The sequence below is a fragment of the Macaca mulatta genome, chromosome 3 (genome assembly GCF_049350105.2).
Source record: "Macaca mulatta isolate MMU2019108-1 chromosome 3, T2T-MMU8v2.0, whole genome shotgun sequence".
In the NCBI taxonomy this organism is placed as follows: Eukaryota; Metazoa; Chordata; class Mammalia; order Primates; family Cercopithecidae; genus Macaca; species Macaca mulatta.
This window is the reverse complement of record NC_133408.1, coordinates 183,957,272-184,101,450: the sequence shown is the minus strand read 5'-3', so window position 1 is coordinate 184,101,450 and position 144,179 is coordinate 183,957,272. Positions and strand designations below refer to the sequence as shown.

The following is a 144,179-nucleotide window of genomic DNA, read 5'->3' as shown; positions in this document are numbered from 1 at the left end:
TGAAAGCATTATTAATAGCTGGGCCAAGCAGGAGAAAGAATTTCAGAGCTTGAATTTAAGTCTTTTGAACTAACCCAGTCAGAGAAAAATAAATCTAAAATAATTTTTAAAAATGAACAAAGTTTTTGAGAAATATGACATTATGTAAAGTGACCAAAACTATGAATTATTGACATTCCTTAGAGAGAGGGAGAAAGGTAAACAACCTGAAACACTTATTTGTTAGAATAATTCAAGAAAATTTTCCTAATCTTGCCAGAAACTTAGACAGCAAGATAGAAAAAATCCAGAAAACACCTGCGAGATACTATACAAAGTGAACATCACCAAAACATATAGTCATCAGAGTGTCCAAGGTCAAAGCTAAAGAAAAAAAATCTTAAAGGCAACTACAGAAAAAGGTCAGATTACACACAAAGGCAACCGCATCAGGCTGACAGAGAACTTCTCAGCACAAACTCTACAAGCCAGAAAGATTAGATAACTATTTTCAGCATTCTTAAAGCAATTCCAACCAAGAATTTCATATCCTGTCAAACTAAGCTTCATAAATGAAGGAAAGATAAAATCTTTCCCAGACAAGCAAGTGCTAAGGGAATGTGTTACCACTAGACCAGGGTTACAAGAGACCCTTGAGGGAGCTCTAAACATGGAAACAAAAGAATGATGTATTCTACTACAAAAACACACTTAAGTACATAGCCCACAGATTTTATAAAGCAACCACACAATAGAAACCACAAAGCAACCAGTTAACATCTTCATGATAGGATCAAATCCTCACATACCAATATTAACTGTGGATGTAAATAGTCTAAATGCCTGCTTAAATGGCACAGAGTGGTAAGTTGGATTTAAAAAATAGGACCTGTCTGTCTACCATCTTCAGGAGACTCATCTCACACATAACAACACCCATAGGCTCAAAGTAAAGGGTTGGAGAAGGATCTAGCAGATTGCCACTTATCTATTACAGGACATCATTGCCTAAATTAGGCACTTACTCTGTGTGAGCAAAAGCCAAGTATGAAAATATCTGCTTTATCCATAGAACAAAGTTTTGTTTTGTTTTGTTTTGTTTTTCTGGTTCATTTGGTTCACCTGCCTCTTTGGAACATCGTTGGAAGCATAATACATGTGATTGATGGCCAGGTGTGAGAGGAAAATGTATATGGGAGTGTAGAGTCTGTCATCTCTGTCATCTAGATAGGTGAGCCCCATGTTCATGCCATTCCTCAGTAGATGGAAGGCATAAAATCGCGAGAAGATGCAAGAGAGAAACATCTCCATCTCTGCACAGAGCTGGAATCCCATCAGGATGAATTCTGTGACCCAGGGCTGGGTGCATCCCATTCCTTAATAACAGTTCATCAAGGACTGAAGTATGAATGAAAAGATCACAACTGGAGAATCAATAAAAATGGAAGTTATTTAATTCAAAATAATTTAGAGGAAACATACGGTAGTCTATGGTAGTCTCTACTATGTTTAAGTTATTTTCAGTCCTAATCTGGCAATTATTTAAAAACCACATTTAGAGAGGATGGTCATCCTATTTAGCATAGAATTAAAATAGTGTCATGGGATAATAGATTCCTAAAATCAATTTTATTCTAGAGTACCTATATTGATTTCTGACTCTTCTAAAGACTCTAATAGATTTCACTAATTTAACAGTATTTACATTATCTGGTGGTTTATTTTTAGGGTAAACAACTTATAATTCCTAGACCTTTATGTTAGTTATTAATTTAATACGTTTATTTACTTTTCTTTGCATATGAGGAATTTTCTGACACCTGACAATTTTAGATCACAGGTCAAAGTTTCAAAAAGCTGATTCATAGTGGGACTAAAAAGGTTCATGTCTTACTTGAGAATATGACATTCATTTTCCTACTTCTTTTTGAAAATTAAAAAAATGAAACATCATGTAAATGACTAAGAAATTAAAAGCTAAAGGTAAGCATTTTAATTATGTTAATATGTGAATATCTAGCCATTTTCATGTTCATATGTTGACCTACAATATATTAGAAATAAAAAGTGATAAGAAGTAAACATTATACCTACCCATGGTTTTCATCTGGCAATAATAGTCATGAATATTTCCCATGTCAAAAATCTTCTTCTAAGACATTTATTTGACCGTTGAGTGTTTTTTTCACTGTATAGTTGTATTTAAACCTAGTAAATCTCATTTTCTGACAATTAGATTATAGATCATATCCATTTTATTTACTATGGTGTATTGTGGGGCTGTATATCTACTTTCATGTGTGTAATATGTATGTAATTATATATCTATATAAGTACATATACATTATGTATATAAAATACACACAGACACACACATAAAATCAGATATTTTAAATTAAAAGCTTAGGATACATTCCTAGGAGTGGAATTTCTAAGTGAAAGAGCACTCTTCATTTGCTTGTTAAATAAGAAATAAAGTCACATAAAAGCAGTTGATCTTTTTTCTTTTTATTTTTCCCCAGAGAGAGGCTTACTCTGTCACCCAGGCTGGAGTGCAATGGTGTGACCTCAGCCCACTGCAACCTCTGCCTCCCAGGTTCAAGTGATTCTCGTGCCTCAGCCTTCTGAGTAGCTGGGATTACAGATGCATGCCGCCACGCTTGGCTAATTTTTGTATTTTTAGTAGAGATAGGGTTTCACCATGTTGGCCAGGCTGATCTCAAACTGCTGCAATTATAGGTGTGAGCCACCGTACCCAGCCCAGTTGATTTTTGTTGTTGTTGTTGTTGTTGTTTTGAGACGGAGTCCCACTTTTATTGTCCAGGCTGGAGTGCAGTGGCGCGATTTTGGCTCACTAAAACCTCTGCCTCTCAGGTTCAAGTGATTCTCATGCCTCAGCCTCCCAAGTAGCTGGGATTACAGGCGCCTTCCACCACGCCTGGCTAATTTTTATACTTTTAGTAGAGGCAGGGTTTCGCCATGTTGGCCAGGTTGGTCTCGAACTCCTGACCTCAGGTGATCCGCCAGCCCCAGCCTCCCAAAGTGCTGAGATTACAGGTGTGAGCCACCGCGCCGGGCCCAGTTGATCTTTTAAACCTCACCTTGGGGAAGAAACCTTCAGTGGGAAAGGGTGGCTGACTCAGCAGTTTTGCCCTTGTGAACCTAGATTCCTTTGTATTTGTCCTACCTTGATGGGTACTTCTATTATTCTGGTTCTTGAGAGGCTTCCTCTTTAAATCTCTGACTCAAATTGGAAATAATCTGCTACCTTTTGCTTCTTCTTACCATTACTTGATAAGTGGTAAATGAGAAAACAACAACAAAAAAGAAAAATACAGGCTACTCAGACTTGAATTCAACCTGTGACTTCAGGAAGCTGTGACTTCAGGGAGGTCTGCTTTGCCCCAGCTGCTCGCAGCCAGCCTCCAGCTATCAGCTCCCTCAGGGTTTGCCTCAGGCCCAGAGAAGCCTCATCCTAGTGCATGTGCTTCTGGTGTGGCCCACCTCCAAAGACTGATTGGGGTGGGGATATAAAGGCCCAGGCATTCTGGCTCAACGTGGGAAAACTGATGGGCCATAGGTGTTTCAGAGCTGCCTGTGGGGTTGAATGAGTCTTTGTTGCAGTTACGTTGTAGGTTTTCTGTCTCCTCCTCCCTTCCACAAGCGTTTATCCCTTATAAACATCCTGCCTGTCAGACTCCACCTTGGTGGCCACTTCTGGAGGATTCAGCCTGGGACAGACTGAGAGACCTTCATCTTTCCCTAATTACCAGCCTGAAGAATTTGCCTCATTCTACCCTCTGGAGATCACATACCTCACTCTTTAGAATCTCCTCCCTGATACTCATCTGCCACAAGAGACACACCCAGGGCCTTAGTGCATTTATACCGCAATGATTTATTTAAATTCACACAAAGTCAGATGTGGGACAAGCACCCCTTTCTCATCTTGTAGTTATGTCTTATGAACACAGATTCTTAGTGGATCACAACAGTGAGACTGACACTTATTTCTCACAGTGCTGGAGGCTGGAAGTCCAAGATCAAGGTGCTGGCAGATTCAGTGTGTGATGAGGGCCAACTTCTGGTTCATAGATGGTACTTTCTAATTGTGTCCTCATGTGGTGTCTTAGTCCGTTTTTGCACTGCTATAAAGAAATAACTAAGACTGCGTAATTTATAAAGGAAAGAGATTTAATTAACTCACAGTTCCCTATGACTGGGGAGGCCTCAGGAAACACAATCATGGCAGGAGGGGAAGCAGGCACCTTCTTCACAAGGCAGCAGTAGCAAGAGAAGCAAGCAAAGGAGGAGCTTGCCAAACACATAAAATAATCAGATCTCGCGAGAACTCCCTCACTATCATGAGAACAGCATGGGGGAAACCGCCGCATGATCCAATCATCTCCCACTAGGTTCCTCCCTCAACACCTGGGGATTACAATTCAAAATGAGATTATGCAAAGCCAAATTATATCATGTAGCATAGAAGTAAGGAACCTCTCTGGTATCTGTTTGTAAGGGTGCTAATCCCATTCATGAGGGCTCTATGTTTTGGCCTAGTCACATCCTAAAAGCCCTACTTCCTCCTACTATCACATTGGCGATTAGGTTTCAGTGAATTTTGAGGGGGACACAAACATTCACACCGTAGTAATAATATTAAATTTAGCTCCAAAAAATTGACAAGAGTTCAGAACTGGGAAGAAACATCAATAACGCATACATCTTTTCAGACCTTATTAGAAACAGTCAACAATAATGAAAACACATTTCATATCTAAACAGAAAGGTTAACAATGTATGTCATGATAACCTATTTCCATAAAGTAGGAATATTTACATCTTAGACATCATCTTGCTTCCCGGATTATCTCACTTTTAATTGTGGTTATTTCTGATTTTAAATTAAGAAATACTTTGATTCTCATCTCAGTTGCCATCGTATACATTTTTTATCTAAAAACTGAGCAAATAACTGGGCGTGGTGGCGCACGTCTGTTATCCAAGCTATTCGGGAGGCTGAGGCAGGTGAATCTCTTGAACCCAGGAGGTGGAGGTTGCAGTGAACCAAGATCACACCATTGCACTCCAGCCTGGGCGACAGAGGGAGAATCTGTCTTTAAAAAAAAAAAAGAAAAGAAAAGAAAAAGAAAAAAAGAAAACTGAGCAAAATCTAAAAATAGAAGTTAAGATGTCACAGAATAGTGATAAGCTATTACAGCACTGAAAGAGAGAAGAAAACGTGAAGGTAATTGATGGTTGAATGACAACCTCAACTTGTCGAAAGAAATGATGAAAATGAGCATCAGTTAATTGAAATAAATGGTGTAGCCAGTATGAACATTTCTTTGGGCAGTGGTTTCCATTGAACATACACTATAAAAATCTTTGAAAAGTATTTCTTCAGCTATTTTTATTTATTTATTTTTTGAGACAGGGTCTCACTCTGACACCCAGGCTGGAGTGCAGTGGCACAGTCATGGCTCACTGCAGCCCCAGCTTCCTGGTGTCAAGGGATCCTTCCACCTCAGCTGCCTGAGTAGCTGGAACCATACGCAGGCAGCATCAAGCTCAGCTAATTTTGAATATTTTTGTGGAAATGGGATCTTGCTATGTTGCCCAGGATGGTTTCAAATTCTTGGGCTCAGGTGATCCTCCTGCCTCAGCTTCCCAAAGTGCTGGAATTCTAGGCATGGGCCAGTGCACCTGGCCTGTTTCTTCAGCTAAAGAAGATACTATATTTCTTCATCTCAATGGTATTTTCAGAAAACAGCCAGCAGCATTGTCATTCATCCTACCAACTCTAGGACCAGAATTATTTTTCCTAAAAGACAAATCTAGCAAAGTATACTATCTGTCAACACTGATAGACAAAATGGGAGACTATCAAACAGAACTATAAGTCAACATCAACCTGACTGTTTCAGAAAAGTCAATACAAGGTTACTGACAGACACTGTCACTAGGACTTTTTGCTTGTTTTGAGGGCTATTGACACTTGCTCAGTATTATCAAGATTCATAGCAAATATTATGGTAAAAATTTTACTGGAGAAGTTATCCAGAAACATATATTCCTATCCTTATCTTGCCATTACGTGATTTTCAGTAAGTCAGCTAATATCTCGGACATCAATACTTTCATCCAGGGGTGTGAAGTCCTTTCATCTCTGTGAGAGCCTCTTGCAGAGGCCGTGAGGCACAGGGAGTCTCTCATTTATTCCTCTCCTACTCATTTTTACATTTGTGCCAATTTTTTCTTTTTGCCTTTGTCTCTGATCACTTTCACTGGGAGTGACATGGAGAATGATACCAAGGGGAGTCAGGAGACCCATGCTCGTGCTCCATCTAGGATAAGCTTCTTGTGGGAACACCTTTTTCTGCCAGCCCAGCTGCTTTGAGCACAAACTGACTCAGTAAGACTATGTTATTTAATCCTGTAAATTGGTTAATACCATTAACCCACACTGCACGCATGGATTACGAAGTTAGGGAAATGAAAAAAAAATTTCGACAGTCTAACGACCACCAGCACAATGAATGATTTATATACACAGACGCTACATTTTCTGTTTCTAACTACTGAACTCATTTTCAAATGATCTTAAAGTGCTCTCTCAGAAAGCCTTCCCATGCTTACCCACTCTCACCCATCCTCTGTAGCCCTCTAGAATTTCTGCTCATGTTCCCCTGGATACAACTCATCACCTCAGAAGAGAAGAACTTCTCTTTCTGTCTCTTGCTCTAAGATTTTTTAGATTACATTGTATGACTCTAATCTCAATAATTTCTTCAAAATGTCTTTACTGTCTAGTAGTTTTAAAATTGATGCTCACGTGCTGCTCCATTGGACAGATGACATAAGAAGGCACTGACATTATTTTTCATTTGTCCTAGCACATTTAAATCCATATAAAGCTTACACATTAATATTTAAGACATGCAAATTAGTTCTTTCAAATATACTTTACCAGTGGAAAGCAGAAGCAGTAAATTAAGTGACTTGATAGCTGATGTGAAATAGATGAACCAGATGTATAGAATTACTGTGAAACTCTAGCACATTACCTTCTGGAAATTATTTTGTAATGATAACCAAATGAGACAACATATTGTATAATTTATCCTTTTCTTCATACATTCCCTAATTTAGTCCCTAGCAGTATTCAGTCCTTATTAGTTTCTTATTCAATTCAATATGCATATATTAGTTTTCTATTCTTAATATTCTGTTAGAATAATAAATATATTCATGCTTATGTTCTCCTTTAATGACCTTATGATCCCAGTGGTCATATAAAATTTACATGCATTACCTAGTTCAGAAGAAATATAAAGCAATGATTAAATGCTAAAATAATGAGTAAAAATTAGAAATGGGATGTGATTTCATGGAGAGGGAAATCAGTGTAAGCAGGTTGGAAGAGCATGCTAGAATTTCATAAGGAAAGATGAGTGAAATTTGCATGGAAAGTTTACATCCCTCTTTCCCCAACATAGACCCAAGTGATAATGTCTTATGAATGTTTTCCCTCTTTTGACAATCAGGAGGTATCTGTGTTCCTCTCATTTTTTACTCCTTACTTTCAATTACAGATTTTTATTTCTTCACGTATGGATTGTCAAACCTGCTAAGTTCTCCTGAATCATGTATCTTACTTGCTGTAGCATGACCCTTGTGTACTGCCAATAGTATAATTTTCCTTACATGCCATATTAGTTCACTTTCACACTGCTGATGAAGACATACCTGAGACTGGACAATTTACAAAAGAAAGAGGTTTATTGGACTTACAGTTCCACATGATTGGGGTGGCCTGACAATCATGGCAGAAGGTGAAAGGCATGACTCACATGGTGGCAGACAGGAGAAGTAAGTTTGTTCAGGGAAACTCCCCTTTATAGAACCATGCGATCTCATGAGACTTATTCACTATCACAAGAACAGCACACGAAAGGTCTGCCTCCATGATTCAATTACCTCCCACTGGGTCCCTCCAACAACATGTGGGAATTCAAGATGAGATTTGGGTGGGGACACAGACAACCCATATTATTCTGCCCCTGACCCCTCCCAAATCTCATCCTCACATTTCAAAACCAATCATGCCCTCCCAACAGTCCACCAAAGTCTTATCTCAGCATTAACTCAAAAGTCCACGTCCAAAGTCTCATCTGAGACAAGGCAAGTGCCTTCTGCCTATGAGCCTGTATAATCAAAAGCAAGTTGGTTACTTCCTAGATACAATGAGGTACAGGCATTGAGTAAATATAGCTGTTACAAATGGGAGAAACTGGTCAAAACAAAGGGGCTCCAAGCCCTGTGCAAGTCCGAAATCCAGCAGGGCAGTCAAATCTTAAAGCTTGAAAATGATCTCCAGGTCACGCTGATGCAAGAGATGCGTTCTAATGGTATTGGGCAGCTCCGCTCCTGTGGTTTTGCAAGGCACAGCCTCCCTCCAGCTGCATTCACGGGTTGGCGTTGAGTGTCTGTGGCTTTTCCAGGTGCACAGTGCAGGCTGACAGTGGATCTACCATTCTGTGTTCAGGAGGGTGGTGGCCCTCTTCTCACAGCTCCACTAGGTGGTGCCCCAGTAGAGACTCTGTGGGGGCTCCAACCCCACATTTCCCTTCTGCACCACCCTAGCAGAGGTTCTCCATGAGAGCCCCACCCCTGCAGCAAGCTTCTGCCTGGACATTCGGGCATTTTCATACATCCTTTGAAATCTAGGCAGAGACTTCCAAACCCCAATTTTTGACTTTTGTGCACTGGCAAGCTTAACACCACGTGGAAGTTGCCAAAGCTTGAGGGTTGCACACTCTGAAGCCATGGCCTGAGCTATACATTGGCCCCTTTCAGCTACAGCTGGAGTGACTGGGACGCAGGGCACCAAGGCCCCAGACTGCACACAGCATGGGAACCCTGGGCCCAGCCCACAAAACCACTTTTTCCTCCTAGGCCTCCAGACTTGTGACGGGAGGGGCTGCCATGAAGACCTCTGACATGCCCTGGAGACATTTTCCTCATTGTCTTGGCAATTAACATTCAGCTGCTCATTACTTATGCAAATTTCTGCAGCTGGCTTGGATTTCTCAGAAAATGGAATTTTCTTTTCTATTGCATTGTCAGGCTGCACATTTTCCAAACTTTTATGCTTTGCTTCCCTTATAAACTGAATGCCTTTAACAGCACCCAAGTCACCTCTTGAATGCTTTGCTGCTTAGAAATTTCTTCCACCATATACCCTAAATCATCTCTCTCAAGTTCAAAGTTCCACAAATCTCTACAGCAGGGGCAAAATGCTGCCAGTCTGTTTGCTAAAACATAACAAGTGTCATCTTTGCTCCAGTTTCCAATAAGTTCCTCATCTCCATCTGAGACCCCCTCAGCCTGGATTTCACTGTCCATATCATTATCAGCATTTTGATCAAAGCCATTCAACAAGTTTCTATGAAGTTTCAAACTTTCCTGCATTTTCCTGTCTTCTTCTGAGCCCTACCAAACTGTTCCACCCTCTGCTTGTTACCCAGTTCCAAAGTCGCTTCCACATTTTTGGTTATCTTTTCAGCAGTGCCGCACTCCTGCTACCAATTTACTGTGTTAGTTTGTTTTCATGCTGCTGATAAAGACATACCTGAGACTGGGCAATTTACAAAAGAAAGGTTTATTGGACTTACAGTGCCATGTTGCTGGGGAGGCCTCATAATCATGGCAGAAGGTGAAAAGGACATCTCACATGGTGGCAGACAAGATAAGAGAAATCTTTTGCAGGGAAACTCCCTCTCGTAGAACCCTCAGATCTTGTGACACTTATTCACTATTACAAGAACAGCACAGGAAAGACCTGCCCACATGATTCAATTGCCTCCCACTGGATCCCTCCCACAACATATGGGAATTCAAATGAGATTTGGGTGGGGACACAGCCAAACCATATCTTATGCTATTATTTATTTATATTTACTTATCTTTTTTTTTTTTTTTTTTTTTTTTTTTTGAGACGGAGTCTCGCTCTGCCGCCCAGGCTGGAGTGCAGTGGCCGGATCTCAGCTCACTGCAAGCTCCGCCTCCCGGGTTCACGCCATTCTCCTGCCTCAGCCTCCCGAGTAGCTGGGACTACAGGCGCCGCCACCTCGCCCGGCTAGTTTTTTGTATTTTTAAAGTAGAGACGGGGTTTCACCGTGTCAGCCAGGATGGTCTCGATCTCCTGACCTCGTGATCCGCCCGTCTCGGCCTCCCAAAGTGCTGGGATTACAGGCTTGAGCCACCGCGCCCGGCCTACTTATCTTTTTTATTCCAACTTTTATTTTAGATGCAGGTTTGCTACCTGGGTGTATTACATAATGCTGAGGCTTGATATATGAATGATCTTGTCACCCACCTATGAGCATAGTATACAATAGTTAAATTCTCCCCTCTCTAGTAGTCCCCAGCTTCTATTGTTGCCATCTTTATGTCCATGTGTATCCATTGTTTAGCTCCCACTTATAAGTGAGAATATGTGGTATTTGGTTTTCTGTTCCTTCATTAATTAGCCTAGGATTAGGGCTCCAGCTGCATCTGTATTGCTGCAAAGGACACAAATTCATCCTTTTTATGAATACGTAATATTCCATGGTGAATTTCTACCGCATTTGCTTTATCCCATCCATTGTCGATGGGCACTTAGGTTGATTCCATGTCTTTGCTATTGTGAATAGTGCTCATGCAACCTTTTGCAATTTATCTTGTAAGAGACCTTTCAGCAGTACCTATTTTCTCAAAAATGTCCAGACCCTCGTAAATGAAGTTATGCAAGATAAAGCTCATGTAAACCTCAAACAACCTTCAACATATGTATTACATTTGTGTTTCACAAATAAAGACAGTGAATAGATGATTAGCAGGGAGTTTAGTATGATGGAAGACACAAGATGAAGACAGCTGATGCATTCTTTATATCATATTACATCATATAAAGAGGTCATATCAGTTCACATAAAATATTCCAAAGAATGATGCAACTAATAAAAACTTAATATAAGGAATGAACAATATTAGGAATCAATATAAGGAATCAACAGGGATATTGGCTGTCAGTGCAAATGAGAAAAATAGTATGTTCACAACTTTGGCTCTAAGGAAATGATTCTGATTATGGGCTGAGAGAGAAGAATGAGCAAGCAAATTTGAACACTCAGGACACAATTATTAACCTAAGACTTTTTACCATGTTGCTATACTACCAAGGACTAATTTCCCCAGGATTAACACACAGTTATCATAAAGGGGGAAAAAAAGCAGATTAAGGAAGAATGGCGAGAAACTTCTAGAAAGGGAAAAATGTTTTTATCAGGTATGTAAGATGGGTGGTGCTCTTCCCTTGCATAATATCCAAGCTGGCAGGATGTGCATAGGCAAGATGAGAAAGTATCTTTGGGAGTTCTAAGCTTGCTTCTCCTGTGCTTTTAGGATCATCTAGATCTGCCCCTCAGAAAATGCAGGGAATCATGATATTACTTTAGTGGTTCTTAAAAATAAAATCAAAGCATCTTAAAAACTCTACAGGAATGATTATCTGAGGGAAACAGAAAACAACCAACAATGGCTTCTGCAAAATCCTAGGGCACATGTTATGGTCTAGGCAGATCGCTACATAACATTGCTTCAGTAAAATCTGTGAATCAAGAAATTTGTTGGCAATATGAGAGTTGATGGATTACAGCTTTCAGTTCATGTGCTCTACACTGAGAACTCATCTTCCTTTTCCTTTGTAAGTGTGTGTTACGTCTTCAGGTGTGATGTAACACTAAAGTCTGGGCTTCAGCTGATCCCCTAATGTACTGTACAGTCAGGTAACCAGTAACCACAGTACATTATAAATTCATAGACCAAGATGATCAGAGCTCTGTAAAAAAAAATTAAAAACAGTAATTGTTTTATAAAAGGTCTATCTAAACAAATATTTTAATAGACTATCATGAAATAAAAATAAAATAAATATACTAAATATCTATTGTATTACTTCCATTTGATAATGGAGTGCTTCTTTGCATGCCCCAATTTATGTTTTAACGGATCTGATAATTCTAGTTCCTTCTGGGAATCACAGGCTGCATGGTCACTTAAAGCTGTGGTCCCCAATCTTTGTGACACTAGGGTGTGGTTTTGTGAAACACAATTTTTCCATGAATGGGGGTCAAGGGAAATGGTTTGGGGATGATTCAGGTGCATTGCATTTATTGTGCATTTTATTTCTATTATTATTACATTGTGATATATAATAAAATAATTATACAACTCACCATAATGGAGAATCAGTGGGAGCCCTGAGCTTGTTTTCCCACAACCAGATGGTTCCATCTCAGGGTGATGGGAGACAGTGACAGATCATCAGGCATTAGATTCTCATAAGGAGCATGCAGTGTAGCTCCCTTGCATGTGCAGTTTGAGAGGGTTTACACTTCTTTGAGAATCTAATGCTGCCACTGATCTGACAGGAAGCGGAGCTCAGGAGGTAATGCAAGCAGTGGAGAGTGACCGGAAATACAGATGAAGCTTCGCTCACTCACCTGCTGCTCACCTCTTGCTCTGCAGCCCAGTTCCCAACAGGTCATAGGCCAGCACCAGTCCATGGCCCAGGACATGGGGAGCCCCGACTCACAGTACCATGTTGGGGCACATGGTACCTACCAGGGTTCAGTGTGGAGCCAGAAGAGCTGTGTCTCAAAAGAGGAGTTATGTTTGCTAGAGAAAATGATTTTACTCCAAGCAAGATGTTTGTTTTTTTTTTTTTCATTTAGAAATTTTTAAACATAACCATACTGCATCTTCATTTTCCACACTCATACTGAATTTCACTGGACCCATTTTGGCTAGGTGCAGAATCTTCTGTTATTCTGGGCCCCATTCTAAATTGGAAGTCTATGGAGTGTTCAGTAATTTTATTAGAAATGAACATTAAAATGTGGCATATATTACCTTAAGAGTGTTAAAGGGTCCCACAAACGTGTCTCTCTCTTAGTGTTAACAGTGGCAGAAATATTTCCTTTACTTTAAAGGTAATATTGCAACGTGTCTCAAATATTGGACATTAGAAATTTCACTGGGGTGGCAGATCTTTCCATTCTTGTGAAGGCTATTTCTAATCGCCTTTTTAATTCCAATTTTACTGAAGTATAGTTGACAAAAAGCATATATTTAAGATGTACAACTTGATATTTTAATATCTATGCATAGTGAAATAATTACCATAATTAAGCTAATTAAGACACTCATCATCTTACATAGTTACCTTTTGTGTGAGTGTGGTGAGAACACCTAAGATCTTAACAAATTTCAAGTATATATTACAGTGTTATTGACTATAGTCAAATTGTTGTACATTAGAGCTCCAGCATTTATTCTTTTTTTTTTTTTTTTTTGGAAACAGAGTCAGCTCTGTTGTCCAGGCTGGAGTGTGGCATGATCTCTGCTCACTGCAACCTCTGCCTCCCAGGTTCAAGTGATTCTTGTGCCTCAGTCACCCAAGTGGCTGGGATTACAGGCGTGCACCACCACACCCAGGTAAATTTTGTATTTTTTAGTAGACACGGGTTTTCACTATGTTGGCCAGGCTGATCTCGAACTCCTGGCCTCAAGTGTTCCACCCACCTCGGCCTCCCAAAGTGCTGGGATTACAGGTGTGAGCCACTGCACCTGGCCTTATTCATCTTCTATAACAGAAATTTTTAACCCTTTGACCAATATGCTCCCATTTCTCTCTCCCCCCAGCACGCAACCATTCTCCTCCCTGTTTCTATGAGTTTGACTCTTTTGCATTTTACATATAAGTGAGATCATGCATTATTTGTCTTTCTATATCTGGCTTATTTCACTTAACATAATGTCCTTTGGTTCATTCACGTTATCACAAATGGCAAGATTTCCCCTTTTTAAGACGGAGTAATATCTATTGTGTGTGTGTATACAAATGAATGAATAATATTTTATTGTGTGTGTATACAAATGAATAAATAAGGAAAATGGTGTGTGTGTGTTTGTGTATGAATGGAACCACAAAAATTCTAAATAGCCAAAACAATCTTGAGTAATAACAAAGCTAGAGGCACCACAATTATTGATTTCAGAATATATTACAAAGCTTTAATAATCTAAACAGTGTGGAACTGGCATAAAAACAATGGAACAGAATAGAGAGCGAGAAATAAATCCACACATCTATGGTCAACTGATGTTTGACAACGGTGCTGAGAACACACAATGGAGAAAGGATAGTCTTCAGTAAGTGGTCTGGGAAAACTGCATATCTACATGCATAAATTGCACCGTTATCTTTTGTGTATAAACCCACATCACATACAAAAATAAACTCAAAATGGATTAAAGGCTTAAATGTATTAATTTCAACCAGAGCAGACTTCAGTGCAAGGAAAATTATCAAGGATAAAGTTAATAGATAGTACTAAAATCATCAATTCCCCAAGAAGACATAATACTTAATGTGTATGTACCTAGTAAAATGTCAAAATACATGAGACAGAAACTGAAAGAACTGAAAGAAATACATGAGAAAGAAACTGACAGAAACTGAAAGAGGGAGGTATATAAATGCACCCCTCTGTTAGTAGTGGATGGGGGCGAATCACGAGCCTTAATTTCAAACTCCGTAATCCTGACTATTGAAATCCCAGAAGACCAAAATCCTTAAATGAAGTCTAGAAAATTATAATCCTGAAATATCAAAATCCCAAAAATATAATTCTGGAAAAAATACCTTAAAATTTTTTTTAAAAGATATTTATTTACATTTTTAAAGAGGATTTATTTAAGAAACATAAAAACATGACAGAACGTGTTATAGGCCAGTTTATGCAATAAAATAGGCAATAATATACATATTTTTGCAAGCATAAGCACTCAAGTATGCTAATGACAGTTGCATGGGTATAACAATTTTGAACTGACAAGTTGTCTTCAGAAAGAAATAGGTCAAAAAGCAAAATGTATAAACGCATGTCACTGTGGTTGATAATTGTGTGTACACCAAAATTTATAACTTCAGTCATATGAAATATTGTAATGGACAACCTAAGTCTTTTGGCAAGATCAAGCAAAAACCCTGGGGATGACACATTGCATCATTATACCAGTCACCCAAGGAGCTATGACCTCAAGAAATATTATCTTTCACAAATGCAAATGTGCAAAAAGACCTCTTGTAATTTACTGAGGAAGTTTCAATGTTTTTATGCATACTCACAATGCTTAAACATAAAGTCAATGTTGTCATAATGCACGTTCACAAACTCAAATTTGCAAAAAATGCATAAAATAAATTAGAACTATTTAAAAGTCTTTACACAATTTATTCCTCCAGTACTGGGAATGAATATTAAGTACACAGTATAGTGATTGTAAAAAATAATGCTGACAATATAAAATAGTGGAAAAAACGAAAACAAGAAAAACAAAGGAGAAAAAAATGCAAAAAAAAAAAAAAAAAAAACCTAAAAAGAATATTTGACATATGAAAAAGTGTATTACAGGACTAAGTTGTGGGCAGTTGCATAGAGGTAGTCCATAAAATCTGGCCAACTTTCATTATCATTAACTATTTTTGAAGTCTTGCATCACGATAAATAGCTGCTTTTGTTCTTTTAAAGCATGGCTCTCCTTGGAGACTATGTTCACATTCATCATCTACATGGCATTGGTCTTTTTGAAATTCTTCTGTGATTCTATATACTTTGAGATGAGAACTCCCAATTAAATGTTTCTATTTTCTGTGGCATGCTTCTTTGTTGTTCCAGTTATGCTAAAATTCATTCGGCATGTACTCACATGCTGACCATGAATTTCTCAGCAACAATACTGGTGAATGAACAGCAATTCCATTGCATAAGTGTCTTCTAATCTACTGTGCTTATAATTATTTTCAAACTAGTTGTTAACTTTGCTGGCTTCTTCAGACAAATGTGTCTTTAATTCATTAAAAGCTTCTGGGATTTCATCAGTTGGGAGAAATGCCAATGCAGACAAATGACATATTTTTAAACAAAAGCTTTTATTGGGTCTGTATCACGTGGCCAGTCCACTCATCTGAGTTTTCCACCAAATGCAAATGAAGACAATACCAAGGTAATAATTTTGTCTAACATGATGCAACTTTCAGGATGCAACTATCCTGCATACATCTGAACATGCACTGATCTCTTCCCCAGAATTCAGGTTTTCATCACTCAGAATTTTAATATATTAAGATTGTGATTTTTGCCGGGCGCGGTGGCTCACGCCTGTAATCCCAGCACTTTGGGAGGCCGAGGCGGGCGGATCACAAGGTCAGGAGATCGAGACCACGGTGAAACCCCGTCTCTACTAAAAATACAAAAAATTAGCCGGGTGCGGTTGTGGGCGCCTGTAGTCCCAGCTACTCGGGAGGCTGAGGCAGGAGAATGGCGTGAACCCAGGAGGCGGAGCTTGCAGTGAGCCGAGATTGCGCCACTGCACTCCAGCCTGGGCGAGAGAGCAAGACTCCGTCTCAAAAAAAAAAAAAAAAAAAAAAAAAAAAAAAAAAAAAAAGATTGTGATTTTTGGGATTTTAGACATCAGCTATTTTAGGCATTGGAGATTTTGATCTTTTGGCGTTTCAACATTTGAAATTATGGTGTTTGGGATTTTTGTCTTTTGAGATTATAATCCAAATCTATAACAGACAGTTCCAGCAGGCAGAAAATTAGTAGGAATACAGTTGAACTGAATAGCACCGTGAATCAACTGGACCTAACTGAAATGTACAGATTACTTCATCTAGCAATAGGAGAACACACATTTTTAAGTTCACATAAAACATGCAACAAGGTAGACCATATTCAGAGCCACAAAACACACCTTACCAAATATAAAAGAATAGAAATTATACAAAGTATGTTCTCATGCCACAGTGGAATTAAGCTAGTTATCAATAACAGAAAGACATCAGGAAAACCCCAATAATTGGAAATTTTAACAAAATCTTTCATAAAAAAATGCCTGGGTCAAAGAAATCTCAAGAGATATTTACAATATTGTTAAAATAAAAATACAATTTATATAAAAACTTGTGTGATGAAATAAAGCAGTGCTTAAAGAGAAACTTGTAGCATTGAATGCATACATTAGAAAAGAAGAAAGAAAATCAAGAATCTAGGCTTCCACATAAGTTTCCATTTCGAGAAACTAAAAAGGAAAAGCAAATTAGTGCTAAGAACAAAAAAGGCAATAATAAACATTAGAGCAAAAATCAATGAAATTGGAAACAGAAAAATCAATAGAGAAGATCAGTACAATTGATAGCCCTCTAGCCAGGTTAACTAAGAAACAAAGAAAGAAGACATAAATTACTAATACAGAGTTGAAGGAGTGGCCATTATTATTGATCCTATTGACATTAACAGGATAATAAAGGAACATTTTGGACAACTGTATGCTTACAAATATGATGAACTAGATAATGTAGAACTATTCTTTGAAAGGCACAATCCATCAAAATTCACAAAAGGTAAAACAGATAATCTGAATAAGCTGATATCTATTAAATAAATTGAATCAAGAATTAATAACTTTCCCGAAGAAAAAGTAAAAGGCCCAGATGGGTTCACTGGTGAATTCTAAACATTCAGGGAAGAAATTATACCAATTCCATACAATCTGTTCCAGGAAATGAAAGCAGAGTAATATTCCCCAACTAATTCTAGGAGTCCAGTACTACCTTACTACCAAAACTAGACAAACACATTACAGGTAGGGAAAACTACAGAGCGATACCACTCAAGAACATATGTGCAAATGTCCTCAACAAAATATTACCAAATAGAGTTTTATAATGTATACTGATCATAATACTGATACTACAATGATCATAATACTGATACTACAATGATCATAATACATTATGACCAAGTGGGATTTATTCTGGTATGCAAGGTTGAGTCAACATTCAAAAATCAATTAATGTAATCCATCAAATAAACAGGCTAAAGAAGAAGAATCTATAATTATATCAATTGATGCAAAGAGAGGAGTTGACAAATTTTAACACACATTCATTATAAAGAAAATCTCTAAGCAAAGTAACGATAGGGTAGAACTTTCTCAACTTTATAAAAAAGATCTACAAATAACCTACAGGTAACATACATCATACTAAGAAACTAAATGCTTTACACTAAAATCAGGAACATGGCAAGTGTGTCTCTTTTACCACTTCTGTTCAATGTTGTATGGTAAGCCCTTGCTAACGCATTAAGAAAAGAAAAGGAAATAAAAAGTATACAGATTGGGGAAGAAGAAATAAAATTATTTTTCTTCACAGATGACATGATTATTCATGTAGAAAATCCCCCCAAATTAGGAAAAATACTGCTGAAATTAATAAATTATATAGCAAGGTTGTGTTGTAGGATATAAGGTTAACATACATATTGCTTTCTTACACTAGAAATGAGCAATTGGAATTTGAAATTAAAAAATATTATTCCATTTACATTAGCACTGCAAAATAAGTACTTAGGTATACATCTAACAAAATAGGTACAAGATTTATGTAAGGGGAACTGAAAATATTTGATGAAAGAAATCAAAGATCTAAATAATGGAGAGATATTCCATGTACATAGGAAGACTCACTTATTGTCAAGATTTCAGGTACTTCCAAATTTACTGATAAGTTCAATACAACCTCAATCAAATTTTAGCAAGTTATTTGTGGATATGGCAAACTGATTTTACAGTTTATATGGAAAGACAAAAGACACAGAGTAGCCGCACAACGCTGAAAAAGAGGAATAAAGATGAATGAATGACACTATCTGATATGGTTTGGTTGTGTCCCCACCCAAAATCTTACCTTGAATTGTAATCGCCATAATCCCCACCTGTCAAGGGAGAGACCAGGTGGCAGTAATTGAATCATGGGGGTGGTTTCCTCCGTGCTGTTCTCGTGATAATGAGTGGATTCTCACGAGATCTGATGGTTTTATAGTTTTTGGTAGTTCCTCCTCCTTTCATTCTCCTTCCTGCTGCTTGTGAAGAAGGTGCCTTTCTTCCCTTTTGCCTTCTGCCATGTTTGTAAGTTTCCTGAGGCCTCCTTAGCCATGCTGAGCTGCGAATCAATTAAACTTCTTTCTCTTATAAATTACCCAATCTTGGGCAGTTCTTTATAGCCGTGTGAAAACGGACTAATACACTATCCAACTTCAAGCCTTTTTATAAAGCTGCAGTAATTACAGCTGTGTCGTATTGGCCAAAGAATAGATAAATAGATCAAAAGAATAGAACAGAGAGCCCCTAAAAAATTCCAAACAATTATAGTCAACTGATCTTAGACAAAGGAGCAGTGGAAATTTAATGGAAAAAAAGGCTAATATTTTCAGTAAATGATGCTGGGATAACTGAACATGCAAAAATACAAAAAAAAAAAAAAAAAAAGAAAAAAGAAAAAGAAAGAAAAGAAAAGAAAAAACACAAAAAACCCCAAACCTGAACAGAGATATTACATTTTATGCAGTTAACTCAGATGGATCATAGACTTACATGTTAAGTGCAAAATTATAAAAACCCTAGTGGAAAACAGAACACTTTATAGGTGACCTTGTGATTGGCAATGCCTTTTTGGATTACAAGAATAATCCATTGGAAAACAAATTGATAAGTTGAACATCATTAAAACTGAAGTTTAAAAAAATGAAAAGATAAGCCATAGACTAGAATAAATATATTACAAAACAAATATGAAAAATAACTTGTGGAAAATATACAAGTAACTCTTAATACTCAACAATGAGCAAAAACAAAAACATTTAAAAAGTGGACAAAATATGTGAAGAGACACCTCACCAAAGAAGATAACAGATGGCAAGAAAGCACATGGAAATATTCTTAACATCATCTGTCATCAGAAAATTTCATATTTAAATAAGAATGAAATACTCTTGTACACCTATTAAAATGGTGAAAATTTAAAACGCCAACAAAACTAAATACTGGTAAGGATGTGGAGCAACAGGAACTCTCCTTTATTGCAGGTAGGAATACAAATGGTACAGCCACTTTGGTAGACAGTTTGGAAATTTCCTATAAAACTAAGTGCATACTTCCCACATAATCCAGCATATTGCTTTCCTTGGTATTTACCCAAATGAGTTAAAAACTTATGCTAACCCAAAACCTATATACAAATGTTTATAGTATCTGTATTCATAATCGTTAAACCTCAGAAGTATCTAAGATGTATTTCAATAGGTGAGTGGAAAAACAAACTATGGTACTGATAGAGTTTGGATATTGTTCCTTCTAAGTCTCATTTTAAAATGGAATTCCCAGTGTTGGAGGTGGGGAGTGGTAGGAGGTAATTGAATAATGAGGCAGATTTCTCATGAATGGCTTAGTGCCATCTCCTTGGTGCTGTCCTCATGATAATGAGAGAGTTCTCATAAGACCTGGTTTTTAAAAGTGTGTGACACCTCCACGCTGTTGCTGCCACTCTCATCATTGAGACGTCTGCTCACCCTTCACCTTCTGCCATGATTGTAAGCCTCCTGAGGCTCTCATCAGAAGCAGACACCAGCACTTCTCTTCTTGTGCTGTCTGCAGAACTATGCGCCAATCAAACCTCTTTTCTTTATAAATTAACCAGTCTCAGGAATTTCTTTATAGCAATGCAAGAACAGCGTAATACAGGCACATCCAGAAAACGGAATATTCAGTGATAAAAAGTAATGAGTTACCAAGCCACAAAAAGACATGGAAGAACCTTAGTTAGTATAGCATATTTCTTACAAAGGAGCCATTCTTAAAGGGCTATATACTGTATGATCTCAACTAAATAATCTGGAAAAGGCAGAACTATCAAGCTACTAAAAAGATTATCGGTTCCAGGAGTTTTGGAGGAGGGAGAATGAGATAAATAGGTAGAGCACAGGGGATTTTTAGGGCAGTGAAACTATTCTATATACTGTAATATTGGATACATGACATTATACATTTGTTAAAACCTTTAGAATTTACAACACAGTGGACCCTAATGTAAGCTATGAGCTATATTTAATGTTAATGTACAAATATTGACCAACCAGTTGTAATAACTACCACACATAAGGCATGATATTAATTATAGGGGACACGATTTGTGTGGAGAGGGTTTAGAGGGTGTATGTAACTCTTAGCTTAGCACTTAATTTTTCTGTAAACTTAAAATTACACTAAAAATGACATCCGTTAATTTATTAATAGATAAAAGGAAACTTGTAGATAAAAGGAAATTAATAGATAAAAGGAACTCAATAGATAAAGGGAAATTGAGACAATATAACACTAAATTAAATCTGTTATTACTATTGGAGTTTATAATGAAGAGAATACTTTAAAAAATAAATGCTTTAGCTGATGACTATAGAAAAGCCACCTTTACTGATTGTACCATGATTAGCATAATAAGTGTTGCTCAGTCTTGTTTCACAAATCCAAAGAACTTTTTACCAACATGAAAGGTAGGCAATGTTGGTTCATATCTCTTGTTGTTTCATATCTCTTGTTTCATATCTCTTGTTGTTTCATATCTCTTGTTGTCATCACAACCCATCTTAAGATAAATTGAATATTACCTAAGATCCTCTACAGGTGGTTCAATCTTGTCATATTGGTAATTACCATAACCCGTGAATAAATGTAAAGTTAGAGCCAGGCTTAGAACTCTTGCCTTCCAGACCATTTAAACATTTTCAAGTGGATTTCATTCACTTGGTCATACCATACAGCTTGAAATACACTTTGTAATTGTCTATTTCCTTCCTTCCTTCCTTCCTTCCTTCCTTCCTTCCTTCCTTCCTTCCTTCCTTCCTTCCTTCCTTCCTTCTTTTTCTTTCTCACTGAAGTTTTCCAGAATGTTTTCTTATTTACTTTTCTGAATTATTCCCAAAAGGAATTTATAATTTCTCAGTCATTTATTTCATTGTCGTCATAATCAGTGAAGTAGAAACACATTGCTCTACATTACTAAATTTCTGGTTTCTCTTGGAAGATTTTTCTTATAATATTGATTTTAATCTACCATTTTCAGATGCTACCAGGTAATGATAGAATTTACATATGTCCTGATTGATCAGCGAATAGTAATGTGTTGATGTAACTGTCTGTTGGATACTATACTCACTTACTGGGTGATGGGTTCAATTTCACACCAAATTTCAGCATAACGTCATATAACCATGTAACAAACCTGCACATGTACCCCCTGAATCTAAAACAACAGTTGAAATTATAAAATAATAAGTATTTTATCTCCACGTAATCCCATTTCTGACTTTTTAAAAGATGTCATTATTTTAAACAAAAAATTAGATATTCTAATGTAGCTATCCTGTATCCGAACAAGACTACTTAATATAGGAAGATGGGTATACCCAGGAAATTTGTTCCCATTTTCAGGGCCAAAATTTAGGTAATTTTCATTCTTAAATGAAGCCTCTTCTTGTGGACTTTTTCTGAGTTGTATTGTGCAAGCAAACCACATCTCATAAAGGTAGATCAACTGAACCAAAATTCTCTCCTCATTCACATGGTCCTCTTTTTCTGCAGTGCTCTGTATAAGGCACCCTTCACCTGAGCGTTCCGCAGGCTGTAGATGAGGGGGTTCAGCAATGGGTTGAAAAGGCTGTAAAACAAGGTGAGGATTTTCTCCTGCTCCTGTCGTTGACTGTTATCTGGGACCAGGTAAACCACCATGTCTGTGCCAAAGTAGAGCCCAACCACACAGAGGTGGGAGGAGCAGGTGGAAAAGGCTTTTCTGCGGTCCTCTGACTGTATCTTCAGGATGGCCAAGAGGATGCGCATGTAGGAGATCAGCATCAAGGAAAGGGGCCTGACTAAGACAAACACACGACCAGCAAAGACAAAAATTTCATTAATCCAGGTATCTGCACAGGCCAGTTTGAGGACAGATAGAATTTCACAGAAGAAGCGGTTCACCTCCTGGGGTCCACAGAAGGGCAGCCTTAGAAGGAGTATTAGATTTATGAGGGCCAGGGAAAATCCCCATGCCCAGGAAGTAACAGCCAGGACTGTGCACACTCTCCAGTTCATGATAGTGTAATGCAGGGAATGGCAGATCGTCACAAACCTATCATAGGACATCACCACCAAAATCAGGCACTCTGCAGCAGCAAAAGTCAAATACAAAGCCATCTGCCTAATGGCAAGAGATGAAGGAGATAGTTTTTTTTTGTGTGTTGCACTAGGTTTTTCAGCATGTTGAGCAAATTGCTGGAAGCATAGGATATGTCAATGACGGCCAAGTGTGAGAGGAAGAAGTACATGGGGGTGCGTAGTCTGGGATCCACACAGATGAGCCCAAAGATCATGCCATTTGCCAGCAGGCTGAAGACATATAACAGGGAGAAGATCCAGAAGAGGAGTACTTCCATCTCCATACTGAGCTGGAATCCAACCAGGATGAATTCTGTGACCCATGACTGGTTGTCCTCCATTCCTTAATGACACTTTGTAAAGGACCAGAGTGTGATGAAAGATCAGGGTTGGAGAATCAAAGAGAATGAGTTATTTATTTCAAAATGAGCTCAGAGGAAGCATATATATATTTGTGCCTACTTAACTCACCTTTCCTCCCCAGTGTTTCTTTCTGTTTTTGTTTTTACCTTTTTACTGTAAAGTAATTCAAACCTTCAGATAAGTATCAAGAATTAGAAACAGTTCTCTCATACACATTTCATCTAGATTCAACAATTGTTAATAATTTTTTTCATATTTACTTCTTGTTCCCTTTTTGTCTATATTTATATATATATATATTTTTCTGGGACACTTAAGACTAGTGTGTATCTATGATACCAGTTTATCCCTCAGTTCTCTATTTTATCCAAGAACAAAGAGATTCACTTACCTAACCACAGTACCATTATCAAAATCAGGAAATGTGATCTTGACATAATATTGTTTTCTAAACAGAGCATCTTCTGTCCTTCCTGTCCAAGATGTGGTGCAACATCCCATAGTATAGTTAATCTATTCTGATCTGAATAGCTACCCAGACACTCTCTTTCTGTCTAGACATTAAAAGTTTTGAAAAGTACAAACAAGTTGTTTCACAGAATGTTCTCAGAATGGGTTTTCTATTGACCCTCCATATTTTTATCCAGACTTTAAATTTTTAACAGGAGATGAATCTATGTGTCCATCTCAGTGTCTTCTATTAGTAGGCAGATAATGTTAATTTGCTTCAATATTCAAAATGCTAATGTGGATCATTTGGTTGAGGTGATGCGTCCTGTCTATCTCCATTATAAAATTATCCTTTTTTCTAGTATAATTTCTGGGAAATATATTAAAACTAATATATACATATCTTGTTTTTATTAAATTCTCAGCCACTCATTAAAGCATCTATTGATTATCTTACCTGACTCCATTATAAGTAATGATGGTTGCAAAATGTGTCATTCTAACTCCCTCATTCCTTTTGTATTCATTAGTTGGCTTTACTGTGAGAATGAGCTTGATCTGTCTGCCTATCTATTTGCCTGTCTTCTTTCTTCTTTCTTTCTTTCTTTTACTTTCTTTTTCTTCCTTCCTTTCTCTCTCTTTGTTTCTTTTTCTCTCTTTTCTTTTTTCTCCTTCGTTTTCTCTCTCTCTCTCTTTTTTTCTTTCTTTCTTTCTTTTTTTTCTGTCATTCTTTTTCTTTCTTTCTAGTTATCTGTCAATCAATTAATGTGGACACATGGAATTTTTAATTCAATGGGTTATAACCATTACTGTCTAGCAAACTCACAAAAAATCAGATATATCGCCCTGGAAGAAACTACTTAATGGTAAAAAGCCTCTGCCTTAGCAATCAGGGCATCATACTCTCATTCACCTTTCCTATGATTTTGTCCTACGTTTAGCTTTTCAGCTTTGTCATGCTGACTCTGAGAAATTACTTGGTCATTGGTTAATTGGTCATTGGTCCTGTTTTAATATACTTCGGTCAAACCTGGGATAAAATCCACTGATTACAGCTTTATGGGACATTTTACTATTTCTTACTGCCCAGGATCTGGATGTTTTCTGTGAAAGTCGTTATCTCAAAACCTGCTATTCAGGATTTCCTTCCTAGACATCCTTTTACCTATATAATTAAGAGCAAATTATATGTCTTTTATTTTGTGTCTATTATTTTATTCTTAATTTCAGTTCGTGGCCCAAGAAGAGCTCCGGTTTCCTAGATAAGTGACATCTGGAATGACTTGATTTTTCAGACCCACATCATCCATTATACAGAGATATCTTTACCTATACAGTCATTACAGTTTAAACAACATTTTAATATAATCAATGCCATAGCTTTAAAATACATAATATTGCATAACTGTGATGTTATTTTTATTGCTCATAGTCAAAGTATATTTTCTACAGAACTAATATATGCCCAGATAAATATGAATTATTTATTTTACAATGATGGATGTGATTTAATTCATGCTTATTATTGACATTATTTTTTGTGTTCATGAAAGTGGGATGGATTTAATAATATAAATAGTTTGGAAAATATTGTATATCACTTTGGAGAATAGCAGGCATAAGTGAATGTAAATTATGAGGCAGGCATATTTGAAGCTAGAAATCGCATCTGGATTATTCAAAAATACTAGTGTTGTTACTGTGCTTATCAACTACCTCACTGTATAATCCACAGGAGTGGCTCAGAGAGCAGCAAAGACATAGGGCTTCTCAACTTGGGGGATTCTTCTGTTTGTCTACAACCAGCTACCATAGAAAGGAAGGTGATAGCCTGTTTCCTTACATTTCATTGAAAGTCTAGGTAATCAGCCTATAAAGAGAGTTTTCTAGGGAATTAGAGTAGATTCTTATAAGGAAGCTCTTCAGACACCTGTTAAGTGTATACAGGTTTGTCAGTAAAAACTGTGAAATGAGTTATATTCCTATTTTGAAGATATGTTGCATGCTCAAGATAAAATTAAAAAGGAAGAGGGATTTGATACCAAATTTCATTCATTTGAGCTGATATGCCTTCTATAACCAGTTGTAAAAGTCTTATGGATGGGTTATAAGTGTTAAACATCTTTATGGCCCTGATAATAACTAAAATAGTATTAGATGAAACAGGAAAATAGAAAATGCAAAACAGATTGTTATATTTTGTTGAAAAATACATTCACTAGTGTCTTCTATTTGTCAGTTTCTATCAATTACCAAGACATGATTTTAACTTTACTAGGAAACGTTCACACTTAGAAGTTAATTATTTGAAAATGGGTTTATTAAAATGCGATGAATAATCCACGTAATTTGATAGACATTATTTCTATAGGATATACTTGAATAAGCTTAGACAAATGAAATGTATTATATCTGCAGAGAAAACTGACAATACATAAAGGTTAATGTCTTATACCTGCTTTCAATGTTGCATATAAGAAGACAGTTTCAGGATAATTGCTTTATTGGAAAATGATTTTATAAGAAAGTAAAATAAAGTAAAAAGAGACCTTGAAGACCTTGAAGGCAATGTTGTGAACTCTTGCAAAACATCAGCCTAAGAGAGGCCTACATTTTATGGCAGTGGCAGCTTAACAGCAATGGCTCAAACACAAATGAGAGACAGTGTTAGATCTATAAATATGAATACATTTTGGGAGGTTTATATAAATGTGCATGAAGTTCATAACATGAATTTTTGCTACAACTAAAGAAAATTCCTGTAATATAAAAATGATATAGTAACATCTTAACTTTTTAGTTTAATTATTTCTGTCTCTGAATTATTAAATCCTTTCTCTCCATTGCCATCATTTTTATTTCACTGTTAAAAAATAAACATGAAAATAATAGTGAAGAAAGAGCAAAACGTTTTAGAAGGTACAGCACTGAAATCTAGGAGAAAAGTTAAGGTACCTAAATAAATTTTTTCCTTCCAAATAGAGCCAATAAAATAGTAGAAACGAAGAAAACAAGAGTATGCAGGGTCAGTATGTACAATACTCCCCCTGGACAGTCCTGTAACTGAGCTAGGGTGCTTTATCCTGTTTCTTCAACTCTGATCAGAAGAATTGGCACTCATTCTGCTCTATTTTGTGGTAGGATGAATCCCATATCACACACAGTAATTTCTGAGTTGAATAATTTTTGACATTGAGAGTAATGGTTTAGAAAATTTCAAAAAGAAACAATTATATTGCAAACTTACCTCTTACACTGTTTCTGCAAGGGAAAGAATTAACTGCAATTGCTACCAGAATTTTGCTCTCCAGTAACAGAAGTTTCTCTGAATATCTTCATTTGTGCTAGATTACATATGTATATGATCTATATAATAAATATATATTATCTATATATAATTTTCTATCTCTGTCTGCCTAATTCTCTCTCTCTGTCTCTCTCTGTCTCTGTCTCTGTCTCTGTCTCTCTCTCTCTCTCTCTCTCACTCTCTCTAGTATCTAAGATCCTTTTATCCTGTTGGCTTATCCAAAATGTCCCTGTCCAGAGGCATTGCCTGCATTTGAAGCCTCTCTTACTTTTAGTTGCCTTCTCAATCAATAGAGTTGGGCCAGTTTAGATGACCACCATCCATCCACACTGGGAGGTGATGGTGAGACAGTTGCTAAGCAATCAGAAGGCTCCTGGCCATAGCACAGCAGGCAGACCTCCCGGAGCTGGGTGGGAGTGGGGTGCATCTATATTTCTATTTCATCTACCTGGTATACAAACTTTGAGTTAGAAAGAACTTAGGATATGCCACCCAGGAGTGTCATTCCTCTCTGCATAGCTATGGATTTTTGCTGCCACTCTGTCCTACTTTAGCTATACTGAAAACCACCTCACAGTGCAAATAAATCTCTTCTGCATAAGAAGGTGTAAGCACTAGATATTCCTCAGGGGTAAACTTTGAACTAGAATAAACACTACATAAATGAGTGATGTGCTATAAGAAATTCTAGCTGACTCCAGAGGAACAAATCCCAGATTCAGCAGCATATACTCCACTTGATGATGCTATCAAAATAGAGTATGAAGCTCTAAATTAAACCTCAAGGAGCAAGGGTTTTATTTAGAATTAGCTAAGAAGTAAATTCCCAGAAGGATTATGAGACCTCATATCTTTCTACCTTCTCCCTAAGGGGAAACAAAATTGTTCCCTGACTCTTCTCTCTGGAGGAGAGCAAAGATTGTGTCTGATTGTCCTTGGAGGAAAATTGTAGGAAAAAGGGAGGACACATCTTGGCATCACACTGTTTGCATACAGATTTTCAAATATCTCAAGAGTAAATAACTTGAGAGAAATATCACAAATTACAGTATCCAAACACGTAAAATTGCTACAATTTTATGAATTCAAACACCTCTTTAGTTCTCATGAAGGTGTAAGAGAGGTTGTGACTTGGTTCCCATAGAACCTGTTATGGCAACCCGAAAAAGGAATTGATCTCCCAACGCCAAGGTGTATCTCTGTCTGAAGTGGAATATATATGTGCTCACAGTGAGGAAGGGAAATAATAGCCATAAACAACAGTTACTGAACCCTTACTAGGTTTCAGAAAACAAAGTTTTTCTAATAAGGATTTAAGATATCATTAGTTTTTCCCACTCTTGTTCTCTTGTAAAGGTGTAACGGAGTATTCCAAATGTTATGTGATGTTTGAAATTATAAAAGATCAGATGCAACAGAAAACTTACAAATGCAGTCATTCGGTAAGACAGACAAATAATTTTACAAAAATGTAAAACAATACTATCTTTTCAGTTTATTTGGCTTTATAAAAGCTGTTTTAATAAATGTTATATATATTATATGGGATTATTTTTTAATGAATAAAAAACAAATAGTTTGCAATGATGTTTTAATTTGTAATAATAATAATTATCAACAAATACCCACATAAAATCTCATCAAGTCCTTGGGGATTTTTAAAAGCATAAAGCCATCTTATAACCAAACAATTAAAAAGAATCACTGCAGGCTGGGTGCAGTGGCATGTCTTCAATTTGTTTCATCAGTGTTTTATAGTTTTCAATGTATAGGCCTATCATCTCCTTTGCTGAATTTCTTTCTAAATATGTTATTTTGTAAGCTATTGTTAATAGGATTATTTTCTTGATTTCTTTTTCAGATAGTTTTCTGCTAGTGTATAGGTATACTACTGATTTTTGTATGTTGATTTTGTACCTTACAACTTTACTAATTCATTTATTAGTTTCAACAGTTGTTTAGTGGAAACTTCAGGGATTTTTATGTATATAAAATATATGTGTATATATATCATGCCATCTGCAAACAGGGACAATTTAACTCCTTCCTTTTCAACTTGAATGTTTTTTATTTCTTTATATTGACTAATTTATGTGGCTAGTACTTTCAGTACTGTTTTGACTAGAAGTGGAAAGTGTAGGAATCCGTGTCATGTTCTAAATCTTAGAGGAAAAGCTTCCAATTTTTTTCCATTGAGTACAGTGTGATCTGTGGGTTTGTCATATGTGGCCTTTGTTGGGTTGAGATATACTCCTTCTATTCCTAATTTGTTGAGAGGTCTTTTTTAAAAATTATGAATGGATACTGAATTTTGTCAAATGCTTTTTCTGCATGTATTGAAATGATCATTCAGTTTTTGTCCTTCATTCTGTTAATGTGATGTATCACATTTTTGATTTGCATATGTTGAACCATCCTTGCTTTCCTGGACTGAATCCCACTTGATTATGGTGAAAAATCCTTTTAATGTGTTGTTAAATTTGGTTTGCTAATATTTTGTTCAGAATGTTTACATCTATGCTCATCAGGTTTATTAACCTGTAGTTTTCTTTTCTTGCCACATCCTTGTCTAGTTTTGTTATCAGGGTAATGCTGGCCTTAAAGAATGAGTTTGGAAATATTTCCTCGTTTTTAATTTTTTGGAAGAGTTTTTACTAGTTCTTCTTTAAATATTTGGTAAAACTCAGCAGTGAAGCTATCAAGTCCTGGGCTATTCTTTGATGAGAGACTTTTTATTGTGGAATCAATCTCTTTATCTGATCATGATCTTTTCAGATTTTTTATTTCTTCATAATTCAATCTTGGTAAATAAAATGTATCAAGAAATTTGTCAATTTCTTCTAGCTTATCCAATTTGTTGGTGCATAATTGTTTATAATTGTTTCTTAAGATCATTGTAAGGTCTCCTTTTTCAATTCTGATTTTGTTTATCTCAGTCTTCTCTCCTTTTTTAAGACTAGCTAACAGTTTGTTGATTTTGTTTAACATTTCAGAAAGAAGACTTTTTTGATGTTTTTATTGTTTAGTCTTTACTTCATTTATTTCTACTCTGATCGTTATTATTTTATTTATTCTACTAATTTGGGGCTTAGTTTATTCTTGTTTTTCTAGTTCCTTAAGGCACAACAGAGATTGTTGGTATGCAGTCTTTATTCTTTTTTGATGTAAGCATTTATTGCTTTAAACTTCCCTCTTAGAATGATTTTTTGTGTTTTGGTATGCTGTGTTTCCATTTTCATTTGGCTAAAAAGATTTTAAACATCTTTCTTAATTTCTTCATTGACCCATTGGTTGTCAGGGAGCATATTATTTAATTTCCATGTATTTGTAATTTTTCTGAAGTTCCCCCTGTTATTAATTTCTATTTTGATACCATCGTGGTCAGAAGAGCTCATTGATATTTCAACTTCTTAAATTTATTATGAATTATTTTGTGCCTTAATATATGATTTATTCTAGACATTGTGCAGTTGAGAAGAATGTGTATTCTGTAGCTGTTTATGGAATGGTCTGTATATGTCTGTTAGGTCCATTTGGTCTGGAGTATAGTTTAACATTTTCTTCCTGGATAATCTGTCCATTGCTAAAAGTGGGGTATTGAAGTCCTCTACTATTATTGTATTGAAGTCTTCTCTCTTCTTGGATCTATTAATATTTGCTTTCTATGTTTAGGTGATCCTGGGTTTGAGATATATATATATAGATAGATAGATATAGATATACAGGAGAGAAACCATAAAAAAATAAAGAGAAATTCTGACACCAAAAACCACAATGACAAAAATGAGCAACTCTATAGAGATCTTCAACAGCACGCTCCATCAGAGTGTTATTATACCCGCTTGCTGAATTAACCCCTTTATTATTTATGTAATGACTTTCTTTGTTTCTTTCTACAGTTTTTGACTTAAAGTCTATTTTATCTGGTATGAGTATAGCTACTCTTACTCTCCTTTGGTTTTCATTTTCATGGAAAATCTTTTCTGATACCTTCACTTTCAGTCTATGTGTGTCCTTACAGGTGAAGTGACTCTCTTGTAGGCAGCATCAAGCTGGGCCTTGCTTTTGATCCATTCAGCCACTCTGCCTTTTGATTGGAGAATTTAATTCGTTTACATTCAAGGTGATTATTTATAAAGTAAGGACTTACTTCTGCCATTTTGTTAATTGTTTTCTAGTTGTTTTATTTATACTTTGTTTCTCTATTCCTCTCTTATTGTCTTCCTTTGTGGTTAAGTGATTTTTCCTAATAGTATGTTTTGATTCCTTGTTTTTCACCTTTTTAAAGTATCTATTAACGATTTTTGATTTGTGGTTACGATACACTTACAAAAAGTTTCTTGTGGTTATAACAGTTTATTCGAAGCTGATAACGTATCTTTGGCCACAAAAAGCACTACATTTTAAATTTATTTATTTATTTTTTTTTTGTTCTACAGATTTCTGAGAAAGCACTACATTTTTATTCTACTCTCTGCCACCACACATTTTGAATATTTGATGTCACCGTTTACATCTTTTTATGTTACATATCCCTTAAAAGTTACTGTAGTAATTTTTAATAGTTTATAATTTAACCGTTAGACTAAACATATAAGTAATTAACACACCACCATTATAGTATTAGAGTATTCTGAATTAGATTGTGTACTTCTTTTACCTTTAAGTTTTCTCCTTTCATGATTCATGTTGCCAATTAGGGTCCTTTTCTTTTAGGTTGAAGAACTCCCTTCAGCTGTTATTGTAAGGCAGGTGCAGTGGTGGCAAATTGCCTTAGCTTTTGTTTGTCTGGGAAAGTCTTTATCTCTCCTTCATTTCTGAAGGACAGTTTTGCCATTCAAGTATTCTTGGTTGGCAGTCTTTGTTTTCCTATTTGGCACTTTAAGTAAATCAACCCACTCTCTCAGCCTGTAAGATTTCTGCTGAGAAATATTTTGAGAGCCATATTGGTGTTCCCTGGTATGTGATATGCTGCTTTTGTCTTTCTGGATCATGTCTTTGTCTTTCATTTTTGTCAATTTGATTATAGCATGTCTTGGTGTAGTCTCATTTAGATTAAACCTGACTGGAAACCTTGGAGCTTTCTGTACCTGGATATTTATATCTTTTCCCATATTTGGGATGTTTTCTATCATTTTTAATAGCTTCATTTTTTCCTTCTATTTCTCTGCTCTCTCTGGGACATTCATTATGCCTAAATTGGTTCTTGATGGTATCCTATAGCTTTTGCAGGCTTTCTTCACTCTTTTTCATTCTTTCCCCCACCTTTGACTAATATGAAATGACCTGTTTTTGAGTTCACCAAGTATTTCACATTTGATTGAGTCTGCTGCTGAAACTTTATATGGTGTTGTTCATTTCTGTTATTGTGTTGTTTAGTGCCAGAATTTCTCTTTGGTTCTTTTTATGGTTTCCTTCTCTTATTGAATTTGTAATTTTGTTCAGGTATTGTTTTCCTAATTTTATCTATTTGTTTATTTATATTCTCTTGTAGCTCATTGAGCTTCTTTAAGACGATTATTTTGAATTGTCAGGCAGTTTGTAAATCTCCATTTTTGTAAGGTCAGTTGTTGGTGCTTCATTTGTTCCTTTAGTGTTGCCATGTTTCATGATTATTCATGATCCTTATGGCCATACATTGGTATCTTCTCACTTTAAGAAGCAGAGACTTATTCCAGTCTTTGCAAACCAGAATTGTCTAGATAAGCCCTTCCCAAGTCAACTTGTCCAGTCATTTTAGGCAGGCCATCTGGCATGGTCCGTAGGTGGGCCTGTTGAAGCCCTTGGTCAGGCTGGTCTAGTGCCTAGGTCAGTAAGTGAGTCAGCCAGGTACCTGGTTCTATGAGGTTGGGCCCAGTTCCTGGAACCTGGGTCTAGCCTGGAACCTGGGTCCACAGAGGCTAGCTTGGTGCTGGGGTCTGCTGGAACTGGCCTAGACTCTGAGTCAGCTGGTGTAGGCCTAAAGCCTGGGTCTGCTGGAGTCTGAGGCTTCAGGGCCTGGCCTGGCACTGAGGCATGCCTGAAGCCTGGGGTTATTAGGGGAACCCTTACTCTAGACCAGTAGAGAGTTTGGGACAGGACTGAAACCTGGGACTGTGGAGGCCAGACCAGTCCTGTAGGTGGTCAGGAGACCAAAGCTGCTGGGGTAGCCTGGCATTGGGGTGGGCTGTCCTAGTGCTGGAATGAGATTGGAGACTGAGTCTGCATGTGAGGCCTGAATCCTGGAGCCATGGAGCCAGCCAGGAGCCTGAATCTGTGGGGACCTATTCGGCAGTGGCAGGTAGGCTGCCAAATCTGTGGGTACCAGCTCAGAGACTATGGTTGTGAATGCCTGGCTGGTGTGGACCCACTGTTGGAGTCTAGGCTGGCCCAGTGTTGGAGTCTGAGGCAAAATCTGTTATTTTCTCCCCTCTCCTTCCCCTATGCAGAGGGTATCTCTCTCTGCACTGTTTTGCCTGAAGTAGGGGAGGGTTGATGCAGGTATTGTGAAACTACCCTACCTACTCTTTGCAATGCATATTTTCTTATTTCTGTGCTACACACAGTTGCTGTAATCACTCACCTGGTTTCTTTAGCTCCTGTGAAAATATGTTTGTGCATGGATACTTGTTAAAATTGATGGTTCTGAGAGGGGACAAGCGTGGAAAAGTCTTATTCCACCAGCCCTCAGTTAGGGCCATTATGGCATAAAGTGCTGTTTAATTGCTGTTTAATCATCCATATATTTATGTCTTTATAAAGATATTGAAAGAGATGGAAGATGCTTTCAAGGTCCGTTATAAAGGTCAAATTTTCCTCTTCTTCCTTCACAGCTCAGGACAATCCCTTTTCCAATGACCCTTCTGCCTGCAATGAGAACAGGGTTGGGTGGGCTGCCCTGACTCGGGTAGTTCTTGCTCCAATGTCCTGACTTCCCACACTTAAAGTAGCAGCTATTACCTGCAGGTTTGCTATTAGGCTTTTTTGATCTGTGGGTGAAGCATCCCCCTGGGTGACCCTGAGATTGCAGGGCGCTGCTTATAGTCACTGCTATCATTTGGGCTTGTTGTCTATGCCATCATTTGCCATGCTGGGTTCTTTCAGCCTCTTCAGTTCTATCCCTGTTATTGAATACCCTGAAAGCCACATCAAACATTTGATTAATAGGTCTTTGGAAATGTAGTTTTCATTTCCTGTGATGTCTTTGATATTTCTGGTATCAAGTGATACTGGCTTCATAGAATAAATTGAGAAATGTTTCATTTTCTTCTGTTTTGAGAGATTTTTTATGAAGAAATAGTATTATTCTTTTAAAATTAAGTTTAATTTGCCACTACAGCAATGTGATTGATGGCCTTATTTGGTGTAAGTTTTAAAATTACTAATTCAACTTCTTCACTTATTACAAGTCTATTCAGATTATCTATTTAGTTTTGAGTGAGTTAGGTTGGACGAGCTTGGCCTACATCTTATGGGGAGAGGGGGAAACCCTGAAGACACCTTTTCTCCACGCTGACTCAGTATTTAGTATGTTTCTACTCCCCTTCTCTCTCCCTCTTCTCTCCTCTCCTGTATTCTCAGATCCATAAAATATTAGGACCTTTTGCTCTGGGCTCCTTCAGCGGTGGGATGATCCCTACTTCTGTATCGATCCACCTGACCTTTGCCCAGTGCAGTTCCAAAGGGATAAATGAAACAGTGTGGGAGTTGAAACTTACTCTAGTTCAACCTCTTGCTTATGCTATCACAGTAAATGATTAAACACTTGACTGTTGCTGTCATTTTGACTGGTTGCTTAGCTTGGTTACTCAGACACTTGGAAACTCAGCTGTCTCAAGCTCAGCTTCTTGACAGAAATACAATTGATATTTGAGTATAAAACTTTTATTCTGCAATGTTGTTGAATTTATTTGTTTGAGCTGATTTTTTAAAAATTCCTTAGAATTTTCTATTTACAAGATCATTTCACCTTATGACTTTCCAATCTGGATGCCTTTTATTTCTTTTTCTTGTTTAATTGCTCTGGCTAGAACTTCCAGTCTAATGCTGAATAGAAGCAGCAACAAAAAAACTTCCTTGATCATATTTCTTATGGGGAAAGCATCCCAGTCTTTAACAATTAATTGTAATTTTAGCTGTGGTTTTCTTATCTACCCTTTATCAGTTTGAAGAAGTTCCCTTGTATTTCTAGTCTGGGGTGTGTGTGTGTGTGTGTGCACGCGCTTGTCTGTGTGTCAGGAAAGGATTTTGGAATTGTCAAATGCTTTTAATATGTATAATCAGATGTGTTTTATTTTCTTTATTTTATTAACATGGTCTATTACATTGACTTTTGGATGCTTAAACAAACTTGCATTCTTTGAATAAACCTCACTTGGTAATTATGTTTGCTGCATTTGGTTTGCTGGTATTTGTTGAATCATTTTGCATCTATATTCATAAAGAAATTGGTCTATAGTTTTCATTTCCTGTGATGTCTTTGATTTTTTTGGTATCAACTGATACTGACCTCATATAATAAGTTGGGAAATGTTCCATTTTCTTCTATTTTTGAGAGATTTTTATGAAGAAATAGTAGTAATTATTCTTTTAAAAATTAAATAGTATTTGCCACTACAGCAATGTGATTGGCAACTTTATTTGGTGTAAGTTTGAAAATTACGAATTCAACTTCCTTACTTATTAGAAGTGTATTCAGATTATCTATTGATTTTCAAGTGAGTTGGTAGATTGCGACTTTCTTGGAATGTTTCCTTTTATGTAAGTTTCCAACTGGTCACATAGAGTTGTTCATAATGTTCTTTGATAATCCTTTCTGTATCTGTAAGATTGCTGATGATGTTTTCTATGTCCCTAATTTTAGTAATTGAGTCTTTAACTTTTTTTGTTGGTAAATGTAGCTAAAGTTTGTCAATTTTGCTAATCTTTTCAAAGAAACACTTTTGATTTCCCTGATTTTACTTATTCTTTTTCAATTTTCTATTTTATTTATATACGTTTTAATCTATATTTGTTTATGCTTGCTTTGGGTTTTGTTTGCTTTTCTTTCAAAATGGGAGATTTGCAATAAAATGCTGAGAAAATGATGCAAATTCCAAAGGAAAATAGCTTTTCCATCTCTTCCACTCTCCATATAGAAGTGACTCTCAACATTAAAATTTAATCCAGCAACTGGGTTCCTACTCCATAGAGTTTTCAGTGGAAAAGGTAGTGTAAAATATAATATGCTATTTTTTCACCGTAATCTTGTCCTATTTTCAGAGCTAGAATTAGAAAAAGTAGCATATTTATATCAAACTTCTAACTAAAAAAGTTCTCAGTTTTTGCTTCAGTAAACCACTTGTTTAAAAGCAAAGACCTATCCAACTAACACTATCCACTCCTTACATAGACTGCGTCCTCTGCAGTGCTCTGTGGAGGGCGCCCTTCACCTGAGCGTTCCTCAGGCTGTAGATCAGGGGGTTCAGCATTGGGTTAAAGAGACTGTGAAACAGGGACAGCATTTTCTCCTGCTCCTCTCGTTGATTAGAGTCTGGGACTATGTAAACCACCATGGCTATGCCAAAGAAGAGTCCAACCACACACAGGTGGGAGGAGCAGGTGGAGAGGGCCTTTATGCGGCCCTCCTTTGTCTGGATCTTCAGGATGGCCCCGACGATGTGCATGTAGGAGACAAGCATCAAACAAAGAGGCCCGACTAAGACAAACACACAGGTAGTAAATATGACCACTTGGTTAACCCAGGTGTCAGCACAGGCCAGCTTGAGGACAGACAGAATTTCACAGAAGAGGTGGTTCACATCCCAGGGCCCACAGAAGGGCAACCTTAGAAGGAGAATTACATGTACCAAGGACAGAGCAAACCCACATGACCAGGACATGAGAGCCAGGATCGTGCACACTCTCCAGCTCATGATGACAGTGTACTGGAGAGGGTGACAGATGGCCACATACCTATCATAGGACATCACCACCAAAATCAGACACTCTGTAGCAGCAAAAGCGAAATACAAAAAAGTCTGCATTATGCATGGAACAAAGGAGATGGTTCTTTTCTTGTTCATCAGATTTGCCAACATCTTGGGAACATTGTTGGAAGCATAGGACATGTCAATGACGGCCAGGTGTGAGAGGAAGAAGTACATGGGGGTGTGCAGACTGTGGTCCAGACAGATGAGTCCCAAGATCATGCCATTCGCCAGCAGGCTGAAGATGTATAACAGGGAGAAGATCCAAAAGAGGAGCATTTCCATCTCGGCGCTGAGCTGGAATCCCACCAGGATGAATTCTGGGATCCATGATTGGTTGACTCCCATTCCTTAATGGAAGTCTGTCAAGGACTGAAGTGTGATACAAAGGTCAGAAATTTTGAATTTTTATCAGAAAATGAGCTAAGATAAAGGCTATAAAAGGCTATATGCTTGTTCCTATTAGATAAGCCCCTTCAAATTCCCAAGATTTGTTACCTCTCTATTTTTAGCATTTAATTATGAAATAAATTTAAACTTACAAATAGTGTCACAAATTTTGCAAAGAACTCCCACTTAATTTCATGCAGATTCAGCAAATGTTAATATTTATTATTTATCTTATTATCTTTCTCTATGTAATTTTTATTTTTTGAACCCGTTAAGATTAAAGTGTAGACATAATACCCATTTAATTCTAAATTTCTGATTTTTCAGTAAGAAAACACTAATTCCCACTAGCTTGACCACAATGGAAGTATTAAAATCAGAAAATTTAATATTGACATTCACATGTTTAATATTGATATTGACATGTTTCTTTTCTCTAATATACAATATTCTCCCTCCAACCACACCAGATTATGTGTGTATCTAAAGTCATCTGTCTTTAGTCTCCTGTACCTATAATATTTACTCAGCCTTTTTGTGCCTTTCTGAACACTGATGTTTTGAAGAATTCTTTAGCATAATGTCCAACAAATTGAGAGTGTACTATATTCCTCAGTGTTTTTGTTCAAATTATTCACTTTCTGCAGGAAAAATAGTATTCTCCTGTGTGCATTCTGAGCAAGCATATGATATTAATTTGTCCTATTATTAGGGTGAAGCTAACTTGGATCACTGGGTGAAGATAGTCCTTCCCAGATATCTCCATTATGTGATTTTTCCCCCCTAATTAGTTTCTGGAGTACCCATTAAAATTATTACATATGTAGCTTGTTCCTCATAACATCACTTCACTAGTTCCATTCAGTCACTAGTTTTAGCATCCATTGATTATCTTGCCTAACTCAATTATTAGTAATGATTCAAAATGTGTTGTTCTGACTCTATAATTGCTTTTACATTTATTAGTTGACAACTTTAGAATAAAAAATGCTTCATTCACTTATCTATCTGCTATCTATCTGTTATCTATCATCTGTTATCTATCTGTTCTCTATCATCTGTTATCTATCTGTTATCTATCATCTATCTATCCATCAGTATGGACTCATGGATTTTTTTTATTCAGTGGGTTGTACTTCATTGTTGTCGTTTTTTTAGTGCTTAATTTTCCTATATCTGGGCCTCCTAAGCTTGCTCCTCTGTCTTTTTAACATGTTCCCATAGTATTTGAGCAGTTATTTCCTTCTATAGGACCAGATGTTTCAAGCTCCCTTTGTATACTCCCCACTTCAATCACAAAACAGCCATTTCCTCCAAAAGTTATAATCACTTTTAATAACGAATTATATTTATAAGCCGATATTTATATTTATCTGGGTTTTATTGGATTTTTAATAATTTATATTTTTATCACGATAATTTGCTCTTATCATGATTTCATTAATTTTTGGTATTCTACACTGAAAACAAGAACATATAATTTGAGAAAGCATACAAATTATTACAGGGGATAATACATTCTCAAGATTCTTCTGAAAATAGTGTCACTTAACTGACTTCCTTTAGGTGTTAGCATTGAAGAAAATAGTTTTGAAATTTATTATTTTATTTTTGGTGAAAAGTACATGTTTGTAATTCTACTGCCTTATTAACCATCAGGTTTTATGTTATTTTCTTGCTTTTATTCTTATTTAGCAATTATAGAATCTTGAATATTTTAGCTTTTGTGTAGTCCCTTGTGTAAACAATGTGATACCTACTTTGTATGAGATTTTGACTTCAAGTTTTACAAATCTAGAAACACACGAAACTCTAGTTAAAGGACTAAAGAGATGACATCTTGGAACATACAAACAAAAGTGATCATTTTAAATAATTGTGCAGTTATAGTTTTCTACTGTTTATTTCATATATAACATTATTATAAAAATTATGTGAAAAATGCTGTTTGTTTAACTAGCTCTATCATATATCATGAACCATTTTCCATGTCAAAATATTTCTCTAACACATAGTTTGAATAGCTATTATTCAATATAAACATTCTAATTGACTTAATGTATTATCTCATCATTAGATTGTGTGCTATATAATGCTTCAGTAATTAAATTATATATGTATATGTTTGTATTTATTGCCTTTTTATATGAAATTTTTAATAGTAAATTCTGAGACTTAGAAATGCTCAGTCAAGTCAATCAATTTATGTATGTATATATCTCTCTCTACTCATCTAAATATCGAACAAGCAAAAATCCCAAATATATTAAGGTGTATCACTATAAGATGCCTCCTAATGGAAGGGGATGTCTAACTTATCAGTCATGATGCTATACTCTCAAATTAACCTTCTGTTACTCCCCAGGTTCCATATGGTGTCATGTGAAAGAACCATCTTAACACTGTGCTTCAGATTTCCCACGTAGACATCTTTCTGCATATATTATTAAGGACAAAAAATACAGATATCTCATGTTTTATGTAATCTAGTGTTTCCTCCTCAATTTCAGTTTCTACCTTGAGGGGAGGTCCTGCTTCATAGGTGAATGACATTGAGAATGAGTTAACCCTTCATACATGTTAAATAGAAGATAATATCTTTACTCATACGGAAATCACAAGTTAAAAAATAATTTAAAATAATAACATAGCACTTAAAATGTTATATAAATATAATTTCATTTTATCACACATGGCTAATGGCAAGGTTTCTATAAAGCAGACACATTTCCAGATAGTTATAAGTTAAATCTCTTTCTATGATGGATGTATTTTCAGTTTATACTTATTACTGACTTTATTTTTTTAGTGCATAATAATGTAAGATGGATTCAGTAATAAAATTTTGAGAATTCTCGCTATCCATTTGGAGGATTTGAGGCATAGGTAAATGTAAATTTTCAGGCAGGCCTGTATTTAAGTTGGAGAAGTCATATGAATCTTTCAAAAATACTAATGTCATTACTGTGCTTATCCACTAGCCTCATTGTATAAGCATGAAGGGGAATTGTAGTGGAATCATAACCTCTTCTTGGAAGGATTTTCTTGCACGTTTACAACCGGTTACTATAAAAAGAAAGGAAGCAGCCTGCTTGAACTTATCTAGGCACCATTGAAAGCCTACTTGATAGACGGCCTATAAAGATAGTCTTTTCTATTCTAGCAAATTAGAGTAGAGGCACAAGGGTAGGCTCTTTAGGCACCTATTAAAGATATAGGCTTGGTCAATCATAACAGTTAAAAGAGTTATGTCCTTACTATGACAATATAGACAATTCTCAAGGTAAAATCAAAGATGAAGGGGCAAGGATACCAAATGTCATTTGTTTGAATGGAGATATGCCTTCATCAGATAATGAATGGTAATATATCTTACACTTCTTTATCTCCTATAATAACTAGTATACTTGTAGGTAACAGTAGACACTCAGAAAATGTTTATTACTTAGATGAATGACATTTTTAGTTAGTCATAGGTTTATTCATGTATATGTATATTAAATATATTCCATAAACTATACACATATAATATATAGGCTATATATAGTAAATGTATATAATATATATTTTTGTCTATTGGCCAGGACATGATTTATACTTTTTTAAAAAACATTACAATTACAATTTGATTATTTGAAAGGTCAAAATAATTAAAAACAGTGTTTTCAAAGGATACATTCAAATTAGCATAATGATGGGAACTATATTGTGTCTGTAGATAAAATTGCCCCACTTAAATGTTCTGTATGTGTAGTGGATTGAATGGTGACCCCAAAAAGATCTATCCCTATCCTAATCCTCAGCACCCGTGAATATTGCCTTATTTTGAAAGAGAGTCTTTGCAGATATGATTAAGAATCTTAAGATAATCCTGAATTTTATGGATGAGCCCTAATTCCAATGACAACATTTCTTATGCAATAAAGGCAGAAGGAGATTTGAAACAAACTGCTGAAGGCACACAGAGGCAAGGTGATGAGAAGACGGAGCAGACAGAGATGTGGCCAGACACTGGAGAATACTGATAATCCCCAGAAGCTGGAAGAGGGATGAAACATGTTCTCCTTTAGGATTCCCAAAGGGAGAAAAATTTTACTAGATTCCAGATCTGCGAGAGAATACATTTCTAATGTTTTATTCAACCACAGTTGTGGTAATTTGTTACACAAACTGTAAAAAACAAATATAGTATCATATACCTGCTTTGAATCAATGCTTGAGGACAATTTTAAAGTAATGAATTTTTGAAGCAAGTACTTCATATGGAGGTAAATAACCTGAGAGGTAGGCTTGAAGATACACATGTCAGCATTGCAAACTTTTGCGAACAAAGCCTGAGAGGGATCAGTCACATGGGCAGTGTTTCTTTGAGATCAATAACTCAATAAAACAGAGAGGCAAAATCACAAATTCTTAAATTTCTATAAATACATTGTATTTGAAGAGGGTTCTATATAAATATGCATTAAATTATTTTGTTACAGTGAGATATATTCCTATAGTATGCCAAGTGGGGATAGTAACGTCATATTGCAAAATCTTTCTTAAACAGAGTTGGACGTAATACTCAGCGTCTGAAACATATTTAATTTCTGAATATACAGGATAACAATATTATTGAAGATAATTCAATCTATTGTTACCCAGTAGGAACATTTGTTTCTTGATATTTTAGTCTGGTTATTTTTTCTGGATTATAATCTTTTTTTGTCATTACCCTTTCCATTTGTTGTTAAAGAAAACAGAGAAAATTAAAAAAAATAAAATCGCAGGCAGATTAACATCTTTAAGTGGCTAATACACTGGAATGGAGAACAAAATATCACAGTGATGATGCCTAAAATGTCACCTTCCCAATAGAGTAAATAAAACAATAGCAGATCAGAAAACAAAAGGTTTTCATGATCAGTATGAGCTATTTTCCACCCAGGCAGTCCTGCAACCCGTAATGTTTCTTCAGCTAGACTGCTTTATTCTATTTCTCTAACTCTTAGGAGTAGTGATAGCCTGGGATAGTTCCCCCAAAGATATAATTCTATGACAGACTTACCTTTTAAACTCTTTCAGATAGAAAAAGATGTAATGTAACTGTTGATAAATTTTTCTTTTCCATTGAGGGAGGTTTTCCTGGCCATGTATATCTTTATTTAGGCTGGGTAATGTATAAAGTCCTTGCATTAATTTGGCTATTTCAGAGCCTTATTCAGAGACCTGGATACAAAGTCCCTGTTTCTCTGACCCCCTTCTCATTGAGACAATGGGGCTAGCTCTGACCTTCGTCATCAAGGGACATTGGGAGGTGATGGTGAGAGAGATGCTGGGGGAACCTTGGGACCCCTGTTCACAGCAGAGCAGGAAGACATTCCCTGGGAGGAGGAGAGGGACATTGGTGTGTATTCCAACTACCTGCAATCTACACTTTGATTCAGGAGGGAAAGTCACCCAGGGATGTTGTTCTTCCAGCATAGCCATGGTGATTTCTGCAGTCATCCTGCCCTAGTTCAACTACCTGTACTGGAAACCACCTCCCAGCAGAAATGAATATCTTCTATATAAGGAGACGTTAGCACTACACTTTCCCTGAGGAAAATACTTTGACCTAGAATCAACCCTACAGAGATGAGACACATACCGCTAAAATGAATATAGACTCCTACTGCCTCTGGGAGCCTTCATAGGATTAAATCCCAGCTATGGACAGATTCATTGGACTCACTGAAGTTTCTTTAGCTAACTCCAGGAGCATAGCTTTTATTTTAGAATCAGATGAATAAAAACGTTCTTGAGTTTCTATTGAGAATTAAATTCCCAGAAGGATAATAATATATACTTATTTGTCTTCTCTCTAAGGGGTAGGGGGAAGATCTCTGGATTTTCTCTCTGGAGGAGACTGAAGATTTTTTGATTGTCCTTGCAGGAAAATTATCAGGACCAGGCAGGGCAGATGATGGCATCACACTATTTCTGCACAAGCTTTCACAGATCTCAAGGGTCATAGACACGAGGCTGACATCACAGATTACAATATCCAAACTCTCAAAATTATTATGGTTTTGTTACTTTATACTTCCCTACAATCTCCATGAAGGTATAAGAGAGGCCATGACTTTCAGATAGTTGAGAGATGGTTTTCATGGAACCTGGCATGGGGACTCTGAGAAGGAACAGATCTCTCAATGCCAAGGTATATTTCTATTTCCAGTAGAAGGTGATGGATACAAATGGAAAAGCATTAAAATAGCCACAGGTATCAATTATTGAGCCCTTTTTACATTTCAGAAAATGTGACAAATGCTTTATATGGACTATGTATTTTAATCTGATCATTATCCTCATTTTACAGATATGAACGCTGACATTTTGATATACTGTCTGCTATTCTTTAAGTGTGATCGAGGGACTCTAGAATTTTTGACAAGTTTTCAAAGAGTCTGTGGGATAAAAACTATTTCACAATACTATTTAGACAGTTTTAGTATTTTTTTACCCTTGTTCTCTCATGAGTGCACACTGAATGTTTTCAGAGGCTAGCTGATACGTGATATGACAATAGATAGAAGGAAGAAAATATAAAATGCAGCTTTCTATTAAGCTGAATATTTTAAGAATTGGAAAATTGTAAAATAAAGTTATTTTTAATAAAACATATTATTTGTAAGAATATCTTATAAAGAATATCATATTAACCTATATGGGAAGCCATTTAAATTAATCAAAAGTAAATATCTAATAAATTTGTCAGTTTTGATTTCTATTATAATAACATCAACAAATATACTTATATACATGAAATATCTTCAGATCCTCAGTAATTTTTATGAATTTAAAGGTGTTCTGAGACCAAAGAGGTAGAGAATTATTGCATTAAATTATAGATTACCAATCTAGCAAGAACCAGAACTTGAAACAAATGATTTTTATTTAATACCAAAAGTGTATTCATCATTTGTGTTCTATTGCAGCTGCAACAAATTAACAAACACGGCTTAAAACAACACATATCTATTATCTCACAGTTTCCATTGGTCAGAAGTCCTGGTGGTCAGCTGGATTCTCTCTAAAACCAAATCAAGGTTTTAGCTTGGTCTGCAGTTCTCATCTGAGACTTGGGATCCTCTTTCAAGTTTAATGGTTGTTGGAAAAATTAGATTCCTTGTGATTGTAGGACTGAAGTCTCTGTCCATTTGTCGTTGCTGTTTTCTGTCCTATGGGATGGCCTCAGCTGCCTGCTGCCACTCTGGTGTCTACACGCGACCATGTCCGTGTTTAAATCAGCAATCATTTGTTGAGTGCTTCACACACTTCAAATCTCTCTGACTTCCTCCTCTTTTGCTAGGTGAAAAAAATTCCCAGCCTTTAGAAAATGCACCTGGTTGTTACACAGTAACCTTCACATTTTAAGACCCATTGATCTGCAAAGCCCCTTCACGGCAGAACCTAGATTAGTGTTTGATTAAGTAACAAAAGTCTAAGGGGGGCTCTTTAGAGAATTCTGCTTATCCCATAAAGCCATTTCATCTTAACCACTGAGCAGTGTTTTCACTCTTTAGATCCTATATTTTTTCCTTGAACAGATGCTGTTCTATCAATGCTATCTTTATTATAGGTCTCAAGCTATTGCTTCAGATTTCCCACCTGAAATAACATGGCCCTGAATCCAAATTCCAAAGCGAAAAATTTTCATTTCTGTGTCTTACTCTAAGTGATAGGATTAGAATATTTTAAAGTTTTATATGAGTTTATATAAATTTAACTGAGTTAACCCTTTCTTGTACAGTTCACTTACCTGGCACTTGGCTTAGGCTCTTTTACCAGAATGATCATACTTTTCAGAGTATCTATATTTAGAAAAGCGTTTACATAACAGGTACAGCAATAGTGTCAGCATAACTATGCCTAATATCTGTGATTCAGTGTGGGGTAGGGATAGACCTAAGAAAACAGCTAATCCATCCTATAAAGTCATGACATACACATACATTTTCATGTTTTTGCACTAATCTGATTACCTGCTTCCCCCCTTTATTTGCACCCTGTGATAACCTTATGCAGAACAATTTAGCGTAGATATTAGCTGATGGTTAGTTAAATTAAGTTCTTCCACAAGGCCATCCTTTTCCATTGGTATCACATTCTGAGGAAGTTTGAACCCTATTTTACAATATATTTCATCATGTTTCAATATTGACATATGAGTTATTTACATAAAATAGTTGAATGTTACCAACAATGCCAATGTTATACTGCAGTGTGATCATGGTATAAGCAGTTTCATTCCAGAATAAATCAGTAAGAATTAAGAGTAGTATATGCTATCCCTTTCTAACAGATGTGGCCCATGCTCATACACCAGATTATTATTATTGTTGTGGGAAGTCAGGGACCCCGAACGGAGGGACTGGTTGAAGCCACAGCAGAAGAACATAAATTGTGAAGATTTCATGGACATTTATTAGTTCCCCAAATTAATACTTTTATAATTTCTTACACCTGTCTTTACTGCAGTCTTTGAACATAAATTGTAAATATTTCATGGACATTTATCACTTCCCCAATCAATACTCTTACAATTTCCTATGCCCGTCTTTACTTTAATCTCTTAATCCCATCATCTTCTTAAGCTGAGGTTGTATGTCACCTCAGGATCCTGTAATGATTGCATTATCTGCACAAATTGTAGAGCATGTGTGTTTGAACAACATGAAATCTGGGCACCTAGAAAAGGAACAGAATAACAGCGATTTTCAGGGAACAAGGGAGATAACCATAAAGTCTAATTGCCTGCAGGGCCGGGCAGAACAGAGTCATATTTCTCTTCTTGCAAAAGCGAATAAGAGAAATATCGCTGAATTCTTTTTCTCAGGAAGGAACAGCCCTGGGAAAAGAATGCATTCCCAGGTGAGGCCTCTAAAATGGCCACTCTGGGAGTGCTTGTCTTATGCAGTTGTAGATAAGGGATGAAATATGCCCTGGTCTCCTGCAGTGCCCTTAGGCTTGTTAGGATTGGGAAATTCCAGCCTGGCGAAATTCTAGTCAGACTGGTTCTTTGCTCTTGAACCCTGTTTCCTGTTAAGATGTTTATCAATGACAATGCGTGCACAGTGGGACAGGGAACCTCATCAGTAATTCTAATTTTGCCCTGGCCTTGTGACCTTGCCCTGCCCATTTGCCTTGTGATATTTTATTGCCCTTGAAGCATGTGATCTCTGTGACCCACACCCTATTCGTATACCCCTCCCCTTTTGAAATCCATAATAAAAATTTGTTGGTTTTGCAGCTCAAGGGGCATCATGGAACCTGCTGACATGTGATGTCACCCCCAGAGACCAAGCTGTAAAATTTCTTTCTTTTGTACTCTTTCTCTTTATTTCTCAGACTGGCCGACACTTAGGGAAAATAGAAAAGAACCTACGTTGAAATATTGGGGGCTGGTTCCTTCAATATATTGTGGACAAGTATCATTACGATTAGTCATGATTTGGTTATTTCTGGGTCTAAATCTGTTAGGGACAAATTAAGTCACCCTATCTGGGATTAAAGGCTTTCCACTGAAACTAGTTTCTACTGTGTGCTGTTATATAGCAGAGCCCACCTCTGTCCTCAGGTGAGGGCATGGTGTTTTCAGAATGGTTCTCAGAGCTCCTAATTGTACTACAGCTCACATCTTATTCAGATCTATTCTTGGGGTGAAGGCAGTCATAGTCCATCAGTGGAAATTATCAGTGCCCCAGACAATTTCAGTAAGTTATAAGGTCTACAAGGTTCCCTTCAGTGATCCTCTTGCGCTTATGCAGGTAGAATGGAAGGCCATTGGCCCAGGGTTGCTTTTGCTTCTGTCTGCATCACTACAGCCAACAGGGGCTGTGCGCAGTGGCTCACACCTGTAATCCCTGCACTTTGGGAGGCTGGGGCGGGTGGATCAATTTATTTCAGGAGTTTGAGACTAGCCTGGGCAACGTGGCAAAACCCCATCTCTACTAAAAATATAAAAATTAGCTCGCTGTGGTGGTGCATGCCTGTAGTCCCATCTGCTCAGGAGGCTGAGGCAGGAGAATCACTTGAACCTGGGAGGCAGATGTTGCAGTGAGCCAACTTCATGCCATTGCAGTCCAGCCTTGACAGGTGACAGAGCAAGACCTTGTCTCAACAAACAAACAAACACACAAGCAAACAAACCAAAACAAACAAACAAAAAAAACCAGCCAGTAAGTCCTGTTGGGTCAGGGCATAAACCCCTCCTGTAACAGTGAGTCCTAGCAGTATCCTGCGTTATTTGCTGAGTCTGTATAACCCATTCCACCTAAGCTTCATTACATTTCTAGGTTGAGTTCACTCCTTTGCCTTCCTCATGGAAGAGAATTCTCTCTTTTTTGCTTATTCTAGTTAACATTTCTCCCCCTCTTAAAGTGAATTCAGCTTATCCCAGGATGCCTAGGTAGGCATCTATTTCCCCTAAAAGCTTTTCTCATCTTGTGGGACAGTCACCATTGTTTTTGTTGTCGAATCAAATGTCACAGAGAATTCTATCAGTGAAATATTTTGATATAAGGGATGGTAGACACTGAGAGGAAATTCATATGCTGTTGTGTGAGGGCTAGAAATGGGCAAGTTGATTTTAAAATTGGCTGAGGAGCACCAAGAAAAAAAATGGAAACAATAATACATTAGTATATAACACTTTAAATTTCAGGAATTAAAAGGAAGCAAGATAGGGTAATACTTTCTGAGATTAGTGAAAGTAAGATAACTTGTGCTCTGAATATCAGAGTAATGTTCAGCTTTAGAAATCCCTGCCCTATCAGTCTACGTGATTCCCTTCTTTACATGGTAAATATTTCTATAGTATAAGGGCTCCAGCCTGGGCTCAGTGGCTCATGCCTGTAATTCCTAGCACTTTGGGAGGCTGAGGCAGGTGGGTCACGAGGTCAGGAGATGGGAGTCCATCCCAGCTAACATGGTGAAACCCCATCTCTAGTGAAAATACAAAAATTAGCTGGGTGTGGTGACAGGCGCCTATAATCCCAGCTACTCGGGAGGCTGAAGCAGGAGAATCACTTGAACCCAGGAGGCAGAGTTTGCAGTGAGCCAAGATCATGCCGCTGCATTCCAGCCTGGTGACAGAGCAAGAATCCATCTCAAAAATAACTCTAACATATCCTGAGGTTTTGATATCAGTAATTTTTCCTTCTATGTTCTCTTCCAGGCAAAATTATCATCAGCTATCAGCTTGCGGTTAAGAATTACATTTCTGGGTATTCCAGGATAAGATGAGAATGGCTCTCTGAATATATAATTAAAACTAGGGCTTTTTCAATATCAAGATATAAGATGCTTTTAATTATATGGCTGCTAAATATAAAAGAAAACAATTAAAAATCTAAGATCTTGTTAAATGCACTCTTAAAAATTAATCTGTACAAGATATCTCTGTGCTTGTTTTCATTGAACTGCTGTGCTCCAATTAGAATATTGAGTTGCAAACTTTTATCCTAAAATCTCAGGCTCACATTAGTGATGGAGTATGAGGAGCCTGCTCTTAATTCCTGTGTGATGGAGAAAGCATGAATATTTACAGTCCACTGGCTATTGAGTCATGGCATATTTTAGAAAGGGTCAAAGGAGGAAAAGCCTCACAAGTAAGTACAAAGTGATCACAGAGATTTGACCACAAGACATGTCTAATCAGATGCCCCTTGAGACCCCACCCAGTGAGGGTCTCTAAAGTGGGATCAGCTGGAACTTCACTAGTTTTAAGATCTAGAACAAGGGTTCACAAACTACTGTCCCTGGGCACCATTCCAGCAGCCACCTGTTTTTGTAAATTAAGTTTTATTGGAACACAGGCACACCCATTTGTTTACATGTTGTCTATGGCTGCTTTTGCCAGAGTTGAGTTGTTTTGACACACAAGATGGTCCTCAAAGCCTTAAGCATTAACCTGTGTATCTTCACAGGAAGAGTCACTAACTATTGATCTTGAGGATGTGTACTATGCTCTTATTAACTCAGTCTGACTTAGCTACTATTGGTACAAACTCTGCTAGTATCAACCATTTCCAATATTAGAAATAGATTTCCAGTAACATCAATGATAAATAAGCCATTAAAAATTTTAGACATTTTAGTGGGTATATAATAGTATCTCATGATGGTTTTAATTTACAATTCCTTGCTTACTATTGGTGGAAAGCAGCATTTGTATGTTTATCAGCCACTTGTATTTTCTGTAAGATTATCTGTTCATATGTTTTGCTAATTGTATAAAATGTGGTTGTTTATATTTTTGATTGTTGATTTAAAGGAGTTCTTTCTCTGTTCTGTATAAACAGTTCCATTTCTGGGTACATGTAGTTTCCAGAGGATCACTTGGTTTGTGGCTTGCATTTCTTCTTTCTCAATGGCGACTCTGATGAGCACAATGATTAATGTGAAGAGGTCCTATATTTATCAAACTTAAACATTTTACATCTAGAGATTTTTATGTCTTCTCCGTGAATTTATGCCTATCCAGGATTATAAATGCATTTACCTATCTTTTCTAAAAGATTTATGTCTTCAGTTTATATGTATAGATCTATAGTATTCCATTTTAAGGTAGCATTTATTCTAGCAGAAGACAAAAAAAAAGCCAACTTACATATTTTGCAGGGAGCAAGGCTCCCTCCCCATGGTTCCCTTTGAGATGTTTCACATCAGTCTCTCCTTCCTCAGTGCCCTCCTCAGGGCTCCCTTGACCTCTGCATTCCTCAGGCTGTATATCAGGGGGTTCAGCATTGGGTTGAAAAGGCTGTAAAACAGGGAAAGAACTTTCTGCTGCTCCTCAGGATGGTGGGAATTTGGGGCCATGTACATGACAATGGCACTGCCAAAGAAGAGTCCCACCACACAGAGGTGGGAGGAGCAGGTAGAGAAGGCCTTTCTGCGGCCCACCCCAGACTGGATCCTCAGGATGGCCACCAGGATGCATGAGTAGGAGACCAGCACCAGGCAGAGTGGCCCCACCAGGATGAACACACAGGCTGCAAAGATGACCACCTGGTTGAGCTAGGTGTCAGTACAGGCCAAATTGAGGACAGACAGGATTTCACAGAAGAAGTGGTTGATTTCATGAGGCCCACAGAAGGGCAGCCTCAGGATGAGAACTAAATGGACCAGAGCCAGGAGGAAGCTGAACACCCAGGAAGCCACAGCCAGGACAGTGCACACTCTCCAGTTCATGAGGACGTTGTAACGTAGGGGGTGGCAGATGGCCACATAGCGATCATAGGACATCACCACCAAAATCAGGCATTCTATGTGAGCAAAAGCCAAATACAAGAATGTCTGCATTATGCATGGCAAAAAGGAGATGGTGCTTTTCTGGTTCATAAGATTTGTCAGCATCTTGGGGACATTGTTGGAAGCATAGGACATGTCAACAATGGCCAGGTGTGAGAGGAAGAAGTACATGGGGGTGTGAAGCTTACAGTCCAGGCAGATAATCCCAAAGATGACCCCATTTCCCAGCAGGGTGAGTGTATAGAAGACAGAGAAAAGTCCACAGAGGAGAATCTCCAGTGCTGAACCAACCTGGAATCCCAGCAGGGTGATGTCTGTGATCCATGTCTGGTTGCCTTCCATGTTCTTATGGCAGAGAAGGATAAATCCTCAACTAGGAGAGGAAGGTCAGGGCTGTGGGCCAAAGATGCACAGAGGTGGCACTTAAAAACTAAAACTTTGAATGGATTTTCTAGAATATATTCTCAGATAATGTTGCCAAAACTAACCAGGTATGCTCATAAAAATGAGAAAAAAGTCACATTGTATCAATGGAATAGTAAGAATACATACATGTATATGTGTATATATATTTGTGTGTGTATGCATACATGTATGTAACATTTAATAAAGTATAACATAACAGGATCTATTATAATATACCCTACATAAGAGGATACACATGCACGCATGTGTTATTTTGAAGAACTCAAGTATCCTTGCTTCCCTTTCAGTGGGAAATCTTGATTTTTACATAGTTTGAGAAGAGAGGACCATAAGAAATGTTGCAATATGAGGTGGTTTTGCTTGCTCGTCCTGCTTGCCTTCTCAGTCTGAGATGTGCAGGAACCGGTACCCTCTGTTTGCCATGGGTTTGCTCACTGTCCCTCACCTCCTTACAAGCTTTTCTACCCACTTATTTCAGATTTGAAATCCCTTCTAAATAACTTTCAATTTTGTAGTTTCTGTAAAACTTTCTAAGATGCTCCTTTTCAGAAGCTGGCCAGTACTCCCTGCCAGTTGCTTCAGGTGCCTCCTTTCCATATCTGGTGTTTGTAGTTTTATTTTCAGAGTTTTCCTTACTTCTTCATCAGCATCTGTTACTGTAAATTAGGCATGAGTGAAAGAATTCTTGGCTACATACAATGAATACATGTATATATCTTTAAAATAACTCAGTATAGTGTCATTTCTGAGGTCTTTTAAATAATAAACTCAAAAGAAAAACCAAATTACATTAAGTGGTTACATTTAAAGATTACTGCTGTATTGTAATTGTATTTTCTTGGGCTCTTTTCTCGATTATAACTTAATAGGTTGACATCTCTCAGAGCTTATCCTACTTTCTAGTGTGACAGAGCCTTTTGTCATCAATATATTCCCAGCTATGGCAACTTGGGTTGCTGTCGGTTCCCCTAACTGCATTCTTCTCCATCACCTGTGACCATGCCAGCAGCCCTGTTGCTGTTTAGATGGATCCTGAGAAGGTGACAGGGATAGGATCAGGTGAAGTCCCAGCTGGTGAGCTTTTTCTAAGGAGCTCTTCCTGGAGGGCTCTGGGTCTGTCCAGCCAGCAGGAGGAGACCAAGGGCCATGAGAAGGATGGATGGCCTCATCAGGTGGAGAAACCATGTGACCTGTTGCACTTCACATTTATTCCAGAAACAGCCTGAGGACTATCTTTATTTTCAAATCAGGCTAAAGGTTCAAATCTAACAGGATAATTTTAAAAAACAATTCTGATTTTTTTTATTTTAGTAAATACATAGATCCTCAAATTTATGTATTAAAATAGGACATTATACTGAGTATTTTAAAATTACCAGTTTTCACTTAATATAATACTTTTCATGTATTGAAATTAGATTTAATGGACATTATTTTAAAGCCACACAGTATTCTGTCACAATTTATTGAATTTCTTACTGTTGGACATTTTTGTTCTTATTTCTTCTTTTTATTGGCAGTGAGATACATGTTCTCTTAAACTTAAAATTTGCCTATATTCATAATTATTTATGAGAACATATTCTAAAAGTGAAATTGCAGATGCTAAAGATATGGAGATCTCAAAGGTTTTTATCCCTATTTTAGCTTCCATCTAGAAAATTTGATCAATTTCAATTCCCTCCCACAGTGTGTAAGAATCATGTCTCTTTGCCACATAGTCAGTACTAGGCATTACCAATTACAGTCTCTGTTAATTTAATAAGCAAACAATATTATGTAATTTATATTTGTATTTCATACATCCCTTAAGGAATGATCCTTGAGTGCATGATCTGTTTCAGCCACTGTTCTAAGCTTTAGAGGCACAGCTGTGAATGATGTAAACACGTTCTGAAAGGGAGGCAGATTATAAAGAAGTAATATTAAGGTGATGTACTTTTCTTCCACACCTCACATTTCTATTTAGGGAAGGAAACCTCTATGCCCCTGGATAAAATTGTTTTAGAGTATACCTGCCTCTCTCTGTCCCCTAATTTATATGATTTGTGAAACACGAAAGAGAAACTGAAGATGACTTTTCTCTGTTCTCTATTTCGCCCGCATGCATTTCTATCTGCTTGGGATTAAGGTATTGGGAGCATGTTCAATCCCATTTGGAGGTGGGGGAGGGGCGTCAGCTAACGGTTGTGATTTTAATTTGGAGAGAAACTTTGTTGAAAATATAAACCATGTTTTTCAACAGACCTTATTAATAAAATATCTTTTTGAATTATATCTGATTCTTTTTTGTATTATTCAACTTATTTTTTTCCAGACTTGGAACAGAGAGAGGGCATGATTCATTATCACCCTAAAAGACCAGGAGTAAACAAGTAAAGATAATCGCTGGCCGTGAAAAGAACAATGAAGGAAATAATCTAGATAAAATAACAGAAAGTTAATTGATTTGAGGGGGGTCTCCTTTAGATAGGATGGTTGGAAAAGGTCTCTCTTAAGAGGAGACAGGTGAGTGGAACCTAAACCATGAAGGCCACAACCCCGCCCAGAGCCAGAGGAGGACCGTTCTCTACACAGGGAACAGTAATGGAACAGTAAATGCAAAGACTCTGAACAAGAAGCCCTTGGTGAGTTCTGGGAAGAAAAAGAAAGAAACACAATGTACCTGAACCACAGTGAGCAAGAGATTGTACTTATTCTTTGTAACCTTGTTTATATTTTTAACAATCTGAAATTGATGTAAAAATTCATAAGTTTAGCTGATAAATATACTTGTGACTTTATAATAATTGATTTACTTTTAGATTCATGAAAGCAGAATGCAGTTAAAAAGATATGTACAGAACTTCCAATGAGCAGGTATTTGAAATAGGAAACTGTTTAATTTTTTGCACAACATAATTTTCATGCCAGAATGGTAGTTGCCAATTTTTGGACACAGCAAATGTTATGTTAATGTCCCAATGAATCAAGCTGAAAAGGAGAAGCCTTTTGTCCTTGAGACCTCCAGGGACATGGATATTTTGCATATTTTTAGTCCCTTCTGGCTCCCATCTGTGGTGTACACATCTGTGCTCCTACTATTCCAAGGCCAGTGACCTAGGTAGCCGGCATTTGGATGCTTCAGCAGTAAAAACGTAATCCAGTCATTACCAAATAAATACAACTGTTTGGTTAATCTAAATTCATAATTAAGAAAATCTGGGTTTATAGTTTTATTTGTAATTTTTGTAAAGTGTAAGGAATTTTGAGGAAAAAAATCCCAGCAGCCTAGATTAAACTATTTCTAAAGAGCAGGAATAAAGAAAGAAACAAATAGAATTCTTAGTGAAAGTGAAATTTAATCAGAAGTGAACTACATCCAAACTGTATAAAACTCCAGCTATCAATTGTGCTTTTAACAGTTGTGTACCAGAGGCCACAAGGAGAAAAGTCTATAATGGTGGCTACCTATACACAGAAATTGTCAATCAGTTCAATTGTGAAGTTAAGATCAGTCAACAAATACACAGTATAAGAGGAAAATAGTTTTTTTCCTTTTATTTATTGGCATCCCTTTGTATTTTGGATTTCACAGTTCAAGGAGTCAGACTTTTCTTTTAGAAAAAGCCTGCGGCGGGTTCAATAAAGAACCAGATACCTGAAAGGAAGATTTATTTAAGCGTCCACTCCAGTTACACATTACAGAACAATCTTCAGTGGATGGAATAAGGGAAAAAACTGCATGGATACATTTTTCTGTTCTTAAAGAGCAAAGCAAATTTAGCAGTGACAGAAAAAAATACGATCTCTGAATAAGAATGAAAGCAACAGGAGTAACAGTGTTGTCCAGAACACTATTCCAGTCTTGACTCTGAGCAATGAACATGATGCATTTGAGTCATGTATTCTAAGGCTCATTATTGTCAAATGTAAAATGTTGACCACAGATACCAAAAGGACTGATGTGAAGAAGAAGTACCATCACACTGGTACATTATAGGAATTTAATAAATGTCAGCTGTTACTAATAATATTAAAGATATTGTAAAATTGAGGGAAGTATTAAAGCATAGGGATTGGAAATCCAGTGCAATCATCATGGTGTTGCAAACACTTTCATGTTTATCTTGCTTTTCTTTTTGGCTGTTTTTGAGTTTAAACATAAGACGCACATTTCGCTTTGATTTCCTAATAGAAATGTTCCTATATTTTGACTTTTAATATTAAAAAGCAATTTAAAGAAATAGAAGACTCCTTTAAAGTAACCACACTCCCTGACTGAAGAAAAAAAAAATACAGGCTGTAAAAGTAAAAGGTCAATCCCACCATGCTAAATATCCCAATGATAGAGAGAGGATTAATTTTTTGGAAAGAAAAGGGGGGCATATTTAGGGTATTTAGCACTGACACAAAAGAAAAGTTTCTATTTAAAACTGTCTTAGAATGGGAGCCCTGGGGCCACCAGCAGTGGGGCTGTGGGGCCGCACTGATTTCTCAAATCTTTGCAATTACTCAGAAATAACTTGCCATCTCCAATAATATACTTTGACACTGAGCTTAGTCCTAGGGAGCAGCCTAGTTTTGTTTTGTTTTGTTTTTTTGAGACAGAGTTTCGCTCTTGTTGCCCAGGCTGGAGTGCAATGGCGTGATCTCTGCTCACTGCAACCTCCGCCTCCCAGGTTCAAGCAATTCTCCTGCCTCAGCTTCCCGAGTAGCTGGGATTGCAAGCATGCGCCACCACACCTGGCTAATTTTGTATTTTTAGTAGAGATGGGGTTTCTCCGTGTTAGTCAGGCTGATCTCGAACTCCCGACCTCAGGTGATCCGCCCGCCTCAGCCACCCGAAGTGTTGGGATTACAGGCGTGAGCCACTGCGCCCGGCCGCAGCCTAGTTTTAAAAACAAACGAACAAGCATGGATTCCCGAGCCCTGCAGCCTGGGTTCAGATCCTGGCTTTGCTACATACTAGCTTTATGACTTTTCTGTGCCTCTTCACGCCTCAGTTTCCCCATCTAGAAAATGGGGTGAGTAATAAATTCTGTCTCATAACATAGTTGTGAGGATTAAATGCATTAACTCCCATAAGAACTTAAGTTTTTTAGATATGTAATTAGGGATATGAGAACCATCATTGATGAGAATATCTGAATCCAATTATCATAGGGAGACATGTTATGTTCTCAGTGGTTCCTGTGCTAAAATCAGAAAAAAAGGAAAAGAGAACCTGTACCCTGACAGGCGCTGGCTTTTCCCTGTGAGTGAATGGTGCCTGTGTCCAGAACAACTGAGAAGGGGGTCTTGTCTGGCGACACAATGCTTCTGAGAATGTGCAGGACTAGGCAGTTAGCAGAGGGGCAAGGAGGATACATCCCTGGGTAAGCAAACCGCTTAAAAACTCTGCTTCAGTTTTTAAAATTAGCATTATTTGTAAAAAGAGGCACCTGAGCCACGTAACCCCTGACAATCACTGGAGCCCTTTAGCCAGGTCACTTCCTACAGGAATGGCTTTCTGATCCTCTTCTCTGGCACACTGATGACAAAGCCAGGAGCCGCCACAGGGTAATGAGGGGATATGGATGGAGGGGCCGAGAGGGTCAGAGGTACATGTCCACATTCTGGGTAGACGATGGTCCCTAGAGGGCCCCTCAGGACCCGAGCTATAAATACAGGCTTAGAGGCAGAAGGAGACCACGCCGCAAGAGCATTTCATTATCAGTATCTGGGGCCAGTGATTTCATTCACTGCCCCTTTCCCATTCCCATCTGTAAACCCCTTCTCCAGGCAAATGCCCCACATTTACTTACAGTGGAATAATCCGTGGTCTTTTCTTCTAACGTACCCTTGGGCTTGCTAGGAACCTCAAAGACAGGAAAGGCAGAATAGATAGACTGGGATTGATTCTCCTCTCTAATGGGGACTCCTTGGGAGGTGAAGCCCAGACACAAAGCTCTCCTGAACTTTATGATACAATTAGTTGTGTAAGTCAGGCTTTTTCTATCATTATTTGACTAGACACTCACTCCCTGCAGAGAAAAATAATGATTCAGAGAACAGAACTCGGTGGTAATACTTCTAATCATATCTCTCTAGAGAGAATAAAGAATTTGCTACTTTCCTATTAACAGGCGAATCAATGAAGGCATTGCCCATGTTTATTCATTTTGTTCTTTCAGCATTCCCATGGGATGTGTTATGTGTGTTTACTTGGGATCGGACAGGGACAGGATTTCTGTTAAAAGACAAGACTTTTGCACAGAAGATTTAAAAACCAAGATCATGCCGTAAATTAATTTCTTTCAATGGTTATTCTATCAATTTTAAAACTGTTCCACTCTCTAATTCCTAGTTTCACTAGAGGAGAGGCAATGATCTCTTGGTCTCTGCTGGTTAGAGATCCCTGAATTCTGTTAAGGCATCACCTCAGAGAAATTGCGTTCTCTCAATAGAGAAAACGTCATTGTAAAAGAATCACTCCAAATTTCTCACAAATGTTATTGACCTGGTAGTTCAGGTATACTTCATCTTCTTCCTTGAATTTCTTCAGTGTGCCTTCCTTGTCAAGCATTTCTTAGCCACATATTTATTTCCTCACTGTGGGTTAGTGCCTCCAGATAAAATGGGCATACTTTTTCTTTCTCTATCCCCCCCCCCCTTTTTTTTTTGCACTAAGTGACAAAGTTTGATGATTGTAAAATCCTTCCAGTTCTTACCCTCTGAATGTCTTTTCTTAACCTAGATCTCAATAGAGGTTTAGTTCTTAAATTATAGTGGAGGGAGCACTTCAAAATAATAGTAAATATTATTACTTCAAATAATAGTAATATATTTAACCTATCATGGAGAACAGTAAAAGATATATCCAAGGGGAGTATAATTGGAGTTATTTCCCTTTTAACATAATCTGTGTGACCAATAGAGGCTTCCTCTACTTACCTCATTATTCTCCAAAGAACATACTCTACTTCATTCAAGTACTACCCCTAGCAGCTCTTATTCCTTATTTCAAGACAATTTTAACTGTTCTACCCACTTAACTTCATACTTAATACCGATTCTGTAAAGCACTCTTGGAGCCCTCTTCACCAATCCAACCCAAATTGGGCTCCCTCGTGAAATAGAACATAACATTTACATTTAGCATGCTTTCAGGTTGTACATAAATAGCTTTTGACTCTCAGTGTTTTTATCATTAATGTTTTCTAAAAGGTTACCACAGAAAAATTAATTTGATCACCAACATTTGGATAAAACTAAGGAAAATATTTTGGTGAATAGTAATTCAAATATACATAATTAGTACAATTTTTTTCTGACATGGACAATATCATGACATTGAACAGAGTCTACTGTGGATATAAAGAGGTGTCAGGTTATGGCTCTCTTTTTATCTTTCAAATTTTAAAGTGTATAGAACAAAAATATTCTTGTCTTAGACATTTCGTGAACATTATTAATATTTATATTGATTAATACTTTATATTTTAGCAAGAATAAATATGAGGAAGCATACTTGGCTCCATCAGTGGTGACGAGCCTGAGGAGAGCAAAGATCACCTGGTGGCCATCCAGCAGACCATCTGGAGGCAAAGACCCTTATCAAAGGAACTCACAAGTAATTAAACTGCCTGTAATCCCAGCACTTTGGGAGGCCAAGGCGGGTGGACCACGAGGTCAAGAGGTCCAGACCATCCTGGCCAACATGGTGAAACCCCATCTCTACTAAAAAAATACAAAAATTAGCTGAGCATGGTGACACACGCCTATACTCCCAGCTACTCGGGAGGCTGAGGCAGGAGAATCACTTGAACCTGGGAGCTGGAGGTTGCAGTGAGCCGAGATCGCACCACTGCACTCCAGCCTGGGTGACAGAGCGAGACTTTGTCAAAAAAAAAAAAAAAAAAAGAAGAAGAAGAAGTAATTAAACTTCCCTATTATCTAAAGCCACATCTGGTATCAGGCTTCTTTACAAGAATTTATAAGTAACTAGAATTTCTATACATCTCTGGAATGCATGCATGTCAAAACTCATTGTGCAATCTTTGCTGATATCACGGCCCATAATATCTACAAATGTCATCATTTACCATGGCCTATGTGACTAACATGGTCCAAACTCCCGCTTTAAGGTTCATAAATAACACTAAGGAAAATCCGCCATGGTGTGCTCAGTCCTCCTGCTGAAGTCCCCGGCTGCTGCACTCTGATACAGCGTTCTATCTAATAAAACTTTCCATTTCAAACCTATACTATTGTTGGTAATTTATTTTACCACCCATGAGCCAGCCACTGTCTGCTGCCAAAACTCTGACACCTCACCCAGCAGAACCTTTGTCAATGAAGGTCAATTTTGAAATAGAAGTGCTTGCTAACTACTATTAAAGATAATACCTGCAGCTTGGCCTAAATTTTCTTTAAATATTTTGCTATTTCTGAGACATACAGAAATACTTTCTCCACATGGCTTGAGTCTTTTATTTCTTTTATTTACTTTTTTTAAGTCCACTTGTCACATAGAATTTCAAGGGATAGTTGAGGAAGATAAAATAAGCAATGATAATGATTTTGAAATACTGAGGGCTGTTCTCACTATAACTTCTGTCATTGCACACCCTTTTAACCTTATAAAACGTTTGTAGGATATGCTCCATCAAAACAAAGGAGTAAACCAAGAGAGAGGATGGCATGAGGTTAATGAACTAGGGAGTCAAACTCAGAATAAAGGCAGATGGATTGCTAGGATGCAACCAGTTTATATAAAAGAAGCCTAGACGTCCACTGAGCAATATCTGCAAGTGAAAGTCCTAATGGATATATTATTTGAGGTGGCAGAGGGAGATTGAGTGGATATATTATTTGAGGCAGCAGAGGGGTGTACATTCAGGTTTTATCCTGAGATTGCAGCCATTCAATCAAATACTTAGGCTCCACTTCTAATTCTAGTTCTCTTGCTATTTCCACCGCATCTGTAGTTCCTCCACTGAGTCTAGAACCCCTTAAAGTCATCTGACAGAAAGACTTAACAATGAGCATGAAGAAACCAAGCATGGGGGGAAAAGGCAAGCAATTAGCATTATCATCATTATTTGCAGCTATAAGCATTCAGATTAATACACATTTCCTGCCATAAAGTCAAGAGTGAGAAAATATTGGCCAAATAAAGGGTTTGTTGTTGTTGGTGGTTTTTTTTTGCTTTTTAACCTCATTACCGTTGCTGATGTGTTGTGTATTAATGTGCTTCAAAGGGAAGGAGGCGAGTTGCTTTTCTTTCTCACAGTATCAGACTTCTCCTGCACTGCCTCCCCTTTATTGGCCTTATTAGTGAGACCACAGGAGTTGGAGAGTTGGTGCTGGCAACCAGTATATCTCTCTCTTTCTCTCTCTCTCTCTTTTTTTCCCACTAAGGGAGTAAGTGGCAGAAAGCCTCTTTATTTATTTATTTTAAAATCTGTATTTTAAATGTTCAAGAGTCTGTGTTCTTCTAAATAAAGAATAAAGGTAAGAAAATAATATGAACTTTATAGTTAATAAGGGGCTAGCATGATAAATCTACATTTTGCCTAAAAATAAACAATTGAGTTATATCAAGACCATTTTCTTCAATGCTAGTGTTAATTTAGTGAAATAGAGTTAACTCCATAAAGGAAATCAGTTAAGCCATATTAGATTTTTGGAAGTAATTTTAAAAATCTTTTATTCCTTGTGACAATTTCTATACTTTCCCAAACGATATGCTTGTACTTTTCAAGAAGAATTCCAAAAATGTGGCATCAATTATGATAAAATATAAATTATTAGGAGTCCAATAAAATCCAGATATTATTTTATAAATATGGTTCTTCACTAGAGGTAGTCAGACTCCTTGGAGAAATGGCTGTTTCTATGGCCAAAGCAGGAAATGTACACAATGATCCTGAATCACCTGATTATATGAGAAGAAAGTAAGTCTCAAAAAGATGGGGCGTATTAAAACTATGTGGGTGCAAGCTTCAAAGGTCCCTATCTAGGAAAATTTAAAACCCCAAAACAATCATATTAATGAATTATAATCTATTAAATTAAAAAAATCCATGAGTCCATATTGACAGCTAGCTAGACAGCATAGTGGGTAGACATAGTTACATGATATATAGGTGAAGGCTTCACTTATATTAAATTGCTAAATAATAAATGTAAAGGCAATGATAGAGTTACAAAATCAAATCTGCAATAATCATTACTAATAATTGAATCAGGCAAGATGATCAATGGGTGCTCAAACTAGTGGTTCAAAGCTTGAAAAGGAACAGGGTATTTATTCAAGCACACTATGGAGATAGTGCAAATTTGGTTACAGATCATAATAATGCAAATATCACAAGAAATTGAGTTGCAAAATGTTTTTGTTTCTCAGTGCATATAAAAGTTATGTTTATAATTTATTGTCATCTGTTAAGTATGAAATACCATTATGTTTAAAAAATGTATGTATCTTAATTTAAAAATACCTTATTGTTAAATAATGCTAATGACCATCTGAGCTCTCAGTGAGTCACAATCTTTTTGCTGGTGGAGAATGGTGCCTTAATGATGATGGGTGCTGAATGATCAGGATGGTGATTGCTGAAGGTGAGGTGGCAATAGCAGTTTCTTTTTCTTTCCCACCCTCTCTCCCTCCCTCCTTTCCTTCCTTCCTTCCTTCTCCCCATCCCCTCCCCCTCCCCTCCCCTCTCCCTCCCCTCCTTCTCCTCCTCCTTCTTCTCCTCCTCCTCCTTCTTCTTCTTCTCCCCTTCCTTCCTTCCTTCCTTCCTTCCTTCTCCCCATCCCCTCCCCCTCCCCTCCCCTCTCCCTCCCCTCCTTCTCCTCCTCCTTCTTCTCCTCCTCCTCCTTCTTCTTCTTCTCCCCTTCCTTCCTTCCTTCCTTCCTTCCTTCCTTCCTTCCTTCCTTCCTTTAAGCCAGGATCTCCCTTTGTCACTGAGGTTTGAATACAGTGGTGCAGTCACAGCTCACTGCAGCCTTCACCTTCTGAGCTCAGGTGATTCTCCCACCTTAGCCTCCCAAGTAGCTGGGACTACAGGTGCCCACCACCATAACTGGCTAATTTTTTGCATTTTTCAGAGACAGGGTTTTGCCATGTTGTCCAGGCTAGTTTTGAACTCCTGGGGTCAAGCAATCTGCCTACCTTGGCCTCCCAAAGTGCTGAGATTACAGGTGTGAGCCACAGCACCCAACCAGCAATTTCTTAAAATAAGACAATAATAAAGTTTACTGCAGTGATTGACTGCTCCTTTTACAAATGATTTATCTGTAGCATGTGATGCTGTTTGATAGCATTTTACCCACAGTAGAACTTCTTTCAAATTTGGAGTCAATCCTCTCAAACACTGCTACTGCTTTATTGACTGAGTTTATGTAATATTCTAAATCATTTCTTGTCATTTAACAATGTTCACAGCATCTTCACCAGCAGCATAGTCATCTCAATAAACCATTTTCTTTCTCATCCATAAGAATTCTACGTACATTCAAGTTTTATCATGCGATTGCAGCAATTCAGTCACATACTTAGGCTCCACTTCTAATTCTAGTTGTCTTGCCATTTCCACCACATCTGTAGTTACTCCACTGAGTCTACAACCCCTCAAGGTCATCTATAAAGGTTCGAATAAACTTCTTCCAAACTATTGTTAATGCTGATATTTTGACCTTCTCCCATTAATCATAAATGTTCTTTACATTATTTAGAATGGAGAATCTTTTCTGGGAAGTTTTCAGTTGACTTTGCCCTGATTCATCGGAGGGATCCCTGTGTAGGACAGCTATAGCCCAGTGAAATGTATTGCTTAAATATTAAAACTTAAAAGCAGAAATCAGTCCTTGATCCATGGGCTGCAGAGTAGAAATTGTGTTAGCAGGGATGAAATCACTGTACATCTCCATCAGAGTTTTGGGGCGACAAGGTGCATTGTCAATGAGCAGTAATACATTGAAAGGAATCTTCTTCTTTTCTGAGTAGTCGGTCTCAACAGTGGGCTTAAAATATTCAGAAACCCTACTAGCATGAAGAATGTGGCAAAGTGTTTTACAAGTCCTCAATTCTTAGCAGACATAAGATAGTTTATATTGGAGAGAAACTTTACAAACCCGAAAGATGTGACAATGCTTTTAATAATACCTCAAACTTTTGAAAATATAAAAAAAATCATAATGGTCCCAGACCCCAGAAATGTGAAGAATCTGTCAAAGCCTTTAAATGGTTGTCACCCATGATTTTAGGTAAGATAATTCATATTGTAGAAAACTACATGTGTGAAGAATGTGACAAAACTTTAATGCTCACATTTTATTGCACAAGAAAGCGTTTTTACTTGAGAAAAAATTGTACAAATATAAAGAACATGATACTTGTTCATATCTTACTCAACATCCAAGAGTTCATACTTAATAAAAGCATTGTAATTGCTATTACTGTCAAAATGTCTTTCAGGAAATATAAACCATTAAAGTGAAGAGGAGCATTCATTCTGAAGACTAACATTACAAATATAAAGAGGATTGTAGTACCATTACTTGTGTCATAGATGTTATTGTGCAGATTTTCTATTAGAGGAAAACTCTGAAGCAGTTTCTCAAAACTTGTTCAACATCAGGGAATTTACATTGGAGAAAACCCTAATAAATGTAATGAGTTTGAATAAAGATTTGCTCAAAAATGACAGTTAAGAAAACACCAGAGAGTTCATAGTAAAATATATTTTTACAGATGCAGTAAGTATGAAAAAATACATTTACTTCAAAATTAAGTCAAAATTATGTCTATGTCAACATCAGATAATTCACAGTAGAAATAACTAAGACATTGATCCTTTAGACATTACACTAAATCAGAGTATTGTGTGTAGAAAATTTTCCCAAACTAAAGTTGTTAGATAAATTATTTGTATATAACTTTAAAAGAAGATTGGAGAGTTGTAATTGCATTCAAAGTATACTATTTTCCTGGAAAAAACTGACAGATTTTTTTGGAAAGTGAATAATGATATAATTCAACTCACAAATTACTTCCTGCTGTGTCTTTAATTTTTATGGTCATAATAAAAACTATATAGAAGTATAAATAAAAAATTCAGTATACCATGCTGCAAGCAGATGTACTGTCATCCAGGCTTTGCTGCTCAATTTACAGAACATGGCAGAGTAGATTTAGCATAATGCTTAAGGGCCCTAGGATTTTTGGACTGGTTACTGAGCATTGGCTTCAACTTAAAGTCACCAGCTGCATTAGCGCCTAACAAGAGTGTCAGCCTGTCCTTTGAAGTTTGAAGCCAGACATTGACTTCTCCTCTCTAGCTATGAGAGTCCTAGATGGCATCTTTTTCCAATAGTACCTTGATCAGCAACCTTAGCTAGATCTGGATAACGTGTGGCAGCTTCTACAGCAGCACTTGCTGCTTCATCTCACACTTCTATGTTATGAAGACAGCTTCTTTCCTTAAACCTCATGAACCAACATGCGGCTAGCTTAAAAACTTTTCTTCGGTAGCTTCCTCACTTCTCTCAGCCTTTGTAGAAGGGAAGAGAATTAGGGCCTTGCTCTGAATGAGGCTTTGGCTTAAGGGAATGTTGTGCCTGGTTTGATCTTCTATCCAGACCACTCAAACTTTTTCCATATCAGCAATAAGGCTGTTTCACTTTCTTATCATTCATATGTTCACTGGAGTATCACTTTTAATTTTTCTCAAGAATTTTTCTTTTGTATCCAGAACTTGGCTGTTTGGTGCAGGAGGCCTGGCTTTGAACCTATCCTGGCTTTTGACATGCCTTCCTCATTAACCTTAGTTATTTCTGGCTTTTGATTTAAAGTGAGAGATATGTGACTTTCCTTTCATTTGAAAGGAAATAGGGGCCACTGTAAGATTGTTAATAGACTTAATTTCAATATTGCTGCGTCTCAGGGAATAGGGAGGCCCGAGGAGAGGGAGAGAAACAGAGGAACAGTTAATTAGCAGAACAGTTAGAACAAACATTGATTGCTTTCTGTTTTATATGAATGTGATTCTTAGTGCCCTAAAATGACTATAATAGTAACATGAAAGATTAGTGATTACAAGTCACCATAACAGATACAATAATAATGAGAAAGTTGGAAATATTGGAAAAATTACTGAGTTGTTAGGTAGAGGCATAAATTAAGCACATGCTGTTGGAAAAACGGTGCAGATAGACTTGCACAACTCAGGGGTGCCACAAACATTCAGTTTATAAAAAAGCATAATATTTGTGAAAGGCAGTAAAGGGAAGTGCAATAAAATGAAACAGAATAAAATGAAGTGCACTCGTATAATGATTTTAATATATGCACCAGAAATTACATTAGGAAAATATTAAGAACTGTATTGTATGAAGATATTTGGGAGTCACCATCTTTACCAAGGGATGCATGTTTGCATCACCAATAATTGGACAAATTAACATCACGCCTGTACTCCTGAAATGCAGCTAGGAGGGTACCATTCTTTTTAAATGTGAAAAGTTAGTAATCCAAATGAAAACATGAGGAACATTGTACACTCCCAGTCTGAAGAGCATTCTACTAAATAACTGCTGTATCAAATTCAAAACATCAATGTCTGGAAAGACAAAAAAAAAAAAAAAAAGCTTGAGTAAGTATTATAGATGCAAGGAACCTAAAGATAGGTGACATTAAATATAATGTGTAATCTTGGATTAGGTTCTGGGTGAGTGGAGGTGGAAGGAGGATATTGTATATTAGAAAAAAAATTCAATATTAAATTTCCTGATTTTAGTAATTGTACTATAGCCAGGTTAGTAAATGTGTTTGTTCATGGTGAAAACACAAAGAACTTAGGGATAAATAGGCATCATGTCTATAATTTAATATCAAGAATTTCAGAAAAATTATAAGTTTACATAGAGAAAAAAGCATAATAAGGCAAAAAAGAAAGACATGTTAACTTTTACTAAGTCTGGGTGAAGGTATATGAAAGTTTTTTGCAAGATCTGTGATACTTTTCTGTGATTTTAAATTTATTTCATAATCAAACATTTAAAACAAAAAGGTAACAAATCTGGGAAAGCAGGAGAAACTGCCAAGTGAAGACAAGCATACAACCTTCCTCTGAACTTATTTGGAGATGAATAACTGCAGTTTTCATTGATCCTCCAGTTCTAACCTCTCCATCATTCTTCAGTCCTTGACAGACTGCCATTAAGGAATAGAATGCCACTAATCATGGGTCACAGAATTCATCCTCGTGGGATTCCAGCTCAGTGCAGACATGGAAATGCTCCTCTTTTGGATCTTCTCCCTGTTATGCATCTTCAGCCTGCCGGGGAATGGCATGATCTTGGGACTCATCTGTCTGGACCACAGTCTGCACACCCCCATGTACTTCTTCCTCTAACACCTGGCCATCACAGACATGTCCTATGCTTCCAACAGTGTTCCCAAGATGTTAGTGGATCTTGCGAACCAGAAAAGCACCATCTCCTTTGTGCCATACATAATGCAGACATTCTTGTATTTGACTTTTGCAAACACAGAATGTCTGATTTTGGTGGTGATGTCCTATGATCGCTATGTAGCCATCTCCTGCTCCCTACGTTACAATGTCCTCATGAGCTGGAGATTGTGCACTGTCCTGGCTGTGGCATCCTGGGAACTCAGCTTCCTCCTGGCTCTGGTCCATTCATTTAGTTCTCATTCTGAGGCTGCCCTTCTGTGGGCTCATGAAATCAACCATTTCTTCTGTGAAATCCTGTCTGTCCTCAAGTTGGCCTGTGCTGACACCTGGCTCAACCAGGTGGTCATATTTTCTGCTTCCGTGTTCATCCTGGTGGGGCCGCTCTGCCTGGTGCTGATCTCTTACCTGAGCATCCTGGCAGCCATGCTGAGGATCCAGTCTGGGGAGGGCCGCAGAAGGGTCTTCTCCATCTGCTCCTCTCACCTCTGCGTGTGGGGCTCTTCTTTGGCAGTGCCATTGTCATGTACATGGCCCCCAAGTCCCGCCATACTGAGGAGCAGCAGAAGGTCCTTTCCCTGTTTCATAGCCTTTTCAATCAGATGCCGAACCCTCTAATCCACAGCTTGAAGAATGCAGAGGTCAAGAGCATCCTGAGGAGGACACTGAGGAAGGAGAGACTGATGTAAGACATCTCAAAGGGCACCAAGAGGAGAGGGTCCTGCTCCCTACAAAATGTGGAAGTTGGCTTTTTTGTCTTCTGCTAGGATAAATGCTACCTTAAAATTAAATATTTATTAACTTAAACATATAAACTGAAATCTTAAACTCTTGAGAGGAAAATAGAAGAATACCTTCATTAACTAGGTAGAAATATATTTGTAGAAAAGACACAATAATCAATAGAAGTAAAATTTGAATAATTAACATTGAAAATTTTTGAAATTAATCACTGTGCTTATCGAAGTCTCCATTAAGAAACAAGAAATGCATCCACAAAGTGATAAAATTCACTGTCCTGTATCCAGCAAAGAACTACAGACAATATATAAAAAGAACTCCTTCAAATTAATATTAAAAGACAAACAAATTTTATAAAATGGGCAAAGTGCTTGAACAGACACTTCTCAAAAGAAATGCAAGTGGTCAACATATAAAATGCTGCTCTACACCATTAGTCAGCAAGAAAATGTAAATTAGTTACCATCAGGTAGCATTTTATATCCCCTCGACTGTCTAAAATTTTTAATGGATTATTCATTACTGAAATGATTGGAAATCTAACTCCAATAATTGGGAAACAGTTAATACTAGTAAAGTTTGTACCCATTGAATTAACATGTTAGAGCACATTATATATTCTCTGGGTCAACAGTTAGTGACTTTTTCCTGTTAGAGGCCACAGAAAAATATATAAGACTTTGAGGACCATCTTCTTCATCATAAAAATTCAACTCTGGAAAAGCAGTCATAGACAATGTGTAAATGAATGGGCGTGGTTGTGTTTTAGTAAAATTTTCTTTACAAAAACAATAACTGATCAAAGGGGCCCAGGGACACTAGCCTGCCAATACTTGTTCTAGATCTATGAACTAGTCTAGGTCCAGCTGATTCAAAGTCAGAGACCTTCACTGGGTAGGGTCTCAGGGACCGTACATTATGATTAGATGTGTTTTAAGAACAAGACCCAGTGGTCATTTTGGAGTCATTCTAGAGTGAGGCTTTTCTCCTGATAACTTACAAAATATATGACTTAATGGCTTATGGATTATAAATACTCATGTTTGCTCCAATATAGTTAGATAATAATGTTAACAACCCAAAAAAAACAAGCACAGAGACATCTCGTACAGATTAGCTTTTTCACTACTGGACATATCAGGGACTTGGATTTGTAGTTATTTACTTTAAAATTTCACAGGCAATTTACTAGAAGCTGTTTATACCTTTATGTTAAAATCATTCTAGTTTTAATTATACATTCAGAAAGTCACTCTTATCTCATCCTGGATTAAAAGGAAATGTAATTCTTGACCCTCATCTGGTAGCTGATGATAACTTTGCATGGGGAATCACAAGGAAAGATGATAAATAACGAAACCTCAGGACAAGTTGGAGTTCTTACAGTGGATCCACTTTTAGCATGTAAAGAAGGGAATCACATAGACTGATAGGGCAGGAAAATTCTAAAGCTGAGAATCACTCCAATATTCAGAGACCGAGTTATCTTAATTTGTCATCTCAGAACATTTTATATCTATCGAGCTTCTTTTCTTACCCTGAAAGAAATTGTTGTGTAACAGTATGTGTTATACTTTTTTTTCCTACCTTTCTTGGTTCTCTTCAGCCAATTTTAAACCAACACACCCATTTCTAGCCTTCATATACCTGAACATAAGTATTCTCTCAGTGACTCCCAGCTCCCTGGTGCATAATATTCCATGGATAAAATGCTCTGCGCCATTTGCTTTCAAATATCCTTTTGCCATCTTCTCACAAAAAGATTTGGGCATTTCTAGCTACCATTTGTCTTAAAACATGTAATAAAGGAAGTACAGTGATGTACTTCATACAGTGATGTACTTTCATAAATATGAAAAAACACCTTCTGATTGTAAACTTCAAGCATATGAAACAATGAATCCCTGATTTCTAAAAGCAAAATGAAACAAAAATAAATCTATTTCATAACTTGCTTGTCAACAGTATTCCAATCTAGTCCAATTTATCAATATTTGCTTTTAATGCAATCTAAACATTTTTCAACTTGGTATGTTATTTTACATAACAAATGGACAAAGCAACATTGTCCATTATTTTAAAAAATCTTCCCTTAGATATGTTATAAAAACATTATCTTTGTGTCTTTGACACTTTGGTCTTGAATACACAAGGAATTGAGTTATTTTGCAGGCTTTGAGTATTTTTAGGGAGACTCAATTGTCCCAGCCGCATTTACTACAAAGTTCTTCCTTCTCCAGTGATTGATCATGCCGTGCTGCCTGTAGTTTAGCAAGAACTAAAAAAGGCATAAATCTACTTCCATAATTTATATTCTATTCAGTTTGTTTCTTGGTACATCGTTATATGAATTTTGTAAAATTTTACTTTGTTTTTGCTTTTCAAAAATATAGATTTTCATACCAATTTTGTAACAAGCTACCTTGTTAAAGTTTCATATAATTTTAATAATATGTCAGAAGATTATTTTAGATTTTCTGTATATCTGACAATTGTGTCCTTTGCGTTAATTACAGTTTGTTTCTTCTTTCTCAAATGTGCATGTATTTATTCCTTTTATCTAATTGTACTGGTAGAAATCTTTAGTAAAAAACTGAGAAAAAGGAAAAAAAATGATAATGATGTGTATCCTTACCTTGTTCTTTACATTAAATGGAAAGATGCTAGCATTTCACCATTCAGTAGACTATCTGCTGTGTTTTTGGTTTGTTTGGTGGGTTTTTTTTTGTAGGTTATCTTTAAGAAGGCTTACTGCCATATAAGTTATAAAAAGTTTTATCATGACTTGGCATTGAATTTTGTTAAATACTTTTCTAGATCTACGGAGATGGCCATATTATATGCATCCTTTAATTTGTTAGTGTGACAAATTATATTCATTGTTTGTTTTCATGTTAAATATTTCCTGCATTCTGGGGATAAAAACAACTTAATCATAATATACTACTACTTTATTTGGCTGAATTTGACTTACTAATATTTTCTTTTTCCTTCTTAATTTTGATTTCAGTTAATACAAAACATTTTATCTTAAAATTATTTTTTATTTAAATTACAGTTCAACTTCATCACACTCTGAGTAACTTAGAAGCACACAGTACTTAAATGACTTGGATTGTAAAGTTTATGTTTTGTGATACACATGTGGGATAATTACAAATGAGTAATACTAAGCACAGAGAAATGCAAGAGTATTTTATTTCAGTGTATATTATAAGCTGTATAATTAGGTAAAGTTGTTTCCATGACTTGAAAGGTGTCCATAAAACACATTTCTCTCCCCACAGCATCTTATCCTTTGGGCTTTCAGAGTGACTGAGATTTATTCCCCTGTATTAAGGCATCATATTTCCAGAAGTTCTCAATTAAAATAAATTATAAAGGAATGTATCCCAACCAAGTCCCTAATCTTTCCTGAATGATACAGGTTAGGATTTCTTATTTATCTATCTATTTATTTATTATTTTGTCAAGAGGCTTTAACATGATATCTACTCTCTTAAGAAGCTTTTAATTGCACTATGTAGTATGGTCAACCATAGGGCATAATGTTGTACACTAGATCTCTGGAACTTACTCATGTTGCATTACGGAAAATGTATATTCATTCAATAGCAACTTCATGTCTCCCCTTGCCCTCTGTCCCTGGCAACAAGATTCTGTTTTGTTTTTATGAATTTGACTATTTTTAGATAACTCATATAAGTAGAATCATGCAGTACTTGTTCTTCTGTGACTGGATTATTTTATTTAGCATAATGTCCTTCAGTTCATTGATATTGTTGCATGTGTTATGTATCATATGTTATCAAGCTTAGTAGATGAAATGCCTACTATTAAAGAAGAAACGTAATAGTTCAACAATAGATTGATATTTTATATACTGTATGCTCTTGGCATGCTTTTGTATTTAAAAGAGTTTCTCATGACAAAATTTAAAAACATCTTACTGGTGATTAAATATTGTTATTCCAAAGCAAGACTGAAGATTTTGTTGTCTTTCAACACCTAAAAATATGACCTAATTTCAATATGATAACCAACTTTTATCTAACATCTTTTTTTTCTTTCTTTCTTTCTTTCTTTCTTTCTTTCTTTCTTTCTTTCTTTCTTTCTTTCTTTCTTTCTTTCTTTCTTTCTCTCTCTCTCTCTCTCTCTCTCTGTCTTTCTTTTTCTCTTTCTCTCCTTCTCTCTTTCCTAATATGAGTCTTAAGTTTCAAGTAATAAAACTCTTTTCATGGCTTCTACATTTAAATTATATTTAGGGTTTTCCGTATATTACTAAGTATCTATGATTTGTTCCTTCTTTTTATTAAAAAATGATAAAAATAGGCCTGTTTGGTATGTCTCATGCTTGATTAATGCAACTTCTCTCTGAGCTGAGTAGCCCATAGCTGAGATCCAAGTGTTGAATAGGCTTCTCATTTCTTATCACACATCACAGCAAATCCTAAATAAGAGCATTAAAAAATAAGCTAAACTTTTCTCATGGTTTGTATATGGAAAAGCAGTGTTGTGCTATACATATGCCTATAAACAACTATGAATTCATCATAAGACATTGTTTACTTATCATAGTTCTTGACCTTCTATATGACATTCTACACTTCATTTCCATGGTAATCTTACCCAAACTGATGAAAGCCTTGGCAGGCTCTGTCTAAAAGGGTCCTCATGTGGTAAATGTCCTAATATTCATAAATATTCATAAATAACTGACCTTGGCCAACTATATTAATGCCTATCAAAGCTTTTACTATCTGCCCCCCATATTTACTGTTAATATTGCTCTAACTCACTTCATTTACCTGCTTTCTTCTTCTGATCAAGGTGAACCTCGTGATTGTCTATAACTTGTTCAAATTCTAAATGACTCCTCCCCTAGTTTGAGGTACATTCTGTTAGTTAACCCTGACATGTCATTTTTTGTTATCACTCGTATATTTAAAAATAATCAATGTATCCTTTGCATTGTATAAGCCATAAATGTTAAATATGTTTGCAGAAATTACCTCTTTTCCAATATTAATCTGCTAAAATGGTTAACCTGATAGCTTTGAAACAACCATGCCTCCTTGCTAAAAATTTAAACATTTACATCTTTAGTAAAAATTTGACTTTGGGGTAGATCATAGTTTTAGTGCATTATAAAAATATAGAAATTTACCAACTTTGTCAGACACCCTAATAATAATTGAAAAATAAATTATTAACTTGATGGTATTGTACATCCAAAGGAAATCACAGTTTTTAAAACCCTAAATAAAGATAATACTTGTAAAACTGATTTATTAATATACTGCCTTAGCTAACAACTATACAAACAGTATTCATTGTTTATTTTATCACCATTATCATCATAAAGACAGTGGTTCAATCCAGTCTCATGAATCTAGGAGATCTCTTGCCACCATGAAAGATAAATGATGTTGGCTGTAACAAAGCTGTGTGTCAGGATGTTTGGTGTCACCATCTACACACAAGTTGGTTCAAACATTAAAAAGTATTGATGAAAAACATTTCAAGAGCTTCAACAGGTAATTCAATCTTGCCTTCTCAGTAATTAGCATCACCCAAGAGTAAGTGTAAAGTTTGAATAATGCTCAAAACTGTTATTGTCTCCAGGGCAATTTGAATATTTACTCATGGATTTCCTTCATTTTACCAAATCCTAAAGCTTTAATATGTTTTAGGGCTTTTTACATAGTTTAGTATTGATCTAAAGTTTTCCATATCTTATTCCCTTTTACTCCTAAATTATTCCATCAAGGGATACAAGATGTTGTACAGACATATAGACCAATGGAAGAGAATAGAAAACCCAGAAATAAAGCTGCACACCTAAAACCACTGATCTTTGACAAAGTCAACAAAAATAAGCAATGGGGAAAGGACTTCCTATTCAACAAATGGTGCTGGGATAACTGGCTAGCCATATGCAGAAGAGTGAAACTAGACCCCCTACTTTCACCATATATAAAAAATAACTCAAGATGGATTAAATACTTAAATGTAAAACCACACCTTTAAAAATCCTAGAAGAAAATCTAGAAAATACCCTTCTTGAATTCAGCATTGACAAAAAAATTGTTGGCAAGGTCCCCAAAAGCCATTGTAAAAAACCAAAATTGACAAATAGGATGCAATTACACTAAAGAGATTGTGCACAGCAAAAGAAACTATCAACAGAATAGACAGACAACCTAAAGAATGAGCGAAAATATTTGCAAACTATGCATCCAACAAAGGTCTAATATTGAGAATCTATAAGAAACAAACAAATCAACAAGCAAAAACAACCCCATTAAAAATGGGCAAAAGACATGAACAAACACTTTTCTAAAGAAAACATACAAGCAGCCAACAAACATGAAAAAATGCCCATCATCACTAATAATCAGATAAATGCAAATCAAAACCACAATGAGATTCCATCTTACATCAGTCAGGATGGCCATTATTAAAAAGTCAAAACATAACAGATGCTGGCAAGGCTGCAGATAAAAGGAAAGACTTATACACTGCTGGTGAAAATGTAAACTAGTTCAATCGTTGCAAAAAGCGATTTGGAGGTTTCTTAAAGAACTAAAAACAGAACTACCATTCAACTCAACAATCCCATTACAGGGTATATGCCCACAGGAAAAGAAATATTTCTACCAAAGAAACACATACATGTGTATGTTCATCACAGCACTAGTCACAATATCAAAGACATGGAATCAACCTAGGCGGCCATCAGAAGTAGATTGGATAAAGAAAATGTGGTACATATATACCATGGAATACTACATAGCCATAAAAAATGAAATTATGTCCTTTGCAGCAATATGTCTGCAAATGGGAGTCATTATCCTAAGCAAATTAATACTGGAACAGAAAACCAAATACCACATATTCTCATTTATAACTGGGAGCTAAACTTTGAGTACATATAGACATAAAGATGGGGAAAGTAGACACTGGGGACTACTAGAGAGCATAAGGAGGGAGGGTGTGTGGACTGCAAAATGATCTGTTGGGTACTATGCCTAGTACCTGGTGGAGGGATCATCTGTGCCACAGACCTCATCATCACACAATACACCCATGTAACAAACCTGCACATGTACAACCTGAATCTAAAATAAATGTAGAAATTATTTTTAAAATGTACACAAAACATAAATGTATAGGGCAAGGGATTATCAGTAAATGGCCATTACGCAGCTGCCTTCCTACCCCTCCCAGTCATTATCTACTCCCTTCACCCTAATGATGTCTAATATCCTGGCTTTAACATTATAGTTTAGTTATTGCCCATGTTTGAAATTTACATAAGTAGAATCATACATCTTTTTGTGTCTGGCTTTTAATCGCTCTGTGTTTGTAATATTCATCCATGTTACTAAATGTTGAGGTTCCTTCATTTTCTTTGTTATTTAGTATTCTGCTGCATGAATATACAACAGATTACTCAACTTCTCCCTGTTGATAGATATTTGGATTCTTTTCAGGTTTTAGCTATTATAAAACAACGCTGTTATCTCCTTTAACACCAGAGTTTCATTTTGCCTGTTTCAGGAAATTATATAAAATGTCACTGTGACATAAAAAGTAAATAAATAAAAATAAAAACAAAAAGTTGTCCTAACATTTTTAAAGGAAAAGCTAAATATTCTGATAATTTTGCTCTCCTATCTAGTGAGATGGTTCCTTGATTTTAAAGAACATATATTCCATTGAATATTGCCCTATTTTCAAAGCTTGAATTTAATCAGTCACCATTTTTATATTAAACTTCTTCTACAAAATATATTCAAAATTCTTGCTTCAGCAAATCACATGTTTTAAAGGCAAAGCCCATACACCCTTCCCATGGGCCTCTTCCTCTGCAGTGCTCTGTGGAGGGCGCCCTTCACCTGAGCGTTCCTCAGGCTGTAGATCAGGGGGTTCAGCATTGGGTTAAAGAGACTGTGAAACAGGGACAGCATTTTCTCCTGCTCCTCTCGTTGATTAGAGTCTGGGACTATGTAAACCACCATGGCTATGCCAAAGAAGAGTCCAACCACACACAGGTGGGAGGAGCAGGTGGAGAGGGCCTTTATGCGGCCCTCCTTTGTCTGGATCTTCAGGATGGCCCCGACGATGTGCATGTAGGAGACCAGAATCAAGGAAAGAGGCCCGACTAAGACAAACACACAGGTAGCAAATATGAAGACTTGGTTAACCCAGGTGTCAGCACAGGCCAGCTTGAGGACAGACAGAATTTCACAGAAGAGGTGGTTCACATCCTGGGGCCCACAGAAGGGCAACCTTAGAAGGAGAATTGCATGTACCAAGGACAGAGCAAACCCACATGACCAGGATGTGAGAGCCAGGATCGTGCACACTCTCCAGCTCATGATGACAGTGTACTGGAGAGGGTGACAGATGGCCACATACCTATCATAGGACATCACCACCAAAATCAGGCACTCTGTAGCAGCAAAAGTCAAATACAAAAAAGTCTGCATTATGCATGAAACAAAGGAGATGGTTCTTTTCTTGTTCATCAGATTTGCCAACATCTTGGGAACATTGTTGGAAGCATAGGACATGTCAATGACGGCCAGGTGTGAGAGGAAGAAGTACATGGGGGTGTGAAGCTTATGGTCCAGGCAGATAATCCCAAAGATGATCCCATTCCCCAGCAGGGTGAGTGTATAGAAGACAGAGAAAAGTCCACAGAGGAGAATCTCCAGTGCTGAACCAACCTGGAATCCCAGCAGGGTGATATCTGTGATCCATGTCTGGTTGCCTTCCATGCTCTTGTGGCAGAGAAAGACAAACCCTCATCTAGAAAGGTCACAGCTGTGGGCCAAAGATGCACAATATTTGCTGAGTGTTTCAGAGGGGGAATTAAGAAATATATTATTTTGAATGAGTTCTTTGTTGAATTTGTTTTCAAATATGTTACTGGAACCACTCAATTATGCTCATTAAATTTAAAAAATCCTCTGGTACCAATAGAGTAATAGGAAAAAATATTTAGCTAAAATGCTTATTATATATAAAAAACAGATTAACATAAGGTGTAATATAATATATCTTGTATTATTGCATACACATACATGCATGCAAACACGTGTCATTTTGGAGAATTCAGGTACTCTGCTTCTTTTATAGGGTGGAATCCTTAGTTATTAACATAGTGAAATGAGAGATGACACTGACAAAATGCTGCAGTACAAAGTGGTTTTGTATCCTGGGCATGCTTGTATTTTTCTATCCAATATGAAGTGATTAGGGCACTCTGTTCTTTATATTCTCGCTTAGCAATCCATTTACCTTCTCACATGAATTCTACTTTCATATTTGAGATTTAAAATCTTTTGTAAACAGCTTTTCATCTTTTGTAGTTTCTTTAAAACTTCCTACAACCCTCGTTTTTTCAGCCACTGGCCAAGACTCCCTGGAAGCACCTCTGGCACCTACTTTCCATCTCTAGGGTTTGTAGTTCTATTTCAAGAATTTTATTTAATTCTTCATCAGCACTTAATGCTAAAATTTAGTCATATGTGAAAGAATTAAAATGGAAGAAAATAGCTTCAAGTCTGTAAATCAAAATAGTAAATATATAATATACAAAAATAAAAGGAAATATATTAATATATAATAATATATAAAAGCAGTACAATATCCTTTTTGTTACAATTTATTGAGTTTTTTTTCTTGCCAGAAATTTTTGGTTTCTATTTCTCTTATGTTTGGTAGCATTGAGATAAATATTCTTACAAACTTATGTTTGGCTTATACTGATGAATTTTAATTGAGAATGTATTCTAAAAGTGAATTTGCAGGTGCTAAATATATTGATATTTCAAAGCTTTTGATATCTATTTCCAGCTTTGCTTCAGAAAATTTACCAATATAAATTCTAGTAATTTATACCTATATAAATTCTATTAGTGTATACCAATATCATGTATCACTGATGTGTACCTCAGAATCATGCCTCTTCCCCACATGGTCATCACTACTAAGTATTTTTATTTTCAACCTTTGCTAGTTTGATAAGAGAACAATAGTGTCCAGTTTCAAGTGGTACTTCATCCATCCTTTAACAAATGATCCTGGAGTGCATGATCTGTAAATAAGATAATTACTGACTGTGAAAAGAACAACAAAAAATAATCTGGATAAAATAATCGAAAGTTGCTTGGTTTGAGGAAGTCTCCTTTAGATGAGATGATCAGGAAAGGTCCCCCTCAAGAAGAGTCAGGTGAAAGGAACCTAAACAATGAAGGCCACAACCCCACCCAGAGCTAAAGGAGGACCATTCTCTTCACAGGGAACAGTAAGGGAACAGTAAAGGCAAAGTCTCTAAACAAGAAGCACTTGGTGACTTCTGCAAAGAGAAAGAAAGAAACACAATGTACCTGAAGCATAGTGAGCAAAAGGTTGTACTTATTCTTTGTAATCTTATTTATATTTAAAAACAATTTTGAATAATGATTTGATAGCACAATAGGGTGACTATAGTCAATAATAACATAATTGTACATTTTGAGATAACTTAAAGAGTATAATTGTATTTGTATTATTTGTGACTCAAAGGATAAATGCTTGAGGAGATGGACACCCCATTCTCCATGATGTGCTTATTTCAGATTGCATGCTTGTATCAAAACGTCTCATATACTCCATAAATATATATGCCTACTATATACCCACAAACATTTTTTAAAAATTAAAAAATTAAAAAAATTGGAATTAACTTAAAATTTTATCAGTTGGGGATAGATTATTTTCATTTGGCTGTTATTACAACACAGAATACCATGCAGCCATGAAAAAGGACAATTTTGATCTTTAGGTCATCACATGAAGTTAATGTATATGTGTATTATATGACCTGATTTATATTTTAGAATATAAACATATTTATGTCTTTTGTATCCATTCATATATATGCAGGAAAATTCTTTAAATTAAGCATGAAATTGTTTATACTGATGACCTCTACAAACTAGGAATACTCAGCAACTTACCTTTGTATAAATTGTTTGCACATCTGTTTGTTTTTTAATAAACTTTATGCTTTACAGGAAACAAAACAGGACATTTCTTATTTGGAAAAACTTCACAATGAAATATAGAATTAAAGTTTACTCTATTTCTGCTCATCTTCTCACTAAATTTTTTTGTTTGTTTGTTTTTGTTTTTGTTTGAGACGAAATCTTGCTCTGTCGCCCAGGCTGGAGAGCAGTGGCATGATCTCAGCTCACTGCAACCTCCGCCTCCTGGGCTCAAGCAATTCTGCCTCAGCCTCCAGAGTAGCTGGGACTACAGGCGTGCGCCACCACATCCAACTCATTTTTGTATTTTTAGTAGAGACAGGGTTTCACCATATTGTCCAGGCTGGTCTTGAACTAATGACCTCAAGTGATCTGCCCACTTTGGCCTCCCAAAGTGCTGGGATTACAGGCGTGAGCCACCACACCCGGTCTTCTCACCAAGTTTTAACAGGAATATCTAATCTTAGAAGACTTTCTTAGAGCTTCAAGTGGGAGAAATGTCACTAAATTATGAGAAAGTATTAACCCCTAACAAGTAAATAGATATTGAAAAACTTCAGTATCATTTCTCCTATGGAAGCATATATTTTTTCCCTGAGTTGTCCTGATAGAGAAACAATCAACATTGTCTATTGACTAAAAGTAGAAGTGGATCTTAAATCAGGTTGAAAATTATTGCCAAGTCCACCAAATCGTGAACGAGGGCAGAAACAAAGCCAAGTTATGAATCTGCACAGGTCAAAGAAAATGAAGTTCATCATACAGAGAACTACATTTCAATGCCTTTAAATTTTCTCATTTATAAAGTAACTTCTGGGAATTTCCAGTTAAAACTTGAAAGAAAGAAACAGGGAGCTGAAAAGACTAAATTTCTTTCCAAAGATAGTCTTCCAATGAGACATAGGAGACCTTCCAGAGGTGAAGTGGGATCACAACTTACAGAGGGAGGGCAGCCTGAGACAGATTCCTGGGTGTGGGATGTGAGAGAGTGGCTCTCAGCTGTGCTGTGTGCATCTCTGTGTTTCTGCACCCAGTTCAGGGACCCAGGGTAGCAAGCACTTGGATGCCTCAGCAATTACAAATGCATCATGAGCTTCCTTTTGCCAAATGGTTAGGATTTTGACTAATCAAAGTTTTATAAGTAAAATTATCTGTATTTATAGAATTTTACATGTGATTTTTTTTTGTATGACATTTCTGAAAGAAAGCAGTAGCCAAAATAAACGATTTCTGAAGGAATGAAATAAATAAAGGAGCAAATAGAACTGTTAGTCTAATTTCATTAGATGTGAACTGCATCCAAACCAAATGTAACATGAGATGTCAAATGTACATTTTAAGAGTTTGCTAGCAAGGGTTATAGGATGACGACAACTCTATAACGGTGATTCTTTGCACAAACTAATGTTGTATCAGCTCATTTGTGAAGCCAAGGATGATAGAAAAGTATACTGCAAGCTGAACACATTTTTCATTATTGGCATGGTTTTGCATTTCGGATTTTATAGTTTCAGAAGTCAGATTATTTTTTCTCTGAGAAAAAGCCTGAGCAGATACAATAAAGACACAGATGCCTGAAATGAAGTTTTCTTTGAGAGTCTACTCCAGCTACGCATCAAAGAAAGATTTTCAGTGCACAGAATGAGGAAAAAGCCGTCATGGATACAGTTCTCTGTTCTTCCATAGCATGACAAAATCAGCAGTAATTTTAAAAAATGTGGTCTCTGAAGAAGAATGAGATAAGCATTCTTAGCAGTGCTCTTTAGACCATCACTCTGACCTTGATTCTGAATGGTGAACATTACAAAGTTGAGTCCTTTATTCTGAACCTCACTATTTTCATCTGTAAAATGATGACAACAGATATCTAAAGGGCTGATGTGAAGAATGAGTACCACTAGGATGCCTGTTAATGGTTTAATAAATGTTAGCTGTTATTTACAGCATTACGGAGACCACAAAATTGAGGCAAGAATCTAAATCATTGGAATTAAAAATCTGACGCAATCATTACGGTTTTGCAAACTCTTCCACATTTATTTTGCATTCATTTTTGGTTATTTCTGAATTTAAATAAAAACACATTTTGTTTTCATTGCCATTGTTTTTCTATTTTGAGTCATAAAATTAAGTTTAAAAAGAAAACTTGAAGAGATGAAAAGAATCATTTAATGTAACCTCATTCCTATATTAAAAAAGAAAATACAGGTTTTCAAAACTCAAAGTGCTATTCTGCCATGCCTATGACAGAGAGAGAGAGAGAATCTTATGGAAGAAAAGGGGACATATTTAACACCAATCAAAAATAAATGTTTTTACTGATATTTTAGTCAGAATGGAAGCCATGGCTATCAAAGATGGGGTTCTGGGACAGCACAGATTTTTCAAATTTTCTAATCACTCATAAATTACTTACCATCTCAGTAGTTACTTTTGATACTCAATTTGATCCTAATGAATAGCATAATTTAGAAAAAAAAAAAAAAACAAACAAACAAAGATTCTAGATAGAGCCCTATTGCCTGGGTCAGATCCTGGCTTTGCTACACACTAAATTTATGACTTTTCTGTGCCTTGCTGTGCCTCAGTTACCCCATCTGCAAAATGGGGTGGGTAACAAACCCTACCTTATAGGATGGTTGTGAGGATTAAATGAGTTATCTATCATAAGGCACTTAATAAGTGCATAAAAACCTTTATTGATGATTTGAAACAATCATTGGAAGGTGACTTCTGGATCCAATAATAACAAGGAAACGCGTTACATGTTTAACAGTTCCTCTGCTAAAAAAGGAAACAAAAAGGAGAATCTTTTCCCCACAGGCATTGGGTTGCCCTATGAGAGAATGGCATCTCTCTCTTGAACAACTGAGCAGTGGGTTCTAGTTAGCCAGACCATGGTTCAAGAATCAGAAGGGCAGACAGTTAGCAATGGCAGAAGGAAGATCAATCAATTTCAGGACAAGTGAACTACTTAGTAACTTCGATTTAGTGTTTTCTTATTTGTAAGAAGAGGCACCTGGGCCATGTAGTCACTGGAGTTCTTTTTAGCACTTTAGCCAGATAATATCCTACATGGATAGTATCTCTTCCTCTTCTCTGGGGGAGTCATGACAAAGCCAGGCACTGGCACGTGAGGATGAGGGACCAGGAGGGTGAGAGGAACCAGGACCACCCCCATGGTTGTGAGGACCAGTAGTGGTCCCCAGAGCTCCTCTCAGGACCCCAGTTACAAACATAGGCTTACGGCCAGAAGGAAACTACATGAAGGGGGTGTTTTGTCAAAAATACCTTAAGCTGGTAATGTCATTCACTTCTGGTTCCCTTTTCCCATCTGCAAACTTCCTCTCAACGAATCAGTTTTACTTACAGTGGCATAATCTGTAGTCTTGTCTTTAAACATAGCCTTGGGCTTAGAAGAAACCTCAATGACAGGAGGGAAGAATAAAGAGACTGAGATTGATTCTCGTCTCTAAAGGGGCCTCCTTGGGAGGTGAAACCCAGCAACAGAGCTCTCCTGAACTTTATGATAGACTTAGTTTGTGCAAGCCAGGGCTTATTCTATTATCATTTGTCTACAACTAACTCCCCAGACAAAAATAATGATTCCGTGAGCAGAACCATGTGAGATTACATCCACTCATATTCTCCCTAGAGGAAACTATAGAATGTATTGCTTTTCTGTTAGCAAGTAAACCAATCAAAGCATCTCACATGTTTATTCATTTTGTTCCTTCTGTATTCTCATGGGATTTATTTTAGTGTGTTTACTTGAAATTGGATGGGGACAGTATTTCTGTTCATGAGATAAGATCTTGGAGAGAAAACAAAATATTCAAGATAATATATCAATTAAATTCTCTTAAAACTTACTTATTTTATCGGTCTTAAAATTGCTCCACTTTCCAATTCCTGCTGTTTGACTATAGAGGAGAGACTGTGACCTCTTGATAATCATTCCACATTTCTCACTTACAAATATTTTTGACTTTGCAGTTCAGGCATACCTCATCTTCTTCCTTAAATTTCTTCAATATGCCTTTTATCTCAAACATCTCTAAATTTCTTAGCCACATTTTGATTTCCTCATCCTAAGTTAGGGTCTACAGATAAAATGAGCATGCTTCTCTCTCTCTTTCTCTCATTTTCTTTGAGTGATGATTGCAAAATCCTTCCAGTTCTTTCTTACTACGTGTCTGTTTTTAATCTAGTTCTCTATAGAGTCTTAGTTTTTGAACTATGGTGGAAGAAGCACTTCACAATAATAGTATTTAATCTATTGTGGAGAACACTAAAATATATCTATTCAAGAGGAGGCTAATGGGGTTATTTTTCTTTTAAAATGATCTGTGTGGCCAGTAGAGCTTCCCTCCACTTATCTCCTTATTCTCCAGTGCGCACACACTATTTCATTCAAGTGCTATCCTACAGCAGCTTCCCTTCTTGAAATTCCTATTCCTTGTTTCAAGTCAGTTTAATCTTGTTTCACCCACTTGAATTCATATATAACACCAACCCTTCAAAGCCCTCATGGAGCCCTCTTCAACTATTTCAGCCCAGATCAGTCTCCTTTCTGCGATAGACCAAAGAAGCACTTCTTATAAGAATGCTTCAAGATAGTGTTTAAGTAATATTTTACTTTTAGTATTTTTTATTGTTCATTTTTCACATGAGGTTATTACAGAAAAATAAATTTGACTAACCAACACCTGGATAGAGCTAAGAATAATATTTTGGTGCATATTTGTTCAGACTGGCATGAGTAGCACAATTTTATTCCTTTTGTTGAGTACAATATAATGACATTTAACACAGGCTACTATAGATACAAACACATATCATAATTTGCCTGTTTTTGCTTCTAATCTTTGAAACGGTGAGAGCAAAACATTTTTCATGGAAAGTCTTAGACTTCTTGTGAGTGTTACATTTACACTGATTAACATTTTATATTTTAGCAATAGTAAATATTGTAAAGTATACATGGCTCCATCAGTGGTGATGGACTTTTATTAAGTGAGAGTCAATTTTGAAGTAGGTATTTGTGGATTATATCAATTACCATACCTACAACTGGCCTAAGCATATTTTAACATTTGCCATCTCTGAGAGAGAAATATCTCCTTTGCGGGGCTTGAGTTTTTACTGTTTTTGTTTCTTTTTTAAAAATTCTACTTCCTTCATAGGATTTCAGTGGGTTATTGGAGAAGATAAAATAATATAAACAATGGTAAGGGATTTGAAATGTTAAGGGCTGTTTTCACCATCACTTCTGTGATTGCATCTCACCTTAACCTTACAAAGCTATTGTGGGAGGTGATCCATCAAAACAAAGGAGTAAACCAAAAAAGAGGTTGGCATGATTAATGAACTAGAGTGTCCACCTGAAGATAAAGGCAGATGGAATTGTTGGGATGGAACCAGTCCAGACAGAAAGAGAATAGCAGACTATTAAGGAAAGTCTTCAATACAAAGTTGGAATGGATGTATCATATGAGGCGGTGGAAGAGGTAGGCAGTCTTAGCAACTGGCACAAAGAATCCATGCAGAGGAGGGAAGTCATTAACATGACTTTTGTTACTTGCAGCTGATGTATTCTAATGAATACATACTTCCTTCCTAGAAAATCAGGTGAGAGAAAATACTGTCAAAGAGAGTTTTCTAACTTGTTGCCACTCTCGATATACCGTGGATGAATAGGCTTGAAGGGAGATGTTGCCTTTCTCTCTTACAGCCACAGACTTCTCCAGCAATTTCGTCTCCGTGTTTGGGCTTATTAACGGGACAACAGTATTGCATTGCACTTTGTTCAACAGTTGGAAAGTTGGTGCTGGCCCCCAGTGTCTACCTTAATCAAGTGTTCATCATATACCAGTAATGTATCAGGCACAGTTCAGGTTATAGGCATGAGGGATACAACTGATCAAAAGAGAAAACTGTGTGCATTCCCTTTGCTCCATGCTGGTGGTAAACAGGAAATCTGTACTCATGTTCCCTGTTTCTTAAAAGTCTTAATACTCCTTTGTCATCCTGTTTCCCTGCATACTTTAAGGGAAAAAAAAAATTGCCCTCTTTTTGGTAGGAAGGACTTAAGCTCAACATGTACAAAATAAAGACATTTTTTAAAAGTTCAATGAAAAAAAAATAAAATTATTTTAGGTCACAGCACCCAGAAATAATTATGATAGCTCAATATCCTCAAAATTTCTTCATTAACATATACAGATGCAAAGACAGTAGGACAGACAAATAATTTAGCAAAAATGAGATCCCACAATATTTTAGGAAAGCATTTTGACTTTAATTTTTTGTGTGAAAAGAACATTTGCCCAATATGAAAATAAGTTAGGCAATACAGGAAAATACAATCATATCCCTTACATATTTGGTTAATTGAATTGCAGATATTTTTGTGATCTTAAAGAAACATATGGCTAGAAGGATAAACTGACAATCTTAGATATTTTTATAGAACTGTTTTCATACTCCTCACGCTGTTTTGAAGTGTGTGTGTGTGTGTGTGTGTGTGTATATATATTTAATATAGCAGAAGGAAGAGCATCTACTCTGTAACTAAAATCCTTATTCTAATTCAGAATCTTTTTTTTAAGCAGTATCAGATTAGGTTCTTAAAGGAGTCCCTTTGACGTAAGAATAATTTTTTATTATATTTACAGATTTTAGCCATTATAGTTTTAAATATTGTGCCTTATGTTCACAGAGTATCATTTGGGTCCCAAAAATTGATGGATGAGAAAATTTGCACACTTCAAAGGCCTACTTCTTTTCAAGATTTAAGGAGGTTAGCTTCAGAATTTAAACCATTTGGCCGATAAGCCAGTTGTGTGCTCGATGGTCATTGCCCACTTCCTTGCTGACCCTATACTGATTCTCAAGCAGTGCAGATATCAGAGAACATGGTCCTTGCTATGAGCTAGGGGAGATTAAACCATGACTGATCTAAGCCAAGCATTCAATCTCCTCTTCTTTGTTAGTAAGTGGATTAAGGACTTCCATTTGACTCAATCTTGGCCAAAGCAATACAAACAATCAATCTGCTGAGAGGAAGTCTTTCTGGAAAAGATTTTTCTTCTTGATAAAAAGGGGAAAGACAAAAAAGAGTTTTCTCTTGTTTCTTTATTGGTTTTAGACATTGTTATGTCAGAAAATTTTCTCACTACAACAAAATCTGAAAATGACTCATATACTGTATTGCCAAAAAACTTCTATTCCGCCTTCATTTTTAAATTTAAGGTGATTTCAGAATTAAAAATTCTATTTTTATTCTACTCTTAATTTTTGTAAGATGCCATACATTATGATGACTCTTGCTGTTCTTTTTACCTGAATGACTTATCTTTTTTCGCCTACTAATTTTAGTTTTTCAAGCCTAGTGTCTATATTACCTTTATGATAAGGTCTCTTTTACTTACATTTTGACAAATTTTTTTTTGTTTATTTACCCATAGAGTTAAGTTTGTAAAACTACCACCCCTGCATATCTCACATGGTAATTAATGATCACTAGATCTCATGGTTGAAGGGGATATTAATTCCCTTTAGTGACAGTGGTTCAATATCATAATAATTATTCCCAATAGAGTATTCACAGTTGAGAATTCCATAGGAGACAATAATGTGTCCTTCATAAAAAAAAAAAGAGGGAGGAAGGAAGGAAGGAAATAAAGAAAATAAAGAGAGAAGAAAGAAAGAAGAAAGAGAAAGAAAGAAGGGAAAGAAAGAAAAGAAAGAAAAAGAGAGAAAAAGAAAGAAAGAAAGAAAGAAAGAAAAGAAAGAAAGAAAGAAAGAAAGAGAAAGGAAGGAAGGAAGGGGAGAGAGAGAAGGAAGGAAAAAAAGAAAAAGAAAGAAAGAAAGAAAGAGAAAGAAAGAAAGAAAGAAAGAAAGAAAGAAAGAAAGAAAGAAAGAAAGAAAGAAAGAAAGAAAGAAAGAAAGAAAGAAAGAAAGGAAGGAAAAGAGAGAGAGAGAAAAAAAGTCCTCCTTCAACAATCCTGGTAACTTTCCTTCCTGGTGGTAGAAGGGAGATATGTTTATCTTTTGTCTTGAATCATTGGGTCATTGGTGTAAGCTACACTTGTACATAGAGTTAGTATTGTATTGAGAATATGGGCTCTCTCTGTCTCTCTGTCATGTGTAGACACAGTGGGAAGACACCCTCTGAAAGCCTGAAGAAAGTCCTCACTAGAGCTCGACAATGCTTGGCACCTGATCTTGGACATAAACTTCTATTCTTTGACAACAAGACAATACAAGCTCTGGAGCCAGAGAACCTATTTTCCATTGATTATGCTAACTCAATGACTCAGGGTAAGTTACTCAACCTCTGTGTTCTTCGATCTTCTCATGTGCAAAATAGAAATTATTAATAAATAGAACACAAAAGTGCATCTCTCTCCCCCTAACTTGCTTGCTCCTTGGTTTCAGGAAGAATGTGGATGGGCTTACACTTTCCTGGGGATACCTACTGTTCATCTGTCAACAGATAATTATTGAGAATCTTCTCTGTACCTAGTTCTGCTCTAGATACTAGAGACACATCTATGATAAGACAAAATTGATGTGTACAGTGATCTTGTATATTACTGATTGTAAACTGACAAAACACATATGAAAAAAATATATAAAAAGAAAAACTTCAAGTACTTAATAATGCCATAAAAAGATAGACTGAAGAGATATGATTGAAAGTCACCTAGTCAAGACAATGCATGAGACTCTGAAATATGCTGGTCTTTGGGGAGGTACTGCTTGAGAGCCGATAAATTAGAAAGCCTTCCAGGAGAAGATTTTGTGGCTTGTCTTTTCACTTTTTATGCCCTGTTTTGATTAACATAAATTCTTAATTTCAACCCAGTCACATATACCAATATTTTTATTTAACGCAACTTAAAGATTTTATAATATCAAATATTATTTCAGAATAGCAATGTTATGTATTGTTGAAAAAAATCCTTCTCTTGTATCTCTTCTAGAAGCTTTAGAGTTCTGCCTTTGACACTTAAATCTTGAACACACTGGAAGTTGAATTTTCTGCATGATTTGAATATCTTTATAAAGACTTGGTTATCCCAACACCATTTACTTCAAAACTTTTTCATTCCCCAGTGATATGCCATGCAACACCTCTAATATAGCAAGTTCTAATAAAAGCAAATACATGCTAATTTGCTTTCTATACTGTTTGGTTTGTTTATATTGGTCTATCTGTGTATAAATATCACACTGTTCTACTTATTAGCACTACATAGTGTTTTTTGATATCTGGAGGATCAAATCCTCCCACGTTGTACCCTTTCTCTTTTAATCGGGTTTGAGCTAGCCTTGGTCCCCTGAATTTTAAGATTAGTTGGTTGGGTTCTGCACACATCCACACACCCTGCTGGGATACTGATTGGGATTGTATAAGGAGATTGAATCTTTGTAATACTATGTTTTTCAGTCCAAGAACTTGGCATACCACACATTGTATATCTATTTATTTACCATAGTCTCTCAATAAATTTTTAATTGTCTCTTTAGAGTTTTTGTATACTCTTTGTTATAATTATTCCTAAGCATTTCAGAATTAAATCCTGTTGTAGTGTGGTAGCATTTTTTCAAGTTTCATTTTAATTGTTTGTTATTGCTTTAAAAATATAATAGATTTTCATATTGATTTTGTATCAAGTGACTTTAAAATTTATTATAATTCTTTTGAATTTCCTACATAGACAGCAATGTCATTTGTATGTAATTACAATTTGCTTCTTCTTTCTCACATGTGTGTGTGTGCGTGTGTGTGCATGCATGGGTGTATTTGCTCTTTTTGTCTAACTGTACTGCTTGGGATCTCTAGCAAAAAGTTAAATCAAGAAAAACCAGTGATTTCTTTTTGTGTCTGATTCTTTATCTGAAAAGGACAGATGCTAACATTTCACCATTAACCATGACGTCTGCTTTGTTTTTATTTTTGTTTTGTTTTTTGGTAGATTCTGTTTAAAAAGTCTTACTGCTATATTAGCTTATAAAGAATTGATCCTAAATCTTGTCAAACACTTTCTTGGATCTACTGAGATGTTCATATGAAATGTATCCTTTAATTTATTAACGTGGCAAGTTATTTTTGTTGTTTGTTTTAATGCTAAATTGTTGCTGCACTTTAAGGGTATACATAGTTTCATTATAATACATCCTTAGTTCATTCTGCTGGACTTATTTTATTAATATTTTCTTTAAGAGGTTTGCATCTATATTCACAAGTAGGATTAGATTGTGATTTTCTGTTTCATAAGTTTATCTCAGGTTTGGTATCAATGACTTAAATAGTAAAAGTAATTAGTTTCTCTTTCTCTTTTCTTTTCTTTTTTCTTTCTTTTTTTTTTTTTTTGAGATGGAGTCTTGCTCTGTCGCCCAGGCTGGAGTGCAGTGGTACAATCTCGGCTCTCTGCAACCTCCACTTCCCGGGTTCAAGCGATTCTCCTGCCTCAGCCTCCCAAGTAGAGCTGGGATTACAGGCGCCCACCAGCATGCCTGGCTAATTTTTGTATTTTTAATGAGATGGTGTTTCACCATGTTGGCTAGGCTGGTCTCGAACTCCTGACCTCAGGTAATCCGCCCGGGTCAGCCTCCCAAAGTGCAGGGATTACAGGCGTGAACCACCACACCCAGCCAGTTTCTCTTTTTATAAGAAGTCCAAAGATAAACAGTACTGGGTGTGGTAAATTAAAGAACTAAAAAGAATTTCCAGGACCCAGGGTCGTGAGAACCATGCTTACACACTCAGGATACCCCAAATGATTCTTCACATTGATCTCTGTTTCCAGAGAACTCTCTTTAGAGCCCCTTTCACCTCTGCGTTCCTAAGGCTGTAGATGAGGGGGTTCAGCATCGGGTTGAAAAGGCTGTAAAACAGGGAAAGGATCTTCCTCTGTTCTTGAGAATGGCTTGACCTTGGGGCCATGTAGATGACGATGGCGCTGCCAAAGAAGAGCCCCACCACGCAGAGATGGGAGGAGCAGGTGGAGAAGGCCTTTCTGCGGCCCTCCCCAGACTGGATCCTCAAGATGGCCGCCAGGATGCACAAATAGGAGACCAGCACGAGGCAGAGCGATCCCACTAAGACGAACACAGAACCCGCAAAGAGGACCACCTGGTTGAGCCCAGTGTCAGCACAGGCCAATTTGAACACGGATATGATTTGACAGAAAAAGTGGTCGATCTTTTGTGGGCCACAAAAAGGCAGCCTCAGAATAAGAGTGATATGGACTAGAGCCAAGAGAAAGCTAAATATCCAGCAAGTTGAGGCCAGGACAGTGCACACTCTCCAGTTCATAATGAGGGTGTATTGCAAGGGATGACAGATTGCCACATACCGATCACAGCACATCACCACCAGAATCAGACACTCCGTAATAGCAAATGCCAAATACAAAAAAGTCTGAAGTATGCAAGGAGCAAAGGAGATGACTTTTTTGTGCATCACAAGATTTGCTAGCATCTTAGGGACAGTGCTCGAGGCATAGGACATGTCCACGATGGCCAGGTGTGACAGGAAGACATACATGGGTGTGTGCAGTCTTGAGTCCAGGCAGATGAGCCCCAGGATAATCCCATTTCCCATCAGGGTGAAGCTGTAGAATAGCAAGAAAAACCCAAAGAGGAACAACTCCAGGGCCGGGTCCCCCTGGAATCCCAGCAGGACGACTTCTGTGATCCAGGTCCGATTGCTTTCCATGTTCTCGTGACAAAAAAAAAATTCCTGTGATGTACTTAAGACAGAAATTTCACAGCTGATGGGAGAAAATAAAAAACATTTCATTATAGAGCATGAATTTTATGCCAGAGGCCACAAATCAGTATTTCATGGGTCCATCCAGCCCAAAGTCCTCTGATGTTGACTCACAAATTTGGCTTTTAGAGATATTTAAAATCTGTAGTTATTGATTAATATTAAAAATTAGGAGATTTCGTGTTAAAATTGGTGTCTCTAGCTTCTTTTGAGAAAAATAGATTTGTCATTTTGTGATATTCATTGAAAGCAACAATCAGCTAAATCTAATGAGGCAATAGATAGAGGCCGGTCCTCTTTCATGTACCACTGTTTTCACCAATCTTTATTTCATCCCAGAAGTTGAGCTCAGTGACATGAACAATTTTATCATTGTACCTACGCTACTGATGACATATTTACATAAGAAGAGAGTGAAGATTTTTGCTCAAGATGGGTTTCCAATTTCTCCTCTACTTCAAATACATGGATATGAGAGATAAAATGCAAACCCCAGAGAGTTTAAAATGTGACAGCTCCTTCATACACCAGAAATGAATCAGAAACATAATATGCTCCAAGTCTGGAAGCAGAGAGTAATATCAGAAACTTAGCTTTTATGGGGTTAAGGCAAGTTGTTGCGAGATGCGGTACTGATGTGATTGTTTGAAGCTAAGGGGTTAGATTGGGGCCATGAAAGAAGTTTTAAAACAACTATTGGGTTGCTGGATAAAGTGACATTCAAGAAGTCAATATGCTTGCCAGTTCTATAGTTTGATCAACAGAACCTGAGAAAGTGTTATAAGACCTGATTTTTATAAGGGGCCCTTGGAGCCAGGTGAAGAACAACAAAATCTAAAGACCACAAGAGGGAGAAACAAGATAGAAAAATCAAGTAATAATAATAATGACAATAATAAAAATAAAAACTCCTCCACTCAAAATTTGCTTAACATGTTTGTTTTAAAACACAAATTTAACACCAAAAAGGTAAAACAAAGTAAATAATTAGAACCTTAAATTCATTGAAGATGCAATTAGATGTATAGAACAATCTTCCAAAGACTTATTAATATAAGGATGATCAGGATGCTTTAATACATTAATGAAGACATAATATTTTCTAAAATGACACATAAATTAAGAAAAAATAGCCATGAAAATACAGTGTATAAAAACAAATCAGTTATAGACTTTTGCAGTAAGAAATATAACACACAATTTTAAAAACAATAAAGAGGATAATGTCCACACCTACCATTAAAGGGAAGAAGTTGTGTATTGGAAGATGTCATGAAGGAATCTACCCAGATTTTAATACAGACAGGCAAAAGGATAACATTTTGAAAGCACAGCTGAGAGACATAAATGATTGAAAGACTAAATTTAGATATGATAGTTTCCTAAGCAAAAGAATGAAGAAAATGGGGAGAAAACAATTTTGAACAGATTTCACCAAAAATGTTCCAGAATTGAAAATAATTTGTCTTTAAATCACTAATAAAATGCATTCCACTTAATGAATATAATAAAGGTAAATATATACTCAAGCAAATTGAAATCGTTGTAACTGAAGATGACCCGAGTCTTTAGATCAAAAATGAACCCTGAAACAAAATAGAATAAATAAAAAATAAATTCGCAATAAATGTAAATGACCAAAAATTTTCTCGGATGACTATCTTTCCTCCATACTCTACATTTCACTGTGTGTAGACTTCCTGGAATTTCTATTGGATCAATATTATCATCTATCAACATATCTTATATGTCTCTTACCTGTTCTTTAAGATACTTTTTCTTTCTTTCACTCTTCACCATGTTCTTGACATTTTTTTGAAAACAAAATTCACAAAGAATACAAAATTTAGAATTTATTTCCTACAAAAGAACTGCAAAATTCATTTTTTCATTACTCATTAACTACTCAGACTAAAGAACCGCAAAATTTAAATAGAAAACAATTCGTTAATTTGAAAAAGAGTACCCATAAAACCTACAGAATCAACATACAAAAATCACTAGAATTTCTATACACCAACAACAGTCAAGCCAAGAGCCAAATTGGAAATGCAATCCCATTCACAATTGGCACAAAAAGAATAAAATACGTAGGAATACAGCTAACCAGGGAGGTGAAAGGTCTCAACAATGAGAACTACAAAACACTGTTCAAAGAAATCAGAGATGACACAAACAAATGGAAAAACATTCCATGCTCATTGATAGAAAGAATCACTATTGTTAAAATGGCCATACTGCCTAATGCTATTCCTATCAAACTACCAATGATATTCTTCACAGAACTAGAGAAAACTATTTTTAAACTCATATGAAACAAAAAAAAAAGAGCCCAAATAGCCAAGGCACCCCTAAGCAAAAAGAACACAGCTGGAGGCATCATGCGATTTGACTTCAAACTACACTTCAGGGCTACAGTAACCAAAACAGCATAATACTGGTACAAGAACAGACATATGGACTAATGGAAGAGAATAGAGAACCCAGAAATAAGGCCTTGCACCTACAACCATCTGATCTTCAACAAAGCTGACTGAAAAAAGCAATGGCGAAAGGGGTCCCTATTCAATAAATGGTGCTGGGAGAACTGGCTAGCCATATGCAGATGATTGAAGCTGGACCCCTTCCTTACACCATATGCAAAAATCAACTCACAATGGATTAAAGACTTAAATGTAAAACCCAAAGCAATAAAAACCTTGCAAGACAAAATCTAGGTGATATCGTTCTGGACATAGAAACGGACAGAAATTTCATGATGAAGATGCCAAAAGCGATTGCAATAAAAGCAAAAATTTACAAATGAGATCTAATTAACTAAAGAGTTCTGCACAGTAAAGGAAATTATCAACAAAGTAGACAGACAATCTACAGAATGGGAGAAATTATTTGCAAACTATATATCTGACAAAGGTCTAATATCCAGCATCTATAAGGAACTTAAACAAATTTACAAAAAAAAAAAAATCCCATTAAAAAGTAAGCAAACGGTATGAACAGACACTTCAAAAGGAGGCATGCAAGCAGGCAACAAACGTATGAAAAAATGCTCAACATCACTAATCATCAGATAAATGCAAATCAAAACCACAATGAGATACCATCTCACATCAGTCAGAAGGGCTACTGTTAAAAAGTCAAAACATAACAGATGCTGGTAAGGCTGCAGAGAGAAAAGGGAACACTTACACACTGTTGGTGGGAAAGTAAACTAGTTCAACCACTGCAGAAAGCAGTTTGGAGTTTCTTTTCTTTTTCTTTCTTTTTTTTTTTAATTTTTCTTTTCATTTTTTTGACACAGAGTCTTGTTCTGTTGCCCAGACTGGAGTGCAATGGCACAATCTTGGCTCACTGCAACCTCCGCCTCCCAAGTTCAAGTGATTCTCTCGCCCCAGCCTCCCAAGTAGCTGGGATTACAGGCACATGCCATCACACCTGGCTAATTTTTGTATTTTTAGTAGAGACAGGGTTTCACCATGTTGACCAGGATGGTCTTGAACTCCTGACATCCAATGATCTGCCCGCCTCGGCCTCCCAAAACGCTGGGATTACAGGCATGAGCCACTGCACCCAGCCCTGGAGATTTCTTAAAGAACTAAAAATAGAATTACCATTTGACTCAGCAATCCCATTGCTGGGTATACACCCAAAGGAATATAAATCATTCCATTATAAAGACACATAAACACATACATTTATTGCAGCACTATTCATAATGGTAAAGACATGGAATCAACCTGAATATTAAAAACTGGTAGACTAGATAGAGAAAATGTGGTACATATACACCATGGAATACTATGCAGCCATGAAAAAGAATGAGATCATGTCCTTTGTAGGAACATGGATGGAGCTGAAGGTCTTTATCCTTAGGAAACTAACACAGGATCAGAAAATCAAATACCACATATTCTCATTTATACATGGGAGATAAATGATAGGAACACATGGACACATAGACAGGAACAACAGGCACTGGGGCCCATCAGAAGGCAGAAGGTGAAAGGAGGGAGAGAATCATGAAAAACAATTAATGGGTACTAGGCTTAATACCTGAGTGATGAAATAGTATGTACCACAAACCCCATGACATGAGTTTACCTGTGTAACAAACCTGTACATGTACACCTGAACTTAAAAGTTAAAAAAAGAAAAAGAGTATCCATAAAACCTACAGAATTTATTCTGTGACTGACATCAGTTTAAAATTTATCTCATCTTACTAATTTTTTAAAATTTAATAACTTTGTTTTTCTTAGATTTTTAAGTTGATACACATATGTATGTATACATATAAATATATATTTATATATATGTGTCTAATACATATATGCACATACTTCTTGGTTCATTATAGTGCCTTTTTGTTTCATAACCTTTTTGATTTTTAATAGAAACTATAATTTTATTTGTCTCTTCAAGTCTTTGTTATAGTCTCTTAAAATTTAATTTTTCTAGTATTAACAGGTAATATTACAAATTATCAAAGGTAAAAGACAATGATCTAATAAGAGCAACAACGCCACTGACAGAGACTTCTCATCGACAAGAAGAGTTCAGAAGATAATGAGCTACTATTGTTACTGTACCAAGAAGGGGAGAAGCTGTCATTCCACAATTTTATATCTGCAGTAACTCTCTTGAATGAATGAGAGCAAAGTAAGCTATTGTTGGATATACAAATCAGAAGGGTACTGAGGACCTACAGATCCTCAGTATACCACTATATTCCTCAATAAGAACAAAAGCGAACCCAGAGGTAAATCGAATATATGAAAACAATATTTACACATAATTTCAAACAGAATATCTTAGTAAATTTTATAAACAACGGGCTATAAAACAATTATTTTGGTGTTTTGAAAGGGTAAAATTAAACCTTTTGGAAATAAGTAAACAGAGGGAGATGTGTGATAAGTAAAGAATGCTAAGATTCTTGATGAAAATTGAAACTAGGACTGACTTTAGTTTGTTAAAATAATGTATTAAATTTGTATGTTAGCAATTAGTAAGAATCATAAAAAATAAACAAAATATATGGTTTCCAAAATTACAAAGTCAATAAAAGAAATTTGAAAGCATTATCAATCCAACAGCAGGCCAAAAAAGAAAAAAAAAGCAATTTTTTTTTTGGCAAATAGAAAACACAAAATAAGGAAGTATAAATAAGTCTGTGTATATGGATTATCGCATTATATGTAATTATAGGGCATTAAAAGACAGAGTTAGGCACTTTAGATGAAAAACAGAAAATCAAATTACAAAATCTTTATGTGTCACACCTAAACCCCTTAAACATAAATTCTCTTTTTTTCTGTCTAACGCACACAAACACACAGATGCACACGCACAAACACATGCGCACATGCACACAAACGCATGTGCACACCCACGCACGCCCCCACACAGAAATTAAAAATAAAATAATGAAAAACATATTGCAGAAACTGGTAATAGCAATTTTGTTATCACTTTCCAGCATGCATGAGCATGTAGGTGATACTATACAATAATAATGAAAAGAAAAATCCACAAAGAATAAAATTCAGAATTTATATCCTATGAAAAGCCGCAAGATTCAAAGAGAAAAAACCTTTCCTGAATCTGAAAAAGAATATCCATAAAACCATCAGAAACATTATACTTAATGGTGAATGTTTAAAAGCTTTCCCCCTGCATTAGAATATAAGAGGCTCCTCTAATACCACTTCTATTTAATGTTGATTCATAAAGTAGCCAGTGATAACACCAAAAGAAAGAGTAAGAGGCATAAGAATTAAAATGAAGAATATCAAATGTCATTATTTACAACACCAAGATTTTCTTTGTAGAAAAATTTTAAACTCAATAAATAAACTATTGAAATTAATGTATCTTTACAAAAACTTCTGGATTCAAGGTCAATGTACAAAATAAATAAGATATGTATATATACATGTATACATTCATATAATTGTGCGTTTACAGATTGGAAGTTTTGTAAAGGTTCTAAATCTATTCAATTTGATCTATACTTTCAGTGAAATTCACATCAGAATACCAGCAAGTTTTTTTATCAATGAAAATTAATAATTGTACTCTAAATATGATATGAAATGCAGAAGGTCCAGAATAGCCAAGAAAATCTTGAGCAAGAAAAATAAGTGGAAGAACTTACTCCGTTGACTCTCCAGACTTATAAAGCTACAGCAATTAAGTGAATGTGGCAGTGGGAGAAGGATAAACAAATAGACCAGTGACATAGAGTGGTTAACCCAAAAATCCAGAAGAATGGCCAGGTGCGGAGGCTCATGCCTGTAATCCCAGCACTTTGGGAGGCCGAGGTGGGTGGATCACCTGAGGTCAGGAGTTCGAGACCAGCCTGGCCAACATGGTAAAGCCCTGTCTCTACTAAAAGCACAAAAATTAGCAGGGTGTGGTGTTGGGCATCTGTAGTCCCAGCTATTTGGGAGGCTGAGGCAGGAGAATTGCTTGAACCCAGGAGGCAGAGGTTGCAGTGAGCCGAAATAGTACCACTGCACTCCAGCCTGGGAGACAGAGTGAGATGCTGTTAAAAAAATAAAAAATTCCAGAAGAATACGCACACTCTTGGTCTAAGACAAAGTTGGCACTGGTGTTTTTGAAAAATAATATTATGCTGTGTCAGTTGGCTATCCATGTTGAAGAACACCAAAGCACGGCCCCTCCCACACACATGCACAAAAATAAACTTCAGGTCAGTTTTAGATCTAAATAGGAAGGATCAAAATAAACTCTCCAGAATACAAGCTAGGGGTATATTTTTGAGAGTAGCAAACGTTTCTAAAACAGAATCCACACTGAAAATGTGTCATTACAGTTTTACAAAGAGAGACAGGATTCTGTTTTCCTTTTCCATTTTTAAAATGTAAGAAAACACATTATTTTAAAATACTTCTCAAAAGTGAGAAACATCTCTCCCTTTAAATGGATGTAAAGGGAATAAGAATGCTTTCAATTGTGTTTATTTTTTAAAAGCAAAATTTTCACTGAATGCGTTGCCAGATACATTACTTTTGTAATAGGAATATTTTACCGTACTTACACTGGCCAGGACTTTCCCCAAAAATTTAACATGTGACACCATAGTCAAGTTATCTCACTCTAGGATCTGATAAAGGGTTTCCATAAGATGAAGACAACCATTGCTGGCACACAAATCAGGAAAAGCTGATCCGGCTTGTCTGGCACCTCTATGGGCTTCTCTGCTGTTAGAAGAAATAGGAGAGAAATCCTTGTCAAATAACTCTAGGACTTTCTCCCGGCACCTGACGTCTCCCTCCAAGGCAACAAAGAAAAGGAACCCTAATGTGACTTTGCTGGCTGGAGGATATTCCTAGGATGTAGCAGAAGCAGATGGTTCTCAGTAGAAGAAGAAGTGAAGGGGAAGTCACAGGAAAAATTACATAACACCTGGAGCTTCACCTCCTTCATTTGTAAAGCAAGCAGCAGGAATATATATGTGGTTCTTATGCCCCTTCCAGCTTGACACCATGAACCAGAGTTATCTACTGCTGCCAGCTCCTTCCCACGAGTGACAGGGAAAGGGTGGGACAAAGGCAAGTCTGAAACGGATGTAATATTTTGACACTGTAAGTATCAGATGTTTCTCTGAGACCTGGCATAGTGCCAGGAAGGGGTCTCTGTGAAGGTGTTCTCTCTTTTTTTTCCTTCCATCCTAAACCTGAACATTTCTGCCAGTCTTCTGCCTTGCTCTTCTCCTGGAAACCACTAATTAGTGTGTAAATCATGATTAATACAAAGGAAGATAGTATTTCTGGTATTTGCCTCAAATTGCCCTTGAAGGCACAGGAAAACACAGAGATAGGGAAAGGTTGGAGCTGAAGTGCCTGCCCCTGAAGCAGGTTGGGTGGACAATGAGTCCCAGATCTCTTTCTACCCTAAGGACTGGGACAGGACCCAGGGATGTTCAGGAGGCTCCTCAATATGTAGATTTTATACTCTGATTACTTAAAAGAGGCCCATGATCCAGAGACATACCTGTGGAGTCCAGAGAACAACATATGAAGCGTCTTCCCACCATCCTATGTCTTCCTTACCGAGTAGTGTAACACCTTCCTCTCTCCTTTCTACCCTCCAGCTTTGTTATTCATATGCGTGTGGGCGTGTGTGGGTGTGGGGCCAGTGTGTGTGCCTCTGCTTGTGTGTGCGTGTGCACGCGTGCACACTTGTGTTCCTGCTTATGCAGAGAAGTGAGAACTCAGGAAGAATGGCAAGGGTATTTCTACCCAGGAGAATCTTGGCGTGAACATTTCACAGATAAGTCACCCTATATGGCTTATGTCACATGGCACAGTCTCCGAGGATCTAGACTCATTGTGATCTCAAAATTTTGCCTGCCTACCTCCCCCCTTTCAAAAAGGTTGAGATTTGATGATGTGATAAATGTGGCCCCCACGGAGCTTGTTAAGGCAGCACTTCAGAGGACTGTATCTCCTCCAAGGAGAGGAGTGTTGATCTGCTGAAAGTCTTATTGTGCAATGAATTGCAAAAATTTCCATTGCAGTATATTTTTAAGTTTGGAAGCTCATAGAGATTAGATTCTATTTCCCCAGTGCTTTTTTTCCTTTCCGTCAATTTCAAGCCACTCACTATTTGTTCCATTTAAAAACATACCTTTTCTTCCAAATATGTATTCTACCTTTAGATTCAATTTTTAAAAATCTCTCGGCTGGGCACAGTGGCTCATGCCCAAATCCTGAACAATATATAATACTAGCAAACAAGTTTAAATTGCATATCAAAAGTTTTATATATGACCAAACTGGATGCATCCCTAGAATCTGAGGTTGCTTTCCTATCCAAATATCAAATCAATAAAATATACCACATTAATTACATAAATAAGAAAAACAACATGATCATTTTAATAGCCAAATTAAAGCATTTGACAAATCTAATAATAATAAAAGTACTCAGCAAAATAAAAATGAAGAGTACTTTCTCAGCTTGTCAAAGTGCATAGATGAAAAAGCTCACAGCTAACATCATCCTTAATGGTGAAAGATAGAATGCTTTTTCTTGAGATCAGGAACAATACGTGGATGTCCACTCTCACCACTTTGATTCAACATTGTACTGGAGTTGTATAGTGAGGACAATCAGACTTGTCTTGTTCCAATAGCTTGGAACCTTAGCCATGAGATAGCAATACCAGCTTGCCGGTTTGACTTTGCCCCAACAGATAATCCAATGAAGACCGTGAACCAAAATTTTGGGTAGAGCATTCTCCATGGCAGTTTGATTTTTAAAGGCCAAACCTCCCCAGACTCCATAGATCACTGGGGCCAAACAGTACCAAAGGAGGGTGTCACACATTAACCAGGCCCCCTGTTTAGAACTGCAGCACAAAAGCCTGGATACATGCAATGCTATTCTACTTTCCCAGTAGACAGTGAACCCCAGATTCCAAACAATGTTGGGGTCAAGCAGCATTGCAATTGTGAGAGAAAAACTCTAAGGAGGGCTTAGTACTAGACCTCAGAACCTCTGATCAACACATAAAAGCAAAATAGCAGAAAAATGGAGCAGATTATGTAGGCTGATGTTAAAAGTCTATCAAAGGCCGGGGCAGTGGCTCACGCCTGTAATCCCAGCATTTTGGGAGGCCGAGGCGGGAGGATCACGAGGTCAGGAGATCAAGACCATCCTGGCTAACACGGTGAAACCCCATCTCTACTAAAAATACAAAAACTTAGCTGGGCGTGGTGGCGGGTGCCTGTAGTCCCAGCTAATCGGGAGGCTGAGGCAGGAGAATGGCGTGAACCTGGGAGGCAGAGCTTGCAGTGAGCCAAGATCGTGCCACTGCACTCCAGCCTGGGCGACAGAGCAAGACTCCACCTCAGGAAAAAACGTGATCATATTCCCAAGAGGAAGAGAAAATAAAGTGGGCTCAAATCACATTTTGTCTGAGCATTTCTAATATGTGAAGTCAACCCTTCCATGAATTTAGAAAGTTTAGCAATTCACGGCAGGATAAACGCAAAGGAAATATAACATAGGCATATCATGGTCATATCACAGCCTCACTTAAGAAAACCAAGGACAAAAAAAAATCGTTGTGTTCAGGAGCATAAAACACAATCACTCATTACCATCGGGAGCATTTCTTCAGCCAGAAAAAGATCTCCTTCCGTGTCTCCCGAAGTGCGTGAACACTCTTAGATGTTTCATTTTTCTTTCTTAGCTTATCTAATAACATCTTTCTTTCATCTTAAATTTGAATTATATCTTCTGGATGTAGAATTCTAGGTTGGCAGTTAATTCTTTCAACAAATTTAAGTAATATTTTATTTTCCTCTGAATTCCTTAGCTTCAATCAAAATTGTCAGTCACAATTCTTATTATTGATTCTTGGTAGCAATGGGTAGAGGTTCCAGTTTTATGAAGGCATTCTTACTCTAATATAACACATTACATAGGTGAAGGTTTATAGAATATGACCTCTGGAGTCATTTTAATCTGTGATTTGGGGGATTGACAAATACCCTAAAAGCAAGTATAGCCTTCCATTTTCCTAACTTGTTTTTCTGCTGGTTGCTAGCTTGTGTTCTCATAAATTGTCCATTTGTTTTCTGTCTAATCTTCGTCCTTTTGAGAATTTTATTTACTCTCCTGCAAACACAGCTCTGCATTTAAAGTGATGTTGGTTTGCTTAACATTCCACCAAGCATTTTTAGGTGTCTTGTAATAAGATGATTTTCTATTCCTGGAAACAGAAATGAGAAATGCAAAAACTTAATAATCACAGAAGGGAGCCGTGTGATTCTCTTTTGAAAATAAGTTACATGCTACAAACAGAGCCACACTATAATTATTCAAACTTAGAGTTTTCCAAAGGGCTTAAGATAATTAGAGCAAATATGCAAGCACAAAGAGGCAATCTATACCCAGATTTTCACAGCCAGAATTTTTTTCTTTTCTTTTCAATCCAAAGCAACACAGTGCCCATAAAAGTCAGCTATTGTCTAAGAGAAAGATTTGTAAGCCAGGTGCATGCAATGACTCACACCTGTGATCTCAGCACTTTGGGAGGCTGGGGCAGGCGGAGAACTTGAGGTCAGGAGTTCGAGACCAACCTGGCCAACATGGTGAAACCCCATCTCTACTAAAAATACAAAAAAATCAGCCAGGCATGGTGGCACACACCTGTAGTCCTAGCTACTTGGGAGACTGAAGCAGGAGAATCGCTTGAATCCTGGAGGTGGAAGTTGCAGTGAGCTGAGATTGCACCACTGCACTCCAGCCTGGGCGACAGAGGGAGACTATGTCTCAAAAAAAAGAAAAAAAAAAAATTCTAAATTCATACTTAGCTAACAGATGAAATTCTAGTTCTATGGACTTATTCCTTGTAACAGACACATCTTGCTCACAAACTCAGATCTTTCAACCTCAGATTTCTGGAACCCTTGTCCACTTGTCCCATCTCAGCCACTACTATGAGCTACACTGGGCTCTAATCAAATCGACTTTACACAGGAATAACCCAAGAGTGCTTCTTCTCCTGCCACTTTACATTCCTCTTGCTTTCTGATCTGAGGTTTTTCTTTTACCCCTGAGCACAAGTCAGTGTAGAATAATTGGTGGCCATGATGTATGTGCAATTTTTAATGTGGGATAATTAACACCCCATGGAGTGAGACGCATATTTGACCAACAGGAGGCAGTGGCAAGCAATTAAATTACTCACTCTGATTACTCCCGAATGGACCCATTCTAAGACCAGTATTTCACAAGGACTCTCAGAAAACAATCCCATGAAATAGAGGAATCAGTTATTTTTGACACCAAGCAGTGGCAGCTTTAGCAAGGCACCTTTGAGCTTTCTCCCCCCTCCTCTCTTGCCTCACATCCCTTTTCCCTCTTTTTTTTTTTTTTTTTTGAGATGGAGTTTTGCTCTTGTTGCCCAGGCTGGAATGCAATGGCGCAATCTCAGCTCATTGCAACCTCCGCCTCCCAGGTTCAAGCAATTCTCCTGCCTCTGCCTGTGGAGTAGCTGGGATTACAGGCACATGCCACCATGCCCGGTTATCTTTGTATTTTTAGTAGAGACAGGGTTTCACCATATTGGTCAGGCTGGACTCGAACTCCTGACGTCAGGTGATCCACCTGCCTCGGCCTCCTAAAGTGCTGGAATTACAAGCATGAGCCACCGCGCCCAACCCCATCACTTTTAATTAAATGATGTTGTATAAGCTTTTACATCAGGTTTTATTTTGGGGGAACACAGGTTAGCAGAACCACTAAAGTTTCTAAAAGCAAGTGGTAGGATGAACTCAGTCTAAGATGCGAAGGCCACTTTGGAGTGCTGGAGAGTCAGCTTCTCTGGTCCCAGTGAAGTTTAAGGGAAAGGAAGATAGGTAAAATAAGTGGTCACATGCATGTATATGTTGGCTTTCCCACTGTTGTCTTAAATCACAGAGAGTTATTGCATAGAATAAGAAAATAAATCTGAAAGTGGAGGAAATATTACCCTGCAATCCCCACTTACATGTTTGGCAGGGGTTATTAGGCAGGACAGTTTCATAAAGCATCACAGAAGGTTGAGCCAGAAGTGAGTGATGAAGAAGTATTCGGGTTAAATGGAAGAGCCTGGGGCAGCTCTCCTGGCTCCTGGCTGTCTGCCTATTTTCTGGAAGGGATTCAGATGATTCCACATGCCTCTAGGTGTGGTAGATGCAAGTATCAGAAAAGTAGGGCTAGTGTTTTCACAGGAAAACATCATGGTGCAAGAGAAAGAACTTCGTACAAGAGGGCTTTGGGGTCATCCAACCAAGTCAGAGGTTCATAGCACCAGCAAGGAGAAAGATAGGAGGGATGAAACACCAAAGGGCAGAAACTGTATTTATATATGTAGAGAGAGAGAGAGCTCATCATTGTATTTACAATATAGACCTCAGTGTGAGGCACACTGCAGGTCATGAGTAAATAATAATAACAATTCCATAGGCTGACTTTCAAGAGTTCAATCCAAAGCAGATGAAAGTCTAGAGTTGTTTTTGTTTTGTTTTGTTTTGTTTTGAGACGGAGTCTCTCTCTGTCGCCCAGGCTGCAGTGCAGCGGTAAGATCTCGGCTCACTGCAAGTTCCGCCTCCCGGATTCATGCCATTCTCCTGCCTCAGCCTCCCTAGTAGCTGGGACTACAGGCGCCCGCCACCATGCCCGGCTGATTTTTTGTGTTTTTAGTAGAGACGGGGTTTCACCGTGTTAGCCAGGATGGTCTCGATCTCCTGACCTCGTGATCCGCCCACCTTGGCCTCCCAAAGTGCTGGGATTACAGGCGTGAGCCACCGCGCCTGACCGGAAGTTTAGAGTTTTTATAACCTAGTATTTCCATGGATATGTAGCCAAGAGAAGTGATTATATATGTCTCCTGAAAGGTGCATATAATACCATTCATGGAATAATTATTTGTTATAGCCAAAATTGTAGACAATTCACATCCATCAGGAATGTGGTGAATAAATTATGAAATATTTGTGCAATGTAATGCTATAAAACAAATAAAAATAATAAATTATGCTACATACAGCAACCTGGATGAATCTCACAAAGTTAATAATGAGTGAAAGTAGGCAGATAGAAAAGAATGTACACTATGTATATGTCCCATTTATATAAAGTCCAAGAAAATACAATGCTAATATGCGCTGTTAGAAGTTGGGGTAATAGGTATCCTTTGGGAGGAGGGAAGGTGCGGTAATTGGGAGAGAGCATGACGGTAGCTCCTGGAAGGCCAGAATGTTTTATTTCTCCTCCCAGAAAGTGGTTACATAATGTGTTTACTTCATGATCTTTCACTGAATTTAACTTATGATTTATGCATTTCTCTGTGTGTCTTTAATTTAAAAAGTTTTTTAAAAAAATTCTTCGGCCAGGTGTGGTGGCTCACGCCTGTAATCCCAGCACTTTGGGAGGCTGAGGTGGGCAGATCACAAGGTCAGGAGTTTGAGACCAGCCTGGCCAACATGGTGAAACACCATTTCTACTAAAGGTACAAAATGTTAGCTAGGCATGGTGGCGCACCCCTGTAATCCCAACTACTTGGGAGGCTGAGGCAGGAGAATCGCTTGAACCTGGGAGGTGGAAGTTGCAGTGAGCAGAGATGGTGCCATTGCACTTCAGCCTGCTTGATAGTAGGAGACTCCGTCTCGGGGAAAAAAAAAAAAAAATTCTTCCCTCCATTTATTCTTTATACTTACCAACCACCAAATTATGCTCATTTTACCTTCTCATCTCCCAGTGAAATCACCCCCACTTTATTCTCATGTGTACTCTGTTCAGCCTCTGCCAGCATTTCTTACTTCAACTGATACGATAGCCTTTATATTACAGTATGGTATCAGTTTGGTCAATTCAAATACTCAGTTCTCATAGCTCCAGAAGATCTTTCTAAATTCAGGTCTGATTACTTGGCATATTCATACTTATAATCTGGCTTCACATTTCATATAGGCTGTACTTCAGGGTCATTAGCCTGGAATATGTGTTCCTCCATGCTCGTTCTCTCCAGGCTCACTTCTCATCAGTCCCTGCCTTGTATTTTACACCTGGAAAACCCTGAGCTATGTTTGTTTCCCCCGCAGCTTACAAGCCGCTTACTCGCTTTGAGTCTTTGCTTCTTTCACTCATTGGATGGAACACCCCTTCCTGCCACACCACACCTTTCTCCCAGCCCCTGATGGCTAACTCTTACTTCTGCTTTCAGATGGCCTTCCGCTCCAGGAAGTCTTACTGAACCACTCCCATTCTGGGGGAGTTATCCTTCTTCTGGGCTACAATAGCATCCTGTGCAGAGCTCAGCTATTAACTTATTATATAAGTTGTTCATTTCCATCATGTATCCATTTAATTCTTCCACTACCCATGAATAAAGTAATAGGAAATGTGCCCTATTCATCCTTTTGTTTCCAGGACCTAGCACTGATGTGTGTGTGTAATATATACACACACATATACGAATTTTAGCAATTTTGAATTGTATTTATCCATGTATTTAAAAATATTCATTACTTTTTTAGAGAACTGAGATTGCAAAGGAAAAGCTCTGTGAATCATTTACTTCATAAATTATTTAGCATCATGGCATTTTGTATCAGATAAAAAGCTAAATTTTGCAACATTCCTGCTTCTTTCTGGTAAAGTGGGAAATCTGATATTTAGTTATTGCATTTATAAGTTGTTGTTCTAGTTCTTTAAGGACATAATAAGTATATGTAGTGGATAACATTAATGAATACTGCTTACTGTGTTATTATGAGTTATAGATCTTGCTAAACATTTTCATATATTTCCTCTAATCTTCCCAACAAATCTGTGAGCTTGGCATTACTGACCTCATTGTATACATAATACCTTCTGAAGAATTTAAGTAAATTACAAACGTTTCCACATCTAGCAACTGGCAGAACTTTGTAAAATCCCAGGTCTAGCTGAACACAAAGTACATGTGTTTTTACCCTCCCTTTTTTTGGTTATGAGATCATGTCTGCAATAACAGATGTCCTAACAAAAGGGATGCTTTGTGAGAGAAAAATCCATGTATTTTCCTCGTCAACATACTTTTTCACAGAAAACATCTTTTTAACAAAGTTGAACATTTCCCTTTTACACAGTTTGCATATTTAGGCTTAATTAAGTTATATTTAATTTGAGAGAAGAGCTGAGAAACAGAAGTATCTTTATACATCCTTTCCTAATACCTCTTCACTATTATTTTCTATCACTTTATAACTAAGTGGAAGAGTTTCATGTTTGAGTAAAAAGTTTATTAAAATTACTTCAAATATCTTAATTTAAAATTAAATTATTCCTGATAATTTCCAGCTCTAGTAATATTGGTCAATTAGTCACAACACTTGCGGTCTGTTCTTACTTTTCAGGATTATCTCCTCTGGGTTTTAATCATTTTCAATAGGAGACAATTGACCAAACCCATGAGAGAAAACATATAGTTCTTTCATGAGCTCTGTTATTCCCATTGTGCTCTCTTCCACTCAGTTCTACATCCCATGGCCTTCCGCTGCACTCCACAAGCAGAGAAAAAGGAATAGAGAAGGCTCCAATATGTCTGTATATTTACTAGCATGACATCTGCCCAGGTTTTCTTCGTAGTTGCATTACAGTTATATTCTCTATTCTCTTTCCTGTGAAGACATGGCTCATGCTCTTTCTAATCTACGTGGATTATACGTTAGAAAATGTCACTAGAAAAACATCTGCAAATATTTTCTATGTAGATCTATTTTTTAAACATGGCACTTTTTTTTTTTTGAAATGGAGGAGATGGAGGAGATGGAGTCTCGCTCTGTCACCCAGGTTGGAGTGCAGTTGTGCGATCTCGGCTCACTGCAACCTCCACTTCCTGGGTTCAAGCGATTATCCTGACTCAGCCTCCCGAGTAGCTGGGATTACAGGTCTGCTCCACCATGCCTGGCTAATTTTTGTATTTTTAGTAGAGACAGGGTTTCAACATGTTGACCAGGATGGTCTCAATCTCCTGACCTCGTGATCTGCTTGCCTTGACCTCCTAAAGTGCTGGTATTACAGGCAAGAGACACCACGCCAGGCCTCAATATGGCACTTTCTAAATTTAAAATAATTAAATAATGACTTTGTTATCAGTCTCTCTTAACGCCTGTATCTTTATTCTACAAAAATTGGCCTTTGAGTCCTATTTACATAACAAAAAGATGCACATTTATTTCCAACTTTCAGAACATTTCACATAATTATATTAAAAGTATGTACACTATACAGCTAGTGTAAATATATTTTTTTAATTGTACAGCTCCGACCTTCAATGCTAGAGAGAGGAAAGCAGAATGGGCTTTCTCCGGAGGTACTCATAGGAACATTTCAAGAAGATAGAAGGGGTTCCTTAGAGTGTGATTTTGTATCCTGAGTAGGTATGGGTTCAGATGTAATCTCAAAGCCCTTTAGTAAACCCAGCTATTTTATTATTCTTTCAGGCTTTCATGAAGTTCTCTCCTTTACAAGCATCCTCTTTAGAACACCTTGGACTTCTTTGTTCCTAAGACTATAAATTAGGGGATTGAGCATGGGATTGAAGAGGCTGTGAAACAGCAGGAGATATTCCTTCTGCTCCTTGGGGCTCTCATATTGGGGCTCAACATACATGATGATGGCTGTGCCATAAAAGAATCCAGCCACACAGAGGTGGGAGGAGCAGATGGAGAAGGCTTTCTGGCGCCCCTCCCCTGACTGGATCTTTAGAATGGCACACAGAATATGAACATAAGATATTACAATAGAAAAGACGGGTCCCACCAGCACAGACAGTGCCCCTGCCAAAACCATTACCTCATTAATGTGGGTATCCACACAGGCAAGTTTGAGAACAGCCGTAATTTCACAGAAAAAGTGGTTAACTTTCTGGGGTCCACAGAAGGACAGTGATAGCAGTAACATTAGATGGACAAGGGCCAGTAAGACTCCTAAAGTCCAGGAAGTCAATGCCAGAGTGATGCAGACTCTCCAGGTCATGATGGTAGAATATCGGAGAGGGTGGCAGATGGCTACATACCGATCGTAGGACATCAGCACCAGCAGGAGACATTCGGTATGTGCAAAACTCAAAAACAGAAACATCTGGGTCATGCAGCCAGCAAAGGAGATGGGCTTGGCTGGATGCAGGAGGTTCACCAGCATCTGGGGCACTGTGTTGCAAGCGTAGGCGATGTCGACGACCGCCAGGTGTGAGAGGAAGAAATACATGGGAGTGTGGAGTCTGGAGTCCAGTGAGATGAGCCCCAGGATGGTCCCGTTCCCCAGCAGGGTGAAGACATAGAACAGGGAGAAGAGCCCAAAGAGGAGCATCTGAATCCTTGGACCAACAGGAAATCCCAGTAAAAGGAACTCTGTGATGGAAGTCTGATTTCCTCCCATTTCCCTGTAGAAGAAACAAGGAGCTCACCAAGTCTGAATGTCTGAGGCAAATGTTTAAGCATGCTGCAACTGTACGTATTATTGTTTGAGTGTTTCCTAAGAAAACACCTCCAATTATATTTTGATCTTAGTCACTAAGAGAAAATTATGCATTACAAAGGAAACACAAGGAAATTTTTTCACCTATGATAAATTCAATGTCAGTATGATGTTATAGTATTCATTACATCTTATTTTCAAATATACTTGCATCACAGTTCAAAATACGTTAATACTTAAGTTGCCTTCATAGCATGGACTCTTTCCTCAGTTTGTAATGATTACACCAGATGCTTGCCCTCTGTATTCCTTCATTGCAGGGTACTTATATCCATGCATGTGGAAGTGTGCTAGTGTCTATGTCTATATATAAGGATAGAAAGAGGGATGACAAACATGTCAATGATCCTGCTATCAGGTCTTCTCACCAATTTGTGCCTTTTTTATATGAATTATTTGTTAAACTTGTGATTTTTACTGATCGCATAATCTTGAATTAAGTTGAAAGAATGGCAGTTTGCCCCAACTTTGGCTGGATTTAAACAGAGATCTTTGTGTTTTGACTTTTGTACCCTTAGATGGTCTACTCTGTGTTGTCAGAATGTAGTTACCTGTCACCTTTCTTAGACTACACCCTTCTTCTACTATAAATGTGTATTTATATTATTTATTTGTATATATATTTTTTCTATTTTTTGCAAATTTATTTTTAACAATTTTTAATAGATACATAATAGATGTACATAGTTTTAGGGTACATGTGATAATTTAATATACTCATTTAATTTATAGAGATCAAATCAGTGTACTTGGGCTATCTGTCACCTTAAATATTTGTCTTTTCTTTATGTTAGAAACACTCAAATTATTCTCTTCTAGCTATTTTCAAATATACAATAGATTACTGTAAACTATAGTCACTCTTGTAATCTATTGAACACTAGGTCTTATTTCTTCTATGAAACCATATGTTTGTACCCATTAATCACCTTCTCTTTATGTTTCCCTTTTGCTACCCCTCCTGGCATCTGGTAACCGCCAATCTACTCTCTGTCTTCATGAGATGCACATTTTTAGCTCCCGCATATAAGTGAAAACATACAATATTTGTTGTTCTGTGCTTAGCTTATTTTATTTAATATAATGACCTCTAGTTCCAACCATGTTGCTGCAAATGGCAGGATTTTATTCTTTTACATGGCTGAATAATATACCATTTTGTGTGTGTGTGTGTGTGTGTATATGTGTGTGTATATATATATTTTCTTTCTTCATTCATTGATGAGCACTTAAGTTTATTCCATATTTTGGTTACTGTGAATAGTGCTGCAATAAACATGGCTGTGAAGATATCTTTTTGATATTTTCACTTCCTTTCTTTTGGATATATACCTAGTAGTGAAATTGTTACATATGATTTATTTATTTACATTTGGAAATTTCCAAAACTCTGCTATATTCCTACAATAATAAATGTCTACCCAGTACATACACACGAGTACATATATATATATATATATATATATATATATATATATATATATATATAAAATTGAATCTTTACTCTGTGTAATGCACTTGTTTTCTATTTTATTCTAGTCTAATCTAAATGCTGGCTGAATTATTTCATGATGGGTCAAAAAAACACTGATCTCTATCCAAAACTAGAGCTAAAACTCTAACCATATACTTATATTCATAGAATGTTTAACATATTTTATAGCTTCTTAACCATCATATAAAAATAAATAACTACTTATTATTATGGTGACTCTGTAGTTTTTTTTGTGGCCTATCAAATGTTTTAAAATTCTTCCAAAGCAAAGAGGGTATACTGAGGTTTGAATCATTGTAACTTCTAAATTGTTGCTTGGTTTTTTTTTCGCCTGACTCTACAGCCTTCTTTAGTCCATAATCCATCTGAATTTCACTAAAATAAAAACCTAAGAAAAATTCATAATTGAGTTGCTATCAATGAACTCCCCATTCTAATTTTCTGATAATATTTGAAAGATTTCATCAGCAAAAGTAAATAAATTTTTGTCTTGCTTTGAAGAAAGAATCGTAATTCAAAATAGAAATTATTTGGAAGATGATATTATCTTAGTCAAGAAATAATTTGATAATAATTGAAATTGCCTTCTTGAAAATTAGTAATTTTATTAGGAATGAAGTTGATTTCGGTGAGTGTTTTAATTCATAGATTAATTAACCATCTATTCAAGATGGGATTCCTTTGTCATGTGAGAAGTTGAACTAGAAGAATGCCAACATCCCTTCCAACAATAGGATTCAGTGGTCCTAAATGCATAGAAAAGTGTTACTCACTTTCACTTCAACTTTCTTGCAATATCTGAGGCCAACGAAGATAACAATGCTATTTCTAAAATTTTATAAGATAAAGGTACACAATAAAATAGAAGGACCAATGGTGTCATCTCATCTTCCCCCATCTCCGAGTAGCTACATCGCAAAATATAAATCCACAGGTATTAACTGAACATGTACTATGCTCTGCTATATGTCTTGACTGAGGGCATATAAGACTGTACTTGTTTGCTGCCACATGTAACCTGGTTGGATTGATAAGACTATTAAAAAGACTCACAAGTATGCCAGCAACCCCACTGCTAGGTATAAACCCCAAAGAAAGGAAATCAGTATGTCAAAGAGATGTCTGCACCCCTATGTTTGTTGTAGCACTGTTTACAATAGCTAATAATTGGAAGCAACCTAAGTGTCCATCAACAGATGAATGGATAAAGAAAATGTGGTACATATACACAATGGAGCACTATTCAGCCATAAAAAAGAATGAGATCTAGTCATTTGCAACGACGTGGATGGAAATGGAGATCATTATGTTCAATGAAATAAGCCAGGCACAGAAAGACAAACATCACATGTTTTCACTTATTTGTGGGACCTAAAAATCAAAATAATTGAACTCATGGACATAGAGAGTAGAAGGATGTTTACTAGAGGCTGGGAAGGGTAGCAGGGGTATTGGGAGGAGGTGGGGATCATTAATGGGTACAAAAAAATTAGAATGAATAAGACCTATTATTTGTTAGCAAAATAGGGTGGCCATAGTCAATAACTTCATTGTCATTTTAAAATAACTTAGAGTGTAATTGGATTTTTTGTGACTTAGAGGGTAAATGCTTGAGGGGCTGGGTGCCTCATTCCCCATGATGTGCTTATTTCACATTGCTTGCCTGTATCAAAACATCTCATATACCCCGTAAGTATATACACCTACTATGTACCCACAAAAATTTAGAATAAAAGGGACTCACGAATATGATAATTCTCATGTTTAAATAGCTCAGAAAAAAGAATTTCACATTTAAAAATAAATCCTTTGGGTCACTCTTCTTCTTATTGAACAGAAATCTAGTTTGCAGTCAATTAGGTCCATTGTTCTATAAAACCACTACTGAATTTCATGAGCAATAGCAAATTACAAGGAAACCCCCACAAACAACTATTTTTATGTTACAATTTAAACAAGAAATTCAACACCAAATGTATCAAAATAAATTATCTACATTAGGTATATCTAAAAGAGAAAACTTTTAAATTAGTAGCTAAGTCTATAAATAGCAGAAATTTGGCATTAACAGGTAAGAATTACATTTTGCATTGTGATTTTTTTATTAACAGTCCATCTGAAATTGTGTAATAAATAAAGATTGGATAATATAAAAACTTACATCAGGCTTAACAACTAAAAATGAGAAAACAAGCTGGATATGAGTTAGATAAAGCTTCACAAATTAGTAAAAAGCATCTGTAAGCTAGTGTTGAAACTCTTTCATTCCAAGATTACTGGGGGAAAAAGTGCCCCAATGGAGGTTGGATAGCTCTCAGAAAAGACATTATTCTCTGCTTAGATCAACCATGTCTCAGTATGCTATGAAAGTGTGTTGCAGTGCAGAGATAAAGACCCACGTGCATACTGCCATCTGCTCCTGTCCTAGGGAAAGGGGCTCTCACTGTACTTATCTCTCTGGTTTTCTCTGGAAGGATGTTGATGTCAAGATGTTGCTGCTGTTAATTTCTTCAGTCAGTGTAGGATTCATGATCGGAAATATAAGAAGGAATACAATTACTTCCAGGACCTCTTCCTACATTACAGATTCCCCAAGCTTATTGTAGTTTCAGGAACTCCAAAATATCCCCACCTACTAACCTTCCAAATAGAGTCACTTGTTTTTAGGGCAGGTGGAACTCATATAGATTCAGCCTCCCAAATAGAATCACTTGTTTCAGGGGCAGGTGGAACCCATATAGTATTCCCATCCCATGTTGGCTGAGTTTTATCTTCTGTGTAACCTGAACATATATTCCGTATTTTTTTCCATCAAGTCTCCACAAGGAATACAATTCCCAAAGTAGGACCAGGTAGCAAGAGCTATAGAAGCTGTGAGCAACATGTTAAGGGACCGGAAAGAAGGATAAGGCATCCCAATGGGATTTGTTAAACCCTTTTTGTAAGATTTAACTGGAACACAAACAAGGAAGGACACTTCTTACCAAGAAGCAATCCCTGTTCTTTAATTTCTGGTGCAAGGGGAGTGTGAGGTGGAGTGAGGAAGGCCATAATCCCTGAGGTCTGTGACTATTACTATTTTCTCTGTCTTCTGAGAATGAAGAAATAAAAATGAATTGACCCTATTTTATAATTTCAGGGAATGCAGCTGAGACAATATGATGGTGCCTTTGTGCTTTAAATTTTTCTTTTAGCCTTTTACCTAAATCCATTCTTATACTTAAATATAAAGGAGGCAGGGTATAATTTGCTAAGTTAAAGTTATTTTAATGTTCATGACCGCCAACTAAGTAAAAAACCTATTATTTTTACCTTGAGGGAGGTCACTTGTAGTAGGTTTTAATGTGCTTTTCCCCCATCAGACCTGTTCAGTAAGAGGCTTGTTGGTGACTGGTGTCCAGATTGTGTCCTTATATACTGGTAAGATGTTTCTTCCTCACATTGATGCCCAAGGGCATCTGATGGCTAGAGAGAAACAATTACTGTTACCCATATGTTGTTCATGGTCCAATTTATTAAATATATAAACTCATACATCTCCTCTTTTTCTATTTCTAATTTTATAAATATAAAATCCTTCTATATGCTTATAATATTTTTTGCCTTAAATTATATTTTATCTGAAAAAGATGTATTTTGTTTGGTAATAGCAATGCTGAACTTGGTTTACTAATACTTAGGCTAATTTGCATTTATGTTCATTTTTGAGATTTGTTCAATAAATCACTTTTCTTCTACTGTACTTTTCTAGTCTTGTTATCATTGTTATACTAGCCCTATAAAGCAAGCTGGATTGCTGTCCTTCTTTTGTCTATTCTCAAGAAGTTTTACATATTATGAAAATTAGCTGTTCCTTGAGGATCAGTAAAATTTGCCTTTAAAACTATATGGCATGGTGTTCTTTGATTAGTAGAAAATTCTGGTAACCAATTCAATTTTTTGAACATTAAGGTTTTGGATTTTCTTCTTCTACATAAGGAAGTTTAAGTAATATTTTCCAAATATTTTTTATTTTTCCATAAGTCATTGGGGTACAGGTGGCATTTGGTTACATGAGTAAGTTATTTAGTGGTGATCTGTAAGATTTTGGTGCACCCATCACCTGAGCAGCATACACTGCACCCTATTTGTAGTCCTTCATCTCTCGTTCCCATCCCTCTTTTTCCCCCAAGACCCCAAAGTCCATTGTATCATTCTTATGCCTTTGCATCCTCATATCTTAGCTCCCATATATCAGTGAGAACGTACAATGTTTGGTTTTCCATTCCTGAGTTACCTCACTTAAAATAATAGTCTCCAATCTCATCCAAGTCACTGCAAATGCCATTAATTCATTTCTTTTTATGGCTGAGTAGTATTCTATTTTACACACACACACACACACACACACACACACACACACACACACACACATCTCACAGTTTCTTTATCCATTCGTTGATTGATGGGTATTTGGGTTGGTTCCACAGTTTTGCAATTGCAAACTATGTTGCTATAAATATGCATACCCAAGTATCTTTTACATATAATGACCTCTTTTCCACTGGGCAGATACACAGTAGTGGGATTGCTGGATCAAATGGTAGTTCTACTTTTAGTTCTTCAAGGAATCTCCACACTATTTTCCACAGTGGCTGTGCTAATTTACATTCCCAGCAGTGTGGAAGTGTTCCCTGGTCACTGCATTCATGCCAACATCTACTGTTTTTTGAATTTTTGATTGTAGCCATTCTTGCAGGAGTAAGGTGTTATCACATTGTGGTTTTGATTTGCATTTCCCTGATCATTAGTGACGTTGAGCATTTTTTCATGTTTGTTGGCGGTTTGTATGTCTTCTTTTGAGACTTAGTTTAATTAAGTCCCAACTATTTATCTTTGCTTTTGTTGCATTTACTTTTGGGTTCTTGGTCATGAAATCTTTGCCTAAGATAATGTCTAGAAGGGTTTTTCCAATGTTATCTTCTAGAATTTTTATAGTTTCAGGTCTTAGATTTAAGTCCTTAATCTATCTTGAGTTGATTTTTTGTATAAGAGATGAGTATCCAGTTTCATTATACTACGTGTGGCTGGCCAATTATCCCAGCACCACTTGTTGGAAAGGGTGTCCTTTCCCCACTTTATGTTTTTGTTTGCTTTGTTGAAGATCAGTTGGCTGTAAGCATCTGGGTTTATTTCTGGGTACTCTATTCTGTCCCACTGGTCTATGTGCCTATTTTTATACCAGTACCATGCTGTTTTGGTGACTATGGCCTTATAGTATAATTTGAAATCAGGTAGTGTGATGGCTTCAGATTTATACTTTTTGGTTAGTCTTGCTTTGGCTATGTGGGCTCTTTTTTGGTTCCATATGAATTTTATAATTGATTTTTTCTAATTCTGTGAAAAATGATGGTGGTATTTTCATGGAGGTTGCATTGAATTTGTAGGTTGCTTTTGGCAGGATGGTCATTTTCACAATATTAATTCTACCCATCCATGAGCATGGGATGTGTTTCATTTGTTTGTGTCATCTATGATTCCTTTCAGCAGTATTTTGTAGTTTTCCTTGAAGAGGTCTTTTGCCTCCCTGGTTAGGTATATTCCTAAGTATTTTATTTTATTTTTTTGCAGCTATTGTAAAAGGGGTTGAGTTTTTCATCTGATTCTCCGTTTGGTCACTGTTGGTGTATAGAGGAGCTACTGATTTGTGTACATTAATCTTGTATCCAAAAAGAATTTGTTGAATTCTTTTATCAGTTTAAGGAGCTTTCTGGAGGAGTCTTTAGGGTTTTCAAGGTAAACGATCGTATTGTCAGCAAACAGTGACAGTTTGACTTCCTATTTATCGATTTGGATGCCCTTTATTTCTTTCTCTTGTCTGATTTCTTTCTCTTGTCTGATTTCCAGTACTATGTTGAAGAGGGGTGGTGAGAGTGACAGACCAATAATAAGCAGCAAGATTGAAATGGTAATTTAAAAATTACCAATAAGAAAAAGTCCAGGACCAGATGGATTCACAGCAGAATCCTACTAGACATTCAAGGAAGAATTAGTACCCATCCTTTTCACACTATCCCACGAGATAAAGAAGGAAGGAACCCTCCCTAATTCATTCTATGAAGCCAGCATCATCCTAATACCCAAAGTAGGAAAGGACATAACCAAATAAGAAAACTACAGACCGAGATCCTTGATTAACACAGATGCTAAAATCCTTAACAAAATACTAGCTAACCGAATACAACAACATATCAAAAAGATAATCCACCATGATCAAGTGGGTTTCATACCAGGGATGCAGGGATGGTTTAACATATGCAAGTCAATAAATGTGATACAACACATAAACAGAATTAAAAACAAAAACCACATGATCATCTCAATAGATGCAGAAAAAGCATATGACAAAATCCAGCGTCGCTTTATGATTAAAACTCTCAGAAAAATTGGCATACAAGGTACATAACTCAATGTTTAAAAAAAGCCATCTATGACAAACCCACAGCCAACATAATACTGAATGGGAAAAAGTTGAAAGCATTCCCTCTGAGAACTGGAATATCTTCAAATCTTTTAAAGTTTTTGAAATATGTTTCGCTTATAACTTTATCATTTAAAAACATCTACCTCTTGTTTCTATAACTTTTTGTTCCTAATAGTCTACATACACACTTTTTCCCCCTTTTTTTTGATCAATTTTATTAGTATTTTTTGAAAAAGGAACTAGGATTCTATTTTAATAATGTTCATAATTCTTTATTTTTTCAATAAAATTTGCTCTTATATAAATTATGTACTATTTTTATTTTAATTTTTGGTCATTGTATGTTTCTGAGTTGAATATAACTTATAAATCTTAGTTTTAAAATAAATGTAATTTTAGCTATAAATTTATTTTCCCCCACCATTTTAGCCACATATTGACTTCATCTTCAGAGGACAAATTATAAAGAAGTACATTTTTAGGTTTCTAAATATTTTTGTTACCTTTCTATTGTTAATTTTACATTTATTGTCTATCACCTGTGGTAAGAGAATGAATCCTTGTGGTATCGATTCTTTGAAAATATGAGGGGTTTTATGTTTTGTATATATTTGCTTTTTGCAATTGTTATATTGACTTTAATGTATATGCTTTATTTTGGGGGATGCAGGAATCTTTATGTATCTATTCGACCAAGCATGTAAATATTTGTAGTTTTGATTTCCAATTTTTGTCAGGATTATCAATTTCTGAGAGCATTTTTCTAATTCCCCCACTAAGAAGTTGGGTTTGCTAATCTTTTCATTGCAATTCTATCTTTTTCCTATTTCTACATTAAGGTTATATTGTTGTATATACACATTTATGATTGTTACATATTCTTGATAGAGTTTTACCTTTAATATTATGGAGTACTTCTCTTCATACCAATTAGTGTGTTTGCCTGATATAAACATAAGTGCAAACATCCAGCTTGTATTTATATTGCCGCATCAACTTATTAAATGTTTGCATAGGCTATGTTCTTCATTATCATATTCCCAGCCTTTCTTTGTGGTTGTGTTTTAGATAGTCTTACAAATAATATATAACTGTATTTTATGGGCTTAAAAAAGACAAAATACAATACAATATGAAAATGGGAAAATATAATCAATTTTCACTCAATGTAAATATTGAGATATTTGGGCTTTCTATTATTTGCGTTTTGTGTTTAGCATCCTATTACTTAGCTTTTATATTTGTTCTCTCCTTCTGCTAGTTTTATAAAGAGGTGCTATAAGATTGTCAATCCTGGCTCCCACTTATTTTGCCTCCTCATCATTTTGCCTTCGCTTGGCAGTCAATTCCTAAATTTCTTTGGCATGTTCATTTAGCATACAAGTAACGCATACACCAAATTATAATAACTGACTTGCCTTGCAACACACCAGATAAAAAATATTTTATGTTAATGCTGTTTTTAAACTCCCATACACGGCGAAATTTTTTAAAAATTACTTGGATAATTGTTCCAAATTTCTAAATGTTTTTCTAACTTGTTTTTGAACGAGCAGGAATCCACTAGGAAAACAAAGCACTCTGGTACTTCAACGGAGAATTTAGATAAATACGTGGTTAAATGGACATTGAAGAAGGAAAGCAGCAACAAAGAAGCTCTCAGATGAACAGACAGCACAGAGTCAGGAAAGAGCAGAGGTTAGGGTGATTACAATTTACAGGTTCAGAGGAGAGACCATGTGGGAACTTCAACCTCTGAGGAGAAAGTGCCCCCCACAAACCCCACTAAAACTACCGCCCCAGGTTGGGAGTGATGAGGCAGTTTTCTGGGAACTGCCCAAGTGAAGAGTTGAGGTAACACGGAAAAGAGCAGCAAGCACACAGGTAGGAGCAAGTTCCTTTTCCTCCTCAACGCTCCCAGTTTCCTCTAGTGCCCCCTATTGGTAGAACCTAAATGGAAGTCATCCGAGCAAAAGGCAAAGGTTATTTGTGGACTTTCAGCTACCACTAAGATAGAGTGAAAGGATGAGTTTGGAGCAGAAAGACTAATTCCTAACTTAGGAATTAGTACAGTATCCCCCTTTGGCAACTCAGCATTTATAGACATACTTTTATATACATTTAAACATCTAACCAATAACAACTTTATGATTTAGTTAGGTATGATGCAACTAGCCATACTAAGATGTCTCTACCTTTTAATTGACACAAAATCCCAATATTCATTGTATCCACCTCTAGAGGACTCACAGTATGCACTTCTGGCTGATGTTAGTTATTATAGACCTTCTCTATAGGAAGTGTTTTTCACCATCTACTGATTTCTGGATCATATCACTTTCTGCGGCAGTACTTTGATTTACTCACTAAGATCATGCCTTTTTTAATCAAATTGCTCTTTGGTTACTCATTACCCTTTCAGTACCACCAATGACAAAAACATCTCTTTTAAAAAACTAAAACTTTAAGAACCGATAGCATGGGCACTGCTTTTTTTCCTCTTTTGTATTTACCGAATCCTTCTTCTAAGATATAAACCTTTCTCGTAAGGAAGTTTCTCCCTTTGTCTAGCTTACTAATTTTCTTTTATATCATTTTATTCTTCCAGTGCTCCTATACTGGTACTCTAAAGCCACTTTGAATTTTCAAACCACTTTAATTGCACTTTGAATATCTGAGCAAACCTGATCTCCAGATACAGACACATCTTTCCAGGTACGTGTTTTTAAAATTGCTTTCTCATTCTCTGGGTTTACAGTAGTTTCTATTGATCATTTCCTTCATTAAACAATATAAGTGATATATCTTCTCGGGAGTTACTTTGACTCATTTTACATGTATATTAATAAAATATTCCATATTTTCCTGTGTAATCTATAATTTGGATATCTTACATTGAAGGGACAACTATGTCATTAAAAAATTCTGAGCCCTCAGTGATGGAGTAGGGGTGGAGCATTGTGAGCCTGTGAGCAAACTGCATAAATTCAAGGTCAGTATCTCCATAGCTCACTTCAAGAATGCAGAATGGAATTTAGGCCAGCCAGTCTGGTGTTACCCACTATGGTGTGGCACCAGAAGTTTAAAGGTGCAATGTTACTAGTGCATAAAGATACTCTAATGCCTTGAAGTTTAAACTTCCCACCTTTAAGATTTCTTAAAGAACTAAAAATAAAACTACTATTGAATCCATCAATCCCAATACTGGGTATCTACCTGAAGGAAAATAAATTAATATATCAAAAATATAACTGCATTCATGTTTATCACAGCACTATTCACAATAGCAAAGATATGGTACCAACATATAAATTGGTACAGCAGAGAGTGGGACACTGCTATAAGGATACCCAAAAATGTGGAAGTGACTTTGAAATTGGGTGACAGGCAGAGGTTGCAACAGTTTGAAGAGCTCAGAAGAAGACAGGAAAATGTGGGTGTATTCATCGGTTCTTACACTGCTCAGAATTTTTTAATGACGTGACTGGGGAGACCTCACAATCATGGCAGAAGGCGAAAGAAGAACAAAGGCACATCTTACATGGTGGCAGGCAAGAAAGCAAGAGAGACTGGGCAGGGGAAACTCCCATTTACAAAACCATCAGATTTTGTGAGACTTATTCACTACCATGAAAACAGTATGGGGGGAACTGCCCCCATGATTCAATTATCTCCACGTGGCCTCACCCTTGACCTGTGGGGATTATTATAATTCAAGGTGAAATTTGGGTGGGGACACAGCAAATTCATATCAGTGGGAAAATTTGGAACTTCCTACAGACTTGTTGAATGGCTTTGATCAAAATGTTGATAGTGATATGAACAATGAAGTCCAAGCTGAGGTACTCTCAGGTGGAGATGAGGAACTTGTTGAGAGCTGGAATAAAGGTGACTCTTGCTATGCTTTAGCAAAGAGACTGGTGGCATTTTGCCCCTGCCCTAGACATCTGTGAAACTTTGAACTTGAGACAGATGATTTAGGGTATCTGGTGGAAGAAATTTCTAAGCAGCAAAATATTTAAAATGTGACTTGAGTGCTGTTAAAAGCATTCAGTTTTATGTATTCACAGAGATATGGTTTGAAATTGGAACTTATGTTTAAAAGAGAAGCAGAGCATAGAAGTTTGGAAATTTTGCAGTACGACAATCCAATAGAAAAGAAAAACCCATTTTCTGGGGAGAAATTCAAGCCTACTTCAGAAATTTACATAAGTAACAAGGTTCCCAATGTTAATCACTGAAACAATGGAGAAAATGTCTCTAGGGCATGTCAGACACCTTCATGGATGCCCATCCCATCACAGGCCCAGAAGCCTAGAAGGGAAAAATGGTTTTGTGGGCTGGACCCAGGGACCCCCTGCTCTGTGCAGCCTTGGGACATGGTGCCCTGCATCTCAGCTGCTTCAGCTCCAGCCATAGCTAAAAGGGGCCAAGGTACAGCTTGAGCCATTGCTTCAGAGGGTGCAAGCCCCAAGCCTTGGCAGCTTACACATGGTGTTGCACCTGTGGGTGCACAAAAGTCAAGAAATGAGGTTTGAGAACCTCCACCTAGAATTCAGAGGATGTATGGAAATGCCTGGATGTCCAGGCAAAAATCTGCCACAGGGATGGGGCGTCATGGAGAACTTCTGCTAGGGGAGCAGTGTGGAATGGAAATGTGAGGTTGGAACCCCCACACAGAGTCCCCACTGGGGCATTGTCTAGTGGAGCTGTGAGAAGATGGCCACCATCCTCCAGACCCCAGAATGGTAGATCCACCGACAGCTTGCACCATGTGTATGGGAAAGTCACAGACACTCAAAGCCTCCATGAAAGCAGCTGAGTTGGGGGGCTGTACTCTGCAAAGCCACAGAGGCAGAGCTTCCTAAGGCCATGGGAGCCCATCTCTTGCATCAGTGTGACGTGGATGTGAGACGTGGAGTCAAAGGAAATAATTTTGGAACTTTAAGTTTTAATGACTGCCATATTGGATTTTGGACTTGCATGGGACCTGTAGCCCCTTTGTTTTGGCCGATTTCTCCCATTTGGAATGAGTGTACTTACCCAAGCCATGTACCTTCGTTGCATCTAGGAAGTATTAATAACTAACTTGCTTTTGATTTTTACAGGCTCATAGGCAGAAGAGACTTGCCTTGTCTTAGATGAAACTTTGGACTTGGACTTTTGGGTTAGTGCTAGAATGAGCTAAGACTTTGGGGGACCATTGGAAAGGCACAGTTGGTTCGGAAATGTGAGGACATGAGATTTGGAAGGGGCCAGGGGTGAAATGATATGGTTTGACTGTGTCCCCACCCAAGTCCCATCTTGTAGTTCCCATAATCCCCTGTCATGGGAGGGACCTGGTGAGAGATAATTGAATCATGGGGGTGGTTACCCCCATGCTGCTGTTCTCTTAATACTGAGTGAATTCTTACGAGATCTGATTTTTATTTTATTTTTGAGACAGTCTCTCTCTCCGTCACCCAGGCTGGAGTGCAATGGCATGATCTCGGCTCACTGCAACCTCTGCCTCCTGGGTTCAAGCGATTCTTCTGCCTCAGCCTCCCGAGTAGCTAGGACTACAGGCACGTGCCACCATGCCTGGCTAATTTTTGGATTTTAGTAGAGATGGGGTTTCACCATATTGGCCAGGCTGGTCTTGAACTCCTGAATCGTGATCCACCCACCTCGGCCTCCCAGAGTGCTGGGATTACAGGCGTGAGCCACTATGCCCGGCCGATCTGATGTTTTTTTAAAAAGCTTTCCCTGCTTTGCTTGGCACTTCTCCCTGCCGCCCTGTGAAGAAAGATGTGTTTGCTTCCCCTTCTGCCATGACTGTAAGTTTCCTGAGGCCTCCTCAGCCATGCTGAACTGAGAGTCAACTAAACCCTGTTTTAAAAATAAATTGCAGTCTCAGGTATGTCTTTATTAGCAGCACGAGAATAGACTAATACAACACGTGTCCATCAAGAAATGAAAGTATAAGAAAAATGTATTATACATATATAACGGAATACCATTCAGCCATTAAAAAAGTATGAAATCATGTCTTTTACAAGAAGATGGAAGAAACTAGGGGTCATTATCTTAAGTGAAACAAGCCAGGCACAGAAAGACAAATACTGCATGTTCTCACTCATAAATGGGTGCTAAAACTTGTATTCACATGGAAGTAGAGAGTAGGATAGAAGAGGGCGACTCATAGGGTGAAGGTGTGGAATGGAGGAGGATGATGAGCAATTGGTTAATGGGTATAATGTATATTATTTGTGTGATAGATTTCCTAAATGCCCTGGCTTGATTACTATGTAATCTATGCGTGTAACAAAATTGCACAAGTACCCCATAAATGAGTACAAAGAAAAAGAAAAAGATATAAAGTTCCCACCTGTAGTCCTGTTTGAGAAATGCAATCCAAACTGACAATATTGTTCTACAAGCTAATACCTAAAAGATCAAATCCTGCTTCAACTTGTTTCAACTACAACTCCAGACCAAGCTTCACCTATCAGAGTTCAGGTTATAGTATCCTACATGTTACGGTCCCCACAGCCAGTATCCCCTGAGACACCTGCATGGCAGGCATTTGTTTAAGACCCTAAACAGTCTGTCCTCTGCTTGTGTAAGGCCATAAAGCAGCTTGCCTGCTTGCTAAGGTCTGTGTTGCTTTGACTAGATAGAAATAGTCACTATTATGTATAAAAAGGCAGGTGCCTTAGGACAAATCTGCCCCAAACTGCAGTGACTCACCAATATTGTCCATTATATGTGGTCAATATGTACTTAACTCTAAGTCTTAATGCTGCTAGCCAATGTCACACTAATTAAAAGCCAGTCACACAATTACAAAAATAGCCATTCACACAGCATCGACAATTGTAGGTAACCTAGATTGGTAATCGAAATGCCAACAACTTCCTTAACCTGAGTTGAAAGCCTGGATACCAGCCGCTTGGGTTTTCAAGGATAGCCATATATAACATTCCTTCGTATCACTCACATTGAGCACTGATTGAGATATGGATACAAGAATTAGGCAGATAACAAAATATAGCTTTTATTATTGAAAAAAGTCAGCCAGGCACGGTGGCTCACACCTGTAATCCCAGCACTTTGGGAGGCCAAGGCGGGTGGATCACAAAGTCAAGAGATCGAGACCATCCTGGCCAACATGGTGAAACCCCATCTCTACTAAAAGTACAAAAATTAGCTGGGTGTGGTGGTGGGCATCTGTAGTCCCAGCTACTCAGGAGGCTGAGGTAGGAGAATCACTTGAACCCAAGAGGCAGAGGTTGCAGTGAGCCGAAATCACACCACTGCACTCCAGCCTGGTGACAGAGCAAGACTCTGTCTCTAAAAACAAAACAAAACAGAAAAACACAAACAAAACAAACAAAGAAAAAAGACTTGATAACGGATGTGGCTTACATGTGATACTCAAAAAGGTTTGCTAATTCCTTACCCTGAATTGAACTTACTGCCTTGCCATAGGCAGTACTGTAAAACCAAAGGCCTCTTCTACAAGCCCCAATCTGTGTTAAATTCACAGCATAGAAGGACAGAGGAAAATGTGACCTTCCTGCAGATGATTGACACTCAAAGGGAAGGAGACAGGAAGATGGAGATCTAGTTTGTGTTGATTTCCTTCTCACAAACTGACAAATTAGAAAGAGTACTCTACTCTAGGTACAATCCCCTTCACTTGGATATGAGAAGCCAGGCCAGAGGAAGTTACTCCCGACCCATCTCCACCATACACCAACACCCCCAACATGCACGTTACCCCCCGTAATACTTTGTAGAGGATCCTAAATATTTTACTACCATTTCTAGAATAAGCTTCAGTACACTTTGAGGACACTCTGGATTTTATTTTGTAAATATAGGAGTTTCCCTGTTCAATAATAATGCTTGTTTTCATATGGATTCTCCTACAGGTCAAATCAGGACCTGTGAGACTTGTAATCTTATGTCTTGTTCTTGTACTGTTACCTGACTGATATATAAAGAACATGGTAATCCTATTCTACAATATTAACATTTTAAATCTATTTCTCTCAATAATTTTTAACAAGTTTAAATTTTACTGTCAAGATAGTGATTTTAAAAAGATAACCATAATATGACTAGCTTTCTTTTAATTGTCACATAATTTGTTTTCAGATCTGCAAACAAGCCAATTTTATGAACCTTAAATTTGAAGCTACAGAAACTTCCCAAACTTTTACTTGATTGTAGTCAAAGTAAAAATAGGTTTTGCAGTAGATAAAATTATTACAAAAGATTACCTCTCTATGACAAAGTGAACATGGTTAATGCAAACTGATTTAAAATTATTTCAGTTGGTTCTTCTGGAAAATATTTAACTAAACAAATTTTGGGCCCATAAATGCTTCTGATAAATTTAACAGCTATAGTCTTAAAGATACTGAACTAAAAGAATCCAAAAGAAGAAATTCATATAAAAATGGACAAACATTACAAAATTTACTACAACTGTATATTTGACACAATGGCACATTATCAAAACCTCAAAGTAGAATGAACTTTTTAAAAGTCATCTTTTCAACAACAACAAAAAAATTTTACTTAACTCTCCCTGGAAGTTTCAAAGAGTGGGTTACATGCTGTTGGGTATCACTTTATTCTCCTTTTTTTCTTTTCTCTCTTCTTCATTTAAAAAAATCTTGTTTTCTTCCTTCAGCCTCTGAATCTTGGGCTTATCACAGTCATCCTTACTGTTTTCAATGGCTTCTCTCGTTAATTATATTATCAATCCCAGAGCTACACTAAAAAAAATAGTATCCTAATTCATAGTCTTTTTAACTTCAACAGCAGCGGACAGGTCGCCACTCTCGAGAACTTCAGAGAGACAAAATTATTTGAAATGAGAATCACTAGAACTCTTTCTACTCATCGAATGGTTCCGCATACTTGGCATTTCTGCTCTTCCTCCATAGTTTTAGAGTGACTTTCTTGTCATTCAATCTTTCTGAAACACTATGTGGCCTATAATTTGGGGCCTACCAGAGGAAAAAAAAAATGTAAGAATCATCTGTGTTTGACCTCATTTTATGTGCCATGGGTAACACTTCATTTGTTAAACACATACTGAGTTCATGGAGAAGTCCTGCTGGAAGGCATTTAGGCTTGCCAGTATCTGAATTTGTTTTACTAGAGGATCTTTTAGGACTTCAGGATAGGACTATGATGTTTATGAGGCAGGATTCCAAGTAGCTTACCATTCTTAAAAACTGTCAACAGAACATAAGGTATTTCTTTAAAGCAGTGGTTCTCAACATTGCACCTGGGGAGCCTTAAAATATATTGACACCTGCACCCCACCTCCAGAGACTGTGATTCAATTTATCTGTGTGTGTCCACATAGCGGGAGCCTGAATAACTCCAGGTGATTCCAATGGTCAGCCACGGGTAAGAGCCACTCCTATGGTTTGTTTTTATTTCCACCTTTTCTCTTCCTTAGGTTTTGCCTTTTCTTTCATTCTTTCCAAAATTCCCACTACTCCTGGTTTCCATTACCTTCATCTTCTCCATTTTCATAAGCTACACTGATGTATTTTACTACTTACCTAACAGGTCTAGAGAGATCATTATATTTTCTTTTAGGATCATGAATTTCCTCTGATTTGGGCTCATTCAACTTGAAGGCTTTTGATGGCATTAACTGTGTATAATCCACTATAGACAAGGGCTGAATACTGTCATAATCATTTCTTTCATGGTTAATAAAATAAACACCCTCAAATTAAAGGCAAACTCCTCAATCACAAATTGAATGCCCTCAAAGGAAAAATGGAGGTCCTTAAAGATATACTTATTCTGCCTCCTCATAACCCCCTTCTCTACCTCCTCCGATACTCTGACTCTCTCTCATCATTTCTAGCCCTTTCCTAACAAGATTCCCCCTCCTCCTTATTCTTCTTCTCGATGGGCCTATGCTGTCTCTTCAGGTTCTTCAGGCTCATAAGCTTGTTTGGTGTATTAGTCTGTTTTCACACTGCTATAAAGAACTCCTTGAGACTGTGTGATTTATAAAGGAAAGAGGTTTAATTGAGTCATAATTCAGCATGGCTGGGGAGGCCACAGGAAACTTACAGTCATGCTGGAGGTGAAGGGGAAGCAGACACCTTCTTCACGAGGTGGCAGGAAGGAGAAGTGCCCAGTGGAGGGGTAAGAGGCCCTTATAAAACCATCAGATCAAATGAGAACTCACTCACTATCATTAGAACAGCCTGGGGGAAACTGCTCACATGATTCAATTACCTCCACCTGGTTTCTTCCTTGACAGGTGGGGATTGTAGGGATTACAATTCAAGATGAGATTTGGGTGGGGACACAAAGCCCAATCATATCACTTGGCTACTTGCCTCCACCAACACTTTCCCCTCCTCTCTCCAATGTCTTCTAATGCTTGTGTTGGCCAAGCCATCAGTGGCCTTCACAGTGCCTGGGTGAAGATTATGGGAGTCAGGCAGCAGGTTGGGATAGCTGCTGAGCTGACCAGTGACTCATGTGGCTGTAATCACTAGGACAACAGTCTTGTATCTGTCTGAAAGGCTAGTGAAGCCACTGAGGAGTGGATGCCAGACCTTTTGGCTGCTACAACTGTAGCAGAGGTGGGGGGCTCAAAGATGGCAAATGTGATCTACTTTTGAATTTTTCACACACACTAAATTATAAATTTTTCTAATGCTATCTACAATTACTCAGCATTTTCACCTTTCTAATCAAGTCAAGGGCTTTACCATGATTTAATTACTCATTGGTATTATTTCCATCAACCTGTTATGGCAGCTAAGAGCTTTTTTTTTTTTTTCATATAAAAAGCTATTTTGTTTACATTCAACAATTCTATTTACTAATATTATTTATCAACTTGTATGCTTCACATGTACCCTATATACTTTTATTCTGTTTTTACCTTTTTTTAATTCAACAATATTTATTAATAATTCTGTCAAACATCTAAGGGAGGTAATTTTCCTTAGACTTTGTTTGAAAACATTTTCACTTTTCTCTTTTTCTTGAATGATAGTTTAACTGAGTGTGAAATTGTAGAGTAACAGTTTTCCTAATCCTTTTGAGTATTCCCTTTTGGCATCTGTTTTGCTGAGGGGAAGTCCACTATTATTTGATATTCTTTTGTAACTATTCTTTTATTCTCTGAAGGTTTTATTATTTTCTTTTCCTCCTTAATGTTCTGTGCTTTCATTATGATATGTCTAGATATGAATTTATTTTTATTCATGTGGCTTGATACTCAGAGTATATTTTGTTCTGAGAATGTATGTGTTTAGCCATCAGGAAAAAAATTCAGCGATAATGTCTTATCCCATTTACATCATTATTTTTATATCCTTATAAGACAAATAGATATTATATCTGAGTCTAGAGTCTATGTGCTTTTTATTCCATTTTCTTAAAAAGTAGTCTCTGTTGCATTTTGGGAAAATTGTGCATTCCATATTCTATTTCACATTTTCCCCCTAATGTGCTCCATCTAGAATTTATCCTGTTAGTTGAATTTTTTTCATATTTAAGAAGAGTTGGCCGGGTGTGGTGGCTTACGCCTGTAATCCCAGCACTTTGGGAGGCCAAGGTGGGCAGATCATGAGATCAGGAGATAGAGACCATCATGGCTAACAGGGTGAAACCTCATCTTTACTAAAAATACAAAAAATTAGCTGGGTGTGGTGGCGGGTGCCTGCAGTCCCAGCTACTCGGGAGGCTGAGGCAGGAGAATGGCGTGAACCCGAGAGGTGGAGCTTGCAGTGAGCCGAGATCACGCCACTGCACTCCAGCCTGGGCAACAGAGCAGGACTCCATCTCAAAAAAAAAGAAAAAAGAAAAGAAAAGAAAAAAAGAAGAGTTAGTCCTTATTTCAGGGAATGCATGTTTTATTTCTAAGCTCTGTAATTGTTATCTTTTGGGATCCATCTGTTATTTTCTAATTATTTTCCTTCTTAATCCCTGGCCATCTAAAATAGTTGGCATATCTTTAAGAAATATTTTATGCATTTAAACATACACATAAATATTTATCAATTGTTCATTCCTGAACATGCACAATGGACATCATCAGAAGTGAATTTATTTTCCAGTTGTTGATATTTTGGACTGCTTCTCTTGGCAGCTTCTGAAAATAGATTTAAAGACCCAGTTCTCTCTCCATTTCTCTCTCTCTCTGTCTCTCTTCCTCCCTCTTCTCTCATCTAGACACTCAGGGGTTGTCTTGGCCCAGCTCTTTGGGCTTCCTATCCATACCCGGATCTTACATTAATAGTTTAGAACTATGTGCCTATAGTTAGACTGAGTATATTGGGAATCCCAGCACTGAGAGTGAATGGCTAGATTCCACATTTGGTTGCAGTGCAGGGCCTGGGTTCTCGCAAGTCTTCAATCAGCTATATGGGGAAGAGTACATATTTTGGCTCTTCATTAGCAAGCAAAGGAAGTCAGTCCCTCCCACCCTCCTCCATATCTTATTTTCAAGGAAGGTGCTAAGCCTCAGTTCCCCATTATTGGATGAAGCACTTTAATATCTTTAGTTTCCAAGAGCAAAACTATTTCCACTCAGGCCAACTTACAAACAGTCAGCTAACCCATGGCTTCTGCATCACTCACACGTCTGATTTTATGTTTTGTTTCTGATCTGCAGAGATGTTTATCTTGCCTTGGGAGCTGGTTTTGTCTTTTTCATTTCCTCTCTTTGTGGTTTAATCTGTCACTGCTTTGTGGGTTTTTTCATTTGTTTGTTTGTTTGTTTTTTCAGAGACGGGGTCTCACTCTGTTGCCCAGGCTGGAGTGCAGTAGCATGATCATAGCTCACTGCAGCCTCAAACTACTGGGCTCAAGCGATCCACCCACCTCAGTCTCTTCAGTTATTGGGATTACATATGCAAGCCCCTGTGCATGTGTTTAAGGCAAAAGTCATTGAGCTCCTATCACTGAATATCAGGCTAATATTTTAAAATGTGAAACGCTGTATATCTAGAAATAAAGTTGTGATGGCACTGTGGGAATAAAAGTGTGAGAACTACAAGTATGAAGCTTATACAACAATTTTTTCCTACTTGAATATTTTCTTTTGATGACTCTGCTGAATCCTTGGAAGAACGAGACAGGATTTTGACACAGAAAAATTATTTTCTTAGAGTTACCATTTAAAAATATTTAAATAATTACAAGTTTGTTTAAAATCAGGTTAAACTCCTCCCCTCATTAAAAAAATGAAAAAGTTTATTATGAAATCTTAAATTTTCAAGATTGAAGAGACATTGGAAAGACTCTATTGCAAATGCCTGTTCAGCATATTTATATTTTACTCAACCTTTATGTTTCTGTTTATAGTAAGGCTGCGCACCAATTCACAAGACCTCATTGTTGCATAACTTATAATGTTCAAAAACATTTTCTCATATTGATGTTAATTCCACTTTTATGTAAACCTACTTTTTGATTTTTTAGGGTATTTTCCTCCACTTTGAGGAAGGCAATAAACAACTATGTTTGCCTCCTACAAGATTCTCTGTGGCACATATGAAGACAATTATCCTGTTTGCTTTTTGCCTCCTTTTTTCCAGGCTATGGAAACACAGTCATTTCCAAAATTATTTATGGCTATGTACTCATTTATTTGCTCAACTATATATTTCTTTCCTAATATGATTAGTATCCAGGGAGATAGTAAGGCCAGGGAGACCAATATAAGGAGATGGCTACCATGAGTGCCGAAATTTCAGCCAACTAACAAGGTGTCACCAGGGTGAGTTTCTATCTCTACGTACAGAGACTGAGATTTCCTAGAGGAGCTATTCTAGATACACAGCTGATGAGAATTCTTAGTGTGTGGGTAGGAGAATGAATGTAACAAAGCTATGGACTAATTATTTTTGTATTTATTTCCTGTCTAGATGCTATCTCAAGAATCCTTTTGGAATTGAAGCTATACAGAGAATGTAACATTTTATGTAGGATTCTTCTTACAGTTTTGTCTACTAGCAGGAACAATAAAAACCATTTCATACCCAATCTCTTGTGCACCAACCTTCACCCTCCTTTGGTGGAGACCTTCCCCAAAATCACTAACCAAATAAAAGCAAAGACAGGCACAGAAACTTGCAAACACGAATAGCTGAGATTTTTTGAGAAACTTCCATTGTTCAGTAAATATAATAATAATTTATGAATCATTAAAATAAAATTGGATTTTGTAGTTTTATAGTTGTTTAGTCATGAATTTTACCAGCTCTTGGTCTTACTATGTAGTCATTTTTCATTTTCATTGTCCTTATATCCTTCTCACAAAAATACATTGCTTCGAATCAGAGTCATATAAATTCCTTCATTTAGCATTCATAAAAGTTATCTAAGGCACCTAACTGAAACCTTGTTAGCCACATCTGACCTAAAATAAAACTCAGGATTGAGGAGGCTATATTATTCCTAGAAGCAGACCTATTTAGCAGGTTGTAGCACAATTGAGATGTGAATCTAACATAGCAAGCGTCTCAGCTTGCACCTGTGCTGGGTTCCCCCTTTCTCAGTCCTAGCAGCCTAGAGCACTGGTAAGGTAGGTCTATCACGGATCTCTACACAGGAGAGATGGGGACACTTCCTGGAAAAGCATTCATCACACCATGAAGGGAAAGAACACAGGTGGGTACACTTGATGATAGAACGAAGACCAGAATCACAGGTAACACGAGACACTGAGAACAGCAGGGTGTCTGTCATTCAGATTGTCCCTTTGGGGCAATGCCTTATGAAGCCATGTGATTTTGCAGACAGGCATTAGGAGGGAGTTACTATTGGAAAATGATGATGCCACTAATGTGAGAGTTTCTACTCTTCCCAAAGGTGATCATGAATCCTCCAGAGATGGGTTGGCTACAGGATGTATTCTTTCTGGTGTTAATACTGAAAACTCTGTTTTGTTCCAGATCCTGCCCCTTCATGTGGATGTTGAGTCTAACCCCTGTTGAGCTAACATTTGTAATGTTTTGGGCAGAAAGCTGATAAGAAGCAGTTTGGGTTTGCAATCAGTGCAATCCATAACACTCAGTTCTATTACTGGCTGTGTAGTATAGGATAAGTTATTAAATCATTCTGAACTTTGTTCGCTTATCTATTCGATGGGGAAAATAATAGCGACTCCATTGTGACGTTTGTGCAAGATAAATGGGGTAACATTTGTGACGCAGTCAGTAGAACTTGCAGCCTAAAGCAATGCCTGTTTCTTTTGGTTCCCCCCAGCCCTTTAAAAACTGATTCATGTTGAAAAAATATATATGTAAAGCGGTCATAACACCAACATGTAATTAGTTTATTAAAATCCTAGAACTCAAATATGGAAACAATTAATAGAAATTTTTCATATGCTCAGGTATTTTCTATAATGTATTAAATATATATAATATGTATATATTATTAGAGCCACTATTCGGACCTGCTAGAGAACATCTCTTTATAATTTATCTACATTTGTCACTTTCTGTAGAAATGTGGTCTTTTTGGTCTATTCTTTCCCAATCATTTAGAACTGACATAGGATGAATTCTATCCCGATTTTTCTGCTGTGCCCTAGGTAAAAAATTCTGAATCCAAATCTATTGCTTATGTTTTATATGAGATGAACTATATGTTTCCTCTTTCCCTTTTCTTTTAAAAGTTTTAAGCAGAATATGAAGTATATATATTTTAGGGAATGTAATACTTTTTTCAGATATAGTGAGAAAGTCCTTTTTATATGAAAATATTGCCTGTTTTCTCTTTCTAGCTTTAGAATAGTGCACACAATAATGCCATAGTGGTTGACAGTTAAATTTAGATCCAGTATTTATTTTTTTAATTCAAATTGCTCTCTTTGGGAGGGGCAGAGCAAGGTTTGTGAATTTCTGCAGGCCAAAACATGTCCTCACAGTATGGAGATGTGAAAACAAAGACCATCACCAGAGGCAGAATGTTTAACTGAGATGAATGGATGAGCAGAATAGTAAGCAACTAGGCTTTTTGAGAACTTAAAAGAACACAGTGCATTTGGAGGGTGGGAGGAAAGAGTTCTCCCTTTGCTTCTTTCTTTCATGGAAGAAGAAATATTTGAAGTGATAAGAATACATTTTTAAAATTGTAAAAATAGAAAATCTACAGGCAGCAGATAATGTAATAACATCATGGATCATACAGTTGAATGCACACAATACTACAAGGGTTGAAAGAAAAAAAGAGAGAATTCCCAAAGGTACCATACTCAATGTGTTAAAGAAATCATATTATCATATTATGCTGATCATTTAGGACTCAGACTTGTGTTAAAATAAAACAAATTACTTGTCCACGTCATTCTGACCACTTGGGTCCAGGAACAGTGATTTATATCACGTGGAGTAGCTTCTCTTTGGAATTTTGTTGAGCTTCCTAAAAGTCCCTATCAAGACTTGTCATGTTCTTGGTTCTAAGCGGTGGTCTGTGATGTTACATCAAGCTGTCAATTTCTCTTGATGCTTTCTTCCTTTGCAGTATTTTCTTACTCCTACAATATTTTATGTAATCACCGTAATGATACAAGTGTCACCTACAACCAGCTTTGCGATCTCAATTCTGAAAAAGGTTAACTATCTCTAATAACTTTGTCTCATTTATTTTAAATGCAAAATCTTTCCAAACTCTTTCTAATTAGATGGTGCAGAATTAACTGAAATGAAACAAAGATCCTGCTATTTCTCTGCCTTTTATATAAAAAATCTATACAATGAAACTTTGCTTTTTACAGAATTAGATTTGTGAGGGTGATTTAGATGAACTTCCAGTAATAATGTCATCATCCTTAGGCTTTAGGTTCCAGACCAGGCACTGGCTCTACTCTTAGTTGCTGTTACATTCCCAGTAGAGGGCTGCTTAACCAAGGTCAGTATTTATTCTGTGTGGTTACAAGTACACTCTTATAGCAGCATATGGTATGGGATTATCAGCATATACTTATGGCAAAAATAGATGGAAATAATAGAGGAATTTAAGAGGAAATTTGAGAGAACTAATCCTCAAAAGAACAGAAAGCAGATCCTGCAGGGTTGGGAGCTGGCAGTAGGAGTTCATGGCACTTTGCTCCTCTGCCGCACCACACAGCTCAGCGCCTTTCTGGGTGTGCTTTGTGATCTGCACGGTACACCACGTTTAGGGATAGAATCTGATCAATATACATTCTTGATATCAGAAACCTAAGAGATGAAACTGTAAGGCATTTATATCACCTGTTCCTATAAATTTCACTGGGAGCAAATCTTCAACCCTCTAGACTTTCCCTGGCATCCCTCACCTTGATCTCTGTTTCCACAACACTCTTTTCAGGGCACCCTTGACCTCTGCGTTCCTCAGGCTGTAGATCAGAGGGTTCGGCATCAGGTTGAAAAGACTGTAAAGCAGGAAAAGGACCTTCTGCTGCTCCTCAGGATGGCGGGACTTGGGGGCCATGTACATGACAATGGCACTGCCAAAGAAGAGCCCCACATGCAGAAGTGAGAGGAGCAGGTGGAGAAGGCCTTTCTGCGGCCCTCCCCAGACTGGATCCTCAGCATGGCTGCCAGGATGCTCAGGTAAGAGACCAGCACCAGGCAGAGCGGCCCCCCCAGGATGAACGTGGAAGCAGAAAATATGACCACCTGGTTGAGCCAGGTGTCAGCACAGGCCAGCCTGAGGACAGACAGGATTTCACAGAAGAAGTGGTTGATTTCATGAGGCCCACAGAAGGGCAGCCTCAGGATGAGAACCACATGGACCAGGGCCAGAAGGGAGCCACATGCCCGGGAAGTGACAGCCAGGACTGTGCACACTCTCCATTTCATGACAGAATATTTCAGAGGGTGGCAGATAGCCACGTACCGATCACAGGACATCATTACCAAGATGAGACACTCGGTGTGAGCAAAAGCCATGTATAAAAAGGTCTGCATTATGCATGGGACAAAGGAGACTGTTTTTCTCTTGTTCAGAAGATTTGTCATCATCTTGGGGACATTGCTGGAAGCATACGAAATATCAACGATGGCCAGGTGTGAAAGGAAGAAGTGCATGGAGGTGTGCAGTCTGGAGTCCAGCCAGATGAGCCCCAGGACGGCCCCGTTTCCCAACAGGGTGAAGAGCTCAGAGAGGAGCATCTGAATGCTTAGGCTGAGCGGAAATCCCAGGAGAATGAATTCTGTGACCCATGTCTGATTTTCTGTCATGCCCTTGTGACAGTACCTGCGTTGGACTCTGCTGTGGCAATGAGCTGTGTGCTGAGGAGCAAATGCAGATCCGGATTAGTCACTTAACGGAAGGAGGGGGTTTATGGTGCACACAGGGTGCTGACTCAGTCAGCCAGCTTTTTCAGAGCCATTATGTCCAATCCTTTAATCCAGAGTAAAGCAGAAAAAACATTCAGTTCAGGGAACTAGTGTAAATGCAGACAGGGTGACGTATACTATGTCCACTCCCACAGAATTTTACTTAACGTGGATTGCAAGACCCACATTTTTCCTATTAGAGGGGCAGCCACACAGTAAGTTGTTTTCCAGAATGGCTAGCCGTTTTATTTTAGAGTAAGGATCATAGCCATGTTCTTATGTGTTTCACTTTCTAATGTATTTAGTTTGCATATTTTCCCCCACTTTCTCTTCCATATTTGGTTTTCTCCTATTTTGTAACTTGTGCAGAGTGCATTGCACGTGCAGGTGCTCAGTAAATGATTAGAGAAAATACATAAAAGCATGAATTAGGAAATGAGGCTTACAAATGCAATTTCAAAGAGGTTTGCTTCCCTGTGTTTACTAGTTTTAGGGAAAATAAAGCTTGCATTAAGTGTTTTACTTCCTGAAGCTACTCAGGAAAATCTGGCTGTTTCCCTTTGCATGCAAGCCAAGAAAGAGTGTGCCATCACTAATCCGGCAAGCATTCATTGAAATCATTTCTGATATATGGCCAGGGCAAGTGGTTATCTATGTGAACAGTTAACAGGATAATATTCTGACTCCCACCTCCATCCCACCCCCTTTCAGGACTGCTTCCCTGGTTCTTAGCAGGTGCTGTTGCTGGCACAATGCCCTCTACAATTGTTGGATGGATGGATGGTTGGATGGATGGATGGATGGATGGATGGATGGATGGATGGATGAAAGGCATTACATTAGGATTAACATTCAAAGAGCATATCCTCGATTTCAATCAAGTCTTCAGACTCTTAAATTTTCTCTGCTTGTCATTCCCCCTACTGCATAGCCACAGGGGCTACAGAAAGAGAAAACCAGGATGTTTCACAGAGGTATACATATGTTAAATGATCAATGCGTCATTCTCAGTGTGCAGCTTATGACTCCACCTCTGCAAATGCTAACTCTACTTTAAGCCCAGGAAACTGTCTGCCAATAAATTATCTCTGTATCTCCCATTCAATGTACTGATTTCTGGAGCCCTGCCTTCCTCCAGACCCTAGCTTCTCTAAACTACCAGACTTTGCAGAAGATCCTTTACTCACTGTGATATCAGGCCTGGTCTTGTCTCGGAAATATAATTATAGTTAGAGAAATTGTGCAGAGATCACAGGAGCTTTTGAAGGGCAGAGCTGGGGATCTTGCTCCCACCAGCAGTCTCTGAGAGAAAGAATTTCCAGATTCAGGGGTTGTCTCTCAGCGCAGGCTGATGCAGACTGCAGCCTGCTCTCTGAGAACACCAGCTGTGTAGGTTTTACGGTGGGGTCATCTTCACTCAAGCCTTCACAGGTTGTCCCTGAGGACAAGGTAGAGTCCCTAAGGGAACCAGGATACACAGCAGTCAGACTCTGTCCACCGGAACAAACAAAAGTTTTTATCCTCCTGTCTCCATTTCTCTGGGCCCTGGGGATGGGCATTCAGAAAAAAGGAAGCTGACAGGTGATGACTTAATAACCAGCTGGATCTCTACACATAAAACTCTTGTAGTCATAAGAGCATGCATTCTCCAGTCTCTGGGGGCCACATTGCAAATTACAGCCCCAGGTATTTGGACTGTGATAAGTTCATGGATCTCAGTGTTGCCCTGATGGATTAAATGGAGCTTGGAGGAGGCAGAGCATCATGCTTCTGTCATAAATGCTTGAAAATCTTCTCCTTCTTAGTTAATTCTAACTTGGTATTGATAGATTAGAAAACAAAAATATTTCTATCAACCCTCCCACATTGTGGTGAGAAAGATTGTGAGGCCTTCCCGACATAGTACCTGAGATTTGATATAGGGTATAGGAAATAAGAGAAGACAGAAGCCAGAGTAAGGCTGACCTGGAAGAGGTGTCATGGTAGAAGCCCTGGTGTTTCGAGGGCAGCAAATGTGTAACTCACACCTTCACCTTTACTATGATACACTCCTGAAGTTCAACAAAACTTTTGATATAATGATGCCTCAGGTGTAGGGGCTATGTTTATATTCACATAATAAAGCATAGTCAGAGGATGCCTTGAAAATGTTTCTGATTATCCCCTTTATGTGTATGTTCCTTATGTGTATATGTATTATGTATATATCTACGTGTGTGTGTGTATGTGTGTGTGTGTGTGCGCGCGTGCGCGCTGGTTGGGCAACCTTTTAGAGAGAAACATCCAAATCTCATTTGTCAGAACACACTGGGTGCTTTACTCCAGAGAGATGCAGGTTGTTCATGTGTGAGCTAACAGGGGATACTTGGAAATGTGCCTATAATTTTGGCTCACAGACTATAAGGGCTTCAAAGCGGGTGTATTTCTATGGACAGAATAAAGAAACTCAAGGAATATTTATCCTGAAATCTCTGGAAGAATGACAAGAAAAGTTTAGTAGCTATGTATAGTGTTTAGAAAAAAACAGCTGAAGCACTTAACAAAAATAAAATAAGTTTACTAACTACCTAAAACTGGAGGACTAAATAAAATATTGCCAAGATACTTTTCAATTATTCATATATTATCTACATATGGATATTTTATATCCACAATTATCCACATGTAGATATCGAACATTTAATCATCTCATTCATTTATTAATTTGCTAATTCCATTTACATTTATTGAGCATCTGCTCTGTGTGGGATCATCCTAGACACTGGAAAAGCAAACACTAGTAAGATACTGTCTCTGTCTTCCAAGAGTTTACAGTCTGCCTACAAGTGAGCCATGCAAATAAGCAGTGTAGGACCTGGGATACACGTGTGCACAGTATACTGCAGGCACCAATGAAGGGTGGGGTAGATTCTTCTGAAAGTGGGTAGAGAAAGGCTTTGCTGTGGATGGAAAGTTTAGACACTGTCCAGGAAGACATGCCAGGCTGGACCTTACCTATTCAATTATGCCTGTAGTGACATCTGAGTCTGGAGATTTCAATGATTATAAGTTATTTTCTCATTGGTACTGAAGGAATTGGGTCCAATTTGGGAAGGCTTTGACTTTGCATGGAGGAGTTAAGAGAAATTTTCAGTGAAAATTGTAAAACTGTGTAAAAATAATGAAGAAGTAAACACAAGAAAAAAAGACACACCAGGCTGCACCTTAAGGTATAAGGAGGGCACGACAATAATAACAATAATAATGATACTGGGAAAGAGGTTCATTGATGAGCTTCTGTTGGACTTCATCGGAAATAAAGAGTAGACGATTTGACTAAGATATGTTATTACAAAGATGAATGTTTGGTTAATGTGAAGGATTGTTTCAAAGAATGAGATTGGAGACTGTGAGCCCAAGCTATCTGTAGAGTCTGCATTTTCCAGTGACAGTGAGTACCTGAATTGAGATGGTAGCCATGGGGACAGGCTGGAGGGAATGGGTGTGGAACATGTAAAGGAAATATAATGATCAGCATTCTGTGACTTGGTGTGTAGTGAGGAAGTCAAGCAGAGCTGGGGTGCACCCCAAGTTTCTGGTTTGTGTGGCTGTATATAAAGTGTTTTCATTCAATTATATGAGGAATAACTGAGGAAGATATTTAAAAGCAAAGGTTTTAAAAAAAGAATATAATTTTGAACATGTTGGATATTTAGGTGGCTTGGGCCAATAAAGAATTAACTAAATAGTTTTGGTGTTTATTAGAGATAACCGGGTCAAAGTACAGATTTAACAGATAGTTAAGTCATGATAATGGATAAGAGAGAACAAAGCAGTTTTAGTGAGGAAAAAAAAGAGAAAGTCAAGAACAGTATCTTAAGAATTACCAGCATTGGCCGGGCGCGGTGGCTCAAGCCTGTAATCCCAGCACTTTGGGAGGCCGAGACGGGCGGATCACGAGGTCAGGAGATCGAGACCATCCTGGCTAACATGGTGAAACCCCGTCTCTACTAAAAAATACAAAAAACTAGCTGGGCGAGGTGGCGGGCGCCTGTAGTCCCAGCTACTCGGGAGGCTGAGGCAGGAGAATGGCGTAAACCCGGGAGGCGGAGCTTGCAGTGAATTACCAGCATTTTAGGGATGGACAGAGAAAGATAAATCTCCAAAAGAGATAAATCTCCAAAAGAGAACAAGAAGAAAGATCAGGGAGATAGGTGGGAAACTAAAAATAAAAATAAAGAAAATCAACAACCTGTGCCCTATGTTATCCCAGGAGGCAAACTAAGGTACTCACTTTAATCATATCGATAATGCCAACTCTATTTTTTAGAAACAAGAATATTTTTCTGTAAAAAGCTACACTTAAGTTAATACTTATGGCAAACATAAAATAAAATCAAAATTACTAACAAAGTCATTGCTATCCTTCAATAAAAATATAGCAGCTTTTTAGCATAATTTCCCAATTTCGTTGACTCACCAGATTTTAATGGAAGGGCTTTCAGTTTTTCCCCATTTGTTGTGATTCTAGCTGTGGGTCTGTCATAGATGGCTTTCATTATATTGAGGTATGTTGCTTCTATCACTAGTTTTTTTAGGGTTTTTATCACAAAGGGATGTTAAATTTTATCAAATGTATTTTCAGCATCAACTGAAATGATCATATGTTTTTTGTCCTTCATTCTGTTGATATGATGTATTCCACTGATTGATTTTTGTGTGTTGAACCATCCTTGCATCACAAGGATAAATCTCACTGGTTATGATCAATGATCTTTCTAATGTATTGTTAATTTATAAAATGACTAGGAAGAGAATGTACCTGAGTGTGAAAGACTGAGAGGCAGGGAGAATCACGGGGCATCCTCTCCTCCCTGGGTCTTCACACTGGTTATTGATTTCTCTGAGTTCAGTCCCAAGCCTCACTGTCTTCTGCTCTGTCTAAGATTTGGCAATCTAAGCCTTATTTTCAATTTTTCCATAGAATAACCTCTAGGATCCTGCCCAGGGCATGTTTTTGCCTAACTGAGTGGGGGTGGTAAAGAGGTCAGAGGATTCAGGTGCTGTAATAATAGACTTTCACCTTACACCCCTGTTTTTACCCTTTTTGTATTCTCATTCTCAACTGTTGCTAGTCTGAAGTTTCCTGGGGACCCTTGAAAGGAATTCATTGTGCTTCTCAGTGGTTTCTTTTTTGCCTGCTTGTTAGCTGGTAGCTTCTTCTCTGATAAGTTGGTTACTGCTCCCCCTTGTACCTTTTTGTATTAAAAAAGAAATCTGCAATTTCTCTGGTCTGCTTCTGTCTTCCCTCTAATTCTATATTTTTCTGTGGATTATACCTTTGCTTTTTTTGCCATTTTAGTGGTAGCTGGGGAGGAAAAAGAGATACATATGTATGATAAATGTTCTCTGCTTTAAGAGACAACTTATAATCACCTAAAATTGTGTATTTCTGTTAATTAATTCTTCACTCTAAGAACTTTCTCTAAAATATCTGACCGTCTGATCACCCTATGTAAATTAAATTGAATTTATCTAAACAAAATTGCCTAACATAGCCAGGAAACTTTACTGAGTATTAGTAGCTTACTGGCTTATTTTTTTCCAGGAAGTATTTTATAATAAGAGGGAGTATTGTTCACCTTTAAATCATGATCTGAAGGCTCTTTATAAAATTCCATCAGATATATCTTGGCAATATCTCTACTGCCTGGACTGTCTATATTAAATCAAATCCACCCTGGGTTCTTTTTTCAATTACCTTAATCTCAGTGCTGCTGAGATGTCAGATAGATGGTAAGTGTAAAAAACCAATGTGAATGAAAGCTCGAAAGAACTGGTTACTTCAGCAATAAATGTTAGTTTGTTTCATAACTTGGCCTTATAGACCTAAACTTTTTTCTCCAGAGTGTTTTAAATTAAATGTTTTTCATCACAAATTGAGTAATTGGTTCAACTGAATGTCCCAACTGGCCTGTATGTGGATAAGCACATTTCCTGGGAGTGAGGGATCATTTGGCACATCCATCAGGTTAATTAAAGACCAGAGGTAGCCCGAGTCTGGGGTTGGGGTTGGTAAGAGTATGGATATGTTTTTCATATCTGTATTGTGGATCTGGTCTATAGTACACCTCCTCTAGTTGCTAGTCAACAGGACAGAGCTGAGAGGCCCAAAGTCTAGACTCAAATATACAACTAATGAGAAAGGCCTGATCTATAAGAGAGATATTAAGGCATTCTGGAGTACTCTTCATCACTTCCTCCCTCCCTCAGTGGCTGTGAATGAATCCAGAGAGATTCTAAGTTGAAAGGAATGTGCACTTCTGAGCCTTCCCAGGGAAATCATCTTCTGGGTCTCAGAAGTTTCCATGCCTTGCTCCCCGGGAGCTCCAGCCATCTCAGTGCACGAAGAACCAGTGGCCCAGGAGCCATGTGGAGAACTCATTAAAAAGACACAGCTGGAAAGTTGCCTCAGGCATCTTGGCAAAGATGAAAAAAAAAAACTTTATAATTGATCTCGTAGGAATAGAAACTATTTTAGGTTTTACAAAGTAAGTGTCAGAAAAAAATATCCTTATGGGGTTCATTAAAACTTTGCCACAATTAATTACAGCAGGAGCACTCTTCAGGCAACTGCTCCAGACACCACAGGCATTTGGCCTTTGGGAACAAGTCCTTGTTACATAGCTGTAGGGCACCAGTGTTGGTGTTTAAGTGGAGTGAGGAGACACCGTCCTTGGAGACTGGAGATCCAAACATCTTATCAATAGATTGAGTTTTTTCTAATTCACACATGTAGACAAAAATAATAGACCAAATATCCTACACTATTCTAGGCACAGTGCTAAGGCCTTTGTAGGCAGTTTTACCAGTCATCAAGAAAATATTTAAAAGTGAACATTTATTACCTCCCTGTTCATAAAATAAGAGACAAGTTCAACCAAGTAAAAGAATCATCCAAGGTCATAGAAGCAACAGCCCCAGAAATTAAAACTCATTCCAAAGCCTTTTCCACTTTTCTGCTGATGGAGAGTTTAGCATGAAGGCACACATGCCATCTCTAGACCTACACATAGTCCCTAGTTCAACCATCCAAACAAATGCCTTGAATATTCTTTCCCTGGAAACAGCAAGGAAGACAAAAACAGGGCAACATTAACTGAAGACCTAACAATAAAGGATATGAGTTAGAACTTCTTCAAGTTAGCACTGTTCTGATTTTAACATATGCTGCTATTTTATATCTTTCCCAGTTGTTTTTGACCCCAGGTCTAACCACCCCCTTGACACACACTCAATTCAGGCACCTTTATTGAAATGCTAGTACAAGAGAATCTTTCTTGATAGATACTAAATTGATGGCAACGTACTCAAGTCTTTCAGTTCTTCTGAAAGCTTTAACTAAAGTCCACAGCATGGGCATGCTTGAAGTTAATAGACAAACTGCAATGTTTGTCTAGGTTCTCCGAGAAGCAAATGCCAAGATAGATTAGATGTCCAAAAGATTTGTTGTAAAAACATCATGATGAAAAATGAGGAGGAATCCAGAGAAGTTTGGAAGAGCCATTGAATGCAGCTCTGATTCTTGTCAAAGAGAAATAAAAGGAAGTGAGCAAAGCAAATAAAACATCAAGGGTCATAACAGGAAAACAATGGTACAAGTTATGGCCATTTGAGAAAAGTGTAATAAAAGGACTATTTACAAAGGCATGTGAGGAATATGGGAAAACCACAAGCAAGGGTGCAAGATACCAGGATAAGGCAGGATTCTGAGCTTGCAATAAAACTCCTATACAACCTCTAGGCCTAAATGAGAAGAGGGGATGGCTGTAATTAGAACCTGGAGACAAGGACGACTTTGTGGAAGGGCTGGCTAAATAGGAACTTGAATCAGAGTCAGTTGGTTCAGTCCATATTGACCCTGCAGGAAGTGAATAAATTCTTGACCTCACACTTCTCCCTCTCTCCTGTTTCTCTTGCCTTTGCTTCCAATAAGCCAGACTCAGGAAGCCAGAGGGCTGCAGAGCCCTAGTTTTTACAGATCAGTCTTACAGGGCAGAGAGCAGGGTAGAGAAAGATGGAGGGTGGATATGGAGAAAAGAATGCCAACTAATAAATGTAAAAATAATTGAAAGAATGATAAAATTGCTGTCTTGGAGTCAACTTAATAATTTATTCAAGCAATCAGTGGATGCTAAAATAATTGCCTGAAAATATTTTAGGAGATGGGATTTTTACCAGAAACAGATCCCAATGCAGACCGCAAGAGAGGGTTCTTGGCTCTCATGCAAGAAAGAATTCAGGAAAAGTCCATAAAGTGAGATCAAGTTTATTAGGACAGTAAAGGAATAAAGAATGGCTACTCCTTAGACAAAGCTGCCCCAAGGGCTGCTGGTTGCCCATTTTTGTGGTTCTTTCTTAATTATATTCTAAACAAGGGGTGGATCATTCATGCCTCCCCTTTTTAGACCAAATAGGGTAACTTCTGACTTTGCTATGGCGTTTGTAAACTGTCATGGTGCTGGTGGGAGTATAGTAGTGAAGACGACCGGAGGTGGTTGCCATCTTGGTTTTGGTGGGTTTTAGCTGGTTAATTTACTGCAACTTGTTTTACCAGCAAGGTCTTTATGACCTGTATCTTATGCTGACCTTCTGTCTTATCCTGTGACTAAGAATGCCTTCACCTCCTGGGAATGCAGCCTTATTTTACACAGCCCCTATTGAAGATGGAGTTGCTCTGGTTTAATCGCCTCTGACAGGATCTTCAGGTAGTCTCCCAGATTCATGCTGCAGAGTACTTATGAATTCCCAAGGGAGAAGATACCCTTACAATGAAGAAATATGGTAGAAAACACTTAAACAAATCACCAAATAGCATTGTCAATAATGGGGCACACTGACATCATATGTCTCCTGATGCGATGCACTGAGAAGGATGCAACATGTCTATGTAGAATTATTTCCAACAAAGCTTTATCTGAATCTGGATATGAGGATTCCAAATTCCAGGACATTCTACAAAACAAGTAGACTGGATTCTTCAAAGAATCCCAATGACATGAAAGACAAAGAGTAAGAGAATGGTTTGAGATAAAATTAGACTAAACAGGTAAGAAACTAAAGCACTGAAACAATCTTTGATTAGATCCTGAATTGAATAACAAAATAGAAATCCAAAGAGCCATTTTTAGATAATGTTATCATATTGATGTTAAACTCATGAGTGTGAAAATGATATTGTATTTAATATTTGTTCTTAGAAAATACTTGCTAAATTATTCCATGCTATATAGGGGGGTGTGTGTGTGTGTGCATGTATGTGTACATATATTCTATTAAGATTTACTCACAATGTCTACAACGTACTTTTAAGTGATTCAGCATATATATAATATATATATATATCCACTGATGTATGTATATCTTATATCCACATCTATATCTGTATCAAGAGGAAGCAATATAGATGGATGATAAATCCATAGAAAATGTCAAAATATTAACAATTAAGGATTAGTTAATATAGAAGGAGATATGGGTGTTCATTAGATTATTCTGTTCAAAACTCT

At 37.2% G+C, this 144,179-nt stretch overlaps 6 protein-coding genes, 1 long non-coding RNA gene and 2 pseudogenes across 8 annotated transcripts; 2 read left to right on the top strand and 7 right to left on the bottom strand.

The window, feature by feature from the left end:
- Window positions 1-22,295: 22,295 nt before the first annotated feature.
- On the bottom strand, window positions 22,296-23,483 carry LOC100429647 (olfactory receptor 2A2-like; annotated as a pseudogene).
- A 13,141-nt stretch (window positions 23,484-36,624) lies between these two features.
- Window positions 36,625-39,697, bottom strand: LOC705762 (olfactory receptor 2A2-like). The gene has a single exon (XM_001094105.5). The coding sequence runs from the start codon at window positions 37,555-37,557 to the stop codon at window positions 36,625-36,627; it is 933 nt and encodes a 310-aa protein (XP_001094105.4). The 5' UTR covers window positions 37,558-39,697.
- A 10,455-nt stretch (window positions 39,698-50,152) lies between these two features.
- On the bottom strand, window positions 50,153-51,219 carry LOC106997720 (olfactory receptor 2A14). The gene is given in 1 exon segment (XM_028846418.2): window positions 50,153-51,219. A coding segment is annotated over 1 exon segment (933 nt). The 3' UTR covers window positions 50,153-50,286.
- A 15,341-nt stretch (window positions 51,220-66,560) lies between these two features.
- Window positions 66,561-67,551, top strand: LOC144340207 (olfactory receptor 2A14-like; annotated as a pseudogene).
- A 7,737-nt stretch (window positions 67,552-75,288) lies between these two features.
- On the bottom strand, window positions 75,289-76,334 carry OR2A2 (olfactory receptor, family 2, subfamily A, member 2). Its single transcript, NM_001193978.2, is given in 1 exon segment — window positions 75,289-76,334. A coding segment is annotated over 1 exon segment (957 nt). The 5' UTR covers window positions 76,271-76,334; the 3' UTR covers window positions 75,289-75,313.
- Window positions 76,335-88,784: 12,450 nt separating this feature from the next.
- On the bottom strand, window positions 88,785-92,630 carry OR2A12 (olfactory receptor family 2 subfamily A member 12). Its single transcript, XM_077997624.1, has one exon. The coding sequence runs from the start codon at window positions 90,336-90,338 to the stop codon at window positions 89,322-89,324; it is 1,017 nt and encodes a 338-aa protein (XP_077853750.1). The 5' UTR covers window positions 90,339-92,630; the 3' UTR covers window positions 88,785-89,321.
- Window positions 92,631-107,321: 14,691 nt separating this feature from the next.
- Window positions 107,322-108,254, bottom strand: OR2A25 (olfactory receptor family 2 subfamily A member 25). Its single transcript, NM_001193974.2, is given in 1 exon segment — window positions 107,322-108,254. A coding segment is annotated over 1 exon segment (933 nt).
- Window positions 108,255-117,869: 9,615 nt separating this feature from the next.
- LOC144340008 (uncharacterized) lies at window positions 117,870-130,358 on the top strand. Of its 2 annotated transcripts, none has more exons than XR_013415685.1 (3): window positions 117,870-118,009; window positions 118,920-119,026; window positions 130,225-130,358. It is a non-coding gene; the product is annotated as an uncharacterized LOC144340008 (long non-coding RNA). The 2 variants fall into 2 exon arrangements; XR_013415684.1 differs by lacking the exon at window positions 117,870-118,009 and adding an exon at window positions 118,086-118,195.
- Window positions 130,359-133,621: 3,263 nt separating this feature from the next.
- On the bottom strand, window positions 133,622-134,944 carry OR2A5 (olfactory receptor family 2 subfamily A member 5). Its single transcript, XM_015135185.3, is given in 2 exon segments — window positions 133,622-133,818; window positions 133,821-134,944. Coding segments are annotated over 2 exon segments (909 nt in total). The 5' UTR covers window positions 134,533-134,944.
- Window positions 134,945-144,179: the final 9,235 nt, after the last annotated feature.

Bases quoted from the DNA above. Each gene is read 5' to 3' on its own strand.
- LOC705762 (XM_001094105.5), bottom strand. From the start codon at position 37,557: ATGGGAGTCAACCAATCATGGATCCCAGAATTCATCCTGGTGGGATTC.
- OR2A12 (XM_077997624.1), bottom strand. From the start codon at position 90,338: ATGAAATGTTTTTTATTTTCTCCCATCAGCTGTGAAATTTCTGTCTTA.